We start from the raw sequence: 111,284 nt of genomic DNA on the forward strand, positions 1-111,284 counted from the left end.
GAGTTTAAAAGAATACTTTACCTTGCTTTATATCCTCGGCTATTTGTCCGTTATGCTTTTAATATTAAGGTCGGTTATAAAAGAGCGGACAACGTCTATTTATTCGTCTGCTGTTACATCGTTGGTCACGATGATAACACTTTTAGCCGAGTTATGGCTCATGAATGGACAAGCTTATAATGGATTGTGCCGAGTTATAGCTCATGAATGAGTGAACCTGTAACGGACTGTGCCGAGTTATAGCTCATAAAGCGGCGAGTTTGTAACGGATTTCACCGAGTTATATCTCATTTATTATGACCATATCACAGCCCCCAAGCTTGGCCTGTGGAGAGTTATTTTTAATGAAGCAGGTTGAGCTTATTTGAGGAGTTATAACTCGGTGAGTTAGGTTGCTGAGTGAGCCCCCAGTTCAACTTACTTCATTAAAACGTCTTTATGTTATTGTTTTGGGGAATCGTGTCGTTGTTTTTGTTTTGAGGAGAGAGAGAAAGTACTTGGATCATTAAATTCTCTTATTTTTCCAACGCAAATACACCGTTTGATGTGATTGAGGAAGCAGTTACCTTTACAATGTGGTTAAGTGAATGGTTTGGGAACTGAGTTGCTTATCCCTGACCCTTGGTGTTTCTTCTTTGAAAACAGAATGAGTAAAAGAGGTATGCATGCGTTTCGTTTTATTTTCTAATTTTTCATCATCTTCTTCTTCTTTCTTCGCTTTTGCTTTTGTTCCTGGGTTCGGTTATGGGGTTTGAGAAAGAGAAGAGAAAAGAGATTGATTGGTCGTATGATTGGGTTAGTAAGGATAAGGGTCGAGTGTCTTTGTTTCGGGACGATGCGGCTGTGAAGGAGGTTGATATTGGCAGAGTCGTGAGGCCTGGTTCTGGGGTTCAAGTGGAGTTGCTGCCATGCAGTAGTGTGGATAGGGTGTATCATAGGGGGCAGGGGTTTGAGTACTTTTATATGCATAGTTGCGTGTTGGAAGAACTGAGGGTGAGGCTGCCATTTACAGTATTTGAATGTCAAGTTTTGAAGCAATTAAACTGTGCTCCTTCACAATTGCATCCTAATGGTTGGGCCTTTTTGCGTTGTTTTGAAATACTGATGGAATTTCTCGAGGAGGGTTCTTCTGTAGATTTGTTCTTTTCTTTGTTTCAAGCGAAAGGGGTTTGGAAAGGGGGTTGGGTTAATTTGAACAGTACTCCTGGGTTTGGTATTTTCAAATTATATAAGTCCTCTTTCAAAGACTTTAAGGAGATGTATGTGAAGGTGAGGAATGTTGAAAAAGAGTTTCCATTTTATATTGACGAGTTTTTGGCTGAGAAGTTTTCCCTGTGGTGGTGCTTGGAACCCCAGAATATACTCGGGGCTGAAATTATAACTCCGAGGAATGTGTGTATAATAGAGTTTTTGGTGGAGCAAATTGATCAGAAGGATTTGATCTCTATGTTTAAACTTTTAAAGTGGGAGAAAAATAGGGCTGCTGTTGTAGATTATATGGGTGAATTGTGTATATGTGTTATTAATTGATTTGTGTATTTTAGGCTTACTGAGATGTTGCTTTGGTTTTTGAATTTTCAGGTGGTAAGTATCCAGGGGTCTCTGCTGCTTCGCTTAGGTCGCGTTTTAAAAGTAAGAACTTGGAGAAAGAGGTATCGTCGTCCAATCGTGAAAAAGCTGGTGGAGTTGGAGAAGTTAGTCAAATTCGTCAGGGGCGGAAGAAGGTGATCGCAAAGAAGAGGAAATCGAGCGTGGTCAATTTGTCTGAGGATACTAGCGAGAAAGGACAAGGGGTTTCATTAGAGGAGATTCAAGCTTTTGTTGTGAATCAGAAAAAGCTGCATGAAATGACCGGACATAGTGAGGGTATATCTGTATGGGGGAAGGAGTATCCTTATATGGCTGTAGTTGATGAGCATTGTCAATCCAAAGTTGACGTGTCTTTGGCGAATGAGTTCGGCAAAATGGCTGTTGGTCAGTATATGCAGGTAATGGCTTTTTATTGTGTTATGGTTGTTTTGTTTGCTGGTAGGTGTTGGTGTATTTTCATTGTTCTTTATTTATGGTTTGTAGGTGGTTGGTTTGAGGATAGCTAGTTTAGGTCGTAGTCAAGAATTGAAGCATAAGAAGGTGCTAGTAGATAAGAATGATGTGTCACTGTTGAAAGAAGAGTTAAGTAAATCTAAAGTTGTTGTTGACGAACTTTAGAATAAGCTGGCTGAAACTGAAAAACAATTGAAAGAGACCAAAGATAACTATGCCAATGATGTTGAGGATTTGAAGAAGAAGGAAGCGAACTTAGCGAGCATGGAAGCTCGGCTGATTGAGGTAACTGCGAAGCTTAAAGAAGTGGAGAAGAAAAAGGGTGACGAGATTTTAGATTTGTTTGTTGAGGGTTTCGAGAGGGCGTCTTTACAGGCGAAGTTCCTTTTGCCTAATGCTGACTTGTCTGAGATGGATCCTGGGAAGATTGTTCGAGATGGCAAAATGGTTGAGGATGATGGTTTTGCCGAGGATGAGGCGGAGAATGTTTAGGATGTTATTGTAATTGCTTTAGTACTATTTATGTTTGTTTTTGTTTTGATGACTTGGTTGGCCAAGACTTGTTGATATTTTGCTAAACAATTATATGCTATTTTGTAGCCTGCTAATAGAGTGTGTTTGGATTGTTGTGTATTTGTGGCCAATTTGAATTTTTAGATGTTTGAGAGGCCTTTGCGTGGTTTGATGGGAATGTTCCGTTTAAGGATATTCCTGTTAGAATTTGCCGATAATGTTCTGATTGAGATTAGGCAAGGATATTTGTTGGTTTTAAAATCATAGATAAATCTGCCTCGTATGATATTAAAAGCAATCCTTGAGTGGTAGAGAAAGTTTGTTTGTATAAGAAGAGGTGAAATAGACTTTATATACTGGTATTTGCAATCCTTTGGATACAAAGGTTCAGGTAGGCTAGCCTCGTTAAAACCTCTCCAAGCAAAACCCTTTAGGGATAAAATCTTGGTAGTAGGAAAAAGAGTACAAGCCTGTCCCTGAGTTTTAACTATAGAATTTCTTTAACGAAGATACATTCCAAGAGTTGGGTAGGATTGTACCATTTAGAGTTTCTAGCTTATATGCTCCGTTGTCGAGGACCTGTGTGACTCGATAAGGTCCTTCCCAATTTGTGGCGAGCTTGCCATGTGATGGTGGACGTCGCGCGAGCTCTGTCTTTCGAACGACCAAGTCGCCTTTTTCGAATGTTCGGCTTCTGACCGACTTGTTGTAGCGCCGAGATAATGTTCGCTGTGCGGCGCGCTGTTTGAGGGTGGCCATATCTCGGATCTCTTCGATGATGTCTAACTCGGCTCGCCGGGTTTGATCATGCTCGCCGAGCTGTGTCCTAATCGAGCTGTGGGAGATCTCCAGTAGTATCATTGCTTCCGATCCATAGACAAGTCGGAAAGGTGTCTCTTTTGTTGATGATTGGGGTGTTGTGTTATATCCCCATAGTACTTCAGGTATAAGGTCAGCCCATAGCCCTTTTGTGTCATCCAGCTTCTTCTTGAGTGCGTGTAAGATCACTTTATTTGCTGCCTCTGCTAGTCTGTTCGTCTGAGGGTGTTCAACAGAGGCGAAATGTTGTTTGATTTTGAGGTTCTGCAAAAAAGATTGAAATTTCTGATCGGCAAACTGGCGACCATTGTCAGTTATGATATGATGAGAAATCCCGAAACGGAAAATAATGTTCCTCCAGACAAAAGATATTACTTGTTGTGATGTTATTTTTGCTAAAGGTTGGGCCTCAACCCATTTGGAGAAGTAGTCAATTCCGACTATAAGAAATTTTACCTGGCCCGGCGCCGTAGGGAATGGGCCGAGAATGTCTAATCCCCATTGGTGGAAAGACCAGGTGACATCGCTATGATGCATATCCTCTGCTGGAATGTTGATGGTTGGGGCGTGCTTCTGGCAATTGATGCATGTCCGGACCTTGTTCTGGCTATCTTGTTTTAGGGATAGCCAAAAGAAACCGGCGCGGAGGACTTTTGAGGCTAGGCTCCGAGCTCCTGTGTGGGTTCTGCAAATCCCTTCATGTGCCTCTGAGAGTGCTATTTCTTCTTCGGGACCGCTGAGGCATTTGAGTAAAGGTCGAGTGTATCCACGTCTGTATAAGGCTCCGTTCAGTAATGTGAAGAAGGTGGCTTGTCTTCGGAACCTTTTGACATTCTCGACGTTCTCTGGAATGTGGGATGTTTGTAGATAATTTATTAAATCTGTTCGTCAATCACTTTCCTGAGTAACACTTAGCACTTTTGTCAGGTCAATGCTAGGAGAGTTTATAGTAAATTGATGCAATGTAGATATCTCGGACTGAGTACTGCCGAGCTTAGATAAAATATCAGCTCTTTGGTTTTGTTCTCTGGGAATGTGTTGTATTTCAAGTTCTTTAAATTGTGAAATCAAATTTTTGACTAATAATAAATATTTGGATAGAAGAGGGTCTCTTACTTGAAACTGGTCGTTTACCTGTTGAACAACCAACAAGGAGTCACAATATACCTTGATTGTGTATATTTGAAGTTCTAAACAAAGCTGAGGTCCTGCGACCAGGGCTTCATACTCGGATTGTTGTTGCTGGCTTTAAAAGATAGGTGTATGGAGTGCTCGAGGATGGTACCATCTTCAGCTTCGAGTCGTATTCCAGCGCCACATCCTTCTTTGTTGGATGAGCCATCTATGTATAAAGTCCATTGTTTTGTGTGGTCCTCTTCTGATGGTATCGTAAGTTCTGCAATAAAGTCGACTAAAAACTGTGATTTTATTGCCCCTCTGGATTGATATCTGATGTCAAACTCGGACAGTTCGATTGACCATTTTGTAAGTCTCCCTGCAATGTCGGGCTTGTGTAGTACTTGTCGTAGTGGATGATCTTTCTTGACATTGATGACATGGCTTTGAAAATAAGGTCAGAGTCTCTGTGCTGAGAAGACTAATGCTAAGGCCAGCTTCTCTATTCTCGGATAATTAAGCTCAGCATTGTGGAGTGTTTTGCTGACGAAGTAGACTGGTTGCTGAATTTTGCTTCTTTCTGTGACAAGAGCCGATCTTATCGCCCAATTAGTAACTGAAAGGTATAGAAATAAATCTTCCCCTTGGAGGGGTTTTTGTAGAATCGGCGGTTGCGAGAGAGTTGTTTTTAGTGTGTTAAAAGCTCTCTCGCAATCGTCGGTCCATTGAAATTTGTTTTTCTTTTTAATTGTTTGGAAAAAAGGATTAGACTTTGAAGCTAAACAAGGTACAAATCTGGATAAAGCAGCAAGTCTTCCTGTGAGGCGTTGGACTTCTTTTATGGTCTTAGGACTTGTCATTTCTAAAACTGCTCGGCATTTGTCGGGGTTTGCCTCGATGCCTCTGTTCGTTAACAAAAAACCCAAGAACTTACCACCTTGTACACAAAAAGCGCATTTTTCTGAGTTCAGGTGCATGTTGTAATGGCTTATCTGGGCGAATATTTCTGTTAACTCGTCAAGATGATTGTTGCCGACCTTTGTTTTGGCGACCATATCATCTACATAAACTTCGATGTTTCTGCCGATTTGTTTGGTGAAAACTTTATCCATAAGGCGTTGGTAAGTTGTCCTTGCATTCTTTAATCCAAAAGGCATAACCTTATAACAGTAGTTTCCGAAGTCAGTAATAAAGGCTGTTTTACATTGATCGGAGGGGTGCATAAGTATTTGGTTGTACCCTGAATATGCATCCATGAAACTTAAGGTAGCGTAACCGGAAGCGTTATCTACCAAAGAGTCTATGGATGGTAAAGGATACGAGTCTTTTGGACATGCTTTATTTAAATCAGTAAAATCGACGCACATGCGCCACTTACCGTTCTGTTTCCTTACCATAACCATATTGGCGAGCCAGGTGGTAAATCTGATCTCTTTGATGAAGTCGGCACTTATCAGTTTTTGTGTCTCCTCCAACGACGCTTTTCGCTTTTCTTTGCCGAGTTTTCGTTTCTTTTGCTGCACAGGTTTTGCAGACGAGTTTATAGCCAGTTTTATGGCTGATGATTTGAGGGTCTATGCCGGGCATGTCCGAAGGTTTCCATGCAAAAAGGTCGGCTTGATTTTGTATGAAGGTGGTGATGGCGTTTAGTTCTTCCTTGCTTATTGATTTACCTACAAAAGTGAACTTGTTAGGGTCATTGTTGAAATAAACCTTTTGTAAGTCGTCAGACGGAGTTGGCCTTTCCCGGAAATCGGCTCTTGGATCTAAGTCGGCTAATGCCGAGCTATTGTGTGTGAGATCGACATTGTTAACTTGCTGTTTTGAATTATTTTGGAACTTCATACCGATGTTGTAACAGTGCTGAGCTTCCTTATGATCTCCATGGATTGTGACGACATGATCGTCCTGTAAAGGGAACTTAACACACAGGTGAACTGTAGAAACAATGGCGCCGAATTTGTTTAAGAAAAGGCGGCCAAGGATAATATTATATGGACTGAAGCAATCTACTACTAAAAATTGTATATCACAAGTTTTTGAAAGAGGATGCTCACCCAGTGTGGTTTGTAACCACACTGACCCTCTTATTGGCACGCGTTCGCCAGAGAAGCCGACCAGATCTCCCCCTGTTGACTGGAGGATGTTGTTACTGAGCTTCATTTTTTGAAATGTTGAGTAGAACAAAACGTCGGCACTACTTCCAGGATCTAGCAGTACTTTTTTGACCAGTAGGTCTCCCAACTGAAGAGTTATAACTACGGGGTCATCCAAGTTCTGTATACTAGAGTTGTAGTCTGCTTGTGTGAATGTGAGTTGCGGCAGTTGTGTTGGATTTTGTGTTTCATTTTGTGGGCCTTCTAACGAGCATATTGATCGGAATGACCTCTTTCTCGCCGAGTTTGAGGAGCCTCCACTCGCGTATCCTCCTGAAATATAATTAATGATCCCTCGTGGCTTTTCATAATTGTTCGCCGACACCTTCTCTTTTCCTCGGTATTGTTGTTCAGATGAGTCTTCGGTCCTGGAAGATATGGAACGTTTTTAGATGTGACCTCCGATGTACTTATCGAGATGGCCTTGCCGAGCTAAGCGTTCCAAGAGATCCTTTGCTATTACACAGTCATCAGTAGTGTAGCCGTGCTTTTGGTGGAAGGCACAGTATTTTGATTTGTCTGCGTTCTTAGTATCTTGATATGTTCCGGCCTTTCTTGGTGGTTTGATGAGTTTTGAATGTAGAATCTCTTTGATGATATCCTCTCGCTTAGTGTTAAACTGTGTGTAAGAGTCAAAACGAGGAGTTAGTTTAAAACTTTTCTTACTAGTTGGAGTTTTATCGTCGTCTCTGTAGGTTGTTCTATCAGACTTCCGAGCTTGTCTGATCTCCTCGATATCGATTTGTCCTTTTGCTTTTTCTCGGAATTCGGCCAGGGTTTTTGGCTTTGCTATCGCAATGGTTTCTTGGAACTTTCCAGGTCGGAGGCTGCTTTTGAGTGCGTGCAAATGGACTTCTGGATAGAGATCAGGTATACTGATGGCTATTTTGGTGAAGTGAGTCATATAGTCTTTCAGGCTTTCGTTCTGCCCCTGCTTGATAGTGTTCAAATAGTCAGAGTCATGCAAATATATTGCGGATCCGGTGAAGTTCTCTTCAAACAGCTTAGCTAGTTGTTGAAATCGCGAAACAGAACCTGCAGGCAAAGCACACAACCAATCAAGTGCAGGACCGTCTAAATAATTTAGAAAACAACGGCATAAAATAGTGTCGGATGCACCGTTAACGATCATTATTGATCGGAACTTCTTGAGAAATTTCTTCGGGTCTCCGAGTCCATCATAAGGTGTGAGGGTTAGTGGCAGAGTGAATCTCTTTGGCAACTCAAAGTTCATCACCTCTTCGGTGAAGGGTCCTACAAGATCATCAGGTCCTTCTTTTTCATCTTCGGGATGGATTACATCAGCTCGGATAGTCTCCGAGACATGAGAGGGTGAATGATGCTCATCATCCTCTGGTTGCTGGCGGTGGACGTCGTTGTGTTCTGTCCGAACATGGTTCAGTTCGGCGATTTGAGCGGCCATTATTTGGTTTTCATCAGCTATCCGTTGATTGGCTTGTTGTAGCTCGGCTACCATCCGCATGAGTTCGGATAATGAAGGAGGTGGTACGTCAGCCATGGGTACAAACAGAAACAATGGGACCAAAAGAGGAAATTCTATATCTTCGGCCCCACGGTGGGCGCCAATTGATCTTGCTTGCGAAATAAGAGTGTCAACCGAGTTATGTCCTCAGAGGCTGAGCGCCTAACCCTCGAATCCGAGCTTTTTCTTTGTCTTGAGGTGTGAAGGTATGAGCAATGAAGAGGAGGGGGAGTGTACCTGCAAAGGCACTCCGAAGCTTAAGTCAGTATGATGTCTAGTTTTTCAATGAGTTTAAAAGAATACTTTACCTTGCTTTATATCCTCGGCTATTTGTCCGTTATGCTTTTAATATTAAGGTCGGTTATAAAATAGCGGACAACGTCTATTTATTCGTCTACTGTTACATCGTTGGTCACGATGAGAACACTTTTAGCCGAGTTATGGCTCATGAATGGACGAGCTTATAATGGATTGTGCCGAGTTATAGCTCATGAATGAGTGAACCTGTAACGGACTATGCCGAGTTATAGCTCATAAAGCGGCGAGTTTGTAACGGATTTCACCGAGTTATATCTCATTTATTATGATCATATCAAGATGATTAAATGATTCTGTGATTTTATTTTTAGAGTAAACTAGAGTGAGACCCACGCAATGCGTAGAGAGGTAGATTATTTATAGAGTAAATTCTCATAGTGGTCCTCGAGATTGACGCCGTGCACCAAAATCGTCCATGAGATTCCAATTACACCAATTACGTCCCTGAGATTGGAAAAATTGCACCATAGTAGTCCCTGACCCGTTTTCCGTTAACGACGCACTGACGTGGCTTGATGATGTGGACCTTTAGTGACATGTGCCACCTCATGGTTTGGCCACGTGTAACGGTATGATGACATGTCGGTCAACGACACGTGGCATGCTGACATGGATGGGTATGCCACGTGTCACAATGCTATTTTGCCACGTGTCAGATTATGCTACGTGTCGCAATGCTATTTGTCCACGCGTCATCCACTATGCCATCGTTACATGTACACCAAATTAGTCCCTTACTTTGCATCAAATGACTTATTTTAGTCCCTAAAATTGAATTTCGTGCACCAAATTAGTTCCTTCATCAGTTTTTTCTCATTCTTTTTATAAATTTAAAATTCTTAATATTTTTTTATACACTAATTTTAATTATATTTTTTATTATACATATTTTATGAGTAAATGCCCAAAATGGTCCCTAAATTTTAAATCACTATTTAATTTAGTCCTCGACTTTTTAAAATGACCAATTAAATACCTAAAATTCGAAAAAGTGCATCTCCGTTAGTTCTTTGCAGAAGTGCCGTCTAAACGTTGATGATGTGGCATTCCACCTGTATGCAGATGTCTGCCAAACTTGAATTTGATTCAAATTGATACCTGAAATTGCTTAATAATATCCAAATTAATCCATTTTCAATTATAAAACCCTAATCCCCAAATTATTGTCTTCTCTTCTTCGCTCTCTGCTGTTTTCTTCTCTTCTTCGTTCTCTCCGCTATCTTCCAGTTCATATTCATCCTGAACTACAACATCAGTACACTTACCTAAAAACTATTTTAATTACAAGTTAATGTGGTTGGATTAATTTTAAGTTCAACACAGATTTAAATTATATGTATCCTTACAGGTTCGTCCATTAAGCTAAAATATATTTTTCACTTTTAAGAAGGTAACCATTGTCATCATCTTCAAGGTCTTAACATCACTTTCTAAATTTGTCATTTTTCAATTGAACTCATGCAAAATTTTTTGTGAAATGGGTGCTGCACAAACTGGTTCTTCACCTCCATCAACCCAACAGAAAAAATTACAATGAATTCCATACTGCAAAGTAAAAAATGTAGGTGAATCCAAACTCAAAGTGAAACTATCTTAACATTTTCTTTAAAGCCATAACCTTACCTCATAGTTTGTACAACCATAAAATAGTCTATCAAGATTCTCTGTCATCGTTGAGTATTTCATTACCATCTGAAGTCTGCAATTACAGAAAACGACATTCTTACCTCCCCTATTGCACATTCTTTTGCTGCCATAAAGTCTCCCTAAAGAGTTAGTTGTTCTTACTTGAGCTACTTTGGCTTCTCTCCCACCACCCATCATCACTCATGCGAACGAGAAAACAAGATGAACTGGAAGATAGTGGAGAGGTCGAACAAGATAGCGGAGAGGTTGAAGAAGAGAAGAAGACAGCAGAGAGATCGAAGAAGAGAAGACAATAATTTGGGGATTAGGGTTTTATAATTGAAAATGGACTAATTTGGATATTATTAAGCAATTTCAGATACCAATTTGAATCAAATTCAAGTTTGGTACACATCAGCATATAGCTGGAATGCCACATCATCAATGTTTAGACGGCACTTCTACAAGGGACTAACGGAGATGCGCTTTTTCGAATTCCAGGGATTTAATTGGTCATTTTAAAAAATCGAGGACTAAATTGAATAGTGATTTGAAATTCAGGGACCATTTTGGGCATTTACTCCATATTTTATAATAAATTTTTTGATTAATAATGTTAACTTGTATCATTAGTACATGTTAACTAAAACCAAAATTTTATCATTGTCTCTTGTATTTATTTGTATCTGTTTTAATACTGTTCAAGTCATGATTACAATAAGTACTTATATTGATTAATAGTGTAATATATGAAAAAGCCGCCTAACTAAGTTATAGATAAAATGAATTGTTATAATTGACAGTATAAATCTATCTCATTAATTTAGTGAGAAGTTAATTATATAGGAAATCGGACATTCTTAAAATGGATGGGAATAATGAATTTATATTAGATAATAAGTTCCTTATCAAGAATTTCTAAAATATTTATTAAAATGTTAAATATTAAAAAAATATATTAAGGAATATTATTATATTCTTTTATCAAATATAGGAGACTCGAACCCGCAATCTCTTAATTGAGTATAGGGAGACTATGCCATTTGAGATATAACTCATTAGCATTATTATTATACTCTTAACTTACACTCTTTATTAAATCAATATAAATATGTCACATAATTCTTTTAATAAAATATTGTAGAAAAGAATTGTATAATTAAAACTAATATTTTAAAAATATTTTATAAAAACACTTGTATTTAAATAACTTGTGAAAAGATAAAATTAAAATTAGTGTATTCAAATATATAATGAGAATTTTAAATTTATAAAAAAATGAGAAAAAACTGATGAAGGGACTTATTTGGTGCACAACATTCAATTTCAGGGTCTAAAATGAGTCATTTGATGCAAAGTAAGAGACCAATTTGCTACACATGTAATGATGACATAGTGGATGACACGTGGACAAATAGCATTGCGACACGTGGCATACCCATCCATGTCAGCATGCCATGTGTCGTTGACCGACACGTCATCATACTGTTACACGTGGCCAAACCATGAGGTGACACATGTCATCAAAGGTCCACGTCATCAAGCTACGTCAACGTGTTGTTAACGAAAAACAGATCAGGGACGTAATTGGTGCAATTGAAATCTTAGGGACGATTTTGGTGCACGGCGTCAATCTCGGGGACCATTATGGAGATTTACTCATTATTTATACTATATAGTATATTTTAATAAATGTTATATTAAAAATATTTTAGAGAACATATTATAAATAGATTTTGAATTTATTTATTTTTAAAAAAGACATAGGTTATTTATATTAGTTATACAAAACTGCATTTTTTTTTCATTTTTGGATTTGCATTAATGGTTACACTTTGTCTTTTTTGCGGTTTTTTGTTTGTAAATAATGAAAAAAATAAATGAATGAGAATGAAAAACATATAAAAATGTTATATTAAATTTAAGAAATTTTTGACAATTAGTATAAGATATTAAGAAATGAAGAGTAGTAAGAGTCTTAATATGTATAAGTTGTAGAATTTGAATATTTGTAACTGAAATTTTTTATAATTATTATTATTATGACACTTTTAATGTATGTTTATTGCATTTAATTAGTACTTGATATTTCAATTGAATAATAATAGATAAGAGTTTTTTGTTTTAATTTTTTTAAAATATTTTACTAAATAGTGATTGGTTGATTTTCATCTAGCAATTTTGGGTATTAACTCTTCCGGTCTGTCATTACTACTGCAAATCCTTCTACAACAAAGAGAATAAGACATGGTCAAAGAATGATAATCCATTCTAAGTAAATTGTGGAAGCAATACTGCATATGTGGAATAACAATTTGAAAAAGAGAAACACGTAAATGTAAATTATGGAAGAAGTACTCCACATGTAAAATAACAATTTATAATTTGATGATAAAATATTGCAATCGATAGATATAGGGAGCAATAATTTTAAATGCACATTAATTTTGGTTGTGAGTGTTGGACAGAACCGTTTACAAAAGAAGAATACATAAACTTGTGCTACTTGCAATGAGTTCACAATTAAAATATTATTATTTATAACAAATAAATAGGGCTATTGAAAATGATATTGAACAATAAGAAGAGTAAACGGCAAAGTTGAAAATCTTTAGGAAGATACCTGGGACAAATTTCCTGCATTGGCGTTGCCGAATAGTGACGTTGGTCTGAGACCCAGAATTGAGCTCTGGAGAACCGTTTACAAAAGAGGAATACATAAACTTGTGCTACTTGTAATGAGTTCACAATTAAAATCTTATTATTTATAACAAATAAATAGGGCTATTGAAAATGATATTGAATAATGAGAAGAGTAAACGGCAAAGTTGAAAATCTTTAGGAAGATATCTGAGACAAATTTCCTACATTGGCGGCGCCAAATGGTGAAGTTGGTCTGAGACCCAGAATCGAGGTCTGGCAGGAAAACCGCAAGAGGAGGAATGGAGTTTGCCCTGCAATTTATGCAATGCGGCTCCGCTGTTGCAATGCGGCTCCGCTGGAGATGGACATCGCGATGTACAATTTGTTTTGAGGAAAAAACAATGGCTCATGGAACCGAAAGAAGATGAAGGAAATAGGATCTTGGTATGGAGAGGTGCTAAGAGGGTGAAGGTTTGAGAAAGGTAATAAACTCTTTGTTTTGAGAGCTTTTTGTTGGGGTAAATGTTAATTTGTGTTTTTGTTGTTTTAGAAATAAGGATTGAATTAGAAAAAGTTAATTTGTTGGTTTTTATTGTATTTTTTAGTTGTTTTTTGTATTTTTTTATGTGAAAATAAAAGTTGATTTGGCAAGATTTGAGTGGTGGATTCTAACATTTTGCCAAGTAAGCGTTGGTACTAACATGACGTTAGTAGAAGAAGAGAAATAACTTAGAAGCAATGTGAGTAGACCTATGTACCTACTTTTATATATTAAGAATAGATAGCCATTTTCGATCATAAAAGTTTTAAGTGCCGACAAAATTGACCAAGACTAATTTAAACAAGATTTACAACCAAAAAAGATTAACTCCACTTGATAAATCTAACCAATCATTAAATTTAAAATTAATTCTATTAAAAATTTTATAAAATTTATAAAATATATTTTTCTTTCATCTTTTCCATCCCAATATTTTACCAAAACCAAATTCATCATACCCTCCCATCTCCATTTTATGTTTGGTAAATTAAAAAGATCATATGCTTGTACTTACAATTTTTAAAAGATCGAAATATTTCTAAAAGTAACTAAGATAAAAAAATTTTAAAATTAATTCTATTAAAAATTTTATAAAATTTATAAAATATATTTTTCTTTCATCTTTTCCATCCCAATATTTTACCAAAACCAAATTCATCATACCCTCCCATCTCCATTTTATGTTTGGTAAATTAAAAAGATCATATGCTTGTACTTACAATTTTTAAAAGATCGAAATATTTCTAAAAGTAACTAAAATAAAATTTTTTAAAATTAACTTGTACTTTTCAAAATTTAAACGTCTAATATAACCTTATATATTAACTAACTTTCAAATTTAATACTTATATTTTTTTTTGACTAAATTTAATACTTGTATTTATATTTATTATAATATTTTAAATTTTAAAAACTATTTTACCAAACACAATTATTATTATTTATATTTATTAAAAATTATTTTTAATTTGATTTACTAAACATAAATAATATAATTTTTAAAAAATTATATTTTAAAAATTAATTTTTATAAACTACTTTTAAAAAATATTAATCCTTGTCATTCCTAAACAGAACTATCAATCTAACACCCTAAAATTCTCAAGTGGCCTAAAACAAAGAGAATTGATCAACCCATCATAATACAAATCCAATTAAGAAACCTAAAACTTGTCGAGCTTATCTGCTTTCACAACAGGATTAGCCTTGGAAATCGCGTCACGTCCAACGCCCTTGAAATCAAACGGACAATCGTGCCTCTCTGGATAACGGTGAACCCCGCAGAACGTCGCTCCACACTTGCAAACGAAACCCGTCAGCCCAACCTTCTTGTTGCAACCACGGCACCGGTTCGAGGGCTTCACGGGACCGGAAGGCGCTGCTGCGGCAGCGGAGGAAGAAGGAGGCTCCGCCGCAGGAACGACAGAGGAGTCGGTGGTGTCCGAAGAAGGAGAGGACCCGGAAGCAACGCAGCCATGGAGAAGGGTTTTCTCAACGACGACTTTGGCTGAAGCGGCACGCTGTTCTTCAAGGAAGAGATCTCTGAAGCACTTGGAGCAGAGGTTTCTGTTGCCGGCGGTGCCGAAGAAGCCGCAACCGTTGGCGCATGGTCTTGGCTCCGAAGGTTGGTAGCTTGTGCTGTTGTCGTTGTTATGCTCAGAAGCCATTCGATGAAATGCTTCAGTGACCCAGAAAGCGAAAACGGTGGTTGTTTATGTTTCACTTGTTTGTGTTTTGTGTTAGGGTTTCAGAGAAAGAGAGAGAGATATTTGAAGAGTGGGAATTACGTGACGGTGGTGCTAAGTTTGGTAGCTTTATAATGGCGTATCCGAAGAATCTACCCCAGATTTTCGTGTGGAATTAAGATAAAGATGTTGCTGATTTGCTTCCTACTCTGCTTTCCTTTTTTATCTTTTAAATGTTTTAATTTATATTTTAATTTTTTGTTAATAAAAAAAGATTTTAATGTCGGGTTCGGTATTCTACATAGAGATTACTGTTATGTCGTTCATTAAGTCGGTTGTGATAGGAATATTTTATTCGTTAAATTTTGAAATCAAATCTTTAATGTGCACGAATAATTATCTTACCGATACATTAGGATCACTTCACTAAACTTTTAGTGGTAAGATTTTATTGAAGATTTTATTTTAATTTATTGTACTATGAATAATACTTTCATTTATGCTAATAAATTATAACTCAAATGGCATAGTCTTTTCATACTCAAGTAAGAGGTTGAGGGTTCGAGTTTCCAATGTTTGGTAAAAAAAATAATACTTTCATTTATAACGTTGAAATATCTAATTCAATAAACAATTACAGATTTTCTTTGTATCCAATCACAATTATGTACTAAGGAATAAATTTGAGTACATAACCATTCATAATTTTCGTAAATGCATCAAAATAAAATCGTATACTATTATAATTATGAATGTATCTTTACTCAACTACTTATTAATCATGTGTTGATATATAGATAAAAATATTTTTTTAAAGATATTAATTTCATACAAAATTATTTTGGAATCAAACTATATTTACTAGCGGCTCAACAGGCACTTTTTTATTGAGTTAAAAAATTATTTTTATATTTTTATTTTTAAAATTATAAATTTAATATCAATAATTAAAAAATAATTTATAAATAAATTTAAATTAAAAAATTAAAGAAAAATTTGTTGTTATTATATGTAATAAAGTTAAGATACAAATTTATTAATATTATTTACAAATTAGTTATTTATATATTAAATTTATTTATTTTTTTAATTTTATTTAATTTAAAATAAATTTAAAAATTCATATTCATATTCAAAATATTTTTTTATACATAATTTTAATAGATAAAAAATTATTTCTTTAACTTTATATTAAATATTTTTAATTTTTTTTAATTTTATTATTATTTTAAAATTATTAATTTTTATTTTGATTATATCGTCTCATCATATTATACACTATTATTTTCTCTTATTATTTTTTACATATATAACTATTATTGTCTCGCCGTCACTATTATGTTGCATTGTTTTATTCTTTTTTTTTTTCTTCTTCTATTAACCCCAACCGCAATCAATTACCACCATATCATATTACCATTATCGGCTATCGCAGCTCTCATTTTTGTTTATCACTTTGATTCAGACATATCCATTGTGTTAACTTTTGAGTTGTTACAGATTTGTTAAAAGAATTATTTTTTTTGTTTGATTTAGATATCTAAATGTATAACTATTATAAAGATACTTATTTTTCATTCTTACTTGTTAAGTCATATTTTATCTTTTAAAAAAATTAAGATATCAAGCATTTAAAAAGTTTGTATAGAATAATTAAATAAAAAATAAAAAATTTATTAGTTATTTAATTTCTTTAATATATAGAATAATTGAATTTAAATTAATTTAGGTATAATACTAAAATCATTATGTTGTTACTATGTGTAACAATGAAAATAAAAATTTATAAATATTTGTAAATTTATTTATCTCTCTAATTATATTTAGTTTGAAGCAGATATAAAAATTTATATTTAAATCACTCTTTCTCTCACATAATTTTAATAGCTAAAAAAATTTTATTTCTTATGATTTACTATTGTATAAAATAATTTTTGTACCAATATATCAGGATTCATTTTACATATAATATTCATTCATCTGAGTTCATTCATAAAGTACCTTATAAAAATTATATTTAAGTAATTTTTTTCTCTTATAATCATTTTATATTTTGGGATTCAGAATTTTGTATTTTTATTTTTATTCAAGTTTTATTTTTATGTTTTATTTTAGTTCTGTTAATAATAAAAAAGTTTTAACATTAGTTTTAATATTTAACTTTTAGGATAATTAAAAAGATGGGATAATTAAAAAGATGGGATATTTTTTATAAATATGATAATTAAAAAACTATTTATTATAAAACAAGTTAAGTCAATTTCTTGGCTATAAGAATATATATAATTCACTCTTGAATGTAATCAAAATAAATATTTATTTAATTTTTTAAATTTTATATTAATTATTAAAATCATGATATAATGGATGTACTCCTATTAAAAAAATAAAAATAACTTCATAACTATTTTTTTTGTTGAAAGAAAACATGACTCAATGTCTCAATGACTATAAAGTATAATTTAAACAACTATAAATAAGTAACATAAGTAATAAAAAACGGACATAAAATTTAATTTTTTTGTTATTTCGTATAAAAATAAATATAATAAAATAAATCAATGTTCTCATATATAATGACATAAAATTTAACATTATCCTTTTCTAAAGCCATCTATTTTTTTAGTTTTTATCCTTATTTTTGTACTTTATTTTAATTTTATTAAATAAAAAAATACCAATGTCATTTAACTTTAATTTTTAACTTTTATTATAAATAAAATATGTGACTTTGAATGTTTTAGATAATAAGGAAAAACTCATAATAAAAAAGAGTTAAGTTTACTGATTCGTTATGGTTATCGGAGTGTAGATGATTCACATAAAAGCTATGAAGTACGGACACTTTGCTGAGTTACCGTGTCTACGTGTCGGACACATTTTGGACACGACACTTACCGACACGCGTGTCTGCTGTGTCCAAACCGTGTCTCAATAAAAAATAAAAAATTCTTCTTCAGACACACTTGAACACACCTAAATACCACCACGTGTCAGCGTGTCCGATCTTATTCTTGATATATATTCTTAAAATAAATTTAGATATAGTATATATTATTATTTATTAAAACAAAAAATATTTTAAATACTTGATATAATTAAAATAAGACATTAAAAATAATTTAAAAAATTAATTTATATTTTAATATTAATAAAATATTAAAATATCATTATGGTTTATCTAAAAAATACTTTATATTTTATATGTATGCCTGTCCCCGTGTCATGTAAGATTTTAAAATTCACGTGTCGACGTGTCCCGTGTCGTGTCGTGTCCCGTATCCGTGTCAAAGTAACCATATTTTTTTTTTAAACTTTTATTATTAAAGTAGTATTCACTTTTGAGTGTAATAATTATGAACTAATAGAGTCACCAAAAAAAATTATGAACTAATAAATATATTCAAGAAGCCTAACAATTATGTCTAAAACGAGTTCAATAATTATGGACTTTTTTACGTATATACGCACGGAAAATTCATTTATTCTCAAAATGCGCATATGTGAAAATCATTCTCAAGATACGCAGGGTCATTTTTTTTATTGCGGCCAGGAAATGGGAGCACCATGTCACTTAGAGCAGGCACGAAATGGAGATCCATCTCAGACGTGGCAGCAGCTAAATGGACAGACTAAATCAGAGACGACAAACACGATTTGGGGCACGACAGAGGTGTTTCATGTGCATTTCAGTAAAAAAAAAAAAGTCAAATATATGAAGTGTGTGTTTGGCAAACGGTAGAGAAAAGAGAAGTGATTCCACTTCTGACGTTTACGTGAAGCTAAAATTTATTGTTTCTGCGTTTATGTTTATGGTGACTAGTTACTGTTAAAAAATTAGATGATAAATTTAGTTCATATAATATATGTTGTTGGTTTTATGAAATTTTTATTCTCTCCTATCTGAATGCGCTTTCTTTTTCCTATACTTTGATGTACTCTATTTTTGTTTTGTACAAAAAAATTTATTTTTTATTCGACTTTTTACAATTTGTAATTATAATTATTATATAATAATAAAATAGTATTATACAAAAATGATAAAAAAATAATAAAAAAATATTAGACATAAAAAGCGGTCAATGATAAAAAAAAGTTAATATGAACAAAGAAATAATAAAAATTACAAAAAATAATAATATATATGAAAAATCAGAAGTGAAATAATATAAAAATTATTTATGATATAAATAAAATAAATATAATAAAAGATAAAAATATAAAAGAAAATACTATAAATTTTATAATGTCAAATAAAATAAAAATATTCTATAAATAAGTAAAAATAGAATCATAAATAATAAAAATTTATAGTTTAAAATAATATTAAATCACAGAATACTGATAATACTAAAAAAATTTATAATATTTTCTTTTATATTTTTATTTTTTATTGTATTTATTTTATTTATATGATAAATAATTTTTATATTATTTTACTTCTGATTTTTTATGTATATTATTATTTTTTACAATTTTTATTATTTCTTTGTTCATATTAACTTTTTTTTATCATTGACTGTTCTTTATGTCTAATATTTTTTTATTAATTTTTTTATCATTTTTGCATTATAGTATTTTGTTATTATATAATAATTACAATTACAAATGGTAAAAATTCGAATAAAAAATAAATTTTTTTGTATTCAGATAGAAAAGAATAAAATTTCATAAAACCAACCATGTGAACGAAATTTTTCATCTAATTTTTTAACAGTAATCAGCCACCATAAACATAAACACAGAAGCAACAAATTTTAGTTTCACGTGAACGTGCATTCAGAGGTGGAACCGCTTCTCTTTTCTCTAACCGTTTGTCAAACACACACTTCATATATTTGGCTTTTTTTTACTGAAATGCCCAATGGAAACACCTCTGCCGTGCCTCAAATGGGTGTTCATGGATCGGATCGTATACGCAGATCCGCGGTAAATATCCGCATCCGATTCGAAAATTACGGATACGATTCGATCCACAAATTGATCGGATCGAATCCGATCCGCACCCTTTACTGATCGGATCGCGGATATCTGCTCTACATTCGCGTATCCGATCCGCGGATCCGCAGATCCGCACAATAATAATTAAAAATAAATAAATATATATGTTTGGTATTTTATTTACTTGTTTGTATGTTTTAGTGAGTAATTATTATTCATATATTGTATTATTTTATTTTTGTTATTTAGAAAGAGTTTGATTAAAAATATTTAGGAATAAATAAGTTTTTTTTTTTGGTGACTAGGAATAAATAAGTTTAAAAGTATAAAAGAAATATTTTTATTGAATATTTTTACATAAAAAAATAATTAAAAAGAGAAGGTTTAATTATGCGGATATATTCGATATCCGATCCTATCCGCACATTTGCGGATCGGATCGGATCTGGCACTAAAAAGCGCGGATATCATATCCGATCCGATCCGATCCGCCGACACCCCTAAATCAGTGTCTGCCGTCCCTGATTTAGTCGGTCTATTTCGCTGCTGCCACGCCTGAAATGGGATCTCCATTTCGTGCCTGCTCTAGGGTAGCTTTGTTTTCGGAGACAGGACACAGAGACATGGACAGTACATCTTTAAAATGTGTTTGGAAGCAGAGACATGGACACGGAACACATTGTCTGTGAGACAGTTTTTTATATTTTTGTCCACTCTCTTACGAAGGACAATGATGGACACGAGATTTAAAAGAGTGGACACAAACTTTTTTATAAATTTTGTTTTTTTTTTTCCATAGATATTTTTTATTATTCCACTATTATCCCTTCTTATTTTTCCTATAATTAGTCTTGAAACTTTTAAAAGATAAATATTATTAAAGGTAAAATTGATCTTTTTAAATGCTAAAAAATAATTTATAAGTTGTAATTAATTTTATATAATTTAAAGAAAAATCCGTTTTTAGATAAAAAAAAAAATTGGTTTTCTAAATAAAAATAGATTTTTATGTGCAAAAACTATTTTTTTCCATGTAAAAACGAATTCTTTTTTAAAAGTGATTTTTTATTTAAAATTAATTTGGCTTATTAACCTAAACAAAATTTTTTATTAATCAAACTTAGATCTATTTTTTTATTAATCTTAACCATATGTATTCTTACATATTAATAATAAATTTAAACATAAAATAAATATATTTATAATTTTTATTTTAATATAAATATTATTATATATTTTTTTATTAAAATTTTTGGTCTCTTCAAACATTTTTTCAAATTTTGTCTGTACTTCTACGTACTCTCATTCTCTATTAAATTAGTTTATACTTGATGTAGAAAATTTGGAATCATATGATTATTTTAGTCATTTTATATAATATTTTAGTCTTGTCCATGTGTATCCAAACATAATACTGGACATTACATTAGTGTCTTGTACATCGTATCCAAACACAATACACAAACAATAATTTTTAGTGTTTCCGTTCTATTGTCTCTGTCTCAGTGTCATGTTATGTCCTGTCTCTGAAAACAAACACAGCCTAAGTGATATGGTGCTTCTATTTCGTGGCCGCTATGCAAGAAATGGCCCTGCGCATTTTGAGAACGATTTCCACGTATGCGCATTTTGGGAATAAATGAATTTTTCGTGCATAAAAAAAAACCACAATTATGTGCTTATTGGACGAGGCACATTTATATAGACCATTAGATTTTATTAGATGAAAATCAAAGGCTAATATAAAAGAAGAGCATTGATGGACTCTAATAAATATAGAATATCCTAGTACATAAAATAAATGTTTTAAATGGTAATACTTTAATACACAATACTTTAAAAAGCAACAGAATCTTTTATTCTTAAATAATTAAATATAAAATATATAAATATATAAATATAAAATATATGAATATTTTTTATTTATTAAAATTAATTATTATGCAAGTTTTTTTATAATATTAAAAATTTATATCAAAATAATATTTTAAATTGTAACATAAAAATATAAAATCATTAAAATTTTATTTTATATTACTTAATAAATAATTAGATTATTATATTCAAAATTTATTAACTAACTACTTTTATTAAATATTAATTTTTTCATTTTTTTAATTTTTTTAGGAAATCAGAATAAACAATATAATTTTAAATACATACCTAAACAAAAAAGTTAATATTTTCATGTATTATATATAACGTTTTAAATAAATTTTACTTTTACAAATATTTTGATAAAAAATTATATTATATAATAATATATTTAACAAAGTAATTAATTAATAAATTTTAAATACAATAATTTAATTATTTGTCAATTAATATAAAATAAATTTTAATTATTTTATATTTTTATGTTGTAGTTTAAAATATTATTTTAATATTATAAAAAATTTTGTATAATAATTAATCTTAATGAATAAAAAAAGTTATATTTTTTTGTATTTATTTATTTTATATTTTTTAGAACAAAAAATTTTTACCTTTATATAATAAAATATGTGATGATCTTCTTTTATATATATATATATATATATATATATATATATATATATATATATATATATATTAGGGGTGGTAAAATGGGTCGAATTCGTCGGTCTGACCTGCTGAACCCGCTAAAAAAGATGTGTCGGGTTAGGATTTGAAACCTGTCAAATTAAAAAAATTCGCCAAATTATGTATATATGTTCCAATTATGTGACTTTATTTATTTTATTTTATAATTTCGTATATATATTCAAATTATGTGACTTATTTTTTAAAATAAAGATGGTTCTATTGATAAATATTATTTTGAACAATTTTATTGAAGTTAAAAATTTAAAGAAAGATATTAAAAAATTATATTAAAATTTGACTACTTTTTATTTGTATTTAATTTTTTAATTATTATTTTTTAGTTAATTTTAATTAATTTTATTTAAAAAAAACAAAGTCAAACGGACGAACATTTTGTACCCACTTTAGTTGGCGGGGCGGGCCGGCCCATCCCGTTTATAGTGCGGGCCTGGGTGGGGCAGATTGGGGCGGGATTCCCCGCATTGCCACCCCTAATATATATACTATCTAGTAATATTTTTATTTATTAAATAATTATAATCATATAATAACATTGAAATCAGAAAACATATTAAATCTGTTACAGTATAACAATTTAAAATATCATTTTAATATAATTTTTTATCTTATAAAAAAATTTTGCATAAAAATTTTGCAAGTTTGGCCAATTTTTTTAATTTCATAGGTTTCAAATCCTAGTCCAACCCACATTTTTTAGCGGATTCGACGGTCGGTCCAACGAACTTAAAAAATATAAGTTTTTTTATTCATTAAGATTAATTATTATGCAAAAAAAATTTTATAATATTAAAATAATATTTTAAACTACAATATAAAAATATAAAATAATTAAAATTTATTTTATATTACTTGATAAATAATTAGATTATTATATTTAAAATTTATTAACTAATTATTTTGTTAAATATATTATTATATCATATTATTTTTTATTAAAATATTTATAAAAATAAAATTTATTTAAAAAATTATATATAATACATGAAAATATTAACTTTTTTATTTAGATATGTATTTAAAATTATATTATTTATTCTATTTTTTTAAAAACAAAATTGAAAAAAAATTAATATTTTTATGTATTATATATGATATTTTAAATAAATTATATTTTTAAAGTATTTTTATAAAAAATTATAATATATAATAATATCTTTAATAAAAGTAGTTAGTTAATAAATTTTAATTATAATAATCTAATTATTTGTCAAATAATATAAAATAAAATTTTTAATTATTTTATATTTTTATGTTATAATTTCAAATATTATTTTAATATAATTTTTTAATATTATAAATTTTTTTTGCATAATAATTAATTTTAATAAATAAAAAATACTCATATATTTTATATTTATATATTTTATATTTAATTATTTAAGAATAAAAGATTCTGTTGCCGTTTGAAGTATTGTGTATTAAAGTATTGCCATTTAAAGTATTTATTTATGTACTAGTATATTCTATATTTATTAGAGTCCATCAATGCTCTTCTTGTATATTATTAGGATTTTGATTTTCATTTAATAAAATCTAATGGTCTATATAAGTGTGGCTTATTCAATAAGCACATAATTTTTTTTTAACAAAAAATAGGAGACTCGAACCCGCAACTCCTTAATTGAGTATGGGAAGACTATGCCATTTGAGCTATAACTCATTGGCCAATAAGCACATAATTGTTGAGCTCATTTTAGACATATCCATATGTTGGTAACTCATTGTGATTGAAGAGAAGATAGAAAGAGAATAAGAACGGAGGGAGGGAGGAAGGAAGAGAGAACAAGCTAATACAAAAGTGGTGGCGGGGCATATCTAGATAGATAATGATAAGAAAAAAGAATAATAAAAACAAAAATTAAAAATTCTAAAAGAATAATAAGATTAAAGATAATTTAAAATATTGAATATAAAATCATAAAAAATAAAATTTGTTTAGCTATTAAAATGATGTGAGAGAAGAGTGATTTAAATATAAATTTTTATATCTGTTTCAAACTAAATATAATTGAGAGATAAATAAATTTACAAATATTTATAAATTTTTATTTTTATTGTTACACATAGTAACAACATAATGATTTTAGTATTATACCTAAATTAATTTAAATTCAATTATTCTATATATTAAAGAAATTAAATAACTAATAAATTTTTTATTTTTTATTTAATTATTCTATACAAAATTTTTAAATGCTTGATATCTTAATTTTTTTTTAAATGATAAAATATGACTTAACAAGTAAGAATGAAAAATAAGTATCTTTATAATAGTTATACATTTTTAGATATCTAAATCAAACAAAAAAAATAATTCTTTTAACACATCTTTAACAACTCAAAAGTTAACACAATGGATATATATGAATCAAAGTGATAAACAAAAATGAGAACTGCGATAGCCGATAATGGTAATACGATATGGTGGTAATTGATTGCGGCTGGGGTTAATAGAAGAAGAAAATAAAAAAGAGAATAAAACAATACAACATAATAGTGACAACGAGACAATAATAATTATACATGTAGAAAAATAATAAAAAAAAATAATAGTGTATAATATAATGAGATGATATAATCAAAATAAAAATTAATAATTTTAAAATAATAATAAAATTAAAAAAAATTAAAAATATTCAATATAAGGTTAAAGAAATAATTTTTTATCTATTAAAATTATGTATAAAAAAATATTTTGAATATAAATATGAATTTTTAAATTTATTTTAAATTAAATAGAATTAAAAAATAAATAAATTTAATATATAAATAACTAATTTATAAATAATATTAATAAATTTTTATCTTAACTTTATTACATATAATAACAATATTTTTTTTTATTTTTTAATTTAAATTTATTTATTTTATATTATATATATATATATATTAAATAACTTAAAATATTTTATTTTTTTATAAATTATTTTTTAATTATTGATATTAAATTTATAATTTTAAAAATAAAAATATAAAAATAATTTTTTAACTCAATAAAAAAACGACATTGCCTGTTGAGCCGCTAGTAAATATAATTTGATTCTAAAATAATTTTGTATGAAATTAATATCTTTAAAAAAATATTTTTATCTATATATCAACACATGATTAATAAGTAGTTTTTTTTTTTTTTACCAAAAATAGGAGACTCGAACCCACAACTTTTTAATTGAGTATGAGGAGATTATGTCATTTGAGTTATAACTCATTGGCACATTATTAATAAGTAGTTGAGTAAAGATACATTTATAATTATAATAGTATACGATTTTATTTTGATGCATTTACGAAAATTATGAATGATTATGTACTCAAATTTATTCTTTAGTATATAATTGTGATTGGATACAAAGAAAATCTGTAATTGTTTATTGAATTAGATATTTCAACGTTATAAATGAAAGTATTATTCATAGTACAATAAATTAAAATAAAATCTTCAATAAAATCTTACCACTAAAAAAGTTTAACGAATTAAATATTCCTAGCACAACCGACTTAATGAACGACATAATAGTAATCTCTATGTAGAATACCGAACCCGACATTAAAATCTTTCACTATTAACAAAAAATTAAAATATAAATTAAAACATTTAAAAGATAAAAAAGGAAAGCAGAGTAGGAAGCAAATCAGCAACATCTTTATCTTAATTCCACACGAAAATCTGGGGTAGATTCTTCGGATACGCCATTATAAAGCTACCAAACTTAGCACCACCGTCACGTAATTCCCACTCTTCAAATATCTCTCTCTCTTTCTCTGAAACCCTAACACAAAACACAAACAAGTGAAACATAAACAACCACCGTTTTCGCTTTCTGGGTCACTGAAGCATTTCATCGAATGGCTTCTGAGCATAACAACGACAACAGCACAAGCTACCAACCTTCGGAGCCAAGACCATGCGCCAACGGTTGCGGCTTCTTCGGCACCGCCGGCAACAGAAACCTCTGCTCCAAGTGCTTCAGAGATCTCTTCCTTGAAGAACAGCGTGCCGCTTCAGCCAAAGTCGTCGTTGAGAAAACCCTTCTCCATGGCTGCGTTGCTTCCGGGTCCTCTCCTTCTTCGGACACCACCGACTCCTCTGTCGTTCCTGCGGCGGAGCCTCCTTCTTCCTCCGCTGCCGCAGCAGCGCCTTCCGGTCCCGTGAAGCCCTCGAACCGGTGCCGTGGTTGCAACAAGAAGGTTGGGCTGACGGGTTTCGTTTGCAAGTGTGGAGCGACGTTCTGCGGGGTTCACCGTTATCCAGAGAGGCACGATTGTCCGTTTGATTTCAAGGGCGTTGGACGTGACGCGATTTCCAAGGCTAATCCTGTTGTGAAAGCAGATAAGCTCGACAAGTTTTAGGTTTCTTAATTGGATTTGTATTATGATGGGTTGATCAATTCTCTTTGTTTTAGGCCACTTGAGAATTTTAGGGTGTTAGATTGATAGTTCTGTTTAGGAATGAAAAGGATCAATATTTTTTAAAAGTAGTTTTTTTTTTTTTTTTTTTTTTTTAACCAAAGATACAAGATTCAAATCCGTAACTTCTTATTCTTAATTAAGTATGGGAAGACTATACATTTGAGCTATTACTCATTGGCTTTAAAAGTAGTTTATATAAATTAATTTTTAAAATATAATTTTTTAAAAATTATATTATTTATGTTTAATAAATTAAATTAAAAATAATTTTTAATAAATATAAATAACAACAATTGTGTTTGGTAAAATAGTTTTTAAAATTTAAAATATTATAATAGATATAAATACAAGTATTAAATTTAGTCACAAAAAAAATACAAATATTAAATTTGAAAGTTAGTTAATATATAAGGTTATATTAGACGTTTAAATTTTAAAAAGTACAAGATAATTTTAAAAAATTTTACCTTAGTTATTTTTAGAAATATTTTGATCTTTTAAAAATTGCAAGTACAATCATATGATCCTTTTAATTTACTAAACATAAAATGAAGATAGGAGGGTCTAAAGAATTTGGTTTTAGTAAAATATTGGGATGAAGAAGATGAAAAAAATAGTATTTTATAAATTTTATAAAATTTTTAATGGAATTAATTTTAAATCTAATGATTGGTTAGATTTGTCAAGTAGAGTTAATCTTTTATGGTTATAAATCTTGTTTAAATTAGGAGCAAATTATTATATTAAGTCAAGGGGAACAAAAAATTACACAAATTCGCCAAACCAAAAATTATTTCCTGAATCAACCATGTTTATATGTAATTCAAATCAACTAAATTCGAACTTGATCTACACATAATTCGAATCATGTTGCTTCGAATTATATACAAAATTCACACATACTAATTCGAATAAACCTGATTCGAATTACACACCTACAATAATTTAAATCAGGTTTATTCGAATTACACCTCATTTATTAAAAAAATTAATAATTTATTAAAAAATTTATTTAAAAAAATAATAATTTAAAATTATAAAAATATATATTTTATGTCATGCATTAAAAAAAGCTAACAAAATATTTAATTACGAGACTTCTTTAAATTATTAATGAGCTATCAATTCGAATTTCATACAATATTCTTTTGTCCATTTTTAATAGCTCATGAATATTTTTTTAATAAATTTTTTTAAATTATATGGTGAGATATTACATGATTCGAATTAATGGGAAGTTCAATCACTCTGATTCGAATTATATGGTGAGCAATTCGAATTCTATACAATACTCTCCTACCCATTCTCGATAGCTCAGGAATATTTTTTAATAAATTTATTTTAATCATACCACAAAAAATATTTTATTCTATGCAAAATAATTTAAAAAATGGCTTAAAAGATGTTAGGAGTACTATAAAAATTTGTTATGACTTAAGACATTAAAAAAAATACTCTATATAGTCGATAATAATTTAGAAATTAAAGAAAATATATTTTTATCATATATTTACCTAAATCACTAGAATATTACAAACTTTTATAGTATTCATAACATTTTTTAAGCCATTTTTTAAATTATTTTGTATAGAAGAAAATATATTTTTTAATTATTTTAGATGGAATAAAATATTTTTTTTAATTTCTAAATTATTATTGACTATGTAGAGTATTTTATTTAAAATTTGTGTACATACATGTATTTACCTAAGTCATTAGAACATTACAAATTTTTATAGTACTCCTAACATTTTTTAATCAATTTTTTAAATTATTTTGCATAGAATAAAATATTTTTTTGTGGTATAGTTAAAATAAATTTATTAAAAAATATTCATCAGCTATCAAGAATTGGCAGAAGAGTATTGTATATAATTCGAATTGCTCACCATATAATTCGAATCAGAGTGATTGAACTTCCTCATGCGTAATTCGAATCATGTAATATCTCACCATATAATTTAAAAAATTTATTAAAAAATATTCATGAGCTATTAAAAATGGACAAAAGAGTATTGTATGAAATTCGAATTGATAACTCATTAATATTTTAAAGAAGTCTCGTAATTAAATATTTTGTTAGCTTTTTTTAATATATGAAATAAAATATATATTTTTTTAATTTTAAATTATTAATTTTTTTAATAAATTTTTTAATAAATTATTAATTTTTTTAATAATTGAGGGTGTAATTCGAATCAACCTGATTCGAATTATTGTATGTGTGTAATTCGAATCAGGTTGATTCGAACTAGTGTGTGTGTGAGTTTTGTGTATAATTCGAAGCAACATGATTCAAATTATGTGTAGATCAAGTTCGAATCTAGTTAATTCGAACTACATATAAACATGCATTGGTTGATTCATGAACCAGATTTTGGTTTGGCGAATTTGCGTCCCCTTGGCTTATTTTAGTGTTTTGCCCTTAAATTAGTCTTGGTTAATTTTATCGACACTTAAAATTTTTATGGTCGAAAATGGCTATTTACTCTAAAAATAAAATCACATAATCATTTAATCATCTTATTGATGAAGTAATCTTAGGAGTGGTCTTGTCTCTTCAATGTGTCAAATGTTGCACTATTACTTTATTCCAACTACTGGTTTCAAGAACCATTGAGTCAGTATGTTTTAACAAAGTTACAAAACAATATTACATCAACCTAAAGTTTCATTCTAGCTTTGTTCTATCTTTTTCCCTCATTCCCTGCCTTAATCCTATAATTTTAACAGATTATGAGAGTATGTCCTGTAAAAACACTGCTATCTTTTTCCCTAAAATCTAGAAGTCGACTATGACACTTTCATTATCCTTGTGAGTCACTACTCTCTTTTCTCATCAACAATCAATTTTGGGAGTGGCATCTCCTTCTCATAATAACTCTAACAAGTTAATAGTCTATTAGTATTAGGCTTGTGTTTCCATTTTGTGTTTTCAATTTTAGCACTTTTTTGTTTTAAGGATTTTGAAAACAGGACATGAAAGTAGGAAACTGTATTTAATTGTTTTCACTTTTTTTTTTTCACAGAAATCTAAAAACAAAAATACTGAACATGAAAATGAAAATGAAAATATAAACTAAACATACCCCAATTTTCTACCCACTATCAATGATAATTCCAGTAGCGAATGAGTACATGAGCTAACCAAGGACTAATTATAAAGAAAAACAAGAGCTATATTGTTATGCTAACATTCTGTCCACTATTCAATAGTACATAAAGAAAATTCAAAATGAACTCAAATCAGATCATTCATGATTGTGGATACAGGCTTGCGACGGATAAAATTACCTAATAATAAACAACAATGTGGATTTAGGATTATGAGAGCAACCATTAAAGTTTTGTACAGTAACATAATTTTGCAGATCAGTCTATAAATTATTGACAAATAAAGCTGATCTGTGAAGGGAAACCATGGATTAGTATCACTGATGGATTATCTGCACTTCCAACTTCAACACAAAACCATCTATTTCTATTGTATGCATTTTGACAAAAGTATGATTCAATCAGTTACCCTCAAAATAATACCATTCCGCATTTTTTCTTGAAGCAAAGTTCATTAAATTCTAACAAGTCTTTTATCTATACTGTGGGATTGGTCAACATGGTAAATATTTTGTTCTCTTAACCAATGATCACGGATGTCATAAAACCACTTACACCAAAAATTTAAACGGTTAGATAGAGGCACATGAATGGTTATATATTTAACCATGGATTCAAGCCTTGGCAACCGAAAAAAAATATTTTATGATATTTTAACAACTTTTGCCTACATGGCAGCACTTAGTCGAATATTCGTGTATGTTAGAAATATAATCATTAATGCTGCCTTCTCGTATTAGCTTAAATTTTTTGGATGAGTGATTTCATGATAGTGTAAACTCTTTTACATTAAAGCTTCTTTTACCTGAAGAAATCGCTACTAGCTTGAGAACCAGCACTCATAGTGAGCCCGAAAGTTGGATCTTTTGCCTTTTCGCCACTGTCAGAACTTGAGGGTTTAGGGTGAATTGATGTTTTTTTTAGGGTGAATTGATTTAAGAACGTGTGAATGAATTGATGAATTTGACATGAATAGTTGAATTTGATATATCTATTCAATTTAAAAAGTCATTGTTGTTTGGTTTTCATGGTTTCTCGACTCTTGTGGATTATTTTTATTATAAAATAAAAAAATTATTAAAACTTTAATTTTTAAAATTCAACCTTTTTTATTGGGACAAGTTTGTACTCTAGTGAATGTTATAAAATTCAAATAATTTTTTTTTTAAATATAATGTAATTTTGTGTATTCTTGTGTATTTTTGTATATTTGTATAGATAATGATAATGATTGTGATTGTGGTGGGTTATGCTAAAAAAGTTATTCTTGTTGTTTGTCTAATATCCAATTTTTCAATTTTTTTCACTCAAATTGAACCAAACTACAATTTTTTAAAATTAAAAATTTTGATCGTAGTATATATTTTTTCTAAATTAAAAGCATAGAAGCGGTTGCAAAACTTAAGAATTTGAAGTTTATCGGAGCTACAACGAACTTTATGAATTTTGCTCCGACAAACTTTATGAATTTTGATCGTAGTATATATAAAAGAAAATGGGTTAAGGAGAAAGGAATCACGTTGGGTGGGGGTTGGGTTTCGAAGGAAAAAGAGGGAGAAGGGAATCCGTCGTCGTTGCTCCTCGTCGTTCGATCCTCGCCATTGAATTTCACCACCAGATTTTGCCGCTGCTCCTCTTCCTCGCTCGACGTCGACGCCAGTTCATCCGCAAGGTTGGACGTTGCACGTCGCTCTCCATTTCTGCTCCTCCTCCTCGTTCGGTCGTCGTTTGTCGATGCTCCTCATCCTCCTTGTTGATTGTTGTTGTTGTTCTAATTCCATTATCCATTGTTGTTGTTGTTTCATTGTTTACTTCTACGTTCTGTTTCTGTTTCTATTTTTGTTTTTGCTTTTGTTTTTGTTGTTGTTTTGATTCTATTATTTATTGTTGTTGTTCTTTTGATTCTGGTTGTTCTTTCATTATTGTTGATTCTGCTTCTACTTTTGCTTTTGGTTGATTTTGGAAAAGAAAGAAAATGGTATTTTGGTCGAATGACGATTTTAAAATTAAGTTAAACCTTAGGACAATTTTGTAAGAAAAAAAATTGGGGATAGAAAAAATTTTCAATTCATAATTTAAAGACCAAAATCGTACTTAGCCCTTCTATTTAAAAATCTGCATTACTGCATGCAATTTAAATCCTAAACGAACGAATGAGTTGACTACTCGACTAACCTAAATTAGTCATCTAAAAAATAGGAATTATTCTTCTTCTTATAATAATGTATTTTCTTACAAACTTATATAAATATACAGTAAAATATATATGAAATAATATTATTAAAAATAAAAATAACATTATTATTTTTTAAAATTTATATTTTTTTATCAATTGCGGACTAAAATATTATCTCAATAAAATGAGCATGAAACTCGAGAAATTCAAGGAGGAAGAGTAAAGTAAATATGACCGCCATAATTAAATTATGTTTAAAAGAGACAAATCTGATAGAACAAATTTTTGCTTTTCTGAACTCTTGGTGAAGATTAACTTCAATTTCGACTTTTGTAAATTCTAAATTTAATATTAAATCTAATCCTAAAAAAATATTCAAAATTCTGACCAATTCCATAGCACACCCAAAATTAACAGTAAAATAAACCACAAATTTACCTTCATAATCTCTCAAAATATGGTCACTGAAACTTTTCCATCCTTCACTTAACTATTTAAGTTGAGTTTATTTTTGTAAATCGTTTCCAAATTGAGAAAAGAAAATTTAGTTTGTGAATTATTTTCTTTAGTAATGTCATCAAGATTAAATTCAACTTAAACAAAATATACATCATACTAAAAATTGTCTAAAAATTAATAACGAAAATATAACAGACCTTTAAACAAATAAATAATGAGCAATATTATATAATAAAACACTAATAAATTTTTTTATGTCTGTTATGTTAAGCATTTCAAATATTATATTTGTCTTATTTTAATTTTCTCTCAAATTATTTCACCATGCTAATTACTCATATCATTTCAATTTTGCTGATTCACTTCATTTATCCCACCTTCGTTGTCATGCACTTATGACTTATATTTATGTAATTCACTTCACCTAATAATTATTATTTGTTACTGCCACATTTTCTCTTTCTTTTCTTGTCTTAAAATCTTCAGTATTCTTATATTTTATCCCAATATCTTTGTATCAAATGTTTTATTTTATGAGTTTTATTTCTTAAGTTCCATTACTCCTAAAACATATTTTCTTCAGCATTTAGCCACTTTATTATACTCTTATTGTCAATAAAGATCACAATATCTTTTTTTTGGCCTATAATTTGTTTAATAAAAATTAAATCACTAATTCCATACTTATAATAATAATTTCACCATCAATTTTTTAATAATATTCTATTTCATAAAACATTTGATCATATATCATGAAAATCTTTAAAGTAACCACCAATAATAAATTTGATCATATATCATGAAAATCTTTAAAGTAACCACCAATAATAAAATTATTACAGATAAAAATATATATTTTACATATCCATCAAATTAAAATGACACTCCATTAACTTCCTCCATCTTTTCATAAAATTTAATAATTTATATTTATACTATTGCTTTCACATAACTCATACGTTATAAAACGATCTCAAGATTATTTTTAAATATCCGAGAGTTCTAAACTATATAAAATTAAAAAATAGCCACAAAAATACCATAGGACCAAACTCACTTAAAGGATTTTTTTGCTTCTTATGCTCCACTAGATCACAATCACACAAATAATAATATAGCACTCCTTAATTTTAGTCTTTCATCCTAAGCTTACTATAATATAGTTAAAAAACCAACCTCTTTTATATTATAATAGTACAACACCAATCATTTATTCAAATGGCAGTTGCATAAAAAAATTAAATTACTTTCATACAAAAAAAAAAAAAAAATCACACGCATGCATTATTTCTGGAGACGAGAGAAATGTTTCATGGAAGTATTGTAATAAGAGAGTCCCATCAAGATTTATTATTTTTTTTATTAGTTAGTTATTAATATTTAAAAGTGTGAGATAAAATATATTGTTAGATTATTAGACTAAAAAAATTAAATTAAAAACTTATTTAAAAAGCTAATAATTAGAATTCATTCAAGAATTGAATTTTTTTTCATGTTTTTTTTTTCATGTTGTGAAATATAAAAGTTAATCATTTTAATTCTAACAAAAATTCTAATTCCCATATTTACTCTATTTATAAATCAGATTATTTTTAGTCTGATTTTCAATTCCATTCTCATGATTATAGTTTTAAAAATTGAAAAACTCAGAATATCTTTATAGAAGTATTCAATTTTTTTTAGTTAAAGATAAATTAGTAAAAATCAAAATCAATAAGAATTCAATTCTATTAAAGTTATGTATCATTTTAAATTATGGATTTAAATTAAAAATAGAATTGAATTTTTTTTAACAGAATTAGAATTTTTATTTTAAATTTTCTAAATACACTTTAAAAGAATTGAGTTAATCATGTCCAAAAAAAAAAAAAAATTGAGTTAATGATTAAATGACAGTAAAAAAAAAATTTTAATGATATTTTAATTGTAATACCGTAATGTTGGCTTAAAAAAAAAGAAAGAAAAAAAAACTATATAATTAAGGCCATAATAACTAATAAGTGTAGAGTAGTGAGAATAACAACCAGAGAATCCCTATCCCCTTATGAAGTGAACTCAACAAAAAAAAAAAAAAAAAAAAAGAGTAACTGTCCTTAATTCATTCCGTTAAAGCTGTTTTGTTTCAGTCTCCAACACCAACCACTCCTTCACTTAACGCCATGATCATTCAAACACTTCATTCCAGCCCAACCTTCCATGGCTTTTCTAGCTTCCACTCACACCTTTCTTGCTCTTCATCATCATCCTCACCATTCCTTGCTAAACGCTTTCTCTCCTTCGTTCCATTCCCTTCAAGAAATCCCCTTCTCAAGTTCAATTCCACTTCAAACGACAGCACTCCGGACCAAGTAACGTTCTTACTTTTCAACTTTTGCGGTATCTGTAGTAGCTTCACAAGATATTTTCTTTGTTCAATATATCTGTTCATTCTGATATTTATTACTCTTTATGTTCTCAAATAAATGTTCAATTTTGAATTAGGTTGAAATGTGTTAGGAATCATAAAAGGTTAAAAAATTGCTGTTGTAAAATTACCTTTGACAAAAGAAAAAATATATAATAATAATGTTATAATTATTAGATGGACTCTTATTTGATAACTAGTAAGTATTTTCTGCTTTAATCTCCACTCTCCATGCAATGTCAATGTTAAAGCATAATCATCAATGAGACATTTATAACCAACTTGGATTGGCTGAGTAGTTAGCTCTCTCGTTCGCTTAAGCAAATGTCAGGGTTCGGATTCAGCCTTATGCATGCAGCAATCCGGTCCTTCATCTGTTAGATTGGGAGATACGGTGCGCAACAAAAAAAATCAATGAGACATTTATGTTTTATACTATAGTAGTTATCGTCAAATAAGGATATTTTGGTAAATAATTTCGTGATCAGTTCTTGATTAATTTGTGCACAGATATTAAAATGATTTCCCAATCGTGTGGTTTGGTTGTAGTGCAGGATTATCTCCTTGATGCTCCAGAATCTGTTGGAGATGGCTTCTCTTTTAGTGGAGGTACGTCTGTATATGTTTTTTTTTTTTTTTTAATTTCAATGCATATGTTGGAAAAACAAACAATGCATTTGGGTTTTATGCAACGAAACTATTTGAGAAGTTTGTTGGTGAGTTTTTGTGGTCTCTTGTTTTTGACAGGAAAATATTCAGATGAGCCAAGTCCAAGTGATGAGTGGTTTAAACAAGGGAAAATGGTAACTAATATTTGTTTTTCATCCATTCCTTACATGGACACATAGTTTATGATAGGGGTAGATAAATTAGATTATAGGCTAGTTAGTTATATAGTCTTTAATATCATGTCATGAATCATTCGTTGTCAAATACTAAGCTTCTTGAGTTTTTCGGGTAGAGGTGGATGAATGACTATGTAATATGTATACAGCAGCATTGTTTGATCTAGAAATGAATGCCACCTGGTGAAATAAGATTGATGGCTTTGTTCTTGTTCTTGCTGCTGCTTAATTTTTCCTGTTCCTGTTATCTCTAGAATAGGCTCTTAACTGGGCAATTTTATAATATTCTATAGCAATGTTGTGCCTTTTAGAAAAATATTGTTGAAGTATAGTGCTCATTACTTTAGATATACACTTATTGAAAGAAGGAATATTGGTTGTAAAGTTAAGTACTTGATTTATTTCATTTCCTTGTGTTGCATGCAATATTGTTGTAATTTCAAGTTACATTTGTTGTGGCCTTATCAGTATTCTGATGTTATCAGGTTAAAGCCTATTCAAGTTCTGGCAGTGGCGAAAAGGCAAAAGATCCAATTTTCGGGCTCACTATGGGTGCTGGTTCTCAAGCTAGTAGCGATTTTTTCAGGTAAAAGAAGCTTTAATGTAAAGAGTTTACACTATTATGAAACCACTCATCCCAAAAGTTTAAGCTGATAGAAGAAGGCAACATTAATGGTTATATCTCTAACATAAACGAATATCCGACCAAGTGCTGCCATGTAGGCAAAAGTGGTTAAAATATCATAAAATACTTTTTTGCCGTTGCCAAGGCTTGAATCCATGGTTAAATATATAACCATTCATGTGCCTCTATCTAACAGTTTAAATTATTGGTGTAAGTGGTTTTATGACACCCGGGATCATTGGTTACGAGGACAAAATATTTACCATGTTGACCAATCCAACAGTATAGATAAAAGACTTGATAGAATTTATTGAACTTTGCTTCAAGAAAAAATGCGGAATGGTATTATTTTGAGGGTAACTGATTAAATCATATTTTTGTCAAAATGTATACAATAGATGGTTTTGTGTTGAAGTTGGAAGTGCAGATAATCCATCAGTGATACTAATCCATGGTTTCCCTTCACAGGTCAGCTTTATTTGTCAATAATTTCTAGACTGATCTTCAAAATTATGTTACTGTACAAAACTTTAATGGTTGCTCTCATAATCCTAAATCCACATTGTTGTTTATTATTAGGTAATTTTATCCATCGCAAGCCTGTATCCACAATCATGAATGATCTGATTTGAGTTCATTTGAATTTTCTTTATGCACTATTGAATAGTGGACAGAATGTTAGCATAACAATATAGCTCTTGTTTTTCTTTATAATTAGTCCTTGGTTAGCTCATGTACTCATTCGCTACTGGAATTATCATTGATAGTGGGTAGAAAATTGGGGTAAGTTTGGTTTATATTTTCATTTTCATTTTCATGTTCAGTATTTTTGTTTTTAGATTTTTGTGAAAAAAAAAAAAGCGAAAACAATTAAATACAGTTTCCTACTTTCATGTCCTGTTTTCAAAATCCTTAAAACAAAAAATGCTAAAATTGAAAACACAAGATGGAAACACAAGCCTAATACTAATAGACTATTAACTTGTTAGAGTTATTATCAGAAGGAGATGCCACTCCCAAAATTGATTGTTGATGAGGAAAGGGTGGTGCTGTCCAAGTGATTGTTAGCATAAGAAGAGAAAAGAGAGTAATGACTCACGAGGATAATGAAAGTGTCATAGTCGACTTCTAGATTTTAGGGAAAAAGATAGCAGTGTTTTTACAGGACATACTCTCATAATCTGTTAAAATTATAGGATTAAGGCAGGGAATGAGGGAAAAAGATAGAACAAAGCTAGAATGAAACTTTAGGTTGATGTAATATTGTTTTGTAACTTTGTTAAAACATACTGACTCAATGGTTCTTGAAACCAGTAGTTGGAATAAAGTAATAGTGCAACATTTGGCACATATTGAAGAGACAAGAACACTCCTAAGATTACTTCATCAATAAGATGATTAAATGATTCTGTGATTTTATTTTTAAGATAGTATAAGATATTATTATTATTAGATTCTGAACAGGAAGAACTTCTGGCAAATTTATGCTTCTGCAGGCATATTCATATCGCAAAGTTCTTCCAGTTCTCTCCAAGGACTATCATGCCATAGCTTTTGACTGGTTAGGTAAGATCACAATGTTTTTATTTATAAGTTTATAACATTTTGAATATTTTACTGATTTCACAAATAACCAATGCTGTGCTATCGAAATTCATTCCGTTTAGTCTCCTCTTTCAGGATTTGGGTTCTCTGATAAGCCTCAACCAAGATATGGATTTGACTACACACTGGATGGTAATTCCTTTCAACTTTCTAAGTAATATTAATTTCTTATCTCGATACATCGGTACATCATGCACTATGACAATCTAGGTGGTATAGGCTTCAGTATAATTTTATACTAATAAAGTTTTATTAAATTTACTCCACTAGACTTAGTATTTGCCTTCTATCTTCAGAATATGTGTCATCATTGGAATCGCTTATCGATGAACTTGCTGTTACTAAAGTCTCACTTGTTGTTCAAGTATGTTTGCCTATGCTCTTAAGAAGCTTGGATCCACCAGCTAAACTAAAAATATTTATTCTTTGACAAATGATAGGAAACTCCCTAACCTCTTTCTTCTTTTTCTTTTTCTCTTTTTTCTTTTCAGGGATATTTTGCACCAGTTGTAGTTAAGTATGCCAACTCTAATCAGGAAAAGATCAAGAACTTAATACTCCTTAATCCACCTGTACGTTTATTTCACTCGTCAATATCGAATATTTCTTTCAAAACTTATCCTATTAAGTATTAATAACATCATCAATAATATAAGAGAGCTTCCCTGAATAAGTGCCTGTGCCTTAGCATGGACACCATGTTCTGCATGTAAGTATATTCTTATTTTAATAGTCTTTTTCTTAGCAACTGCTAACTTCAGTTTCTCTTCTCACTTTATAAGCTAACAGCCCAACATGCCAAGCTTCCTCCAACATTATCCATTTTCAGCAACTTTCTGCTAGGTGAAATATTTTCACAGGTATATAGTTTTATGTTCATAATGTCCTGTTCAATCTCAAGTAAAAGATATGGTAGAAACTCAGGTACAGTTAACTTCATGTGAAGTTAATAACTGAGAGTGGTTAAATGATTTGACATATTTGACTAAATGTACATATGAAGTTAATTGCACCTGAGTTTCCACTAAATATACCTTCATCCGTTCACGGGTAGATTACACTAGTCTCCTCTGAGGTTATGATGATATTACACAGATACCCTTACAATAATCTCCATAGTTTCATGTTTACAGAGGAAGTTAGTGTCACATTTTACAAAACAATGTCTATGTAAAATCGTCTAACCTCTAGGGAAATCGGCGTAATGAAATTTATAGTTAGGTTGGTCCCAAGGGTTCTACATACTATGTTTCAATTGTGAATAGGATCCATTAAGAGCCAGTGACAAAGCTCTAACAAGCTGTGGCCCCTATAAAATGAAAGAAGAAGATGCAATGGTTTATAGAAGACCCTATCTCACATCTGGCTCCTCAGGTTTTGCACTAAATGCACTTAGCAGGACCATGAAGAAAGACCTCAAGGTGAACATTGAACAATTCTTTATACTCCCTCCGGTTCAAAATTTCAATTTGTGCATCAAATATCTGCATGTTTCTTATGAATCTCAAATTTTTATCACATATGATGATATTAGACTCTAGGAAGTAGATAAGTTGGTATAACAACCTCGTCATCCACTTTAGATTTGGTTAGAATGGTTCTATGTACACTAAAAATTAACCACTATGTATTTGCGTATATTTATACATATTGATTCACACATTTCTGCAACTAAACAATCAACTACTAGAATAATCAAACCTATCATAATCTTGTTACAGCAGAATAACAAAATTTTTTTATAAGATATCAAACACGTATTTCTATATACAGTGGCTAATTGGTAATTGATTTTTTATGTACACGTAGATTGATTTCATTTTTTGAATTGATAAGATGGTGGTTTGTATGCTTCACTTTTCCTTCAGCGGTATGTGGAGGATATGCAGAGAATACTCAAAGACCAAAGTTGGAAAGTGAAAACAACAATATGCTGGGGACAAAGGGACCGTTGGTTTCGTTATGATGGAGTGGAAAATTTCTGTAAGGATTCCAATCATACACTTATTGAAGTTCCAAAGGTAAAAATAATAAAATACTATTTTAGTTTTGAATCTGAAACTTGTTATGGAAAGCATAAATCTCAGGTTGCATTGTCTCCAAATAATTTTTTGTCATTGAAGTTTACTAAATTTTCAAAATTACCCCTAAATTTTGCTTTGTTACAATTTTGTCTCAAAAATTTTCTATTTGCATCAATATACTCCTAGCGGCTAATTTTCCAAAAAACTTAGGACAAATTCAACAACAATTTCACAAAAACAACTTCAATACAAGCAAGTCAAATATAGTTGGATGTATTATTGCTGGATTGACCCTAAACTTTTTGAAAATTTACCTATCAGGGTATATTTGATGCAAATAAAAAACTTTTAGGATAAAATTAAAACAAAATAAAACTTAAAATTTTTTTAAAAAATTTAGCAGACTTCTAGGACAAAAATTACTCTTTACCCTTTGTTATATAATATGCTCTTTTAAAATTCATCTCTTTAACCAATTATTTTTGGAATAATAATATTATGTCTTTTGCATATTGCAACAATAAAATAATTTTAGATATTCTCTCCCTAACATTAGTTTTTGCGATTCTCTAGAGTTTAGGTAAAAATCTAGAGAATCTTTGGTTGTATTTTTAAAATTTCTTCTTCAAAAAACAGTTATTTTTTTCATAACACAGGTGTTAACTTAAGAATCATAGTTTGTTAAGCACATTTTATGTCCAGAAATGGTGCAATCAAGAATTGACTTTGTTGCCACTTTGCAGGCAGGACATCATGTGCAAGAAGATTGTGGTGAAGAACTTGGACAACTTATTTATAAGACAATAAGAAGAAGGGACTACATATGAGCATATTTCCAAATTTCTAATTAAAAGAAAAAAGAAAATTTGTTTCAGGGTCGCTATTCTTCTAGTGAAACCTTTTGAATTCAATGCCAATCTATTAGCAATGTATCTTATCCAAAAGTAAATATATATACTTACCAAATTTTAATTTTTTTAACTCCGAAAAGTGGAAATTATGATATTTTGGCCTTTGCATTGTTAATGCATAATTTTTGGCCCCTTTCTTTTGCCAACAAATTTGAACATATATTTTTCGGATTCCGCTAACTTGAACCAACTAGTAAAAAAAAACAGGTATGTTATAAAAAAAAAATTCCATTAAAATAAAAAGAGATTGAATTAATTGGCTTATACTAGAGTTGGCTCCTTACTCCTTAGACTTTTTCATATTTTTCTTACGAAAACCTTTATGTGTTCTTGCGATCATGCATTTGTCCATTTATAGTTAAAAAAAATTATCAGCTATGTTCAATGGATATTTACAAATTAAAAATATATTCAAATCACATTTTGATTTGTATTAGGATCACTATTTTTTTAAGTTTTTTTTACTAATTACTAGAAAAGTCATTCTTGATTTATTATTTTATTGCTATAGAATGTAGGAGTGAGCACGAGTAGCGGGTATCCAATTACCCATCCGAATCCGAACTGAATCAATTAAATTGGTTCTGGAACCAACGGGTAATCGGGTTCAACCCGAACCAAACCGATGATCTTTGTTAGTGATTGGTTCGGGTATCGGTTCTGAGGGTGCAGAATCCGAACCAACCCGCGAACCCGATCATATATTAATTAAATAAAAAAAATAAAAAATATATATATGACTTTTCTATTAGACAAAGATTATTCACTATTAATATGTTTGGATTTTAATGAGTTTAGTTTTTTAATGTATTTGGTGTTTAACATGTTTGGATTATTGCTATTGATGTTACATGTTTATTGTACTTGTTGAATTTTTAATATAAAAGTTTGTTTTTTTTTTATAAATTTCAAAGTTATTGGGTACCTAATTACCCGAATCGAACCAATCCGTTCTTAATCGGTTTGTTTGGCTCGAATACATGTAAAAAAAATACAAATCTAAACCAAACCGAACCAATTATATTTTGATCGATTCGGTTCTAATTTTACCGTAAATCCAAACCAAACCAACCCGTGCTCATCCCTAATAGAATGAAGTGTGAATCCCAACTTAAGGGAAATCTATATTTTGAAAAGGTCATATAATAACAAGTGGATAGTAAGTTAAAAAAATGGTAGTCCATATAGCCATAGTTTCTTGGTAAATTGAGTTGACAGCTAGCATAGATTAATTAGGGAAAAAATTCTTTAAAGTGATAATATTAGTAAAGTGATAAAATGATATTTTAATCACCTCTAAATTTATAATATTTATTATTTGTGAGTCCTATTATTTTAACGAGTAATTTGACCCACTTTTAATCTTATCTCTAAAGTTACATTTGGTTCTAAAAATATGATAAGATAAGAAATTTTTTATTTTAATAAATAAATTAATTATAATAATCAATGAAATAAATAATTTAAAAAATATTTACCGAAATAAATACCTCTCTCTTATCTTGTTTACATTGTAAACGAGATAATTTACATTGAAATAAATATCTCTTATCTGGTTTACTGTGTAAACAAGGTATGTGTATTTTTTTAATTTTCATACATCTCGTTTCCAGTATAAATGAGATACATGAAAAATTATCTCATTTACAGTGTAAACGAGATATATGTATTTATAAATAATTAAATATAAATTTTAAAATAATAAAAAATATTAATAATTTAAATTGGACTAAACTATTAAAAATGGAATGTTTCAAATAATAAGAAAGATGTACGATTTTAAATAATAGGGAACAGTCCATTTTAAATAATAGAAAAGATAGACCGTCCATTTAACATGCACATAACGTGTTAAGGTGCTTATTTTGGTAATTATAAAATAAGCACCTTGCACATAACGTGTTAAGGTGCTTATTTTATAATTACCAAAATAAGCACCTTAACACGTTATGTGCATGTTAAATGGACGGTCTATCTTTTCTATTATTTAAAATTGTCAATTTTTTCTATTATTTGAAACATTCCATTTTTAATAGTTTGATACAATTTAAATTATTAATTATTTATAAATATATTTATCTCGTTTACACTGTAAACGAGATATATAAAAATTGAAAAAATACACATATCTCGTTTATATTGTAAACGAGATACATGCAAAACTGTAAACGAAATAAGAAAGGAGTATTTATTATGGTAAATATTTTTTAAATAATTTATTCCAATAATTATTATAATTAATTTATTTATTAAAATAAAAAATCCTAAGATAAAACACTGAGAATAAGACACAAAAGACAGATATACAAAAATTAATGTTCTTGTATCTTATTTGATAATAAATTAGAATAAATTGTGAAAATTTAATTTATTCTTAATAACTCCGCCTATGTTACACTTGCGGTACATAGTCGGTCCCAAGCCCGGATAAAGGAGGAGGGTTGTGTTAGGTCTTCGGCAACCAACATAAAAATATAGCCGAACCCCCATGACATGAATCAAAGACATTATTGCGCTAAAGCTAGGTCGTTGCCCGGAAGCAACGCGCCGTATGGCTCGAGTACGGTGTCGAAGCAAGAGCCGCTGCATCGGTGCCCGGATGTAGTGTTAAATGAGCAAGGGTTCTCGCGTTTTCGTGAACGGACGAGGGTAAATAAGCTAGTTCACAAAGGAAAAGGTAAAGGTCGAAGCGACAGAAGGTTGAGATTTGGGACATGGAACATAGGCACTCTAACAGGAAAGTCCATGGAGGTGGTGGACACCATGACAAGGAGGAAGATTAACATTATGTGCCTACAAGAAACGAAATGGGTTGGTGCAAAGGTTAGAGAGTTGGATACTTCTGGTTTCAAACTTTGGTATACAGGAAAGGTGAAGAATAGGAATGGGGTTGGAATAATTGTGGATAAGCAGTGGAAGAAAGACGTAGTGGATGTCAAGAGGGTGGGAGATCGGATCATCTCTATCAAACTTGTGGTGGAGGGAGGTGCTTTCCATGTGATTAGCGCCTATGCACCGCAAGTGGGTTCGGACGAACAACACAAGATAAGGTTTTGGGAGGATCTAGAGAGTTTGGTTCAAGGCATACCTTTGGGAGATAAGATTTTCTTAGGAGGAGATTTAAATGGCCATGTTGGGAGAGAAGTGACTGGATATGGGAGTATTCACGGAGGCCATGGTTTTGGGGTGATCAATGCCGAGGGTAAAACTATTTTGGACTTTTCCTCAACTTTTGATCTTCTCATCGCAAATACATGTTTTAAAAAGAGAGACGAACATCTTATAACCTATAAGAGTGGCATGACAAGCTCTCAAATCGACTTCTTCTTGTTGAGGAGAGTCGACCGGAAATTTTGCATTAACTGTAAAATTATCCCGGGAGAGAGTTTGACAACACAACATAGGGTGCTCGTCATGGATTTTCGCGTTGAGCAAAAGTTGAGGAAAAGACATCATACGAAGAACTCAATGACGAGGTGGTGGCGGATGAAAGGGGAGGAACAAAGAAGCTTCCTAAGACGGGTAGGAGAAGAGGCAAAGTGGGATGGGAATGGAAGCGCGGAAGAAATGTGGAGGGAGATGGCAGAAGTTATTAGAAGAACAGCAAAAGAAAGTTTTGGTGAATCTAAAGGAATATGACCAAGAGACAAGGAGTCCTGGTGGTGGAATGCGAGTATACAAGAAAAGATAAAGAAAAAAAGGGAATGCTTTAAAGAGTGGTCTTTATGCCGCAATGCAGATAACTGGGAAAAATATAAGGCGGCTAAGAAAGAGACAAAAGTGGCTGTAAGTGAAGCAAGAACAAGAGCATATGAGGGTCTCTACCAGTCTTTGGGCACGAAAGAAGGAGAAAAAGGTATATATAGAATCGCAAAGAGTCGGGAAAGAAGAACGAGAGATTTGGATCAGGTTAAGTGCATAAAGGATAAGGATGGAGAGGTGTTGGCTCAAGAGGAAAAGATTAATGAAAGGTGGAAGAGCTACTTCTACGAGTTATTTAATGAGGGACAGAAGACTCTTCCGAGCCTTGGTCGATTATGCACAAGGGAAGAAGATCAAAACTTTAACTACTATCGAAGGATTCGAGACTTCGAGGTAAAAGAGGCTCTAAAGCAGATGAAAAATGGCAGGGCAGTAGGACCTGATAATATCCCGATTGAGGTTTGGAAGGGTCTTGGAGAAAAAGGCATCAACTGGTTAACCAAGCTTTTTAATGAGATTTTAAGGTCAAAGAAGATGCCTGATGAGTGGAGAAAGAGCACCTTGGTACCTATCTACAAGAATAAGGGGGATATACAAAGTTGCGGAAACTATAGAGGGATTAAGCTTATGAGTCATACTATGAAGTTATGGGAAAGGGTGATAGAACGGAGGTTGAGAAAAGAGACACAAGTAACAGAGAACCAATTTGGATTTATGTCAGGCAGATCTACCACTGAAGCGATATACCTATTAAGAAGGATGATGGAGAGGTATCGTAGTAATAAAAGGGATCTACACATGGTGTTTATTGATTTGGAAAAAGCGTATGATAGAGTACCAAGGGAGGTCTTATGGAAGGTTTTAGAAAAGAGGAGAGTAAGGATCGCATATATTCGGGCAATTAAAGACATGTATGATGGGGCCACAACTAGTGTGAAGACTCAAGGTGGTGTGACAGAGGAATTTCCTATTGGTATAGGATTACACCAGGGATCATCCTTAAGTCCATACCTTTTCACATTAGTCTTGGAAGTACTCACAGAGCACATCCAAGAGCCTGTGCCATGGTGCATGCTTTTTGCCGATGATATCGTCCTTATGGGAGAGTCAAGGGAAGACCTATATAAGAAGTTGGAGCTATGGAGAGAAGCTCTAGAAGTGTATGGTCTGCGCATAAGCCGTAGCAAGACGGAATATATGGAATGTAAGTTCAGTCTGAGAAGGGAAAACTCCAATATAGAGGTGAAGATTGGAGAAAACATCCTGCGAAAAGTTAAAAGTTTTAAGTATCTTGGGTGCATCATACAGGATAATGGAGAGATTGAACAGGATGTAAATCATAGGATCCAAGCAGGTTGGTCAAAATGGCGGAGTGCATCTGGTTTTATATGCGACAAAAAAGTGCCTTTAAAACTTAAAGGTAAATTCTATCGCACCGCTATAAGACCGGCTATGCTGTATGGTACGGAGTGTTGGGCGGCTAAAGGGGAGCACGAACATAAGTTGAGTGTGGCAGAGATGAAGATGTTGAGATGGATGAGTGGTCATACGCGATTGGATAAAATAAGGAATGAAGATATAAGGGAGAGAGTTGGAGTAGCACCCATTGTGGAAAAGATGGTTGAATCGCGTCTCAGGTGGTTTGGACATGTGGGAAGAAGACCGATAGAACATCCAGTCAGGAGGGTGGATGAGATGGAAGATGGACAAAGGGCGAAAGGCAGAGGAAGACCTAAGAAGACCATCCATGAGGTGGTCAAACGAGATCTACATGTAAACGGTCTCTCTGTAGACATGATACATGACAGAGCACAATGGCGTCGTTTGATTCATGTAGCCGACCCCACTTAGTGGGACAAGGCTTTGTTGTTGTTGTTGTTGTAATTTATTCTTATTTTTTTATTCAATAAATTTGAAAAAAATCTAATTATAAAAAATTTACAAGAATAATAAAAGAAAAATAAAAAATAAATTGTATCTCTTATTAATATTTTTGTGTTCGTTCTGTTATGATAAACACAAAATACTGAACACATTCATATCTCATTTATCAAAGACAATTTTATATTTCTATATTACAATTTTAGTCTCTCATCTCTATAAACAAACACGGTCTAATATATAAAATCTACAAAAAAAACATTTATTACATAAACCCCTCAAAATATATAAGTCTACCTCAAAAGATATGAAGATTTAGTGCAAACACATCACAAGCAAAAAACATATCATCATATAATTAACTTTCAAATCAACAGATGCATTTTAGCTCAAAAATTTAAGATAATAAACCATAATTTCTACCTCAATTCAAAGAATGAAGTAAAATTATAACTTATAAAATTATAAGACATAATGTAAACATGACTCGTATATTTTAAAAAAAATATTTAAAAATTTTGATAACATAAAAATTAGTTTATAAAAAATTTAGCTAATCAAAGTTACAAGTTACAAACGCAACTTCAAAAGAAAACATTAAATTAAATCCAATGATTCAAGAATAGCAAAAGCAATTAAGCAAAGATTTCATAACATAACAAAAATTAATTCAAAAATAACAAAAGCAAATGAGCAGAGATTTTAGAATATAACAAAATTCAATAATTCACCAACAATTATTATCTTGATATACATATACTCTCTAAAAACTTAGAAGAGAGTGGCAATTTGCTAGAGTTAGAAATGTTTAGTTTTTGTTCGTTTTTGGGCTTTAAGCCCCTTTTGACTATCAAAGAAAATATAAAAACTTAGAAGAAACCAACAGAAGAGGAGAGGAGGGAGGCAAGTCATGCGAAGTCGCTGGCGGTGGAGGCGCCGAGACCGATCCACGGAGAGAGCCAGAGTCAGACAGATCGCTGCGGGAGGGAGTGGAGCTTCGAGTCTGCAGCCGTAGGGAGGCAAAGCATCATTCACCAATGGAAGTCTTTGCTCAGGCGCTGGTAGGGGAGGGAAGTGCTGTTTGAATCGCAGCCTGAAGCCGGGTCAGGTGGAGCTTCTGTGTTGGTTGGGTCTGGGCCAGGTTGTTGGCCCGTTGCCCTGAAAGAAAAAAAAAAAAAAAGAAAGCTCGAAGTGTTTGAAGGCAATGGTGGATATTTACGGTCTCATCCTTGGCGTCAACCCTTTGAAGATGAAGAAATTGCAGCAGTCATGGAGGCAGCGCAGGGAGTTGAAGTGGAAGCTCGAAATACGTTTGTTATTGCCGTTTCTCCTTTTCCTTATTTCCTTGTGTCCAGCTGTTCCTCTGTGTTGTGAGTTGGGCAGGGGCCTAGCCCATGACAACGACAAAAAAAAAAAAAAAAAAAAAAAGAAGAAACCAACAGAAACAAGAATTGCATAATCGTACGATTTTGCGAGGTATGTTGCCATTTTGACTCCCTTGCTATAATGTTAGCATGTTAGTTAAGTGTCAGGCCGCTGAGGAGTTGAGGTTGTTAAGATTGACAATTTTTTTTTACCGGATCTTTTTTAATCTTTTTCAACAATATTTTATCTTATAATGATATTTTAATCAGATTTAAGATTTAATCTTTTTTTAAGATTTTTAATCTTTTTAATCTTTTAAGATTTAATCAGATTTTAGTTTCCTATTTTAATGTAGATATCTTAGTCTATTTAAAGTCTTAACTCTTAATCCTCAAAGTTCTCTTCCATAAAATTAGAGTGTCGAAAAAGAAGGGTGAAAAACTATACTCACACTTCAATGGCTTCTCCTTCTCTCTCGGTTCCCTACGCTCTTCTTCCAAGCCTTCAACAAACACACCTCATTGATGATGATGATGATCCTATAACTGTTGATCGAAGCATCTTCAGCTTATCAGAGAAAAAGCTTTATGAATGGAAGAACATATTGAAGGGTCATGTTGGAGCATGGTGTATCGGTTCTTCTCATGGTTGGATTGTACTTTTGGATCAGAATGGAGTTCCATTTCTTCTAAACTCTTCTTCTTCCACTACCATTAACGTACCACCTATTCCCCTTTCATTCTTGCACCCTGTCACATATTCTTACTTCACTGAATACTTAAGGAAAACCTTCATAGTCAAAGCAATCTTGATGTGTTGTGCCTCTCCTTCAAGCTACATTCTGGCTATCATATATGGTTCCAACTACAAGATTGCTTATTGCAATTCTGCAACTTGGGTTGAGCTCTCTCATGATAAGCAATCTTATTGTGACATTGTGTTCAGCAACAATTATCTTTATGCCTTGACACAAGATGGTTTTGTTGAAGTTTGGAATATTTGTGGACAAATTCCTAAAAGATTGATTCTTTTAACCCCAACTGTGGAGGCGAATTATGAGGAGGAAAAATCATATTTAGAAGATAATTTCTCAAGAAATTTATACTTAGTGGTATGCAGAAGAAATCTTACTGGTGACAAGATTTATTGGGAATTTTGTGAATGATGACGGGTTGACAATAGAAGAAGGAGATCTTTTATCATCTGAGGATACACAACCATTGATTTGTCCTTATAGAACAAAGTATTTTAGTGTTTATAAACTTGATATTGAAGACAAGAGATGGAAAAAGATGAGATCTTTACATGATAAAGTTCTGTTCTTGGGTGCTAATGAGTCTGTATCAATGGATGCTAAAGCTTGCTTGGGGTGTGAAGCAAACTCAATCTATTTCACAGATGATAGGTGGGAAGAGATGACTTTGGACTACATGTATGGTGGACATGATTGGGGTGTTTTCAATCTTCAAGACAAATGTGTTAAGAGCCTCATGCAATGTGCAAATAGGATTGACCCTCCACCAATTTGGGTAGTTCCATAGTAATTTAGGGTTTGCCATTTAGTAGAATGATATGGTTCTTTTGTAATTGATTTTTTTTTTTTGTTTCTTCTCTATTTGACAATTCAAAAAATCATGTAAAGAACTTAAGATTCACCGACTTTTTTTAAGTACATATGACACATTCCAATATATCTTTTTCTTTCCTCCTAGTAATCTATTCTGGTCTCTTTTTGGTAGAAACCTGGGTATTATGTGGTACCGTAATCACCTTTTCTTTTTTACTTATAATTTAAAGAACATCATAAGCAAATTGAATTGAACAGTGTTAAGCATTGTGTGTCTCTTATTATTCATGCTTACAATAAATGAAGAAAACATTTGGTTTCTATATATCGGAATGGGAAAGGAAAAACTATTGTTGTTTCTTGACTAAGGTCAACGTATTATTGTTGTACTTGTATATGCAGTAATGGCAGTTGCTGATATGGTGTTCTGTTTTAACTCATCACCTTATTCGGTTATTCCACTTATATTTGGTTTTGTGTTTATGTTTTGCTGCTTTACACGGTCATGGAGTTCTATTCTTGCTACTCCTGAGAGTGTAGAGGTGAAGTTATGATTGGATAACTAAAATTACTACATAAAATATTTTTGCACTTGACAGTAGTTAAAAAAGAAAAAAAAAATATTAAATCTATATTTTTTTAATTATATTTTGAATAATTTCTAGAGGTTCTTGTTATGGTGAACTGCTCTTTAGTGGATGATGTTGGATTGCGGTATCCAAAGAGTTTTTAGGGTAAAAGGAGTTTGATATTAGAAAGGAACAAAGTGTAAACCTTTTAAGTTATTGATAGCTTGGATTGGGAGCTATGTTCAAAGTAGCTTTGTTATCACATTATTGTTTGTGAAATCCCTCCAAATTGAATTGCCAATTTTGCTCTGAATCAAAGCTGCACTACATTATACCAAGCTAGGTTTGACAGGAACATTTGAGACCATATAGAACTTTGGATTTCAATGAAGTTGTAAGCCAAAAACCACTAGCATTTATGTTGATATTTACTGTATTGCTTTATTGCTGCTTTGATTTTATTTTTATTGCTTTAGTGCTGGAATTGGGGTTCTCAATGCTGCAAGAAAAACAATGGCAAGGATGTTGGGGAATAATGAGATTGCTTATGAGAGTGCAAAGAGTCAATTTTGGGTCGTTGACGCAAAGGTATTGTATTTCCTGGTACTCGTAGTTTAATTCTTGTCTTCCCTATTGGTATAAATAGTGTCGGATCTAAAAAATTTTGATAGTGAGGCAAAATATATATATATAATAATTTTTATAATAAAAAAAATTATATATACATAAAAATTAATTATCAAATTATTTATTAATTATTATGTATTTGTATATAAATATATATATTATTTAATTTATTTTTAATGTGTATTTTTTATTTTAATATATATACACAAGTAGTTATTTTTGAGGTAAATATAACATGATTAGTTTTTATAATATCTAATTTTACAAATTAAAACACTAAAATAATCATTTATAAATAGGATAAAGTATATTTTCTTATAACTATGTTGTACGGGTAAATATTTCTGTTTATCCATTGCAGATAGTAGCATGTTATCAGGGACGGATCTAGAAATATTATTAAGGGGGCTAATGATATATATAATATTAAAAAATTATGCAAAAAATTATATAATGTAACATGTATTACAAAAATATACCGATAGAGAATATATTTTAAAGTGCAAAAAATATGTGTGTACTTTTTACTAATGAATTACTCGATTCTTGGCATTATAAAATTCATCGAAAATAGAATCTGTGTCAAATTTTTCAACAATTTTTTCAATATAATTAAAAGACAATTAACAAGAAATTTATCTTTTATTTTGTTTCTGAGTCATTCTTCAAAATATTCATAACTAAAAAAGATCTTTGTAGTAGTTGAAACAGAGAGAATTAATACCAAATGAATAAAAAAAGACGATCACAAGAAAAAAAAAAGAATCTACTTTATCAGGTTTGAAAAATTTTATTTAATTAAAAAATATTAGTAATAATATATTTTTTTATATTTTTTAAATATTGTTACTTACTTTTTAGATATTAGAAATCATTAATATTTAGGTTGGACTAGACTATTATTTATAGGATAAAGTATGTTTTTTGTTCCTGAAGTTTAACAAAAATTTCAAAAATACCCCTAAGTTTTATTTTGTTTCAATGTTGAAACAGAAGTTTTCAATTTGCATCAATATATCCTCGACGGCTAAATTTTCAAAAAATTTAAGACCAATCTAACAATAATGCATGAAAATTATGTTTGATTTTTTGTGTTGATGGATTGTTCTTATAAAATTGTTGTTGAACCGGTTTTAAATTTTTTGAAAAATTAGCTGTCAGAGAGATTTTTTATACAAATCGAAAATTTTTGGGACAAAATTAAAACAAAATAAAATTTAGAGGTATTTTTAAAATTTTTGTCAAACTTCAAGAACAAAAAATATACTTTACTTTTATTTATATTAAAGTAAATATTAAATAAATTTAAAAAAAAATTAAATCATATTTAATAATTTATTACTATTAATTTTTTTAAAAAAAAATTGGCGAAACTTCCCATCGCTCTCCGTATGTCGGTTATGGTGCCTTCATATCATCGTAAGTGAAAAGTTAGAAGAATAAGTTTTGTGATTATTGGATCAAAATAAGTGGTTAAGACTTAAGATCATATGAGGAATTAAAATAGTCACACAAAAAAAAATATGAGGAATTAAAAAGAGTCACGTGACATACACAATGACGTTAACACATTAATACGCCATACCCATAACCTAAAATCACCCATGCGCCCACCCTGTTCTGTCTTCCGAAACCAAGTTGGATTGCCCCAAAAGAGATGACAAAAAACAAAAAAAGAGAGAGAAAAAACATGAAAGAGCAATTATATATATTATCAACTAGTGAAAAGGAAATTAAAAAATAAAGAAAGTTAGAGCATCAATAGAATTTATTATTTTTTATTAGTAGTTAGTTAATAATATTTAAAAATATAAATAAAAAATATATTATTATATTATTAAACTAAATTAATTAGATTAATGACTAAAAGTATTAATAAAAAATAATAAATTTTATTGATTTTTGAGTTTTTTTCATTATATATATATATATATATATATATATATATATATATATTGAAATTTTAAATGTTATAAATATATTTTGGACAAATTTAATTTGTCTTTGACAAAAGTATTTAACAAATTAATTTTTTGGTCTTTTAGAATATTAGACAAATTAATTTTTAAAAAATAAATAAAAAAGTTATTCCTTTATTTTTTAAAAAAAGTTTAGAAGTATAAATTTTCAATCATGTGTTTTAGAAATCAAAGTCTAACTTGTTACTCTTTTATAAATGTTAAAGACTAATTATTGTTTTATTTTATTGAAAACTAATTTATTTATTATTTAAAAAATTAAAGACTAACGTTATCAATTTTTTGTTAAAAATTAATTTATTTCATATAAAAAGAAATGTATTAATATGTATTTTAAAAATATATTTTAAGAATATTAAAGAATATTTTATTAAAATTACTATAATTTTTAAATATTTTTAATATATTAAATATATTAAAAATTTTAAAATTTCTATTATTATATTTTTAAAATATACCTTTATGACACCATATAAATTCTTTTTCAAAAGCAATGACACAAATTGAAAGAAAGAAAATGAGGTCCCACGCATGCAACTCCATTATCAGCTTAATACATGTCATCTAATAATCTTTCTTCAAATCCTCATCGTAATCTCATCACTTCTTTCCATTTCTATAAAAATCTCTCATATTTTGAAGAACTGAACCAAACTTAACTAACATAAACATGGCTGAAGTAGTGAGGAACAAGAGGGTTGTTCTGAGGAACTATGTCACTGGTTTCCCCAAAGAATCAGACATGGAAATTGTGGAAGGAACCATAACTTTGAAGGTTCCAGAAGGTTCCAAGGAGGTGCTGCTCAAGAACCTCTACTTGTCATGTGATCCTTTCATGAGGAATCTCATGAACAAGCCCCAAGGCACTGAGACCAGCAGTGGCCTTAACTATACTTCTGGATCTGTAAGTAGAAATGAACTTCTGAAATTTTTAATGTATTAAATGGATTGAGAACTTCAAAATTTACTCATCAATAATGCTAGATGAACAATCCTTTTTGTGCAACTAAAGCTTGGGAGGTTCACATTTAATCATTTTGTGTTGCTATTGCAAATATGAAAACTTCTTTTAAGTTTTGTACAATGATTGTGCATAGAGAGTTGTTTATCCAAAATTATTCTTGATCGATTTTAAAACCTTAATAAATATGTTTAGGGAACTGGTTAATATTTTAAAAAATATGGGTTTTAATTTGCTATCAAAAGTGTGAAAGTGTATTTGCTACACACCTAACAAAAAAAAAAAAAACTCATGAATGAAGGTACTTAAGCATTGAAAATACTATATTCAGTTATGAAAATACTATATGCACACCAAATTAGTCACTATGTATTTGTGTATAAATACATGAATTGTCTAACTCATTTTCAATGTTTATTTTGTATTTCAATGTGTATTCTATAAAGGTGGCTGATTCACTGACCGATTTTTTGTGTACACGTAGTATGGTTGATTCTGCTATTACTATCAGTTGCAATGTTGATGTGTGTGCAATTTGCAGGCAATAGGTGGGTTTGGTGTGTCCAAGGTGATAGATTCTGGAAGCCCAGATTATAAGTATGGGGATTTAGTATGGGGGCTTACTAAATGGGAGGAGTACAGCTTGGTCCCTTCATCTCAAATAATCTCCAAAATTCAGCACACTGATGGTGTTCCACTTTCTTACTATACTGGAATTCTTGGTATGTATTGAAAAATTCAATCTAACTTTGATTTTGAATGAATCATATGCTTGATTACTGACATGAACTGAAGCTTGAAACTTATGAAATTTTCGTCCGTTATTAAAATAATCTATTGTCTTGGTGGCTGTTTGTAGTCCATTCATATTCCAATCACAATTTTGGTTAAGGTGAAGGCAATAACACTTTAAGTAGTTTTCCTTCTTTCTTCTTTCCTTTTTCTTTTTGGCACTTCATTTTGGAGGTGAACATATATTATATAACATTTTGAGTTGAGTTAGATTCACTCAATTATCGTATAATTGAAATCTTACTGCTTTTATATGTCTATTTAGTACTATTTATGATTTATGATAGTGTACATATATTTTAATTTTTTTGGCCAGAGATTTGGTTTCGTCAGATTGAATGTTGAGAAATCATGAATGCAATCTTCTGTGTTTGTTGTGAAGTGATTATTTCTCAACTATGAAGTTTTCACATGATTATAAATTTGCTTTTGACAATCATGTATCATTAACATTCTATTATTTATAGAAAAATTATGTTCTGCAAGAGGCTGTTACTGGTAGCTAAATTCTCTTATATGTCTATTGCTGCCACCTTTTTTCTTTTTCATTTTCTTCTTCATAAAAATCATTGCTTTGTGGTTTTAATATTAGAGTATTAGACACCTTCATTGTTTTACAATGATTTAATGCAGGCATGCCAGGAGTGACTGCTTATGCAGGTCTCTTTGAAGTAGGCTCTCTCCAAAAAGGGGAGAGAGTTTTCGTTTCGGCTGCTTCCGGCGCAGTCGGCCAACTTGTCGGACAATTCGCTAAACTTACAGATTGTTATGTTGTGGGAAGTGCTGGAAGTAAAGACAAGGTATTGCTTTAATTATTGCATTTATATCTGATTAAAGGAAAAATTGAGACTCAAAATATCAATTAAGTATGGTTTTGTCTTGATATATGTCAATTAGGAATAAGCTAAGGTTCTGTCATGATAAATGATTTGGATAACTAGCCTAAATTGTAAGGAGTTTTAGTTTTTAATGTAACACATCCTGTTTCATTTGTTTACCTAGTAAAAGTAAACTTCCCCCTCAAATTTATGTCTGTTACTAATTGATATCAGGTGGATCTGTTAAAGAATAAATTTGGATTTGATGAAGGTTTTAACTATAAAGAAGAGCCTGACCTCAATGCAGCTTTGAAGAGGTGAGTTCATAACAACTTTAGAAAGTTAAATTTTAGTTTAATTATATTTAAAACCATGGAAAGGGAGTTTTAGACCGTGTAACCTCAACATCATGGGTTCAAGCCGTGAAAAGGTAGAGAAAAGTAAATTAAGTACATAAAACATGAAATCGTAATAAGATTTAAATCGTAAAATTGTCAGACTTAGTACAAATCTTATAAAATCTATTGACTCATTTAAAATCGTAATATTAAAAGATTTTAAGAGTTAAATCGATATTCTAGTTACTAAGCTGATACAATTATGGGGTCAGGTATTTTCCGGAAGGCATTGATGTTTACTTTGAGAATGTGGGAGGAAAGACGCTTGATGCCGTGCTCCTCAACATGAGAGTCCAGGGTCGCATACCGGCTTGTGGAATGATATCGCAGTATAATCTAACTCAACCGGAAGGTGTAACGAATTTGGCTAACATTGTATATAAGAAGATTCGTATGCAGGGTTTTCATTTCTTCGATTATGTTAACCTGTATCCAAAATTCTTGGAGTTTGTCCTCTCTCATCTCAAAGAAGGGAAGATTGTTTATGTGGAAGACATAGCTGAAGGTCTTGAGAACGGCCCTGCAGCCTTGGTTGGCCTTTTTAGCGGTCGCAATTTCGGAAAACAAGTGCTTCTTGTTGCTCCTGAATAAAAACATATGCTTAACACACATGGTTTAAATATAAATGCTTTAAAGACATAGATGCTTGTTTTTAAGTATTTTTCTCTTTTTGGTGGATGATGGAGTGTAACAAAATGTGTATTGCATTTGCACTCATCCTCCTCAGCTATGTAGTAATGTACTGTGAATTGTGTGGACTACTGTACAACCGTAGTAATAATGTATATACAAAGGGGATCCTCCCATAAAGACACAAAAAATGTCTTTTTTTTTTAAGATGTTTTTTAATAATTAAAATTTAATACATATAATCGTTTAAATTATGTTATTTTTGTCAAAATTAGGTCAGACAAATTAATTTGACCGAAAAATAGTGAATCAAATTTTGAATTTGTCTAAATTAATATTATTTTTTATAAAAAATGACTACAATATCCCTATTTTATACAAAATGACTAAAATACTCTTATAATATATATTAATTTTGAGAATTTTAAATTCTAGCCATTTTCTTCTCTATCGTTATAGGGTTAGAATTTAAAGTTTTCAAAATTAATATATATATATATGATAGGGATATTTTAGTTGTATTTTATAATAGAGATATTGTAGTAATTTTTTATAAAAAATATTAATTTATATCGATTTAAAAATTTAATTTATTAATTTTTTTGTTAAACTGATTTATCCAGTCTAATTTTAATAAAAATAATACAATTTTATTGATTATATGTGTTAAATTTTAATTTTTAAAAAATATCTTTAAAAAAAATATTTTTGACATCTTTATCTAAGTGACTCCCATATAGTAATGTGCTTGTGCTATGTTATGGTTAAAAATTTTTTACTTTTGGACAGGGAGTTAACTACTTTACCAATTCAAATTAATTGTTTTGGTTATTGTATTGTGAAGAGTGGAATTATATTCTTTTTTATATTTAGTGTATACCTGCAAAATAAATTATCTATATATAATCAATATATTATTCTACTTTTTGGCTCTTATTTAAAATTTATATTTTTTAATAGAATTAATTTTATTACGTTAAAACCATGGTTCTGTATTATTTTTTTAATTTTATAGAATATAAAATTATATATTTATAATTAATATATTATCTATTAGAGTAAAGGACAAATCCGTCCCTAACTTTTTTTTTCGCGGACATTTTCGTCCCCGAGGTTTGGAAAATACTTTAATGTCCCTGACCCTCCGAAAAAGTGGACATATTTATCCCTCCATTAGAGTCGCTCCGTTTGCCCTTACGGAAAACGGTGACATGGCTTCCGTGGCGCTGACCTGGCCGTTACGAGCTGTCACGTGGGATGGACTTTTGAAAAGAGGACGTATTAGTCATTTCACACCAAAACGTGTAGCGTTTCAAAACAGGACATATTAGTCCTCTCACCCCAAAACGACGCCGTTTCTCCCCCACCCCTCCAAACACACTTTAATCCCCTTCTGCATTTCCAATCAACAATACTTCACCAAATCCAGAAGCAGCAAATTCAGCACTTCCAGTTCTGCAATTCCAGAATCATCAGCAATGCATCCAAAACACATAAACAAAGAATCAACAGAGTAACAAATCGCAGCAACATCAGCGAAATTTCAAGAAAAACGAGAGGCATGAGTCTAAGCAATTTCAGATTCAACAAACAATTCAGCGACATATTCACCAACAACAGAGCACAAATTCAATTTCACAGGCTCAGTTCACAATTTAAACAGTCCAGATTGTGCAATTTATGAAGAACATGTAAGAACTTCTTATAATTCTGGAAAAATTGCTACACTCTCAAATAGAATCAGCAACTTACCAGAAATTGCATATGGAGAAAACGGATCTGAGAGAATAAGAAAAATTATGCAAACATCACCTGAGAGCTTGAAGGAGTGAGAACAGATAAACTCTCCGGTGCATCGATTACATGCCATCGAACACTGAAGCTCCATTTTTCGTCAGAATTTTCGTCTGGAAGCAGTCTAGAGATATGACCAACAGCAACATGAAGATTTCGGCCCACGACATAAATATGGCAATCGCAAGCATTGACAGCAAAAGGCTTGCATATTTGCTCAGGCAAAGGGGGGCCATTTATGGCATCCCAGGAGTCTGTTTCCGTGTCATAGACCTTTAGCTTCAATCTTTCGAGCTCAGAGACAACAAACAAGTGGCCATAAACAACGACACTTGAACCGGTCCAGCCTTTTCTAAGTCCAACAGCCATGTTTTCCCAATTATCTGTTCTGGGATCATAGACTTGTCCCCTTGGAGAGACATAAAAGGGCCATAACCAGCCTTCCTTGACGAGAAGCTTCCCGTTGAGAACTGCTGCATCATAAGATGCCATATTGGTTCCCATGCTGGCCATAGAGCGCCAATTTCCAGTGAGAGGATCCAATACCTTTCTCATCTAAATACACACCTCACCTAAACCCTCCCTTTCACAACTAAACTTGATTTCATTCCCCCCAAAATCCAAATCCTCCTCAACAAACACAAAATTCCCTGACTTTATGAAAGCAACTTCACCACAAAGCCAGTAACTTTACCATCAACTGGAAAGAATTTAACTTTGGAGCACAGAAATACCAATTTACAAAAAGACAAAAGCTTAGAAGCAGCACATAGAAAAAATCTCAGCTTTATCTGAAATAGCAATCACTAAGGACCCCACGGCGGGCCCCACGGAGACGTCGTCGTCCTTGGCGAAAGCATCATCGTCAGTGCGTATGCACTTGTCAAGTATGAAGGGAGTGGGAGCGAGCAAGGGCTTGTGGTCGAGCGAAGACGATGCGGAGGTTGAGGAAGGAGAAGAGAGAGAGCCAGCACCGCCGTGTACAGAGACGGAAACGGAGGAGAAGCTGGCGGGAGTGGAGTGGTTCCGATTCCGGTGGCGGCGATGATTGAGGGCTCGGCCTGGCGGAGGAGCCACTCGATGGTCTAGCCGTTGGACTTGTGGCCGAGCTCCGTCGGATGCCATGGGTTGGAATGCTCCCTTTCTTCCTTCACCCGCTTCACCTTCACACTGCATTCGAAGGATTAGGGCTCAAGGATTTCATAGATTGGGGATGGGGGAGAAACGGCGACGTTTTGGTTCCTGGGAACTAATACGTCCTCTTTTCAAAAGTCCATCCTACGTGGCAGCTCGTAACGGCCAGGTCAGCGCCACGGAGCCACGTCACTGTTTTCCGTCAGGGCAAACGGAGCGACTCTAATGGAGGGGTAAATATGTCCACTTTTTCGGAGGGTCAGAGACATTAAAGTATTTTCCAAACCTCGGGGACGAAAATGTTCGCGAAAAAAAAGGTCAGGGATGGATTTGTCCTTTACTCTATCTATTATCTAGTATATATATAATGGAAATTAGAAGAAATTTAGTATAAAAAATTTATTTTCTAAAATATTTTTGCATCATATACAGTTGTTTTTTTAAAAAAATATTTTTCTATTTTTTAAATTTAAACCTAAAAATTTTTAGTTTACATTTAAATTATTTATCCTCTAAACTAACCTCATATTTATTATTATTTTATATATTCAATAAATAAAAAATAAATTAATACTACTATCTATTTCACAATTAATGCTTAAGATTAAAGTAGACAAAAATAAAATTTTATGTAAATTAAAAAAAATTAATTAAATACATAAAATATTAGAATAAGATTTAAAGTATAAAATTTTCAAACCTAATATAAATTTTTAAATGATAATATAAAAAAATTGTAAGGAATAAATAGAGAATTTAGCTACTATCTATTTCACTGTGCAATGTGCATAACATAACATTATCCCAATTCCAAGTCGCTGAAGCGGATAGAATTGATAGTGAAGAGGAGCATACGGCTTTAAGCGAGGTAAGCATGGCTCTGGTGTGTGGTTCCGCGTCGGTGACGTTCCCTTCATCTTCTTTCCCACGTCACAGCCACAGGAATACCTCTTCCTCTTCCTCTTCCTCATTGGTTGGGTTACAATTTCCATTTCACAAGCTGGTATCCTTATCATTATCTCCCTCTTCTTCTTCCAACACCAATGCAAGGACCCTCCGTATCCATTCTCAGCAGCAAGATTCTTCAATCCTTCCTCCAGAACAAGATCCACGCTTCCTCTGCGTCGAACCCGAACCCCGATTCAAAGGCCCGGTGCCACTTCTTTCTCTACTCTTTTGTTTTAGCTTCTTAGTAGGTTTCTATGGAATAAGCTTTCTCAATGTTGTGCACAAACTCCAATGAGTTGTTAGTAAAAGCACTGGTTAGTAACAGGTTTTGTGAATTAAGACTTGATTTGTCACACTGTATATTGTTTGGATAGTTTTAGTGAAATTCATTGCTGGAATCCAAAACCTGCAAAAAAGAGCCGAAAAGTTAGTGTGGAAGTTTCCAATTTTTGTGTTTTTAAAATTGTGCTTTGTGATAACCTAATCAGCTTGTAATTGAAGGACAATACCCTATAGAACTGCAGATATAATTGTAATTTAGCCTATCTTTACTTTGTCATAACCTAATCAGCTTCAAATTGTATTCGTAATTTCTTCTTCATCTCTGTCTTTAGTTGTTATACTTGTGGTTTGTGTTATATCAGCCCTATATTATCACTGAAAATTCAAAAAACTTAGTAAACTGAGTAAGTGATGATCCGGTGTCTGTTAAAAGATGCATGCATTTTCTACTCTTTTTTTTTTTTTTTTTTTTTTTTTTCATTTGAGTAAAGCTGTTGCTGTCTGTAGAGTCTTTTCGTAATGAAGTTTAAACGGTTCTAATATGTAAAGAAAATTGCAGGACATTTGGAACAAGACCTGGTATCCAAAAGCTGCCGATCATGTTAATACGGAGAAAACATGGTATGTTGTTGATGCTACAGACAAAGTTCTTGGCAGACTGGCGTCAACGATTGCTATTCATATCCGAGGGAAAAATCTAGAAACCTATACTCCCAGCGTGGACATGGGTGCATTTGTAATTGTGGTATGTATTGCAGCATAAATTTTTTTGCTATTTGCAGTAGAAGCTCTCAGTCCAAGATTTTAATACGTATGCTAAAATAACCTTGTTGGTTTTGAAAACTTTTTATCTGTTCCTCTTTTATTTTTGGGGTTGAAGTTACAATGAGAATGAAGTAGTAGCTGAGAATGAATATTCTACTTCCCTAAACATTTCTCATGTCATTTATAAATGAACCTTGGATTACCTTGACATTTCTTTTTTCATGCCAATGTATGGTTTTAAGTCATGATTGGAAATCTCTTAATTAAGCCCTGAATATAGTTATGTATATTGTTTTGGATAGTTTTGGTTGCTGCAATATCCTCCTTGGTATGCAATATGTAAATCTGAAGATAGGAACTCTTCTACATTTTCTTTCTTCCTGTATATATATATTCTGAGAAATTTTTTGTATGCATTTTAAGTTTGACACACATTATTACTTATTAGGTATGAGGATGACTTGTGGTGCAATGATATTTTCCAATATTTCAATAATCCTTACTTATTATAAGAAAGGGAAAAAAGAGGAAACATGCTCTTCTTCATAATCATAGGGAACCCCTGTATTGTGGTTATACTCTCTTACATTGACCCTCCGTTTATATTTATTGCAAGGAAATTTTTATGCATTTGAATTTTTGCTTAAATTATAGTTACTAGTACATGATTTATGAGCCAATGGTATTTTCCAATGTTTCAATAACCTGTAATGGAAATAGCTTTTGCTTCATGGGGAATCCTTTATATTGTGGCCATACTCACTTATAATATAATTATCCATTTTACCACCCTGACCCCCCTTCTTGAAGTTTTGGTCTATGGAATTTCTACTTGAATCGTATTTTCTTTTATTTTAATTGACGTAAACAAGCTAAGGTCTGAATCTCTTCTATTTTGATTTGGGATTCAAAAGGTGAATGCTGAAAAGGTTGCTGTATCTGGGAAAAAGAGAACCCAAAAGCTTTACAGGAGGCACTCTGGTAGACCTGGTGGTATGAAAGTAGAGACATTTGCTCAACTGCAGAACAGAATTCCTGAAAGAATTATCGAACATGCTGTTCGTGGCATGCTTCCGAAGGGGAGGGTAGGTCACATACACATACTATGCTATTGTTGATATAATTCTAAAATATGTGATTAACTTTCACAACATATCTCATGCAAGATATGTCACCATAACCGAAAAGGTTCACTAATTGACTTAGGAATCTAAGTTTTGGTTTGAATTTTGAAAGCCAGGCTCAGATCTTTGAAGAAAATACCTTCATGGTCATACTTTGGGGTTGGATAATCTTTTCGGGTCCATTGAGTATTTGTTTTAGGACAAAAACACACAGATTCTGAGAAACAAAATTGTTTGGAGGACATAAATACAGAAACAGCCAAAAGTATTTTTAGTTGAATTTAATTTTCATGTCCTGTTAGTGTAAAATAATTTTACACAGACAACCAATCTTGTATTGTCACTTCAACAAAAGTAACTAATTTTCAAACCCACATCCCACTACTTAAAAGATCATCTAAATGCATGAATTTGATTGGATGATTGTAAATTTACACGGTTAGAACATCAAAATTGAACTTTTTTTAATTTGGGATAAAGTATCTTTGATTTTCTGTCCACAAAAAACTGGAGACACAACTTTTCTGTAGTGTCTCTGTTTCTATATTTTCTCTCTTAATAAACTTACTAAATGCAGCCTTGTAAGTGGTTTAGTAGGACAGGAGAACTCTTGTGTTGGAGAAATATTCAATTTTTCTTAGACAAAAGATTATTTCTCTTTAATAAAATGTACAATAATGAAGGTTTTGTGTATGCAGCTTGGGAGGAGGCTATTCACCCACCTGAAGGTTTATGAGGGTCCAGATCATCCTCATGCTGCGCAGAAGCCCATCGAACTGCCAATTCAGGATAAGAGAATATATTTACAGAGATAGAGAAACAGAAAGAAATGCATTTATAAGAGTTTATTTCGTAGATCATTGAGTTACTGGCCTCATGTCTTTCATTTAATGTTTATATTGTCTGTAGATGTATTCGATTATGGTGTTGTTTTTGCTAAAGGTCCGTGGTTTGACTCTTAGAGATATGTAATTTGTGTTTTTCTAATTTGATTCCAGTTAATGGCAACGTATTACATTTTTTATTTTTCTTTTTTAATTTTTTTGAAGAAAGCGTTTTCCTTTTTCTGTCCTTAACGGTTTGCTATGGACAAATTATATTTATTGGTGGAAATTCAGATTTAGTTAACTTTATGTAAAATTAATAGTTGAAAACTGGTAAATAACAAATTATTTAACAACTGTTAATTATTAACTTTATATGAATTTTTACTTTTATTAAAAATTATATATTAGGTACAAGTACAACAAAGCATCAATGACTTAGGAAGAGAAAATCGAGGTGGTGTTATCTTCCTCAACCATGGCCTTGCCAATACTATAACAAGATACTCTTTCACAATCCAACAAACTTATTGTTCTTTTAAGTTGTAACAACTCTTTGAAATAAGAGAGTTCTTCATTGTTAATACTTAACCATGACAAATTCAATACAAACAATATAGGTCATATCCTAATCCATCTAAGTTCATATGCTGAATCTTACATAACACTGAGACAACTTCAGTAGCATCCTTTGAAACCCTCCCACAATTGCTCAAACCTTTCATCTTCAAGTTGGGGCAACTAAAGCAAGCTTAGTGACAACCAAATGAGAATTTATAACCAAACAATCCTCTTCCATCTTCTACTTCCTAATTACAAAATTAAAAACAGCCTAATAATATATATATATATTTAATAAAATTATAAAAACTAATAGAATAATTAAATCTATTAAAAATAAATTAAATTATATATATTTATACCTAAATATAACACATATATAATAATTAATTTAGTGATTAATTTTTGACGTATACATAGCATTTTTTATTCTAATTATTATCATATTTAATTATATATGTAGGGTAAATATTCCAGTGGACCATAAAACTTGCCAATTGGGTATAGCCTTTTTCTTAATATCATGTTTCCTCCTATAACGTCCTGCAAGGCTAATGTTAATGCAGATGAACAAATAAATAAATTTTGGCCGTTATAAATTGGGTAGAAATTAAGCACATTGTGTGATAATTTCGAACCTAATCTTGCATTAACAACGGCTTTTCGTTTTTGGAAATAACAAATTAACCTCTTCCTCCTTAAGTATATTAGTATTTTTAAAATTAAGTACAAAGATACTTGAATCTTTTTAAGATCAAATTCAAAGTTTAATTTTTAACACCATTAAACAACAATAATAATCCAAGCCAACTTTCAAATCGTAATATTTGATTTATGTATTAAAATATTTATCTGAATTCTATTAAAAGATATTTAATTAAATTAAGATAAAGATGTATCGGAAATACCAATCAATAACAAATCAGAACCAAATTTAAAACTATCTTATGGTTTAGATAAAGATTGGATCAGTTAACAAAAGATTTTTTCCTTGTAAGACTCTATAAAAAGCTACACAGCCATAGAGTAATACAATTAAACCAGCTATCGGAAATCAAGATCTTTCACTACCTTGCAATGGAATTCACCTCTTTTTCATGGGAAATCAATTCCATTGAATACCCACCCATACCACAAGAATGCTTTTTCCATGATTTCTTCTCCATCATCTTCAGTTTCACCAAAGAATTGATCCAAATTACCCAGCCCGCAGACCAAACCTCTGACTTTGACTTTTCGTCTTCTACAACTACGACTGCCAATGAAGCTTTCTTGGTTCCCTTCCATGTCCTGTGTAATCGTAACGGTGAAAACACCGCATTTTTACATGAAATCTTCTCTTCGGTGCCTATATCCTCTCAGTTATTGGACCAAATTTTACCTGACATGGGTGAAACCGCAAGAACAATTCTAAGTCGTGAAGGGCGTGAATCCGGCATGCCAGAGATTACTGTGAACCTTTATGTTACGACGCACATTGTTGTGGAAGATTCTGATTTCTACAATGATGATCTCCGTCAAGATGTTCCTGAACTAGCCCGACTCGTGAATCTGTTGGAGAGACCCAAAATTGATAAGCGAGATGATGATGCTGAAGAATGCAGTATTTGCTTGGAAGAGTTTGGACATGGTATTGAAGATTCGAGTGTAGAAGTTGTTCGCACAAGTTGCTCGCATGTTTTTCACGAACGCTGCATGTTCCGTTGGCTCCGACGTTGTGCCGACCATCAATCGCCGTATTCTTGCCCATTGTGCCGCTGCATCATATTTCCAACTTCACAGAGAGATGAATAGGTTCTTTGAAGGAACTCTTCTTTTTTTAGTTTTTAGTGTTCTGTTAGGGTTCTTTAATTTGTTTTTCACTAAGATTTATGTTCTGCTTATGTAGCATTATTATTCAGATAGGATAAATCTCCAACCTTAAAGTATAATTTTAAGAGTTGTTTTGTTAAATATTTGAGAATTATTTTAATACAGTGGAAGTTTTATCGGAGAAATCTTCCCACCTTATACTCCTAGTACACATAACCAGCATCCATTTTGGGAAGCCTAACCACAAGAGTTCGCAAGTTTATGCAGAAGAATTAGCTTTATATATGTTGTAACATTGCATGTGTTAAATACCCTTTTATATAGTATCATTTCAAACAACTTGAGTAAGACAATTTGAATATAACTCAATAATACACTTTTATTATTCTCTTAGTGTCTTGTTTCTGACAGCATGCATCCCTGGCTTTTGAAATCACAACTCAACTTGTCTAAAATCTAAATGGTACTTAAATACTTAATAAGATTTAAACTCGTGTTTTACTGATTTACGAGAAGCTAAAAATCACACACAGACGTAAAAGGTTAAGGTAGCTACTCCAATGAAGATTTTATCATTATTATTGTGCAAAAATACTTTATTTTGACCATTGAATGAAAAATTGGATGGTTTGATTTTTATAAAAGTGTTACTTTTATATAAAGTGTGGTCAAACAAATAAGTTACACATTTTAAACAAAGATCATCATAAAAATATGTTTTTGGCATCTTCATTTAAATAGTTGTCAAAAAGTTAATAGTTAAAAATCGATGGATGACAATTTAATTAGATATATTAAATTACCTAGTGATTTTTAACTATCAACTTACGCAAAACTAAAATAAATTAATTTTTATATATAAAAAAATATTTCATAAAAAGCTTTAAAAATTAATGTTAAATTTAAATAAATTAAAATTCTAAAGATATTATATATTTTAATATTGGTTTAATTATTCTGTTAGTCTTTATAGTTTTATAAAATTTGTAATTAAGTTCCTATATTTTTTTTTAATTTGATCCTTACACCATTTTTTTTAATTAGGTCTCTCTTGACAGTAATTAGTTTAATTGTATAGGGACCCAATTAAAAAAAATTGGTACAAAAAGCCAAATAAAATGAAAAAAAGTATAGGAATCCAATTTAAAATAAAAATTTGGTACAAGGACTCAATTAAAAGAAAAAAAAGTATAGTGATCTAATTAAAAATTTTGCGAAACTATAGGGACCAACAGAGTAATTAAACCTTTAATAATATTTAAAAAAAAATTATTAGCTAATATATATGTTTAACAAATTTAAATGGGTTAATAGTCGTCAAATTAGTCCCTAAAAGATAAGACATTCTTCAAATTCATCTCTCAAAGATTTTTTCAATCAAATTGGTCCTTTAAAGATTACAAATTAATCATATTTGTCTTCCAGTCACTTCATTAACAATTTTTTTCAAAAATTGATGTTGTAAAACGCACGTTATATATATATATATATAATACTTAATATGTCTAATTGGATATTGACCAAATATGTTTATGAAAATTTATTAATTTAGTCATTTTTTTTAGTCAACGTCTAACTGAAACATGTTATATGTCATGTATGCTATATATCAGTTAACATTTCACATCATTAATTGTTGACGAAAATTGTGAGTGGAATAACTGAAAGACAGATATGATTAACGTAATTTTAGGGACGAATTTAAAAAATATTTTATCTTTCAGAGACTAATTTGACTATTAATCCAAATTTAAATACTGCAATATAAGAATGCAATTATTAGATGTAATATAAATATGAATGTAATATTTTAATAATTAAAAATAATATTATTTTTTCATAAATTATGATATTATGTTTTTTTAACATTATTATTATAATTAAATAATATTAAAAAATTAAATTATTAAAAAAAACAATATGCAAATGACAAAGGTAATATGTAACTAAGAAACATAATCATATCAAAAATTAAAAAATTTAAAATATTATAAGAATATAATTAAAAAACATAATCATATGAAAAATTAAAAAATTTAAAATATTATAAAAATATCATATATTATAGTATTTTAGGATTAGAGTTCATCACTCAGCATATAGTGAACAAATTGTTCAGCAAACTAAAATAAAGAATCATGGTCATTAACTAAATTTTTTAAATAATTGTGAAAAACATTAGCAAAAGAAAGAGGATAAAAAATGAAATGCATGAGATTATGTAAGGGGAGATAAAAAAGATGTTGAAGTGAATATTAATTTATATAATAGATATGAATATAGATGATGGTAAAAAAAGAGAATAAATTATATTTTATTAAAATAAAGCTCTACATCTAAGAAAAATTCTTATCAAAATTTATCCAAGTTGTTGTAACAACTTTTTAAATCACGCGCTCCTTCTCCTTCTCCTTCTCCATTTCTTTCTCTTTCTCCTTCTCATCCTTCTCGTATTTCTTCTTCTTTTTCTAAATTTGCGCAGGTTCTTCTTCTTCTCTTCTTCTTCTCTTTCTCTTTCTTCTTCTTCTTTCAACGAAGCACACGCAGACTTCTTCTTTCAAATTTGCACACGCGCAGATTTTTCTTCTTTTCTTCTTCTTCTCCTCCTCTATCAAATTCAAAATTGATTTCTGTATAATGAACCGAATACGTTATTAAGGTGAAACAATTGTATAGTACTAAATGAACGGAACATCATCTATTATATAAAATCAAATTCAAAACAGCTTTCTACATAATGAAGCGAACAAGTTATTAAGGTGAAACATTTGTATAGTACTAAATGAACGGAACATTATCCATTATATAAAATCAAATTCAAAACACTTGTGTCTACAATTTAGAGATTATCAGTTCAATTCAATTCATAATGAACCGAACATGTTATTATGGTGAAACAATTGTATAGTACTAAATGAATGGAACATTATCCATTGTATAAGTTCAAATTCGAACAGCTTTATGCATAATGAACCGAACACGTTATTATAGTGAAACAATTGTATAGTACTTGATCCGTCACCTTATAACTCGGTCTTTATTGTGCATTATGAGTTATAACTCGGCATTAATTATCATTTATTCTTTGCTTGTAACCGACACCTTCATTACCGACTTAATGATCATCATTTCAATCTTGATGACCAAACGGTCATAACATGAATATCATTCATCAATTCTATGCCTATAAAAGGAACCTTCTATATCTAATCTCAAGAGGCAACATGATAAGTTCTATAAGTTCCATATCATGTCTTACATTCTATATTCATAGAATTATTACACACAACACATGATAACTTCTATTTCATGTCTTACATTCTATATTCATAGAATTATTCATATACCTCTTAAACACTTACTGACTTGAGCGTCGGAGTGTCTTTTGCAGGTACCCACCCCTTGTTCTCTCCTTGCCGACGTATAACTCATCCCGACGAGAAGCTTGAAGACATACATCGACGGACGAGCTATACACTGGCCAAACTCAGCAAGAACAGTACTAAATTAACGGAACATTATCCATTATATAAAATCAAATTCAAAATAGCTTTCTGCATGATGAACCGAACACGTTATTAAGGTGAAATAATTGTATAGTACTAAATGAACGGAACATTATCCATTATATAAAATCAAATTTTCAAAAAGCACATGTGTCTATAATTTAGATATTATCAATTCAATTCAGAACATCTGCGTCCATTCAATTCAATTCAATTTAGCAATTGCATTCTATTCAATTTGATTGAAAAAATAATCTATTAGCAAAATATTGGTGTTGTTGGTGATGGCGATAACGAAAGAGGAGAAGAAGAAGTAGAGGAGGAGGAGGAGGAGGAGAAGAAGATTCTGCGTGCGCGAAGAATAAGGAAGAGGAGGAGGAGGAGGAAGAGGAGATATGCGTGAATTTAAAAGAAGAAGAATATGACGTATGCGTGTATTTAGAAGAAGAAGAAGCGCGAGGAAGGAGAAGAAGATAAAACGTGTGTAATAACGTTCTTTTAATGAGAATGGTTTTTGTTGATGTTGGACCTACTTGGATGAAAAAAATACTTAGATGTGTAGCATAACTGCATAATCCATTTTATTAATTAATTTATATCTATTAAAAAAAATAATATTATTAAAAATATATTGAGTAACTTACATAGGAATAAAAAATAAAAAAATAAAAAATAATACTAAACATTATATAAAAAGAATAAAAGGTGATATGATAATAAAAAATTATAAAATAACAATTTTACTAAAATATTTATATAATAATATTAAAAATTGTCTAATATATAAAGAGTTTATTGTATTGTTATTTAATAATTTTACTAAAATATTTATGTGAGCTGAAATGCATGTTGTTCTAAATTAACTTTTCTTAATTAGCTTTTATAATGGTTGATACTCTCAATAATTTTAGTTGGGTGAAAGGTACGTGAATACGTGATAAAAATATCGGAGACTTTATTTTAATGAAAATTTTTTATTTATATAAATTTTAATGTAGAACATAAATTTTAAAAAATATTTGATGTGTTCTAAAACTTTATAGCATTTTGCTTTAAATGAAAATGTCTTAGGGTATTGACCTGCAGTACAAAAAGACTGAGCTTTCAAGTTTCAAGCAAGGAAGAACTTTTAAGGGTGGAATTAATGCTGGAACTTATAATGATCCATATCTCACTGCATTTATAATTAATAACGCCTCTTGCCTTTCCATATTAAATTATTAATGTATTTTTAAAAAAAATTAATAATAATATACTTTTATTTTCATTGTGTATAAATATATTAAATGATGAAAATTTAACTTCATATAAAATTGATAATTGAGAGTTATTAAATAAAAATTTAGTCAAATCTATTAAATCATTCCACAGATATCATATTGGCATGAAATTAACACCTGAATTTTTTACTTTATTCATTTTTCTTAAATTATGGTGTTACTGCATTGTTCCCATCTAATTTTCAAGTTGATATTTATCTCACTTCTTTTAGCAAAATTTTCAAATATAAGTGAACTATCAATTCGATCCAAAAGTATCAATCAATAACAAATCAGACCCAAATTAAAAACTACCTATGGTTGAGAACTTGAGATAAAGATTGGATCAGTTAATAAGAGATTTTTTCCTTGTAAGACTATAAAAAGCTACACAGCCTTAGAGTAATACAATTGAACCACCTATCGGAAATCAAGATCTTTCACTGCCTTGCAATGGAATTCACCTCTTTTTCATGGGAAATCAATTCCATTGAATACCCAACCATACCACAAGAATGCTTTTTCCATGATTTCTTCTCCATCATCTTCAGTTTCACCAAAGAATTGATCCGAATTACCCAGCCCACAAACCAAACCTCTGACTTTGACTTTTCTTCTTCTTCAACTACTACTGTCAATGAAGCGTTCTTGGTTCCCTTCGATGTCCTGTGTAATCGTAACGGTGAAAACACCGCATTTTTACATGAAATCTTCTCTTCGGTGCCTATATCCTCTCAGTTATTGGACCAAATTTTACCTGACATGGGTGAAACCGCAAGAACAATTCTAAGTCGTGAAGGGCGTGAATCCGGCATGCCAGAGATTACTGTGAACCTTTATGTTACGACGCACATTGTTGTGGAAGATTCTGATTTCTACAATGATGATCTCCGTCAAGATGTTCCTGAACTAGCCCGACTCGTGAATCTGTTGGAGAGACCCAAAATTGATAAGCGAGATGATGATGCTGAAGAATGCAGTATTTGCTTGGAAGAGTTTGGACATGGTATTGAAGATTCGAGTGTAGAAGTTGTTCGCACAAGTTGCTCGCATGTTTTTCACGAACGCTGCATGTTCCGTTGGCTCCGACGTTGTGCCGACCATCAATCGCCGTATTCTTGCCCATTGTGCCGCTGCATCATATTTCCAACTTCACAGAGAGATGAATAGGTTCTTTGAAGGAACTCTTCTTTTTTTAGTTTTTAATGTTCTGTTAGGGTTCTTTAATTTGTTTTTCACTAAGATTTATGTTCTGCTTATGTAGCATTATTATTCAGATAGGATAAATCTCCAACCTTAAAGTATAATTTTAAGAGTTGTTTTGTTAAATATTTGAGAATTATTTTAATACAGTGGAAGTTTTATCGGATAAGTCTTCCCACCTTGTACTCCTCGTACACATAACCAGCATCCATTTTGGGAAGCTTAACCACAAAAGTTCACAAATTTATGCAGAAGAATTAGCTTTATATACGTTGAAACATTGCGTGCATCGTTGGCTTTTGAAATCACAATTCAACGAGTCTAAATTGTACTTAAATACTTAATAAGATTTAAACTCGTGTTTTACGAGAAGCTAAAAACTTACAGATGTATGTGAAAGTTAATAGTTAAAAACTGTTAGATAACAACTTAGTTAAATTATATTAAATTATTTAACGATTTTTAATGAGATAACATTTAATTTAATCTCTAAAATTGTATACGAACTTTAATTTAATTTCTAAAGTTTCAATTGTTTTTATTTAGTTCTTAAATTTTGCGAATACGACTCATGTTAATCTTTGAAATAATTTTCAATGTATAAACATTAATAAAATGCTTTTAATCTATTATAGACAGGCGCATGCTATGCTAGACTCTGTAAATGATGTCGTTTTGGTTTTAACACTCAAATAATCCAAAAACAACATCATAAATGGTGTTTATTGAAATTTTACCTAACAAAGCAAGTAATACGACGTCATTTTTAAACTATTTAAATGCCAAAACTAAAACAGCACCATTTTACAGGTTTCAGTGTGACATTTGATTATCCATTTCAATGCTTTATTAATGGTTTTTACTAAAAATCATCTTACGGACTAATGTGAGACACGTTTATAAAATTTAAGGGCTAAATAGAGGTATTTAAAATTTCAGGGATTAAATTGAGACTCGCATGCAAGTTCAGAGACTAAATTGAGTATTAACTCGATTTTTAACTATTAACTTTATATGAAGATAACTGCATGTGAGTCTTCACCTTACGTGAAATTAAAATAAATCAATTTTTATATATAAAAAAATATTTAATAAAAAACTTTAAAAATTAATGTTAAATTTAAATAAATTAAAATTCTAAAGATATTATATATTTTAATATTTAAAAAATTTATTAGCTAATTGTGAGTAAATTGTTTAACAAACTAAAATAAAGAGTTATAGTCATCAACTAAATTTTTTAAATAATTGTAAAAAATATTAGCAAGAAAAGAGGATAAAAAATGAAATGCATAAAATTATGTGAGAAGAGATAAAAAGGATGTCGAAGTGGATATTAATTTATATAGTAGATATGAATATAGGTGAGAATAAAAAGAAGAATAAATTATATTTTATTAACTAATTTATATTTATTAAAAAAATTATTACTATTAAAAATATATTGAGTAACTTACATAGGAATAAAGAGTAAAAAAATTAAAAATAACGCTAAATACTAAAAGTGATATGATAATAAAAAATTATAAAATAATAATTTTATTAAAATATTTATGTAATAATATTAAAAGTTGTCTAAAATATCAAGAGTTTATTGTATTATTATTTGATAATTTTATTAAAATATTTATGTGAGCTGAAGTGCATGTTGTTCTAAATTAACTTTTCTTAGCTTTTATGATGGTTGATATTCTGAATAATTTTAGTTGGAATTCCGCTAGAAAGTTAATGGGATATTTATACAATGTGTACAATGAGCTGTTTATTTGGTTCAATATGAGTTAAAAAAGAAAATCAACCCACTTTTACCCTAATTCTAAAATTGTTGTTCAGTTTTGTGTTAATAGTAACCACATAATCCCTAATTCAAAATTTTTCTAATTCCCTTTTTTGGCACCGACGGCAACCTTGCCCTCCAACCCCTGCACAGTCGCTCCTGACCATTCCACCGCTGGGGCGCCATTTGACCTGGAACTTGCATTAGCGTCGACGAGACCTGCATCGTCCAACCTCGTTCGCGCGCGTCTTTTGTTCGTTGGCAGCAGCTACTTCGGTCGGCCCCTCACCTGCACCGCTCACCATTCTGCGCCGTCGTCCTCCGTCATTGTCTTGTCTCAGCGTGGTTAACCTGCAATTTGTGCGGGCCCTAAGTCTGCCTGTGTCCTGCGACCTTCCTTCTGCGTCGGCCAGTTGAAGCCGTGACCGTTGGAGGGTCCCGGTCTCATTGCTGTTACGACCCTGAAACACGCACCATCGTCGACGATCTACGGTTAGTGGGTTAAGTTCTAATTTTCATGATTATTGTTTCTATTGCTTCTAGTTGTAGATACAGTTTATCTTGCTGAGATGTTTGATTGTTCATAGTGAACAACTCCATTGTTGTAATTTCAGTATATTAGAACATGTAGAATAAGTTGTTGGTGTAGATGGTTGCAATTGATTTAATGTTAGCGCGGAAAGAGTCGCTAAAATTTTGTTTGAATAGAACCCATTAACCCATTAACCCCAGAATCCTCCCATCAGCGGAATTCTCCACCAGTGTTGTTTCATCCAAAGGTTAGTTGATGACTATAGTTTTACTCGTAACTAGATGTTCATACAATAAATTTTGCTGAGTTACATGATTGTTCTGCATATGCACACTATGGTTGGAATTTGAATGTATTAAAACGAATTGTACAAGTTGTTGCTGTTTATGGTTGCATTGGTTTTTATTCTAGCACGCAAAATTTTGCAGAAGTTTGGTTTAATTAGTATTGTATCCAAGACTTCTTGATGCACTAGGTAAGACATTTTTTAAAGAAAATAAAAGGAATACATTACACCATTTAGGAGTATAACTGTGACAAACCTTAAAAGTATTTTTGTGCTTATTATGTTTAATTCTATCTATTTGACATTTGGTTAAATTTGTGCAATGTTACAGTGGTTGAGAATAGAGAAAATTGGAGCGTTGGACAAATGCATTGAGAATAGAAGAATTTTGGTTCTAGATGAAGCAACAACATCCACTGACACTACAACACAATTTAATTCACAAGACTATTAGAAATGAAACTAGTGAATGATTTTGGTTACTCACAAATTAACTATACATTTGTTACTTATTGCAGTGTCTCTTATATTCATGAATGTTCTTAAAATGGAAATGCTCCTGTTGAGAGAAAACATATGCCACAATTATTCTAAGTCTATGAATGAGAAATTTAATGAACATATTAGAAATTGTGGTCAATTCATAATATGCTAGAAGTTCATTTTATTAGATATACGAATGCTTATTTTCATTATTAAGTGGATGTTTAGTTGATTGAATTGAATTTTAAGTAAATACAATTAAAATATTTTAGATGTTTAATTTAGTAGGTATAAAGATGGTTATTTTTTTCTTAAGTGGATGTTTATTTGATTGGATTGGATTTAAGTAAATACAATTAAAATACCCCGGATGTTTAATTCGCTAGGTATACGTATGGTTATTTTTTACGTTAAAGTAGATGTTTTTTTATTAGACGGGATCTAACAAGAGAAGTGATGTTTATTTTAATTATAACATTGGTATTTTGCTTGAGTTGCTAGATTCTGCATCCATTTCTCATATGAAATAATCATCCGCATACATAGTAAAATGAACATCTTAAGAGGATGGAAAATAGGTTTATGAATTGAAGTTAGTATAAAATACTAGGATTATAAGAAAACTTAGAAAAGGAGAGGGAGATTCGGTTGGTGCTACTGTATATTGTAGTACTGAGAAAGTAAGGAAAATAGTAGCATCATGACCAAATAAATAAATAAATTTACAAAAAAAATAGGAGAATAGTAGAACTTCCTCTGATTCACCGATCATTGGCTCTTAGAAATTCTGTATCCTGCAGTACCACCTAATTTTCGGTCCCACCAAGTCTCATTTTTTTGTTTCACTGATTATGCCATAATAATTAGAGTAATTAATTAATTATTGAACTGAATACTATATAATTTGATTATAGGATTACTAAGTACTAACATCAGCTCTTTCACATTGACTCCTACATCTATAACCCGCTTATAATGTACTTTACAAGTTACAACAATGGGGTAGGAAATGGATCATCTCCAGTTTTTTCAACACTTGACAAAATACAGTGCAATCTCTCACCTTTGATTTTAATAGTGAGACCAGAAATAAATAAGAGAGAGAATGTGGTGAATGGTTAGATTAAACACTGCACACCATCCAGTTTTTTATTCACTGGAGAGGATCCACTCCCGTAATATGTCACGTCCCCTCTCACAGTGTACTTCACATGACACTTCAAAATCATGTCACTAATGCATGCACTTAAGATAAAATAATTCACAATAATCTTTCAAAAATTCTGATCATATTTGATGGTAATCAGTGGCTAAGAGAAGAGGGTTGAATCTTAGCTTCCCTTTTCGTAGAGTATTATTTTTACTTTTCCAATGAATTTCTAGAGATATTTTCAATTTTTGACTCATAACAAGTTAAGAGAAATTTTTGTTTTGTCTCGTAACAAGTTGAGAGACATTTTTCATTTTGTCTCCTGCGAACCAGAAACTGAGAAGAAGCAGAGAAGGGAGAATCACACCAAGATGTATCCTGCTTTAGCTGCTAAGTGCAATGCAGCCTACATCCAGTCTCCATCACAACAGTGACGGAATTTCACTATCTTTAATAGATTACAAACACCAATTCTTTCCCTAAGATCTACCCAATCCTATTTGGGACAAATCCAAATTCTAACCCCAATCTGAATTTGACTTGGACTGAAACCAAGCTTTCAACAGCAAAGTGCTAACCCAACTTGCAAGAAAATCTCCACAGGATCATGAAACACAACAGAAAGATGTACAAAGAAACTCTGAGAAATCTCTGGCTTTTTCTCTAATTTGATCACTGTCTTTTTTCTCTCACTGGCATTTTCTTACAAACCTCATCATATTTGCCTTTTTCAACATGAGACTCAAACAGACAAATACTAAGAAAAAGAAAAAAATGAATACCATTGAAGGAGAAGAACCCAGGAAGCTCGAGTAGCTGTGAGAACTCTATGCTTTCACTTTCTCTCCTTGATCTCAACCATTGGCCATTCACCCTTAATATAGAAGGGGAAGCTTTCAAGGTTGAAACCCTAACCCAGCAACTTCTTCTCCTAGCAAAGAGTAGCAGCGGCTTCAAACAGAGAGGGTTGAGAAAACCGAGGCTTCTGCATGCAAGTTTACCTCATCACTCTCACTCTTTTTCTTCAAGCTTCTTCCATCTTGGCCATTGATCTTGACTATGGCCCCAAAAATGGATTCTGAGCATTGATGTAGTTCTGACCCAAGCTGGCTTCAAGCTTTCCATTTTTTCTTCTTCCTCTCTAGAGACTCAGAGGCTATCTTCTTCTTCGTGGAACAAAAACGGAAATAAACTTTTTACTAAGGTAGATTTTCTTCCTACCCGAAGCCGATCTCTTCCTTTCTTGACAAAGAAAATCTTGAAGTCTTTCTACAAATCTTTCCTTCTGTAGCAAATATCTTCCTTAGCCTTTTCTTCTTCATAGGCTTTTTTTTCTGATATCTTCTTCTATCTTCTTCTCTGATGATTGAAGTGACTGAAAGCAAGAGAGAAGAGAGAGAAAACTTTCGAAGGAAGCATTGATTGGAATTAAACTAAATTGAATTTTTATTTCCATTACCCAAGACATAAAGTAACGTGTGAAGCTTTCAAAACACATTAAACTCAATTGAATTTTAACTTTCAGTTACCAAAGCATTAAATCAATTTGAATTAAAACTTGGAAAACGTCTTACTAGCACCAAAGGAGGTAGGTAGCCGAAGCTTGCTTTGTGAACCTTGGTTCCATTCTTTGATCCATCAATTTTGGTTTATGGGCTTGTGATATGGGCTGTTTTCCTTTTCAATATTCAGCCACTCATGTTTAAATTAATTTTGCACAAGACTTAATTAATTCAATTAACAAGTTGGGCTCACATAGCTTTTGGCCCATTAGTTTTCTTTCCTGCACACTAACAAAAATATCAAACAAACTATTGGAAGTAATTTAAACAAATAACTATTTAATAATTTCTTAATTAATATTTTAATAATGTTTGATTATCATCGGAGTTTTTCAAACTCAACAATATTAAAATATAACTTCCATGGTTTATTACAAATTTACTATTATAAACTCATAGAAATAAATTAAATTTTTACACATCAAATTCTATACTAGATGCAAATCTTTCTACTCAATCAAGAACTACTCCTAAAAATTCTTGACATTATCAATCTCAGAACTCCTCGTGCAGCTTTCTAACAAACATATATATGTAATCTTGTAAGCATTTTCAGGCTAGTTGAATGATTTGATACCAAATAATGTTGCTGAGTATTTACAAGGAAGGCACAGAATTCATCTTCCCAAACCTACAACAGTATTTGTTTTGACATTTGATTATGCAGCTGGTCTTGGTACTTTCATGATGAATCCATGCTTCATTTTTTCAACTCTATAAAAAAAATTGTAGTGTAAACAATGATATAAGGAGTCAGGTACTAAGACAATTTGAACAATAAGCAAACAAAACTAAAAACACAAATGCGTTTGAACCTTTAACCTTTTTTCTTTTAGCAGATTCGGGTACACCCCCACCTTTGATCATAGAGACCGTATTCTCCACAGGCTCATTACTGAGATCAACATTGAAATACTCAAAAACACATGTCAAAAACATGTCATAAGGCAGATTGTATTTTTTGTCACTTCGAACACAATCCCACATGTGCCTAATCATGAGATATGCAAAGGATGTAGGAACAGAATTCAGAATTGCATACAGCACAAGAGTATCACAAACTGTCACCCTTTGATAGGAGCCACTTTGTGGCATGATTATGTGGGTGATGATTCGGTGTAACAGAGCCTGAATAGGTCCGAGGGCTTTGTGGGTGAGATTAGTTCCATCCAAAGTAGAGAAATTTTCACAGTCACAAGCCAGGGCTTCTTGATGGGAGATACCAACCTAGTTATCCCATTTTCCAGTCATGAAGGCCCCGACCCCCACATCTTCATAACCTAAGGCAGCACAGATGGTTTCATTGCTCAGAGAAAAATGAGTATTTTTAACATAGGAATGAAGTTCACCCTCATAAAAGATCATGTTTGCATAAAACTCACGTACTAGATTAGGATAATCTAGTTTTCTGATTTTAAAAATGGGGGATCATTTTAAATCATGAAAACAAGATTGAAAATCAATTCCTTTTTCATCAAGTGCTTCAAGATCAACAATAAAGGAATGACACAACTTTCGATTTACCAAAATATGAGAGTGAAACTCATGGGCTACAAAGGATATGAAGCGGAAGGGATCATAGTGAGAGTGATTTTTACCAAATTTGTTTTTGAAATCCAGAGAGTCAAGATTTGGAGGCTCTCGGGTAGGATGAAGAGAAGAGCGCTGATGAGCGGATAATTTATACGCTTTTTGGCATTGTTTTTAGTATGTTTTTAGTAGGATCTAGTCACTTTTAGGGATGTTTTCATTAGTTTTTGTGTTAAATTCACATTTCTGGACTTTACTATGAGTTTGTGTGTTTTTCTGTGATTTCAAGTATTTTCTGGCTGAAATTGAGGGACTTGAGCAGAAATCAGATTCAGAGGTTGAAAAAGGACTGCTGATGCTGTTGGATTCTGACCTCCCTGCACTTAAAGTGGATTTTCTGGAGCTACAGAACTTGAAATGGTACGCTTCCAATTGCGTTGGAAAGTAGACATCCAGGGCTTTCCAGCAATATATAATAGTCCATACTTTGGCCAAGAATTGACGACGTAAACTGGCGTTCAACGCCAGCCTTCTGCCCAAATCTGGCGTCCAGCGCCAGAAAAGGATCCAAAACCAGAGTTGAACGCCCAAACTGGCACAGAAACTGGCGTTCAACTCCACAAATGGCCTCTGCACGTGCAACACTCAGGCTCAACCCAAACATACACCAAGTGGGCCCAGGAAGTGGATTTATGCATCAATTACTTACTCATGTAAACCCTAGTGACTAGTTTATTATAAATAGGACCTCTTACTATTGTATTAGGAATCTTTGGACGTCTGGTTCTTAGATCAGAGGGGCTGGCCATCTCGGCCATGCCTGGACTTTCACTTATGTATTTTCAACGGTAGAGTTTCTACACTCCATAGATTAAGGTGTGGAGCTCTGCTGTTCCTCAAAGATTAATGCAAAGTACTACTGTTTTCTATTCAATTCTTCTTATTTCTCTTCTAAGATATCCATTCGCACCCAAGAACGTGATGAAGGTGATGATTATGTGTGACGCTCATCATCCTTCTCCCTTATGAACGCGTGCCTGACAAACACTTCTGTTCTACATGAATTAAGCTAGAATGAGTATCTCTTAGATCTCCTAACCAGAATCTTCGTGGCGTAAGCTAGAATGATGGCGGCATTCAAGAGAATCCGGAAGGTCTAAACCTTGTCTGTGGTATTCCGAGTAGGATTCAATGATTGAATGACTGTGACGAGCTCCTAACTCACGATTGCAGGGCGTTAGTGACAGACGCAAAAGGATAGTAAATCCTATTCCAGCATGATCGAGAACCGACAGATGGATAGCCGTGCCGTGACAGGGTGCGTGAGCATATTATTCACTGAGAGGATAAGATGAAGCCATTGACAAGGGTGATGCCTCCAGACGATTAGCCGTGCCGTGACAGGGCATTGGATCATTTTTCCGTGAGATGACCGAAAGTAGCCGTTGACAGTGGTGATGTATCACATAAAGCCAGCCATGGAAAGGAGTAAGACTGATTGGATGAAGATAGCAGGAAAGCAGAGGTTCAGAGGGACGAAAAGCATCTCCATTCGCTTATCTGAAATTCCTACCAATGAATTACATAAGTATCTCTATCCCTTTTATTGTTTATTTTAATCTAATAAAATATCATGTTTAAATCCGCCTGACTGAGATTTGCAAGGTGACCATAGCTTGCTTCATACCAACAATCTCCGTGGGATTCGACCCTTACTCACGTAAGGTATTACTTGGACGACCCAGTGCACTTGCTGGTTAGTTGTATCGAAGTTGTGACAATCATGAATTAAGATCAGAGCACCAAGCTTTGGAGCCATTACCAGGATTTGTTCGAGCCTGGAGATCACAATTTCGTGCACTAAGTTTTTGGCGCCGTTGCCGGGGATTGTTTGAGTTTGGACAACTGACGGTTCATCTTGTTGCTCAGATTGGGTAACTTTCTTTTCGTTTTCTTTTCAAAAATCTTTCAAAAATATTTTCAAAAAAAAAAAATTTCTCTTTTGTTTTCGAAAAAAAATAAAAATGTTTTCAAAAATTTATTCAAAATTTTTAAGAATGAACTCTAGTGTTTCATGAAGCATGTGAAGCCTGGCTGGCTGTAAAGCCATGTCTAAATTCATTTGGACTGAGGCTTGCAATTTATTATCAAGAGCAACTTAGTTGTTGCTCATCCACCCGCTGCTGATCCATGATCACCTGCTGAAGCTTGGCTGGCCATTGGCCATGTCTAGTGTTTTGGACTGGAGCTTTCTTTGAAAGCTTGGCTGGCTAGTGAGCCATGTCTAATTCCTAGACTGAAGCTTTAGACTAACATAGCAAGATTCCTGGAATTCATATTAAAAATTTTGGAATCCTTATTTTTCTTTTTCATATTAATTTTCGAAAAAATACAAAAAAAATCAGAAAATCATAAAAATCAAAAATATTTTTCTGTTTCTTGTTTGAGTCTTGAGTCACATTATAAGTTTGGTGTCACCTGCATATGCATCTTGCATTTTTCGAAAATTTCATGCATTCATAGTGTTCTTCATGATCTTCAAGTTGTTCTTGGTAAGTCTTCTTGTTTGATCTTGATGATTTTTTTGTTTTGTGTCTTTTCATGTTTATCATATGCATTCTTGAATTCTTAGTGTCTAAGCATTAAAGAATTCTAAGTTTGGTGTCTTGCATGTTTTCTTTGCATTAAAAATTTTTCAAAATTGTGTCTATGATGTTCATCATGATCTTCATAGTGTTCTTGGTGTTCATCTTGACATTCATAGCATTCTTGCATGCATCACATGTTTTGATCTAAAAATTTCATGCATTGCATTTTTTTTTGTGTTTTTCTCTCTCATCATAAAAATTCAAAAATAAAAAAAAATATCTTTCCCTTTTTCTCTCATCAAATTCGAAAATTTGGATTGACTTTTTCAAAAATTTTTAAAATCAAATTGTTTCTCATGAGTCAAATCAAATTTTCAATTTGAAAATCTTATCTTTTTCAAAATCTTTTTCAAAAATCAAATCTTTTTTCAAAATTCTTAGTTATTTTCGAAAATTCCAAAAATATTTTTCAAAAATCTTTTTCTTATTTTTATACCATATTTTCGAAAATAACAATAACAATTAATGTTTTGATTCAAAAATTTGAAGTTTGTTACTTGCTTGTTAAGAAAGATTCAAACTTTAAGTTCTAGAATCATATCTTGTGATTTCTTATGAATCAAGTCATTAATTGAGATTTTAAAAATTCAAATCTTTTTCAAAAACTAACTTCTATCATATCTTTTCAAAAATATCTTCTTATCTTATCTTTTTCAAAAATATCTTTTCAAAATATCTTTTCTAACTTCCTAACTTCTTATCTTTTCAAAATTTGTTTCAACTAACTAACTAACTCTTTGTTTGTTTCTTAACTTTTTCAAAACTACCTAACTAACTCTCTCTCTCTAATTTTCGAAAATATCTCCCCTCTTTTTCAAAAATTTCTTTTTTATTAACTAACTATTTTTATTTTTTAAAAAAATTTTTTCGAAAATTTCCAACATTTTTCAAAAACCATTTTTCAAAAATCACTAACTCTTTTTCAAAATAATTTTCGAAAATTATCCCTCCCCCATCCTATTCTATTTATTCATTCATATCCTAACATCTCATCTCACATCTCTTCCATCCGTACAGTTGTGTTTCTTCCTTTACATCACATTCTTTGTCTCCCCCTCTTTTCTTCCACTCACAAAGGGATCCCTATACTGTGGTATAAATGATCTCTATTATTATTATTATTTTTCTGTGCCTTCTTCTTTGTCATATGAGCAGGAGCAAGGATAAGAACATTCTTGTGGAAGCAGATCCAGAACCTGAAAGGACTCTGAAGAGAATATTAAGAAAAGCTAAAATACAACAATCCAGAGATAACCTTTCAGAAATTTTCGAACAGGCAGAGGAGATGGCAGCCGAAAATAATAATAATGTAAGGAAGATGCTTGGTGACTTTACTGCACCTAATTCCAATTTACATGGAAGAAGCATCTCCATTCCTGCCATTGGAGCAAACAACTTTGAGCTGAAACCTCAATTAGTTTCTCTGATGCAGCAGAACTGCAAGTTTCATGGACTTCCATCTGAAGATCCTTTTCAGTTCTTAACTGAATTCTTGCAGATATGTGATACTGTAAAGACTAATGGAGTAGATCCTGAAATCTACAGGCTCATGCTTTTCCCTTTTGCTGTAAGAGACAGAGCTAGATTATGGTTGGATTCTCAACCCAAAGACAGCCTGAACTCCTGGGATAAGCTGGTCACGGCTTTCTTAGCCAAGTACTTTCCTCCTCAAAAGCTGAGCAAGCTTAGAGCTGATGTTCAAACCTTCAGACAGAAAGAAGGTGAATCTCTCTATGAAGCTTGGGAAAGATACAAACAGTTGACCAAAAAGTGTCCTTCTGACATGCTTTCAGAATGGACCATCCTGGATATATTCTATGATGGTTTATCTGAGCTATCAAAGATGTCACTGGACACTTCTGCAGGTGGATCCATTCACCTAAAGAAAACGCCTGCAGAAGCTCAAGAACTCATTGACATGGTTGCTAATAACCAGTTCATGTACACTTCTGAAAGGAATCCTGTGAATAATGGGACGCCTATGAAGAAGGGAGTTCTTGAGGTTGATACTCTGAATGCCATATTGGCTCAGAATAAAATATTGACTCAGCAAGTCAATATGATCTCTCAGAGTCTGCATGGAATGCAAGCTGCATCCAACAGTACTCAAGAGGCTTCTCCTGAAGAAGAAGCTTATGATCCTGAGAACCCTGCAATAGCAGAGGTAAATTACTTAGGTGAACCTTATGGAAACACCTATAACTCAACATGGAGAAATCATCCAAATTTCTCATGGAAGGATCAAAAGCCTCAACAAGGCTTTAATAATGGTGGAAGAAACAGGTTTAGCAATAGCAAGCCTTTTCCATCATCAACTCATCAACAGACAGAGAACTCTGAACAAAATGCTTCTAATTTAGCAAATCTAGTCTCTGATCTATCTAAGGCCACTGTAAGTTTCATGAATGAAACAAGGTCTTCCATTAGAAATCTGGAAGCACAAGTGGGCCAGCTGAGTAAAAGGATCACTGAAATCCCTCCTAGTACTCTCCCAAGCAATACAGAAGAGAACCCAAAAGGAGAGTGCAAGGCCATTGACATAAGCGCCATGGCCGAACCTCTGAGGAGAGGAGATGACGTGAATCCCAAGGAGGAGGACCTCCTAGGACGTCCAGTGATCAATAAGGAGCTTCCCTCTGAGGAACCAAAGGACTCTGAGGCTCATCTAGAGACTATAGAGATCCCATTGAACCTCCTTATGCCCTTCATGAGCTCTGATGAGTATTCCTCTTCTGAAGAGAATGAGGATGTTACTGAAGAGCAAACTGCCAAGTTTCTTGGTGCAATCATGAAGCTGAATGCCAAATTGTTTGGCATTGATGCTTGGGAAGTTGAACCTCCCTTGTTCATCAATGAACTAAGTGATCTGGATCAACTGACATTGCCTCAGAAGAGACAGGATCCTGGAAAGTTCATAATACCCTGTACCATAGGCACCATGCTCTTTAAGGCTCTGTGTGACCTTGGTTCAGGAATAAACCTCATGCCCCTCTCTGTAATAGAGAAACTGGGAATCTATGGGGTACAAGCTGCTAAAATCTCACTAGAGATGGCAGACAGCTCAAGAAGACAGGCGTATGGACAAGTAGAAGATGTATTAGTAAAGGTTGAGGGCCTTTACATACCTACTGATTTCATAGTCCTGGATACTGGAAAGGAAGAGGATGAATCCATCATCCTAGGAAGACCTTTCCTGGCCACAGCAAGAGCTGTGATTGATGTTGACAGAGGTGAAATAGTCCTTCAATGGAATGAGAACTTCCTTGTATTCAAAACTCAAGGATCTCCCTCTGCAACCATGGAGAGGAAGCTTGAAAAGCTTCTCTCAAAGCAGAGTCAACCAGAGCCCCCACCGTCAAACTCTAAGTTTGGTGTTGGAGAGTCTCAACAAAGCTCTGCACATCTGTGAGGCTCCATGAGAGCCCACTGTCAAGCTATTGACATTAAAGAAGCGCTTGTTGGGAGGCAACCCAATGTTTATCTAATTCTTATTTTTATTGTTTTTTTTTTCATGTTTTCTTAGGGTCATGATCATGTGGAGTCACAAAATAAAAATAAAAATTGAAAACGGAATCAAAAATAGCAGAAGAAAAATCACACCCTGGAGGAGCATCTGTCTGGCGTTCAGCGCCAGAACAGAGCATGCTTCTGGCGCTGAACGCCCAAAATGGGCAGCTTCTGGGCGCTGAACGCCAGAATAGGCATGGTTCTGGCGTTCAACGCCAGAAATGGCACACAAATGGGCGTTGAACGCCCAAAATGGCCACCAACCTGGCGCTGAACGCCCAGAGTTGGATACAAAGGCATTTTTATATGCCTAATGGGTGCAGGGATGTAAATCCTTGAACACCTCAGGATCTGTGGACCCCACAGGATCCACTCAGGATCTGTGGACCCCACAGGATCCACTCAGGATCTGTGGACCCCACAGGATCCACTCAGGATCTGTGGACCCCACAGGATCCCCACCTACCTCCACTCACTTCTTCTCACCACTCTCTTTCACACAACCCCATAAACACTCTTCCCTAAAAACCCCTCACCAATCACCTCAATCTCTCTTCCCCACTAAACCTTCACCACTCACATCCACCCACTCTTCCCAATAAACCTACCTCATAAACTCCATCTACCTTCAAAATTCAAAACCAATTTCCCACCCAAACCCACCCATATGGCCGAAACCTTTCCCCCCTTCCCTTCCCTATATAAAGCCCTCCATTCTTCATCAAATTCACACAACACACCCCTCTACACTCTCCTTGGCCGAAACCACATCTCCCTCTCCCTCTCCATTTCTTCTTCTTCTTCATCTATTCTTTTGTTTATTGCTCGAGGGCGAGCAATATTCTAAGTTTGGTGTGGTAAAAGCATAGCTTTTTTGTTTTTCCATTACCATTGATGGCACCCAAGACCGGAGAATCCTCTAGAAGAGGGAAAGGGAAGACAAAAGCTTCCACATCCGAGTCATGGGAGATGGAAAGATTCATCTCTAAAGCCCATCAAAACCACTTCTATGATGTTGTGGCCAAGAAGAAGGTGATCCCTGAGGTCCCTTTTAAACTCAAAAGAAATGAGTATCCGGAGATCCGACATGAAATTCAAAGAAGAGGTTGGGAAGTTCTAACAAATCCCATCCAACAAGTCGGCATCCTAATGGTTCAAGAGTTCTATGCCAAAGCATGGATCACCAAGAACCATGATCAAAGTAAGAACCCGGATCCAAAGAACTATGTTACAATGGTTCGGGGGAAATACTTAGATTTTAGTCCGGAGAATGTGAGGTTGGCGTTCAACTTGCCATACATGGAAGAAAACGCACGCCCCTACACAAGGAGAGTCAACTTTGATAAAAGGTTGGACCAAGTCCTTATGGACATATGTGTAGAAGGAGCTCAATGGAAGATTGACTCCAAAGGCAAGCCGGTTCAACTAAGAAGATTGGACCTCAAGCCTATAGCTAGAGGATGGTTGGAGTTTATTCAATGCTCAATCATTCCCACTAGCAACCGGTCTGAAGTCACTATAGACCGGGCCATCATGATCCATAGCATCATGATTGGAGAAGAGGTGGAAGTTCATGAGATTATACCTCAAGAACTCTACAAGGTGGCTGACAAGTCCTCCACCATGGCAAGGATAGCCTTTCCTCACCTCATTTGCCACCTATGCAATTCAGCTGGAATTGACATAGAGGGAGATATCCTCATTAAAGAGGACAAGCCCATCACTAAGAAAAAGATGGAGCAAGCAAGAGAGCCCAATCATGGAGCTCAAGAGGCGCAAGAAGCTCATTTCCATGAGATCCCGGAGATGCCTCAAATGCACTTTCCTCCACAAAATTATTGGGAGCAAATCAACACCTCCCTAGGAGAATTGAGTTCCAATATGGAACAACTAAGGGTGGAACATCAAGAGCACTCCATCATGCTTCATGAAATAAGAGAAGATCAAAAAGCAATGAGGGAGGAGCAACAAAGACAAGGAAGAGACATAGAAGAGCTCAAGGACATCATTGGTTCCTCAAGAAGGAAACGCCACCATCACTAAGGTGGATTCATTCCTTGTTCTTGCTTTCTCTGTTTTTCGTTTTCTGTATTATGTGCTTATCTATGTTTGTGCCTTCATTACATGATCATTAGTAGTTAGTAACTTTGTCTTAAAGATATGAATGTCCTATGAATCCATCACCTCTCTTAAATGAAAAATGTTTTAATTCAAAAGAACAAGAAGTACATGAGTTTCGAATTTATCCTTGAACTTAGTTTAATTATATTGATGTGGTGACAATGCTTCTTGTTTTCTGAATGTATGCTTGAACAGTGCATATGTCTTTTGAAGTTGTTGTTTAAGAATGTTAAATATGTTGGCTCTTGAAAGAATGATGACTAGGAGACATGTTATTTGATAATCTGAAAAATCATAAAAATGATTCTTGAAGCAAGAAAAAGCAGCAAAAAACAAAAAAAAACAAAGCTTGCAGAAAAAAAAAAGAGAAAAAAATAGGCGAAAAAAAAATATAGAAAGAAAAAGAAAAAGCAAGCAGAAAAAGCCAATAACCCTTAAAACCAAAAGGCAAGGGCAAATAAAAAGGATCCCAAGGCTTTGAGCATCAGTGGATAGGAGGGCCTAAAGGAATAAAATCCTGGTCTAAGCGGCTAAACCAAGCTGTCCCTAACCATGTGCTTGTGGCGTGTAGGTGTCAAGTGAAAACTTGAGACTGAGCGGTTAAAGTCAAGGTCCAAAGCAAAAAAAGAGTGTGCTTAAGAACCCTGGACACCTCTAATTGGGGACTTTAGCAAAGCTGAGTCACAATCTGAAAAGGTTCACCCAGTTATGTGTCTGTGGCATTTATGTATCCGGTGGTAACACTGGAAAACAAAGTGCTTAGGGCCACGGCCAAGACTCATAAGGAAGCTGTGTTCAAGAATCATCATACTGAACTAGGAGAATCAATAACACTATCTGAACTCTGAGTTCCTATAGATGCCAATCATTCTGAACCTCAATGGATAAAGTGAGATGCCAAAACTATTTAAGAGGCAAAAAGCTATAAGTCCCGCTCATATGATTGGAGCTATGTTTCATTGATAGTTTGGAATTTATAGTATATTCTCTTCTTTTTATCCTATTTGATTTTCAGTTGCTTGGAGACAAGCAACAATTTAAGTTTGGTGTTGTGATGAGCGGATAATTTATACGCTTTTTGGCATTGTTTTTAGTATGTTTTTAGTAGGATCTAGTCACTTTTAGGGATGTTTTCATTAGTTTTTGTGTTAAATTCACATTTCTGGACTTTACTATGAGTTTGTGTGTTTTTCTATGATTTCAGGTATTTTCTGGCTGAAATTGAGGGACTTGAGCAGAAATCAGATTCAGAGGTTGAAAAAGGACTGCTGATGCTGTTGGATTCTGACCTCCCTGCACTTAAAGTGGATTTTCTGGAGCTACAGAACTCGAAATGGCGCGCTTCTAATTGCGTTGGAAAGTAGACATCCAGGGCTTTCCAGCAATATATAATAGTCCATACTTTGGCCAAGAATTGACGACGTAAACTGGCGTTCAACGCCAGCCTTCTGCCCAAATCTGGCGTCCAGCGCCAGAAAAGGATCCAAAACCAGAGTTGAACGCCCAAACTGGCACAGAAACTGGCGTTCAACTCCACAAATGGCCTCTGCACATGCAACACTCAGGCTCAGCCCAAACATACACCAAGTGGGCCCAGGAAGTGGATTTATGCATCAATTACTTACTCATGTAAACCCTAGTGACTAGTTTATTATAAATAGGACCTCTTACTATTGTATTAGGAATCTTTGGACGTCTGGTTCTTAGATCAGAGGGGCTGGCCATCTCGGCCATGCCTGGACTTTCACTTATGTATTTTCAACGGTAGAGTTTCTACACTCCATAGATTAAGGTGTGGAGCTCTGCTGTTCCTCAAAGATTAATGCAAAGTACTACTGTTTTCTATTCAATTCTTCTTATTTCTCTTCTAAGATATCCATTCGCACCCAAGAACGTGATGAAGGTGATGATTATGTGTGACACTCATCATCCTTCTCCCTTATGAACGCGTGCCTAACAAACACTTCTGTTCTACATGAATTAAGCTAGAATGAGTATCTCTTAGATCTCCTAACCAAAATCTTCGTGGCGTAAGCTAGAATGATGGCGGCATTCAAGAGAATCCGGAAGGTCTAAACCTTGTCTGTGGTATTCCGAGTAGGATTCAATGATTGAATGACTGTGACGAGCTCCTAACTCACGATTGCAGGGCGTTAGTGACAGACGCAAAAGGATAGTAAATCCTATTCCAGCATGATCGAGAACCGACAGATGGATAGCCGTGCCGTGACAGGGTGCGTGAGCATATTATTCACTGAGAGGATAAGATGAAGCCATTGACAAGGGTGATGCCTCCAGACGATTAGCCGTGCCGTGACAGGGCATTGGATCATTTTCCCGTGAGATGACCGAAAGTAGCCGTTGACAGTGGTGATGTATCACATAAAGCCAGCCATGGAAAGGAGTAAGACTGATTGGATGAAGATAGCAGGAAAGCAGAGGTTCAGAGGGACGAAAAGCATCTCCATTCGCTTATCTGAAATTCCTACCAATGAATTACATAAGTATCTCTATCCCTTTTATTGTTTATTTTAATCTAATAAAATATCATGTTTAAATCCGCCTGACTGAGATTTGCAAGGTGACCATAGCTTGCTTCATACCAACAATCTCCGTGGGATTCGACCCTTACTCACGTAAGGTATTACTTGGACGACCCAGTGCACTTGCTGGTTAGTTGTATCGAAGTTGTGACAATCATGAATTAAGATCAGAGCACCAAGCTTTGGAGCCATTACCAGGATTTGTTCGAGCCTGGAGATCACAATTTCGTGCACCAAGCACCTAGCACGTTGAGAGGGGGCAGAGTGTCCCGAGGGATGTGGAGTGGAGCGCCGTGGAGGTGGATAATGGCGAGAAGGTGGAGATGGAAAGTCATCTTCTTCATTCATGGGCTCCTTACCCTTTGATCATTTCCTTTGAGATGATGCCCCTTCCTTTAGGATGAATCACCTTACGTGCCATGGACTCAAAGAACTATGATGTGGGTGAAGAGGAGGAGTGTGAGTGTATGTGAATGTGAGTATGAGTTTGAGTTTGTTTGGAGGAAGGAGGATTTTTGGGAGGGATTGGTGTTCAGTTACTCTTTCTTGTGGGAAGTTTCTTTCTCATCTTGAAAGAAAAGAAATAGAAACAGAGAGGATGAAGGGAATGGCGAAGAGTAAGAAAAGTGGTGAGAGAGGTTATGAGTAAATGACCACCATTAATGCATAGTGAAAACTTCTTCTTTTAAAAACAAATGCCTTTAATGAAAACGGTTTTCAAAAATTAATTTAAAATTAGAAGCATGACAACCGAAAAGACTTTTTTATGAAAAGAGGGAAGAAGTTGATTTTGACAAGACTTTTAAAAGATATCATTTGAGAGCTTTCTTTTAAAATTAAAAAATAAAGATATTTGAAACCAAAATTAATGAGCCCGTATCATAGAATAGGCCAAGGGGTGGTTGAACTGGCTTAGGTCCAAAGTGTAGAACCTATGCACAATTACTCAAGAGGGGGGGTGAATTGAGTATTGCAACAACAATGAATCTTTTTGTGAAAGTTAAAGACAATATACAAAAGTGTTATTGTACTAGTATTTTTCCAAGAGCTTAACTCAATTGCTAAGCATTTATAAGGAGCTTTTACTTTCCAATAGACACCAACTCAAATAAATTGATCAAGCTTTTCACCAATCGGACTTAAGCTATTCCTTAAGTACTTACGAAGCTACTTTTCGATCACAATTTATTTGCTCAAAGGTTGAAGAGATGAGTTTGGAGAGATGCAAACGCTATTTAGAGTGGTTCGGCACAATCCTTGTCCTACGTCCACTTTCTTTCTCAATCGCTATTGAGAAGTTCCACTATTGCCAAGCTTCAAGGTGCTCGCGCAAAACCTTTTACAATCCGAGTCCTTAGTTTCTAACACCTCACGGTATATGATCACCACTCGTATACTAACCTACTCCACTTAGAGATACCTTCTCTAAGATTTGCCTTGAGTACTTAGTATACTTCTTTGGTATCCTCACCGACTATAGTGTTTATAACTCTTGACTCAACCTTGGAGATCACACTCCAATTTACAAAGTGTACAAGAAAACAATTCTCAAAGAATTGTTGAGATGAAATGAGTACTCTCTAGAAGAGTGTATGATTACAAGTTTAGCACTATTGAACCAATTGATATTGCTCTCTCAAATTGTGTATTATAACACCTTAAAAATGTGTAGAATGAAAGAATATGAACAAGATAGTTTGCAAATACTCACATGTTTGAAATAAGGCTTCAATCCATCAATTTATAGACTTCCCAAACCTTAGAAACGTTGGGGAGTTAATGGGATGGAGCCGTTTTGTTAAAACTAGCCGTTTTTTATGTTTTTGAATCATTTGCATCGATGCATAACACTTTGCATCGATGCAAATGTGTCTTTGAAGCTGAAATTTGAATTTTCAGCTAGGTTGCATCGATGCAAACATCTTTGCATCGATGCAACAAGTCGTTGCATGTTTTGCATCGATGCAAGATGAGTGTGCATCGATGCAAACCTTAAAGAATGGCTTAAAATCACTTCAAAATGCTTAGGATTGGTCTCAAACTTGTTGGAGTCAATTCCTATGCTTTTGTACCTTTGAAAACAAGTTTTTAAACCATTTGGCTAGCATCGAATTGCAAGATGTGCATCAAAACATTTTGTGAGTGTGTGTTGAGAGATTTAGCAATTGGTTCTTAACAAGAAGTTACCTAAGTCCTAAGACACTATACTTGTCTTCAAATATTGTGGACTTGAGTTTCTTGTTGTTGTTGTGTTGCTTTCAACTCTTCATTCCTCAACGTTGAATGTTGGTTGATCTTTCAACATGCTTGTTCATTCAAGTTGTTTGTTGGTTTGTCTTTCATGTCGTTTGTTGGTTTGTCATTCATCAAAACCTACGAATACAAACTTCGCATACAAGCAACATGATTTACAATTTCCCCCTTTTTGATAATGACAAACCAATTTTGAGGATATGCATTTATAAATGATTTTGAAAGCAACAATAATGCACTTTGTTTTATAGAAAACTTTGGAGAAGACTTCTTTCAAAAATTTTTCAAGAGTTCCCCCTAAATATGTGCATTTGTTCCCTTAAAGGGCGTTTTTCAAAGAAAACGATTTAGATATCAAAAGTTTTTTTGCTTAGCGGAAGTCTTTTTGAAATCATTGTTTCGCAAACTTATTTTTTTCAAATCCTCAAACTTCTTCTTTTTCAAAAGTTCAAAACTTCAAATATCCTCAAACTTTTCTTCCCCCTTTTGACATTATCAAAAAGAAAGGAGTTTGAAATGTGTCATAGAAGCATACATAAAACAATGAATTTTTTTAAGTTCAATTTCTCTATTAATTTCAAGGATGAGATATTCCCCCTTTCAAAAAGAATTTGATTTCCTCTTTTTATATATATAAAAAACATGCATAATTCCCCCTAAATAAGTGAAATATATTAAAGCATGCACATTAACTTAAAATAGGGGTACCAATCCTATTTTGAGTTATTCACCAAATAAGCATACAAGCATTAATCATTAAACAAATTTATGAAGGAAATATCAAAGTATTTAAACCATAATAGAAATCCTTAGCTTACTAGGAGTTAGTTTAACAATTCATATAATCAAATAAACATAAAGCAATAAAAAGTGACTTGATGAAGAGGAGACAATCAATCTTGGTCTTCATCATTATCAGTGTCCTCTTCATATGGTAGGTGGATCCCGAAATGCTCATATAAGTCATCAATACGACGATCCAAGCGACCCGTGCGATGATCTCGGAGGAATTTCCTTTCTTCCGGCGAGCCTTGCCTCATAGAATTGAAGATCTTCATTAGAAGCAAAGTACCTTGCCAAAGGATGATTATTTGGAGGTGGAACCACACTTGAAGAGCCTTTTGACTTCTTGACGGTTCTCTTGATTCTAGGCATTGTGGATGATTTTGTTTTATGGGTTTTGTAGAGGAGAATGTGGGGACTTCAAATATGTAATTTGTTTGTAGTGGGTATCTAAGTTTTGTGAGTTGTATGAAGCTATATGTGAGCTTGTTTTGGAGGTTATGGAGGTTATGGAGGTTTGAAGGTGGGGATATGAGTTGTGAGGTTGAAGATGATGAAAAAGTGGGGTTTTGTTGCTCAAAAATGCCAAATTCACGTGTTTTTGTGCAATTTGGTCGTGTTTGCATCGATGCAATAGGCTTTGCATCGATGCAACATGCATCATTTTGCCCAAAATCACCAAATTTTCATCCTTTGGTGGTTCTTTCTTCAATCCTTTGAGTTCCATCATGTATATACTCATTTAAACCATTATAAACTTCAATTTGTTGATCCTCCATTGTTTATAATCTTCAAATTCTTCAATCTACCTCAAGATTAATCACTCATTCATCAACTCATAAACCTACAAAACAATGGCTAATTGGATATCTCCAATGCTTAAGTTAGTAAGAGATACAAAAATAGCAATATAAATACAATGAATTCAAACAAATCATATTAGATTAGAATCCAAGATACCAAGTTTCATCATTTTTACTAACAAGGCATTTCACATCATTTGAGGAAACTTCATCTAGATTAATCATGTATACATTGTCAACACGGTGCCCAATTAGCACAATTTCATTAGTGTCTTGCCTTTTTATCAAACAACATTTTGAATCAAAGGTGACTAAGTTTTCTTTGTCACAAAGTTGACTAACACTAATGAGATTATGTTTGAGACCTTTGACAAGTACAACATTATCTATGGAGGTAGAAGAATTTTTACCAACTTTTCCAACGCCGATTACTTTGCCGGTGTTGTTGTCTCCATAGATCACGTTTCCTCCGTTTGTAGGCTCTATTGCGGTGAACTTTGATTCATCGCCGGTCATGTGTTTGGAGCATCCACTATCAACATACCAATTTGTATCCTTAGCTCCAACACGTACCTACAAAACAATTAAAATTGGGATTTAGGTACCCAAGTGAATTTGGGTCCTTGATGGTTAGTATGAGCATAATGCCCATAAGGTGCCCATCTCGTATCTTGACTACGAAAGTTTATATGTTTAATTCTAGTAAAGCATACGGGTGCTATATGACCTACTTTATTACAATAATGACATATGACATTTGGATTATGCATCCTATGCATGTTTCTAAATGATTGCCTAGGTTGTTTTCTAAATGCAACATCTTTTGATCTATATGCATTGTGATTATAATTTCTAAATGAAGCATGTTGAGGAGGATGTTTAAAGGCTTCATTCCTTTTAGGCATGCTTGCCTTTTGGGCTTGCGGTTGCCTAATAGGAGTTTTAGTATTTTTAAATTTTCCTTTTTCAAAACCTAAACCTTCCTTATTATGAACATGCTTTTGGTTTTTCAACATTTTATCTAAGTTCTTTGAAGATTCATTGAACTTAGCTAAAGTGTTCTTAAGATTTGTAATTTCATTTTCATGCATTTTACAAGATTTGTATGGATCACTACTTGTGCTACACTTATCTTTTCCAAGATTGATATTCTCGTTTTTCAACATCTCATTTTGTTTTAAAAGATCCATATTCTTTTTCTTTAGGAGAGAATAATCTTGGGTAAGTTTTGTGTACACCTCAAGTAAGGCATCATATTCATCTTGTAAATTAAAAGAAGTGGAGTTGTCATCACTAACCTTTTCTTCGCTTGCCATTAAGCAAAGATTTGCAACCTCGTCGTCATCGGAGTCGGATTCATCCTCGTTCTCCCATGATATGTATGCTTTCTCCTTCTTCTTAAATTTCTTGTTTTTGTCCTCCTTTTGAAGTTTTGGACAATTGGGTTTAATGTGTCCAACTTCTCCACACTCATAGCATTTTGGTACCTTTGTTTTGCTCTTGAAGTTTTTCTTCATTGCAAACTTATTGAATCTTTTTAATAAGAGTGCAAATTCTTCATCTCCTTCTTCTTCATTATCATCACTCTCTTCTTGTAGTGATGTTGTTTTAAGGGCGAGACTTTTCTTCTTGCTTTCTTCACCTTTTTGTCTATTTAGCATAGTCATTTCATAGGTGAGAAGATTACCTCGTAGTTGATCAAATGTAAGTTGATCATAGAGCCTTCCTTCCACAATGGCGTTCACTTTGGAGTTCCATTTTGGTGTAAGGCTTGTAAGCACCTTGGTCACAATTTGTTTATCATTGTATTTTGTGCCAAGCATGCTTAGGTTGTTGAAGATCTTTGAGAGTCTTTCAAGAGCTTCTTCAATGCTCTCTTCATCTTTCATTTTAAAATTTTCCCATTCATGAACCAACATAAATACCTTTGATTCTTTAACGTGGTCGGTTCCTTCGTAAGTGATTTGGAGTTTATCCCAAATCTCTTTAGCGGTTTCACATGTAGAGATCTTCATATAATCATGCTCGTTAAGTGTACAATGAATGAAGTTGATGGCTTTATCATTCATTGCCACTTTCTTCCAATCATCGTCACTATATTCATTTTCTCCTTTCGGTACTTGCTTTAAGACGGAGACTTCTCCTTCTTTAGCGCTTGTTGTCTTTGTTGGAATGTGATTTCCATTCTCAATCACTTTCCAAATTCTCACATCTTGAGAACGGATCCAAATTCTCATCTTATTTTTCCAATAAGAGTAATTTGTTCCGCTAAAAAGAGGAGGTCTAGCGGTTGAGTTACCTTCACTAGTGTTGTTGTTGTTAAAGCTTGTGCTTGCCATGATCTTTTCCCTTAAACGGTTAAGTCTTTCAAAGGGTTAAGCTCTGATGCCACTTGTAGAACCTATGCACAATTACTCAAGAGGGGGGGTGAATTGAGTATTGCAACAACAATGAATCTTTTTGCGAAAGTTAAAGACAATATACAAAAGTGTTATTGTACTAGTATTTTTCCAAGAGCTTAACTCAATTGCTAAGCATTTATAAGGAGCTTTTACTTTCCAATAGACACCAACTCAAATAAATTGATCAAGCTTTTCACCAATCGGACTTAAGCTATTCCTTAAGTACTTACGAAGCTACTTTTCGATCACAATTTATTTGCTCAAAGGTTGAAGAGATGAGTTTGGAGAGATGCAAACGCTATTTAGAGTGGTTCGGCACAATCCTTGTCCTACGTCCACTTTCTTTCTCAATCGCTATTGAGAAGTTCCACTATTGCCAAGCTTCAAGGTGCTCGCGCAAAACCTTTTACAATCCGAGTCCTTAGTTTCTAACACCTCACGGTATATGATCACCACTCGTATACTAACCTACTCCACTTAGAGATACCTTCTCTAAGATTTGCCTTGAGTACTTAGTATACTTCTTTGGTATCCTCACTGACTATAGTGTTTATAACTCTTGACTCAACCTTGGAGATCACACTCCAATTTACAAAGTGTACAAGAAAACAATTCTCAAAGAATTGTTGAGATGAAATGAGTACTCTCTAGAAGAGTGTATGATTACAAGTTTAGCACTATTGAACCAATTGATATTGCTCTCTCAAATTGTGTATTATAACACCTTAAAAATGTGTAGAATGAAAGAATATGAACAAGATAGTTTGCAAATACTCACATGTTTGAAATAAGGCTTCAATCCATCAATTTATAGACTTCCCAAACCTTAGAAACGTTGGGGAGTTAATGGGATGGAGCCGTTTTGTTAAAACTAGCCGTTTTTTATGTTTTTGAATCATTTGCATCGATGCATAACACTTTGCATCGATGCAAATGTGTCTTTGAAGCTGAAATTTGAATTTTCAGCTAGGTTGCATCGATGCAAACATCTTTGCATCGATGCAACAAGTCGTTGCATGTTTTGCATCGATGCAAGATGAGTGTGCATCGATGCAAACCTTAAAGAATGGCTTAAAATCACTTCAAAATGCTTAGGATTGGTCTCAAACTTGTTGGAGTCAATTCCTATGCTTTTGTACCTTTGAAAACAAGTTTTTAAACCATTTGGCTAGCATCGAATTGCAAGATGTGCATCAAAACATTTTGTGAGTGTGTGTTGAGAGATTTAGCAATTGGTTCTTAACAAGAAGTTACCTAAGTCCTAAGACACTATACTTGTCTTCAAATATTGTGGACTTGAGTTTCTTGTTGTTGTTGTGTTGCTTTCAACTCTTCATTCCTCAACGTTGAATGTTGGTTGATCTTTCAACATGCTTGTTCATTCAAGTTGTTTGTTGGTTTGTCTTTCATGTCGTTTGTTGGTTTGTCATTCATCAAAACCTACGAATACAAACTTCGCATACAAGCAACATGATTTACACAAAGTACCAGATTTCTTGTCTTTCCCTCTTTATGAAATATTCATCACTTGCTTAGAAATGTCTCCCTGCTGTCTACGAGACAAAAACACACAGAAACATGAAAACACATCATTCATTCAACATAATTTAAATTTATCATCCCTAGATTGGTTCTCAGGAAACAGAATCTGTCTTCACACAGTAGTTTAGTAAAGATGTCAGCCAGTTGTTCTTCCGATTTGAATATCAATAGTACCTTTTTGCACATGTTCTCGAATAAAATAATATTTTACTTCAATGTGTTTAGTTCTAGAGTGTAAAACATGATTTTTTTTAAATGTTTATTGCACTCATGTTGTCACAAAACTAGGGTATACTATCAATATTTAGTTTGTAATCCTCTAATTGAGTTTTTAACCAAATTAATTGTGAGCAACAAGCGGCCGCGGATATATATTCAGCTTCAGCCGTGAATAGTGCAATAGTGGCTTGCTTCTTGCTTGACCACATGTTTAGTGAACTTCCAAGGAAGCAACATATTCTGGAAGTGCTTCTTCTATCCACTCGGTCTCCCACATAATCTGCATCACAATATCCTACTGTACTAAAACTCATTAGATTTTGGATACCATAAGCCAAGATCACAAGTGCCTTTAATGTATCTAATGATTCTCTTAACGGCTGAAAGATGTGACTCTTTTAGGGTGAGATTGAAATCTAGAGCATACACCCACACTTTGAACAATATCCGATCTAGAGGATGTAACATACATGAGAGATCCTATCATTTCTCTATACTTTGTTTCATCAATATCTTTGCCATTTTCATCCTTGTCAAGTTTAGTGTTTGGATGCATGGGGGTTCCCATTGGTTTGACATTTTCTAAACCAAATTTTTTAATCAATTCTTTGGCATACTTTTCTTGGTGAACAAAAATACTACTAGGAGTTTGTTTGATTTGAAGACTAAGAAAGAAAGTTAATTCTCCCATCAAGCTCATTTCAAACTCATTAGTCATTAGTTTTCCAAACTCTTCACACAAGGATTCATTTGCCGAACCAAACACTATGTCATCCACATAAACTTGGACAAGTAAGATGTCATCATTAGATTCCTTTACAAATAAAGTAGTATCCGTAGTACCCCTTTGAAATTTATTTTCCAATAAGAAAGCACTAAGCCTTTCATACCAAGCTCTTGGAGCTTGTCTAAGGCCATAAAGAGCCTTAGAGAATTTAAAAACATGATTTGAAAAATCTTTGCTTTCAAAACTGGGGGGTTGAGCCACAAATACTTTTTTATCAATAAATCCATTTAAAAAGGCACATTTAACATCCATTTGAAATATTTTAAAACCCTTATATTCAGCATAGGCAAGAAGCAACCTAATTGTTTCCATTCTTGCTACCGGGGCAAATGACTCATCAAAGTCAATGCCTTCCTCTTGATCGTAACCTTAGGCTACTAGTCTAGCCTTATTACGAACAACACTTCCATCCTCACCCAATTTATTTTTGAATATCCATTTTGTACCGGTTACCTTTTTACCATTTGAATTCGGTACAAGGGTCCAAACCTCATTCTTTTCAAATTGTGATAGCTCTTCTTCCATGGCTTTAACCCATGAGGGGTCTTCTAGAGCTTGCTTCATATTGAGAGGTTCCATTTGGGACAAGAAGGCAATGTTGCTTGCATTTGCTTGCTTCTTTCTTGATGATCTTGTGGTTATGCCTTGTGAAGGATCACCAATGATGAATTCATGAGGGTAATCCTTCAAAAATTTTCATTCACGAGGCTTTTGAGAGGAGGCTTTTCCTTGACAAGTTTCAAATGAGCTCTCTATTCTGGATTCTCTGGCTTTGTCAGAAGACAAAATGGAAATATCTCCTCCGTTCTGAGAAGAAGTTTCTAGACTGACAGTTTCAATATTTGGGACAGATTTGGAATTTGTTTGATCTTGAGGTCTTGCTTCAGGTTCACTTCATGCATTATCATCTAAGATAACACTAGGTATAGAGTTAGTATCACAAAAAGATACATGTATGGACTCCTCAATAGTTCTATGTTCTTTAAGGTAAACTCTATATGCCTTGCTAGTAGTTGAGTACCCTACAAACATCCCTTCATATGATTTTGGATCAAATTTACCAAGATTTTCTTTGTTGTTAAGAACAAAATATTTGCATCTAAAAACATGAAAATACTTGACATTAGGAGGAGTTCCTTTCCAAAGCTCATATGGGGTTTTCTTCAAGCCTTTTCTAATGATGGTTCTATTTAGGATATAACAAGCTGTATTTACAGCTTCGACCCACAGAAATTTTGGAACATCATTTTCACAAAGCATTGCCCTTGTCATTTCTTGAAGGTTTCTATTCCTTCTTTCAACAACCCCATTTTGTTGAGGTGTTCTAGGGCATGAGAAGTTATGAGCTATTCCAAAATCATCACAAAAGCTTTCAAAATTTTTATTTTCAAATTCTTTTCCATGATCACTTCTAATGTGGGCAATTTTCAAATCCTTTTCGTTTTGATTTTTTTTTTTACAAAGTGAAGAAAAGGCATGAAAGGCATAATTTTTATGAGCCAAGAAAATAACCCAACCATATCTTGAAAAATCATCAACCACTACCAAACCATAGTGTTTACCTCCCAAACTTTGAGTTCTAGTGAGACCGAAAAGATCAATATGCAACATCTCTAATGGCCTTTTAGTAGAAATTCCATCTTTGGGTTAAAAAGAAGATTTTACTTGTTTGCCTAATTGACAAGCTTCACAAATAATATCTTTATCAAATTTAATATTTGGAATTCCTCTAATCAAATTTTTCTTAACAAGCTTAGAAATTTGGTACATGCTTGCATGTCCCAATTTCTTATGCCAAAGTCATTTTTCAGATTCAATAGAGGTAAAACATATTATTTTTTGATCTTTTAAATCCTCTAGAGTAAATCCATATACATTGTTGCATCTTTTTGTATCAAACAAAACATCACCAGATTTTTCACAAACAACTAAGCAATCCAATTTTCTAAAAATAACTAAATATCCAAGATCACAAAGTTGGCTAATGCTTAGAAGATTATGCTTCAAACCATCAACAAGCAAGACATCATTTATAAAAGAAGAAAAGTTCTTACCCACTTTATCTATGGCAACAATTTTTCTTTTTCCATTGTCACCGAAAGTAACAAAGCCTCCATCATATTCATCAAGCTAGATGAAGAATATTGACTTTTCAGTCATATGCCTAGAGCATCCACTATCCATATACCACATGTTGTCTTTTCTCTTGGATGTTAGGAAAACCTACAAAAAGCTTAAGTGACCTTAGGTATCCAAATCTTTTTGGATCCTTTTATGTCAAACCATCTTCTTTGCCCCAAGCCATCATAGTTACCAACAATCTTATAAATTTTATCACCAATCATTCTTTCACTTATGAAGCATTGAATGGGAAAGTGACCATCCCAATTGCATAACCTACAAAACCTTTTAGGCTGTTGTTTTTTTAGATTGGTTGGGTTTTGAAATCTCATGTCATCCGAAGTGGAAGTCATATTAGCAAAAGAAGATTTTTCAAAAATAGTTTTTGAATTTTTATGAAAACCTAAACCAGCTTTGTCATAGAGAGGTTTTTAACTAGCTAAGAGTTGATTCAAATTTTTAGAACTTTGAGCAAAGTTAGCTAGGTCTTTTTTTAGTCTTTTTACCTCTTTATAAAGCCTTTCATTTTTCTCAAAAAAATTTAGATTTGCAATCACAGAATGATGATATTCACAGCCCTTAATTTCAGCCTTTAACTGCTTGTTTTTTTCAACAAAATCAACAGCAGTTTCGGCTTCCCTTAATTTGACTTTGAGAAAATCATTTTCTGATTTTAGAATGGTAACTTGAGATTCAAGTTCATAGTTTTCATTTAAGAAGCATATGATTTTTTCATTGAGATGATCTATCATAAGATGAAAGTCTTCAGTAGTAGGTTCAATGAGACGTACCTCATAAGTTTGATTGGCCATGAGACAGATTTGAGATTTGCTGCCCAATTCTTCCTCATCCTCAGATTCATTTTCCAAGTCTTCCCAAGATGTCATGAGTCCCTTCTTCTTTTCTCTTTTCGGCTTGTCCTCTTTCTTCAGATTTGGGCAGTCAAACTTGTAATGCCCAGCTTCTCTGTAGTTGTGGCAGATGACCTTGCTTAAATCCCTCTTAAGTTTCCTTAAACTTCCTCCTTTGTTTCGTTCCTTTTGCTTCATCATTCTCCTGAATTTCTTAGCAAACAAAACAAAATCATAGTTAGATGAATCATCGCTGGATTCATCTTTCAGGGATTCAGTGACAGATTTGAGAGCAACTCCTTTCTTTTTAGTATCTTTTTTCAAATAGGTATTTTCAAAAGCAAGTAGGTTTTCTCTCAGATCATCATAGGTCATTTCATCAATGTCACTACTCTCAACTATTACAATAGCTTTGGTTTCCTACTCTTTAGTGAGACATCTCAATATTTTCCTCAAAAGCACAGATTCTGAATGTCTGATTCTCATAGCATCCAAGCCAGTGATGATAATGTTGAATCTTTCAAACATTTCATCAATTGTTTCTCCTTTCTTCATAGAGAATATTTCATATTCTCTGTTTAGCATGTCTATTCTGAATCTTTTGACTTGGGTTGTGCCTTCATGAGTAACTTGGAGCTTGTCCCAGATTTACTTTGCTGTTGTGCATCTTGATACCCATCGATATTCCTCGAAGCTGACAGCACAATTTAGCAGATTGATAGCTTTGGCATTGAGCTCTATTTTCTTCCTATCATCGTCATTCTAGTCTGTCTCAGTCTTGGGAACAACCACACCATCAGCTCTTGTTGTGGTTGGAAATTGTGGACCCTCTAGGATTATCTTGCAAAGTCTGTAATCTACAGATTGAACAAAAATCTTCATTCTTTCTTAATATAGAAGGGGAAGCTTCCAAGGTTGAAATCCTAACCCAACAACTTCTTCTCCTAGCAAAGAGTAGCAGCAGCTTCAAACAGAGAGGGTTGAGAAAACCGAGGCTTCTGCATGCAAGCTTACCTTATCAATCTCACTCTTTTTCTTCAAGCTTCTTCTATCTTAGCCATTGATCTTGACTATGGCCCTAAGAATAGATTCTGAGTGTTGATGTGGTTCTGACCCAAGCTGGCTTCAAGCTTTTCATTTTTTCTTCTTCCCCTCTACAGACTCAGAGGCTATATTCTTCTTCGTGGAACAAAAACGGAAATAAACTTTTTACCAAGGTAGATTTGCTTCCTACCCGAAGCCGATCTCTTCCTTTCTTGACAAAGAAAATCTTGAAGTCTTTCTACAAATCTTTCCTTCTGTAGCAAATATCTTCCTTAGCCTTTTCTTCTTCATAGGCTTTTTCTTCTGATATCTTCTTCTATCTTCTTCTCTGATGATTGAAGTGACTGAAAGCAAGAGAGAGGAGAGAGAAGAGAGAGAAAACTTTCAAAGGAAGCATTGATTGGAATTAAACTAAATTGAATTTTTATTTCCATTACCCAAGACATAAAGTAACGTGTGAAGCTTTCAAAGTACATTAAACTCAATTGAATTTTAACTTTCAGTTACCAAGGCATTAAATCAATTTGAATTAAAACTTGGAATACATGTTACTAGCACCAAAGGAGGTAGGTAACCGAAGCTTGCTTTGTGAACCTTGGGTTCCATTCTTTGATCCATCAATTTTGGTTTATGGGCTTGTGATATGAGCCGTTTTCCTTTTCAATATTCAACTACTCATGTTTAAATTAATTTTGCACAAGGCTTAATTAATTCAATTAACAAGTTGGGCTCACATAGCTTTTGGCCTATTAGTTTCCTTTGCTGCACACTAACAAAAACATCAAACAAACTATTGGAAGCAATTTAAACAAATATCCATTTAATAATTTTCTAATTAATATTTTAATAATATTTGATCATCGTCTCAATTCTTCAAACTTAACAATACTAAAATATAACTTCCATAGTTTATTACAAATTTACTATTATAAACTCAGAAATAAATTAAATTTTTACACATCAAATTCTACACTAGATGTAAATCTTTCTACTCAATCAAGAACTATTTCTAAAACTTCTTGACATTATCAATCTCAGAACTCCTCGTGCAGCTTTCTAACAAACATATATGTGTAATCTTGTAAGTATTTCCAGGCTAGTTGAATAATTTGATACCAAATAATGTTGCTGAGTATTTATAAAGAAGGCATAGAATTCATCTTTTCAAACCTACAACAGCATTTGTTTTTACATTTGATTATGCAGCTGGTTTAGGTACTTTCATGCTGAATCCATGCTTTATTTTGTTAACTCTATAAAAAAAATTGTCGTGTAAACAATGATATAAAGAGTCAAATACTAAGACAATTTGAACAATAAACAAATAAAACTGAAACTAAGCACTTTTTTAATTAAAAAAAAGAAATAAGACTTAATTTTGGTGAAGAATGAAGATAGATAAATTTTTTTTATTATTTTTAAATAGTAATCAAACTTAAAATTTGATAAATAAAATAGTAAAGAGAAAAAACTAAAAGATTTTTTAGTAAAATAAGCATTGCACAATATCCTATAATAATCTACAATAATTTGAAAACAAAAATCTTTAATGTGTAATATTATGAACAAATCTTTAATTGGATTTACGAGGTGAAGTTGAGCGTGATGTAAGGTTTGAACAAATTCCATCAAATCTTGAATGCAAATATGCAATAGTATAATTAGATACACATATGCACACAAATAAATAGAATGCTTTATTTTAACGGCATAATCGGAAAATAAACATGGTACGTACTTATGGTGATTTTATTTGACAAATTAAGGGATTATTGTACTGATACAATAATTTAAAAAGAAAAACACGCATGGGGATGCAGGAGATACAAGTTGCAGGGTTTGATGATACACTAGTACGGATCAGTAGTGTTGTTGATCAATAGCAGTTGGCGTAAATTGGTGAGGAGATCATGGAGTGTCAGTGTACACATCTGCATACATGGAAAAATAAATATTTTCATTGGTTTTTCGTTAGCAACTAATAAATGGACTAAAATACCATCTGTATACTATGTTTAAATGGCTTAATTCTGATCTAAGTTCAATTCAACTAAAATTAAACAAAATTTAAATTTAAATCACATAATAAAAAAAATGCAGAACATGTATGCACAATTCAACAAATTAAGTAACAAATCAATGGCATAAATCCAATTAAGAGGTTACGGGTTCGAGTCTCCTATCTTTTCAAATTTTGTCAATGAGTAATAGCTTAAATGGTATAGACTCTCCATACTCAATTAAGAGGTTGCGGGTTCGAGTCTCCTATCTTTCCAAATTTTAAATGAGTAATAGCTCAAAGGGCATAGACTCCTCATAGTCAATTAAGAGGTTGCGGATTCGAGTCTTCTATCTTTCCAAATTTTTGCCAATGAATTATAGCTCAAATGGCATAGTCTCCACATACTCAATTAAGAGGTTGCGGGTTCGAGTCTCTTATCTTTGGTAAAAAAAAAAAAAATCAATGACATAAATCAAATAAATATCCAATTTTTTTTATGAAAATAACTACTACATATAGTACTTGAACCCTAGATTCACACCCAATTTCAAATGAAGCCACATTATGCTGAGTTATAACTATTTTTGGTTTCAAAAATCTAATAACAATCACAAAATCAGGAATTAAACTTTCATATTTGATCTGTCTAGCAGTTGATAACATTTATAGCAATTCAAATCTAACATCAATCAAATTATACAGCCAGACCCAAAATGAAAGAACATCTAAACCCTAGGTGTCAAACAAACATACTCTATACTCTATAGAGTAGAACAATAGCTTTATGCTAACCTTTTGTAGTCCAAGAGGGAGACAAAGAGAAGCGTTGCAATCAGACAGAGGGAACGGTGACGTTTGATTCGTTGACGGCAGACCACAGGCGGCGCAAAGAAGACGCGGCGTTCAGCGATGAGTATGATATGACACAGGGCCACGCGGCGGGCGAAGGTCTGTCGACCAGGTGACGGTGACGGGGAGCTCCTAGTCGACGACCGACACTCGACGATAGCACGAGGGAGGCATCCGGGAAGATGGCTGCAGCGAACACCAAGCGTGAAGGGAAGACTCTAATCGTGCAAGAGGAGTGGTTGGGTAGCGCCGGCTGCTCAGGTTGCAGTGGACTTCATAGAGGTTGGTTCTTCAGCCTCGACGGTGGGGCTCTCTTTGATGGCTGCTCGGTAAAATTGGAGGAGGGGTTTATTGCTAGGTCAAAAAGGGGGGTTAGATGAAGGAGGTAACAACAAATGGAGCTTAATTTCCTTTAAATTTTAAATTAGAAATTATTAAAAATTAATTAATTGATTATAATTTTATTTTAATTTTAATTTAATTCTATTGTACATATTGTACATTACGGAATTTAATTTTCATATGGAACTATCAAGCGTGTTGAACCAGGTTATGGGAAGGTAGCGTGCTGAACATGGATGTGGTGCAGGAAATCAAGGAAATCGGACCGTGCGACACACCACCATCAACACGGACGGTCCGAGTTGTGCTTGCGAAAACGGAGGGTCCGAGTTGGTGCATGTCGGACACGCGGCATTCAACCCTTGCTCCCCAGACGGTGCCCCACATACAAGGTTGCTGGATCCTTCATAAACTCTCACCATCCGAGTTTCACCTTTGAGCCTTCACTTTTCATTCCCAAAACTCCATTGCTGCTCTTCATCCCTCTGCTGTTGGTGCTTTGCATGTTGGGGAGAAAAGAAAAATGTCCAAAAAAAATAAAACCAAAGATGTTGATCGTCCTGAGCTGCATATTATGCGCTATTTAAGTTTGCCTGATTATGTAAGTTTGTTTAAATTTTTTTTAATTTTTATAATTATAGTTATTATTATTATAAATTTAGTTGTTATTATTATTGTTAGGATATGAACTTAGAAATATATATAGAATAATTAGGAATAATTTTAATTTTTTTTTATTTATTTCACTATTTTTGTATGAAAATTGTTATTGTTAGTGTGTTAATTATTATTATTGTTAGTGTGTTAATGGTGATGCTATATAGTTGTTGTTGCCTGTGGTTAAAATAAAAACGCAATAATTTTTTTTAATATGTGAAATGTCTTTTTTATAATTTTTAGAATTTCGGAAGAAGTGAAATATTAAAATAGTTAGAAAATAAATTTTAAAAATAAATAAAAAGTGCCGAATTGTTATTAATTTTTGGATATACAATTGGTTTTTTGAAATATTTTATAAATTTTTAATTATTTATAATTATTACCATATTATTAAATATTATTGTGGCTACAATAAACAGTTGAACATAATAATAAATAAGAACTGAATGGTTATTAGTATTAATTTACAAAAGCATGTTACTTTAATTAATTGTAATTTATCATTGTTAGAGCAGTTAGTTATTATTGTTATTAGAAAATGAATTTAAGAAGATATTTACGATAACTATTAATATTTTTTAAAATTTTGAAATATATGTTTAAATTTATTTAAGTAATAGCTAATAGGTAATTAATAAAACCCATAATAATAATGTTATATATTAAAAAAATTATTGATATGTCGTAAATAAAAAAACAAACAGCATCTCTAATGTACTAATTTTATTGAGATTTTATTAGGAATATATGTATATGTATGTATTATGAATCTATGTATTTGTATGTATTAGTTAATGTTATTAATAATTCATTTTGGAAGTAGTAATTATTTCTTTTAGTCAAATTAAGTCAAATAAGTTATAACAGATGTTTGGTTTCGAATAATATTTGTTGTTGAGTTAGTTGTGAAGATTTTGTTAATAAGTGTTTGTAGTTTAAAAATTCTTGCTTTGTAGTAGTAAATTAGCAATAGTTTGTGAGTTGACTAATTACTTGTTCTGTTTTTTGTAGAAATTAAGAATGTTGACCTGTGACCATCCACTTCCTTCGGATCGGTACAACGATCGGGTGGAAGACTATTTACGAGTTACTGGCTTCTATCATGCATCTCAAATAGGTGTCGTACAAAATCAGAAAGCACTCGTGAATGCTCTAATAGAACGGTGGCACCCCGATACACATACGTTTCACCTTCCAGTTGGTAAGTGTGCCGTAACTCTTGAAGACGTGGCTCTAATTCTTGGTCTCACGACGGATGGTCTTCCAGTTACTGGGATGACAATGATTTGTTTCTCAGCGTTGGAGGCAGAATGTTTGCATCAATTTGGAGTGGCACCGCGTAAGTCAGAGTGTAGAGGATGTTGTATAAAACTGACTTGGCTGTGGGAGCTAAAAGAAAACATTCAGTTGACTGATGAATTAAGTATACAGAGGTACGTGAAGTGCCATATTATGTTGCTGATCGGGACGATCTTATTTGGGGATAAATCTGGGGCAGGTGTGCACTGAAAGTTTTTACCCTTGCTTCGTGATTTTGCCAGTATTGGACATTATAGTTGGGGTTCCGCATGCCTTGCACACCTCTACAGGGGGTTATGCAGGGCATCTTGTTATAATTGTAAGGAAATAGATGGTCCAATAACATTTCTGCTCGGTTGGGCTTGGATCCGACTGCCATATCTATCGCCGCTCCCCAGAGAACCTCACAGTTTTCCATTAGCCAACAGGTAATGTTACGTTACAATCTACTCGTAGCTTTACATTTTAAATTCAGTTTAGCTAATTGAATATATCATATTAGGTGGCGTAACTGGGAGCGTGATGATCAACGATATAGATTTTTAAATCTAGCTCACTTTAGGAAGGCCTTTGATGAACTCCAGGAAGGCCAGGTGTGGTTTACTTAAAGATTTATGATTTTGGGGCATTTTTATGAGGCATTTTTATTGTTATTGATGTTCTGGGTTGTATTCATGAGTATCTTTTATTTTTCCCAGTTTGTGTGGGTTGCATATGCTGTGGATCGTGTGGATCCGAACATAATTCCTCCTGAGATCTATATGCAATCAGTTGTGTGGTCCGCTACTGTTCCGTTGGTGTCATTTGAATGTATTGAGTGGCATGCTACCGATAGGTACAGGCGACAGTTCAGTTTCGTTCAGGGAGTACCTCAGCAGGAGCAGAATCTTGACAAGGCGCATGGAGAAGTACTGACTGGTCCTAAGAATCTTAACTGGGCCACAACACTGAGTCATTCAACTTGGGTTATGCATTGGACAAACAGGTATCACTACGTTCTTTCTGAGCTTCCCATGCCTTCACAGCATCCATTGGAAACTTATATGTACTGGTACCGGTCAAAATATGGTTACGACTTGAACTTGTCGAATCTTGTGGGTCAAGAAAGTGATGATGATAATCAGAATATGGATGAGGGTAATCAGGATATGGATGATGATGCTGAGGGTATGGATGAGGATAGTCAGGATGCGGATAATGACAATGAGGAACTGGAGCCACAGCCGGTGCCACCTCCTACTTCGAATCCAATTCCACAAGAACACCCTCAGTTCTCAAGCTAGTATGTACCTCAGACACAGTTCTCCCCGTCCGTTCCAATGCCGCAATAATATTGGGGTATGTCACAGTTTGAACCAGGAGAAGGAGGTTATTTTAGTCAGTTGCTTGAGTTCATGGCTGCAGATGCAGGACAACCACAATATGCCAATCAGCCTGACTTCTTGGCAGGTAGGTATTCATTGGATGCGAGGCTCCCGTGCCATACCTCATCGGTCGCTTCCGGAGGGTTCGTATCTGTTGATTCTAGTAGAAGTGTAGGTGGACGCGGAGTTCTTAATAGTCAAAATCCCAACCGTGTTGACATGGAACCACTTCAAGAAGATGATAACCCACTCGAGCAAGAGACTAATGCATATCTCGTAGATGACCCGGATGACGAGGATGATGATGACGAGGATGAAATAGAGGAGTTTGATGAGGATGAGGAATCCCGCAATGATGGTATTATGCTTCATATTTTCCTTTACATATTCGATTTTGTGTTCCTTTTGTGTTCATAAATGGTTCCCATGTTGGTTTGACTACCTAGTGTTATAAAATTATAATTGTTTTTATTATTTTGTCTTCATAAGTGGTATCCATCTTGGGTTTACTACCTAATGTTATAATATTTTATTGTTTTTATTATTTTGTGTTCATAAGTGGTATCCATGTTGGTTTGAATACCTAATGTCATGATATTCAACTGTTTTTATTTTTTTGTATACAGGCCGGGCACAAACTCCGGATGACAAAGGCAAAGGTTACAACCTAAGGATTGATCCACCACGTCGTAGCGCTAATCGCTACACGCCTTCTGTATTCAAAAAGGCCGCAAAAAAATACAAGAACTTCGTGAATGATGTAAAGTGGGCAATGAGAAAGTAGTTGTGGTGTAATACTCTTATATGTATTTTATGTATGCATGACTTGGAGTGTTTAGGGTTTAGGATAATTATGTATTAATACTGATCTGGACTATGGTTTGTTTAGAGTAATTATGTATTAATAATTTGGACTACGGACTATGTTTTAATAGATGGTTTATATAGAGAATTTATGTATTTATGGACTATTTTTTGCTTGATGTCATATTATAAAATGCTACAGATGGAGAGTAAGGCTGGGTTGCCGTAGTTTATAACGCAACTCATGACAAATTGCTTAATTCAAATAACATATATTGACATATAACATATATTAACTCATCAGGTTACATATAACATACGTTCTTAATTCAAATTGACAACTCATGACAAACCATATATTGCCACATAGATAATGTCACATATATAATGTCATCTCAGAATAAGAATCTATTAATGATCTCTGTTGGCATTTGCACCACCTTGCCGACGGCATCTGCTACGGCTGTGCCCCTCAGCTCCACAAAGCGTACATCGCCTAGGTCGACGTAACATTCGTGTGTCCATCTCATTCAAGAATCGCGTCATTTTTGGGCGACCTTTCCCGACGCGTCTCAGGAACGGATTTGGGATGAACCGAGGTCCGTTGTAAGCAGGCCATGTAGTGGGGTTACCTAGTGGCCTAAACCTTGCTCGGTACACCCTCCGAACTTGGTCCATCTTATACACATCATGAACATATACTTGCCAATCCAGTCGCTGGTTGGCACAACATGCAAACACATGTCGACAGGGGATCCGGTCCACCTGAAACTCACCACAATCACATCGAAGGCCACGTAGGTCCACTGCAAACTCCAGTCCACTTGGCATCTCACGCACCTCAAAGACCTCATTCTGCCGGTCAAAGCAACTAACCTGAATGTTTCCTGACGCAAGTTGGTTTGCATGCAACTTTGAGGTCACGACATCGGAAAACACATGGCCAGCATTAATCCGGGCTTCCGCCTCCGCTCTTTTTCGGGTAAACAACTCGTTCAGCCTGTAGAATGTTGCCTTCACAAGGGCAGTCACGGGGAGATTGCATGCACCCTTCAATACTGAGTTGATGCATTCCACCAGATTTGTCGTCATATGACCCCATCGATATCCACCATCAAAAGCCAACGCGTACTGTTCCCGGGGGATTCGGTTTAACCAGTCAGTGTATGCCTTGTCCCGTTCTCGTAAACGTTGGTAACGCACCTCGTACTCACGCACCGTCCTCGAATATCCTGCAGGATATAAAGAAATATTTGAAACAATGGAGGTCAACACACGAATTGAATCGAACTATGATATTAAATTAATTAGCTACTCTGATAGTTACCTATGTTGACGACCAGTTTCTGCAAGTACGGCGCCTTGAATTTCCTCAAAAAATTCGACTCTATGTGCCTGATGCAAAATATATGAAAGGCTCTCGAAGGTGACCAAGCCCCGTTACTCTTTTCCACAGCTGCATTTATGGATTCGTGA

The 111,284-nt window shown here is 32.8% G+C and overlaps 8 protein-coding genes, 2 non-coding genes and 1 pseudogene across 12 annotated transcripts; 7 read left to right on the forward strand and 4 right to left on the reverse strand.

Annotated features, from left to right (window-relative positions):
- Nucleotides 1-4,949: 4,949 nt before the first annotated feature.
- LOC148543749 (uncharacterized) lies at nucleotides 4,950-8,166 on the reverse strand. Its single transcript, XM_088498697.1, has 4 exons — nucleotides 7,058-8,166; nucleotides 6,575-7,015; nucleotides 6,339-6,399; nucleotides 4,950-6,008 (listed from the first exon to the last, which is right to left on the reverse strand). Exons 1-4 carry the CDS (start codon nucleotides 8,164-8,166, stop codon nucleotides 4,950-4,952), a joined length of 2,670 nt encoding a protein of 889 aa, XP_088354823.1.
- A 5,312-nt stretch (nucleotides 8,167-13,478) lies between these two features.
- LOC148543750 (zinc finger A20 and AN1 domain-containing stress-associated protein 1-like) lies at nucleotides 13,479-15,324 on the reverse strand. Its single transcript, XM_088497854.1, has one exon. It carries the CDS (start codon nucleotides 14,923-14,925, stop codon nucleotides 14,422-14,424), a length of 504 nt encoding a protein of 167 aa, XP_088353980.1. The 5' UTR covers nucleotides 14,926-15,324; the 3' UTR covers nucleotides 13,479-14,421.
- Nucleotides 15,325-25,929: 10,605 nt separating this feature from the next.
- Nucleotides 25,930-26,948, forward strand: LOC148543751 (zinc finger A20 and AN1 domain-containing stress-associated protein 1-like). The gene has a single exon (XM_088498016.1). The coding sequence runs from the start codon at nucleotides 26,317-26,319 to the stop codon at nucleotides 26,818-26,820; it is 504 nt and encodes a 167-aa protein (XP_088354142.1). The 5' UTR covers nucleotides 25,930-26,316; the 3' UTR covers nucleotides 26,821-26,948.
- A 7,683-nt stretch (nucleotides 26,949-34,631) lies between these two features.
- LOC107618991 (alpha/beta-Hydrolases superfamily protein) lies at nucleotides 34,632-41,175 on the forward strand. Of its 3 annotated transcripts, XM_021111504.2 has the most exons (14): nucleotides 34,705-34,977; nucleotides 35,365-35,427; nucleotides 35,588-35,642; nucleotides 35,781-35,836; nucleotides 36,364-36,464; nucleotides 36,902-36,971; nucleotides 38,000-38,069; nucleotides 38,184-38,240; nucleotides 38,405-38,472; nucleotides 38,600-38,680; nucleotides 38,891-38,968; nucleotides 39,374-39,529; nucleotides 39,977-40,129; nucleotides 40,876-41,175. In XM_021111504.2, exons 1-14 carry the CDS (start codon nucleotides 34,789-34,791, stop codon nucleotides 40,957-40,959), a joined length of 1,281 nt encoding a protein of 426 aa, XP_020967163.1. In that variant the 5' UTR covers nucleotides 34,705-34,788; the 3' UTR covers nucleotides 40,960-41,175. The 3 variants fall into 3 exon arrangements, with proteins under 3 accessions (XP_016176678.1, XP_020967163.1, XP_016176679.1); XM_016321192.2 differs by lacking the exon at nucleotides 35,365-35,427 and having other exon boundaries at nucleotides 34,632-34,977; XM_016321193.2 differs by lacking the exon at nucleotides 35,365-35,427 and having other exon boundaries at nucleotides 34,719-34,977; nucleotides 35,583-35,642.
- A 6,256-nt stretch (nucleotides 41,176-47,431) lies between these two features.
- Nucleotides 47,432-49,793, forward strand: LOC107615001 (putative F-box protein At5g55150). The gene is made up of 2 exons (XR_015899153.1): nucleotides 47,432-48,102; nucleotides 48,408-49,793. It is a non-coding gene; the product is annotated as a putative F-box protein At5g55150 (transcript).
- A 3,410-nt stretch (nucleotides 49,794-53,203) lies between these two features.
- LOC107619028 (2-alkenal reductase (NADP(+)-dependent)) lies at nucleotides 53,204-56,586 on the forward strand. The gene is made up of 5 exons (XM_016321233.2): nucleotides 53,204-53,637; nucleotides 54,236-54,416; nucleotides 55,120-55,286; nucleotides 55,539-55,621; nucleotides 55,915-56,586. The coding sequence occupies exons 1-5, from the start codon at nucleotides 53,404-53,406 to the stop codon at nucleotides 56,291-56,293; spliced, it is 1,044 nt and encodes a 347-aa protein (XP_016176719.1). The 5' UTR covers nucleotides 53,204-53,403; the 3' UTR covers nucleotides 56,294-56,586.
- A 1,128-nt stretch (nucleotides 56,587-57,714) lies between these two features.
- On the reverse strand, nucleotides 57,715-58,681 carry LOC107615002 (F-box/kelch-repeat protein At1g30090 pseudogene; annotated as a pseudogene).
- A 1,317-nt stretch (nucleotides 58,682-59,998) lies between these two features.
- On the forward strand, nucleotides 59,999-63,403 carry EMB1473 (Ribosomal protein L13 family protein). The gene is made up of 4 exons (XM_016320403.3): nucleotides 59,999-60,413; nucleotides 61,050-61,235; nucleotides 62,170-62,340; nucleotides 63,078-63,403. Exons 1-4 carry the CDS (start codon nucleotides 60,135-60,137, stop codon nucleotides 63,192-63,194), a joined length of 753 nt encoding a protein of 250 aa, XP_016175889.2. The 5' UTR covers nucleotides 59,999-60,134; the 3' UTR covers nucleotides 63,195-63,403.
- Nucleotides 63,404-64,841: 1,438 nt separating this feature from the next.
- Nucleotides 64,842-65,558, forward strand: LOC107615003 (uncharacterized). Its single transcript, XM_016317125.1, has one exon. The coding sequence runs from the start codon at nucleotides 64,842-64,844 to the stop codon at nucleotides 65,556-65,558; it is 717 nt and encodes a 238-aa protein (XP_016172611.1).
- Nucleotides 65,559-70,794: 5,236 nt separating this feature from the next.
- On the forward strand, nucleotides 70,795-71,511 carry LOC107615004 (uncharacterized). The gene has a single exon (XM_016317126.1). The coding sequence runs from the start codon at nucleotides 70,795-70,797 to the stop codon at nucleotides 71,509-71,511; it is 717 nt and encodes a 238-aa protein (XP_016172612.1).
- Nucleotides 71,512-83,193: 11,682 nt separating this feature from the next.
- On the reverse strand, nucleotides 83,194-83,301 carry LOC148543752 (small nucleolar RNA R71). The gene has a single exon (XR_015901590.1). It is a non-coding gene; the product is annotated as a small nucleolar RNA R71 (small nucleolar RNA).
- Between the last annotated feature and the right edge of the window lie 27,983 nt (nucleotides 83,302-111,284).

This window comes from Arachis ipaensis, chromosome B9, assembly GCF_059453495.1.
Source record: "Arachis ipaensis isolate K30076 ecotype BB chromosome B9, ASM5945349v1, whole genome shotgun sequence".
Taxonomy (NCBI): domain Eukaryota; kingdom Viridiplantae; phylum Streptophyta; class Magnoliopsida; order Fabales; family Fabaceae; genus Arachis; species Arachis ipaensis.

Bases quoted from the DNA above. Each gene is read 5' to 3' on its own strand.
- LOC148543749 (XM_088498697.1), bottom strand. From the start codon at position 8,166: ATGGCTGACGTACCACCTCCTTCATTATCCGAACTCATGCGGATGGTA. The intron at 6,400-6,574 runs GTCAGTGTGGTT...TTCCCTTTACAG, and splicing joins GAACGCGTGCCAATAAGAGG to GACGATCATGTCGTCACAAT. The intron at 6,009-6,338 runs GTATGAAGTTCC...AAACCTGTGCAG, and splicing joins TCAGCACTGTTACAACATCG to CAAAAGAAACGAAAACTCGG.
- LOC148543750 (XM_088497854.1), bottom strand. From the start codon at position 14,925: ATGGCTTCTGAGCATAACAACGACAACAGCACAAGCTACCAACCTTCG.
- LOC148543751 (XM_088498016.1), top strand. From the start codon at position 26,317: ATGGCTTCTGAGCATAACAACGACAACAGCACAAGCTACCAACCTTCG.
- LOC107618991 (XM_021111504.2), top strand. From the start codon at position 34,789: ATGATCATTCAAACACTTCATTCCAGCCCAACCTTCCATGGCTTTTCT. The intron at 34,978-35,364 runs GTAACGTTCTTA...AGCAAATGTCAG, and splicing joins ACGACAGCACTCCGGACCAA to GGTTCGGATTCAGCCTTATG. The intron at 38,969-39,373 runs GTATATAGTTTT...AATTGTGAATAG, and splicing joins TAGGTGAAATATTTTCACAG to GATCCATTAAGAGCCAGTGA.
- LOC107619028 (XM_016321233.2), top strand. From the start codon at position 53,404: ATGGCTGAAGTAGTGAGGAACAAGAGGGTTGTTCTGAGGAACTATGTC. The intron at 53,638-54,235 runs GTAAGTAGAAAT...TGCAATTTGCAG, and splicing joins TTAACTATACTTCTGGATCT to GCAATAGGTGGGTTTGGTGT. The intron at 55,622-55,914 runs GTGAGTTCATAA...TTATGGGGTCAG, and splicing joins CTCAATGCAGCTTTGAAGAG to GTATTTTCCGGAAGGCATTG.
- EMB1473 (XM_016320403.3), top strand. From the start codon at position 60,135: ATGGCTCTGGTGTGTGGTTCCGCGTCGGTGACGTTCCCTTCATCTTCT. The intron at 61,236-62,169 runs GTATGTATTGCA...GGGATTCAAAAG, and splicing joins TGGGTGCATTTGTAATTGTG to GTGAATGCTGAAAAGGTTGC. The intron at 62,341-63,077 runs GTAGGTCACATA...TTGTGTATGCAG, and splicing joins GCATGCTTCCGAAGGGGAGG to CTTGGGAGGAGGCTATTCAC.
- LOC107615003 (XM_016317125.1), top strand. From the start codon at position 64,842: ATGGAATTCACCTCTTTTTCATGGGAAATCAATTCCATTGAATACCCA.
- LOC107615004 (XM_016317126.1), top strand. From the start codon at position 70,795: ATGGAATTCACCTCTTTTTCATGGGAAATCAATTCCATTGAATACCCA.